This window comes from Ixodes scapularis, unplaced genomic scaffold (genome assembly GCF_016920785.2).
Source record: "Ixodes scapularis isolate PalLabHiFi unplaced genomic scaffold, ASM1692078v2 PGA_scaffold9__187_contigs__length_104089568, whole genome shotgun sequence".
Taxonomy (NCBI): Eukaryota; Metazoa; Arthropoda; class Arachnida; order Ixodida; family Ixodidae; genus Ixodes; species Ixodes scapularis.
The window spans coordinates 54157989-54302167 of record NW_024609884.1 but is presented as its reverse complement, the minus strand read 5'-3'; the positions used below and the strand labels follow the sequence as shown (position 1 = coordinate 54302167).

At 45.5% G+C, this 144179-nt stretch overlaps 2 protein-coding genes across 3 annotated transcripts; both read left to right on the top strand.

Moving 5' to 3' along the window:
• The first annotated feature begins 23643 nt into the window (after positions 1–23643).
• Positions 23644–64784, top strand: LOC8041074 (spermatogenesis-associated serine-rich protein 2). Its single transcript, XM_040205846.3, has 15 exons — positions 23644–23732; positions 24603–24682; positions 24795–24903; positions 25074–25126; positions 30089–30263; positions 33252–33402; positions 37358–37479; positions 40189–40318; positions 40440–40498; positions 40579–40688; positions 40809–40889; positions 40982–41003; positions 41066–41191; positions 57940–57989; positions 63046–64784. Exons 1-15 carry the CDS (start codon positions 23714–23716, stop codon positions 63325–63327), a joined length of 1569 nt encoding a protein of 522 aa, XP_040061780.2. The 5' UTR covers positions 23644–23713; the 3' UTR covers positions 63328–64784.
• Positions 64785–67188: 2404 nt separating this feature from the next.
• On the top strand, positions 67189–108106 carry LOC8041076 (armadillo segment polarity protein). Of its 2 annotated transcripts, none has more exons than XM_029995092.4 (15): positions 67189–67372; positions 68116–68183; positions 73672–73793; positions 76576–76681; positions 78023–78210; positions 78618–78922; positions 80720–80921; positions 81151–81295; positions 84597–84907; positions 85086–85340; positions 93995–94162; positions 95782–95932; positions 99374–99498; positions 100903–101002; positions 107002–108106. In XM_029995092.4, the coding sequence occupies exons 2-15, from the start codon at positions 68138–68140 to the stop codon at positions 107208–107210; spliced, it is 2433 nt and encodes an 810-aa protein (XP_029850952.1). In that variant the 5' UTR covers positions 67189–67372; positions 68116–68137; the 3' UTR covers positions 107211–108106. The 2 variants fall into 2 exon arrangements, with proteins under 2 accessions (XP_029850952.1, XP_029850953.1); XM_029995093.4 differs by having other exon boundaries at positions 67201–67376.
• Positions 108107–144179: the final 36073 nt, after the last annotated feature.

Below are 144179 nucleotides of genomic sequence, written 5' to 3'. Positions count from 1 at the left end.
GGGTCTAACCAAGACCTAATTAGGGATTTCAGGGGTAACTCTGGGGATAGCCATTAAAAAGCAGTATTTTTTTTTCTATGCGTAAGACATTTCCTTTTGTTCCGTTATATACCAACTCATGATTACAAAAAAAAACCGGAGCGCCCCTAGGGGACACCACTGACGTCGTGTATGCGTGATGGGCTGTCGGCAAGAAGCTCGCCGTCGCCCATAAATAAACCATTGAATTGCGTTGTTGTCGGTGTCGGTGTGTGTCCCCGCGCTCTTTATCGCGTTGGAATTGTTGAGTCTACGTCTTCCCGGGGCAATGTCTGACTACTTGAGCGGTATCAGCGAAATTAAAGAGGCCCCTTACACCGCAAAACTCGGCGTGAATAATGTAACATGCGACGATTCCTTCCGCGTGGACGCCGCAGAATGGACGCTAAAGCCTGATTCACATGGTGAGGTTCTGCTCACTATTTTCAGTCATGACGTCGTTCGGTTTGCAAAAGCCTGAACCGTAGCTGTGATGTCGACGTCGATACTGAAAATCGCAAGCAGAAGCGGACCGAGTGAATCAGGCATAACAAGTCGGTGATGGCCACTGGTAACAATTATCAACATTTCATTATATCTAATGTTTACACCGAGCCTACTAAGCCGAAGCAACCTTCAAACTTAAACGTCTTTTGAGGTCGTTTGGTCTACGGGCCGCTGTCGTTTGAACGAATAGACGACAAGCAGAAACGTCTGAGAGAGCAGACGACAGCTCAAACGATGAGGCGGCCGTTTGAACGTGATGACGGACTGAACGTAGTCCGCAGGTGGTCCGTGCAACTTGACGGTTTTCCCGCGTTCATGTTGGAACAAAACAAATAAATCTGACAACCGCAAGTATTCGTGAATTCAATCCAAAGTGCTTCCGGCCCAAGCAATCGTGGTCGGACGGCGTCTGTCTTTCCTTTTTCACGGCCCTTATTCACGTTCTCGGACGAACCGAGCAGGCAGAAAACGCGTGAAAACTGACCTTCAAACCTTTCCCGACTCCTTTGATACAGCCCCAGTCGCGGCGTTTTGACAAGAAGGCAGGTTTTTGTCTGGTTTAGCCTAAAGTAACACAGGAATGCACGTGTCCCATGGCGGCTTCCGCCCACAGCCCCAGACCGGAAGTGCGCCCGACGCGCCACCACCGCGCCCTGACGTAACAGAGATAGCGGTCGGCATTTTAGGTCGCTCTCACTCACCCTCACAGCCACACTCACCTAAGCCCCTCACTCACCCTCACCCTCACAGCTACACTCACCTTCAGCCCTCACTCACCCTCATCCCCACAGTCACACTCACCTTCAGCCCTTCACGCACTCATAGCCCTCACGCACTCATTGCCCTCACGCACTCATGTCCCTCACGCCCCTCACCACCCTCACGACCCTCACGAACTCATGGCCCCCACGCCACTCACCGCCCTCACGGCCCTCACGCCCCTCACCGCCCTCACGGCTCTCATTGCCCTCACGCCATTCACCGCCCTCACATCCCTCACGCACTCATGGCCCTCAAACCACTCACCGCCCTCACGCCCCTCACGCACCCATGGACCTCACGCACTCACCGCCCTCACGCACTCATACCCCTCACGCACTCATGGCCCTCACGCCACTCAGGCCCGCTTCAGATGGGGCAATTTCGCCAAAAAACTTCACGTCGCAACATCAGCAACACGGGCCGACCGCGTTCACATGCAGCAACCAATTGCTGCAATTTGCCATCATCATCATGAAATTTCATTTTTCTTGCACTCTTTAGACACACAATTACGCGCTATAAACGTGTTTTTATGCATTTAAATCTTGTTGGGAATACTAATACATATTTCTGAAACAGTTTATTTCCAAAAACGATCAATTTCAAACCAGAACCAAGTATTTTGTAGTCATTATCACCGGCACAAGACATCACGCGAAAATATCGCGTCCCTGATTGGATGCAGCCGCTTCAAACGTCTTCAATTCGCTCAGAGTTGCTCGCTTGTTTTGAGCCGGACCCGATCTCAGCAATTCGTGTCGATCTAGGGAAAGCTAAGGAACAACCCGCTATCAACACCAAAATTGCTGAGAACGTTGCTCCGTCTGAAGGGGGCCTCACGCACTCACTGCCCCTCACGCACCCATGGCGCTCACACTCCTCACGCACTCACCGCCCTCACACCCCTCACGCATTCATGCCACTCACACACTCACCGCCCTCACGCCTCTCACGCACTTATGGCCCTCAGACCCCTCACGCACTCACCGCCCTCACACCCCTCACGCAGTCATGGCCCTCATGTTACTCACCGTCCCTCACGCACTCATGGCACTCACACCCCTCACGCACTCACCGCCCAGAAACTCACTCACCCTCACCTCACCTGTGAAGATGAGGGTGAGTGAGGGCCCTCATGAGTGAGGTTTGTCGAGGTATAAACACAGACGAGTTCGTGTTTGCTCCTAAAATGGTGCTTTCCCGCAGCAGCTCTTTTATTGCGGCAAAGCATCTCTCCGGGGGCGCTTCCTTAGGCCCGCTTCAGACGGGGCAATTTCGCCCAGCAACTTGACTTCGCAACTCCAGCAACACGGGCCGCCCGCGTTCACACGCAGCAACCGAATTGCTACGACTTGCCATCATCCTCATGAAATTTAATTTTTTTACATATTTAGACGCACAACTACGCGCTAAAACGTGTTTTTATATCTTTCAATGGTGTTGAGAATACTAACTCATCTTTCTGAAAAGGTTTGTTTCCGAAAACGATCCATTTCAAACCAGAACCAAGTTTATAGCTGTCCTCATCACCACCACAGGGGTGTCACGTGAAAATATCGCGTCCCTGATTGGCTGCAGCCGTTTCAAACGTCTTAGAATTGCTCCGAGTTGCTCGCTCGTTCGAGCCGGACCCGATCTCAGCAATTCGTGTCGATCTAGGGAAAGCTAGGGAACTACCCGCCAGCAACACCGAAATTGCTGGAAAAGTTGCCCTGTCTGAAGCGGGCCTTAGAACTTTTGTCGTGCTAACAGTGTCGCGCAGTGAACGTCCCCAGAGGATGCGTTGAGAGTCATTAGCAGGGATGTCAGCCAATAATTTAGAACATCTCTGGGAACACTTTTTTTCGGTTACTGCGTACAGGCCTTCATTATACTTTAGTAAATAGCAGTGCGCTCAATGGGGTGGCACAAGAAACACGCAATGAACCTTTACCTGTAACATCTCCATTTCGTTTTCAGTCTTCATTTCACTCTAGGAAAATCCAGCTTGGCGAAGTACGGTTTTGTTGCTGCCGCCCCATTAAACCCTCGATCGGAGTCGCCACACGACGAGAACTGAGGATCGTATTTTAGAGCCTGTTCGCACTCAAGTCGCATACCAAACTGACTCTGTTAAATTGTTTAATACTGAATAGCGGCTCGGCGTGGTATCATCGTCGGGACCAAAATAAAAAGCAAGGTTGGTGAAACAGAAGCTTGTCTTTCCAGTTTCCGGTACTCCTTTTACCCGGCTTTTAGGAGCGTTGATCTGTTGGTGACAATCAGTTTGTCGAACGACGTTTTGTCGAGAGTTAGTTTCATCGAAAGGCTCCGCTCCGCATCAATGCACCTGGCAACTTTTCGTCGGACAAACCCGTGTTGGTTTCGAAACAAACTTTTTTTCGTCTCGCCTGGTTTACGAGGGGAGTTGTCGACGAAACGCTGCATGATTATGTGTTTAGGAAACGCAGTGTCGATGAAGCGTGTGTCCACGAAAGCGGGTACTGAGAGTTGCGTCGTTCAAACTCAATCATCGTCTAAAGAGAACAAATACAAACAAAAAACAGCTTGATTTAGTCATTAGGAACGGTCATTCCTGCCAACATGCGTTTGTCCCATGATTTGTTTTACTTCGTTTGAGCTTAAGTCTAGAACTCCAGGGGACCACTGCAACGCACGACGTTAGTGGTGTTAGACGCCAGAAAGGGCATTAGGCTTAAACAGTGAAGTGGGTCGGAAAAGGTATGGCCTTACCAGCGCTGATAGGAGGCAAAGATTTTCCTGATAAGCAGGCGCTTTCTTCGCTCAGAAGCGGCTTATTTCGTGACGTGCTTTGATGCAACCAGCACACGTCATATACACGCTGCTATTAAACCGCTAGATTATCCTTCTCATAAAGTTTAATCCAATGTACCTTTATTAAATGTCTAGAATTGTTACTTGAGAACACCAATCGCCCGCCACTACTGCCTTCAAACAACACTAGGGAACCGCTGCAACGCATGGCGTTGGTGAAGTGTTAAACAGCAGATAGGGCCGTTAGGGCTAGACGGTGAGGTTGGTTGAAAAAAGATTTTGCCTTATCAGTGCTAATAGGAGACAAATATCTTCCTGATAAGGGGCCACAGTTTTCGCTTTCAGTAACTGCAGGGGGCATGTCTTCTTGCTTCATGGACAAGGGGCAGTATACGAAGACCTTTTCAAATCCGTATTAACCGTCGGGATTAGTTAGTCATCCAAATAAAATTCCCTTTGATGAGTGTCGCATTTTATTTTATTTTTTAACTCGACCTTTATTTACAGCCCTTCAATAATCGCGAACAGAAATAACAGGCCTTTTTTTTGCACTTACGTTGACTTTGTTGCCATGCACTGACAAAGCAGCCAACTTTTTTTTCGCGTTTAAGTTGGCTTCGTCGCCATACACACATGGCAGGAAGCCAATTGCAGCTCAAAAAAAAAAAACAAATTGGACTTTTTTGTACTTAGTTTTAAAGGGGCATGCGCCAGGGGAATTTTTTTATTTTATTTAAGCTAATTGAACGAAACTTTCATAGTTTCTAGTGGTTTATGTCCCCTTTGTAAATATAGTGCTAGTTTTGATATAGTTTTTTTCTTAAATTCTGGGTGCAACGCGCATGCAAAAAAAAAAATCATGTTTTTGCGCAAGCATGGGGCGTAGCAACACCCTTAACAGAGACTAGTAAAATAAACATGCTCGCTTATCGTAGACTAGTGAGTGCAGTGAACAACAAAACTAATGTGTACAAGATAAATCTATTTAAAAAAACGGAAATTACATAAAAACGTAATTTCTAAAGGGCTACAAAAAGTATATTTTAGCTACAATAACTTATAAAAATAAACATTGCAACCAATCCTTGACAGTTGCTCTCTGCCTAGCCTAAAGAATATGCATGCCAAATTCGGTAGAGATGGGACAAGGTTAAGAACAAAATCCTTTGTGGGCAAACTGCAAAGAAGCCCAAAAATTAAAAAAAAAACGCTTTTGAATATGACCATAGATGTGTAGCAACGCTCATTTGAGGAGGAAAAAACCAAGATCAATTGTTCCTTTTTTTTTTTTAATCTGAAGATACCGAATAATGCTACGGAAAGGAGACGACTAGCTACGGTCGCGGTGAGATCACAAGGGCTTCAGAGAAACCTCCTGGCCGAATCTTGAAGAGGCCACTTTCCCCACTCCAACGCTGCAGTCGTTCGGAAAGTCAGGCTGAAGCGGAATCAAGCTCACGAGCCAAGGGATACTCACGGTGAGATAGCTCCGGGATTCCTCTCCTTTGCCGATTCTTGCTTTCTGGATTTGAATCCATCACGAATGGCCAGTCGCAATTCACCAGAGACTTTGCTATCTTTGGCGACTTCCATTTTCAAACATTATCTGGGTTCATCTTACCACGAGCAGCTCGAATGCTGGGCGACAGTTTTTCAATATAACTGTTTGAATTTTAACCTCACACCCAGTTGTCGAACAACCCACCCGTGGCGACAATATTCTTGACCTTACCCTTACAAGCACAACAGAAATAATAAGAACTGTCAACTGTGTTGCTGGCTTAAGTGACCACGGCATTTTGATCATCGAGTTATCTATCCCTGTGCCGACGCGGAGCCCAACTGTTCAAACAATTCGTGAGCTATAACAAAGGTGATTACTACGTCACCACAAATCGGAACTTGTCATCGTTCTATCAGTCGTATGTCGAAAACTTTCATTCAAGATCGGTGGAAGAAAACTGGTTACTATTAAAAAAACCAACTTAATAATCTAACTCAGCAGTTTGTTCCGAATGTTATTGTAAACAGCGACGGGCATAACCCCTGGTACAATAAAACTTTACGATCATTATAAATAACAAAAAGAAGCGCATGTATAAAAAAGCTAAAAGAGTAAATAATAACAAAATCTGGGACGATTATTTTTCATGTCTCAAATCTTTTACAGAGCGTAAAGTTGACGAAAAAAAAGTTATTTTCTTTGGAACTGCAAGGATTCTGCAAAGTAACCCCCTGAAGTTCTGGAAGGTATTTTCACCCAGAGATAATACTGACTCTATCCGACTAAAGAATGAAAACGTAGACGCCGTGTGAGCCACATTGCACTACAGCTTTAAATAAATATTTCTCTTCCATACTATCAAACGAAAGCATTGATCATATACCTAGTTTGCCTTGCTCTGGTTTTGAGCCCATGGCCCCCATTGACACTAACATTTCTGCTTCCAGAATACTTTGACTTATAGAAGGTTTAAAACTCTCATCATCTTGTGGTCCAGACAATATTAGCCCCAAAGTTCTTAGCAACACCATAGTAATATGTAGTGAATTCCTCAGATTCATATTTTCTTAGTCATCACAGCAGGATTGCCTATACTCCGTTTCACCTTCAGTCCGAGCGCAGCATACGCTAGGAGCTATCCCAGCCAATTCGGCGTTGAGAGAGTGTCATGTGACCTTGAGCTCTCTGCGTCGCTCTGGCCAACCGAAAGGTCACGCGATTTTCTCCCGACGCTGGATCGGCTGGGATAGCTCGTGGCGTCCAGTTCGCTCCGACTGAAGGTGGAACGGAGTATACCATTGGACTGGAAGCTGGGGAAGGTCATTCCGGTCTTTAAAAGCGGTGATCGTGTGCTGGCCTCAAACTACAATCTCACATCACATTTAGAAGCCAATCATATTTTTTACAATCATCAACATGGATTTCGTAGGAGTTTTTCATGCGAGACGCAACTCTTTGAACTTAAACACAAGTTAATCACTAACCTTGACTCGCAGGGCCAAACCGATGCTGTATACCTCGACTTCTCGAAGGCATTCGACAGAGTTCCCCATCGTCATCTAATTTCAAAACTTTCTATCCTGGGTATCGACCCTTTGGTCCTTTCTTGAATTCGTGACTTTCTCTTTTCTCGCACTCAGTTCACTGTGGCTCACAACCAGATGTCAGATTTTACTAACGTTATATCTGATGTTCCACAGGGGGCATTACTAGGTCCACTACTGTTTCTTATTTTTATTAACGACTTATCAATTGTAGTCTTTGTCTCTTCGCTTACGATTGTGTCCTATATCGCAAAATTACTTTGTCTGATGACCATTTGAATCTTCCGAGTGACCTTGACCTGATTCATGCTTGGTGCTCCAAATGGCTAATGTCATTAAACATGTCAAACTGTAAAGTACTTCGCTTTACTTGGAAACATGTAACATCATATCTTTCGTATTCCATTGGCTCTGGACTAATCATCTCTGCCTGCCTCCATCTGTAAATATCTTGGTGCAACACTGCCTAGTGACTTAACCTGGAATAACCACATTGAAACAGACTCAGCAGAGGCTTTGTGCACTCTCGGGTACATCAAAAGAAATCTGAAGGCGCCACCATCTCATCTCCGGAAAATGGCATACGAGACTTACGTTGGACCAAAGTTGGACTATGCAGCAGCAATTCAAAATGCTCATCAAATTTATCCCATTAACCATCTTGAGTCAGTTCAAAATCGCACGGCCAGGTCGATTCTTAATGACCATTACCAAAGAACTAGTGTCTCTACACTGAAATGCCAGCTGTATAAGTCGCGCCATAAGATATATCATGCTTAACTCCATTTCATAAAATTTTATATCATAATCCAATGCTTCATAACTCACTCGTACTTCCTCCTTGAAGAGCATCGTCTCGACCAAATCATCTCGGATCACAAACCACTTCAACGAATCAGAGAGAGAGAGAGAATAAACTTTTATTCTGAGCATTTCAGCACGGTGGTCTGTGCCGGAAGGAAGGGCTTCCCTCTTCACGAGATCCTATATGCTGCCTTATCTGCCTGGCCCCTGTTCACCAATTGAAGCTGATTCTCCAGGGCGGGGCTGGACAGCAAGTTCTCCCATCGCTCTACAGGGGGAAGGGCGTGGGTGGTGGGTGGTCTTGATTGAATCTACACTCACCTATCTTGTGACGGAGGGCTCCTATCTCTTGGCACACTGGGCAGTTCCCACTGTATTGAGTGGGGAACATATGCAACTGAGTAAAAGGGGGTGGGGGAAGAACCCCGACTGTATTTGCGTATTTGAAACATTTGAAACATTTCTTTATTTCCATCAACGATGGGGGAAAACCAAAGGAAAAAAGCTGCTATTTGCAGCTTGACCGGCCCTTTGGTACCCCTACAAGGCAAGCAACACTAACACAGAAAAAAACAAAAAAAAAAACAATAGAAGGTATGTTTTAAGTATTATACAATGCAAGAGATATCATTTCTGCCCACTGACATAACATCAATTCCTAATGATGCGATATGATTTAGTAGCTCGGGAAGTGCATGTTTAATTCTTTGACGTCCAAAGTTAGTTCGTGATTGTGGTATATGCCATGGATGTATCTGACGTGTTTGACGAATGGAATCGTGCAAATGAAGGTCCGCAATAGCGAGAAAAGTATCATATTTACCTTTCATGGCAGACTGGAATGTTAATATTAATCGTTGTGGATACATTTTTGAAACGTCAAGTATGGAGTACTTCTCAAACAGTGGCAAGGATGGAGAGGTTGAAGAGACATTAGCTATGGCTCGTAGAGCTTTTTTTTGCAATATTCGAAGCAAGTTTAAGTTCGTTGTGCCGGTAGACCTCCACACTAGGTGCGCGTAGCATAAGATGGGATAGAATAGTGATTTAAAAAGTTGAATTTTGACACTTGTGGGTAAAATGTTTCTATATTTATTTAACACACCCACTATTCTAGAAAGTTTAGTGCGAACCTGTTCGCTACCTGTTCCTCCAGCGTTAACTTAGGATGCGGGGCTGGCAGTCTTCGCCTTTCCTTGCAGCAGAATGCGACTAGTATTTCCTTTTAGGTCACCATGGGTTGGTCCTGCACCTCTTCCACGGCTGTGGCCCGGTAAGTCAGCGCGCGGGCCTGCTGGTGAGGAAGTTCGTTGCCCTCTACTACGGAGGGGGAAGGTACCCATTCAAATTCTATGGGCTCCTTTCGGGGGTCTTTTGTTTTTGAGCACCTGCAGCGCTTTTCAGGACACCAAGCCCGACTGGAAGCTCCGGTATGCTTGGTGTGAGTCGGTGATTACCCTGGTCGTGCCTGGCCATAGGTGACCCCGTCTTGTTCCGCAATGCTTTGATTACTCTTTTTGCTAGTGTATTTATGTACCAGTTTTAGTTTACAAACAATTGTTCTCACTGTTTATATTACTTACCAGCACTGTAGGTGTCAGCCACCTGTCTGTTCATGTGTAGATTTTTTTGTATTTTGCATGTCCTCCCCCCCCCCCCCCCCCCCCACACACACACACACACACTCCTTATGTAATGCTCCTGTTGGGGCCTTTAAAGTTACAATAAATAAATTTTTTTTAAAAATCGGCCAGCAACATTGGAAGAATTTAGGAGCGGGGGTGGGGGCAACAAGTTTGAATTCCTGTGCCGACGCAACTTCACACATAACTTGAGCACATTATATAACATTCCCACCCGATCAGATCGGCATTCCGAATCAGTTTTATTTCCATACGTTCAATGACAATGCAACCCAGTTTTAAATACTCTACTTTTATAATATTACTTTTCCGTACTTTTCACTGCAACATTTTCATGGCGAGCATACTGTTCCCCCGATCACGAGAGCCGCACACAAGTAGCGAGCCTCAGTTTGGGCATCTAGGACGTAGTACGTAGCTGTTGTGTGTCTCGTACGCACTGCAAAATCTGCGTAAAACGATCCAAACTTCTTTCAGCAAGCGCTGTGACCCAAGGGGGTATCGGAGGTCGCGTGTGTTAGCGCACCGCAGCTCGTACGGCGAAAGGTCCCGCTGCCAGGAATCCCCACCCCTACCCGTTTCGATCTGTTGTGAGGCATAAACCCCGGGCTAGCAGTCGTACTGTATGGTGGCTAAATTTTCTCATCTACAGCCTGAAACGGTGTCGCCAGAACCTAGACAGGCGTCTTGTATCCTATATCAGCATAAAATTTCAGTGGGAGATATATGATGACACGAGGAAGGCACCATAGTAACTTTGGTGCAGTAGTGAGGTCGAATTTATTGCGTTTCCTTAAAAGTTCATGCGTCAACGCTGGGCTCAACTTTGATACTCCTGTGAGGATGCTGCTTGCTTCGCCCAATGAAGTAACAAGAAGCGGACGTTTGGCAAACAAAATACGTGTAAGGCTCCGGGTGATCAAATTTCAGTTGTAGTTCATTGGTACTAGACGGGATTACTGAAATTGAACTCAAAGGTAAGGTAACGAAGCCACGTCTTACTACGTTTGCATACGCACTCATAATAACCGGTGTTTTGGGAAGCAAGGAAAGTGCCCCGGTCTTCGTTTTGTATCACTCAAGAATGAGTGTATTGTACGTTCGTAAAAAGTCAGATAATCGGAAACGCAAGCAGCGCGTTCGGTCACGGCGCGATAGCATGAGATGGAGCTGCTCAGTCGAAACCGAAACTGAGTGGCCAACTAGTTCCTAGAGTGCACTGCGTAGTATTTCGCAGCGATGGGGCGCGTCAGTTTTGGAAGAAGTCCATTGCAGGAGCATCACTATAGATTTACATCTCGCACAATAAATGCTGCTGATGATCTGAATGAATTGGCAGGTTATGTATACTATTTTTTTGCATCTGTTTTTAAACAAGATAGCCGAAGCAGAAAAGCTGCATGCTGCTCGAGCAACATGCTAAATACAGTCTGGGCCATGGGGAGAGAATCACAAGTAAGACAGCCCAAGTGCAGGGGCAAAGTAAAAAAAAAACAAAAAAACAAGGAACATTTATTATATACATTGCTCGCATTAGACCTTTGCTGGATTAGGATAGTATTTCAATTAGGGGTGTCGCGAACTTTTATCGAACCGGATCTTTAGGTCGAACTTTCGGGGTTCGACTGGATCGAACCGGTTCGACGAACCTTCGAACTTTTCACCAGATTCGACCGATTCGACTTTGTGGACATTGTGGCCAGACCTTGATACAAGCATGTCTAGGTTTGGAGAATTTTTTTTTTTTTTTTTTTTATGCAATGGGTTATTTTATTTTATGAACACTTGCAATTAGAAGAAATCAATTCTTATCACTGAAGAAGTTAATAACTTAATTTTTTGTACTGAATTAACCGAAAGAGCCAATCAGCGCTGCCCTTCATTCATCTCTTAGCCATCGCCATCCAATCCGAAGCCAACTGGCCTGTCTGTCGCGCACGCGCACACGAGTCGAACCTCAATACAAGGTTCGCCGAACTTTTCACTAAAAGTTCGAAAAAGTCGAACCTGGTCGAACTCGAACCGCGGCCGGTTCGCGACACCCCTAATTTCAATGCACTACACGGGTGGTATCCGTGAACTTGTTTATATCAACCCTCAACTTGAGGGTTGATATAAACAAGTTCACGGATACCACCCGTACAAATCGATTAAAGTAAAATCTCAATTTTAGGGCTTAAGGGACTAATAACGAGCTAGACACCTTCGCTTACGTTTGTTATACATTACTTGAGGACCTCAAGTAATGTATAACAAACGTAAGCGAAGGTGTCTAGCTCGTTATTAGTCCCTTAAGCCCTAAAATTGAGATTTTACTTTAATCGATTTGTCCTGAAGCTAAAATACCAGAAGCTTTTCTCACGCAGACTGTCGCCCTTCACAGGTTCCACATTTTCTGCTACTAGTGCTGCATCTACCACTGGAGAGACGTTCCAATGCTTGCTTTTACTCCTGTTTTCCTCTGTTGTCAGAGAGTCCAGCTGAGGGAGTTTGGAGGCTGAGGAAGCTTTTAGGGACCTGCAGCAGTGTCTGTTTTAATTGGAAAAGACAATTCAGACTAAACGGTGTATTTTCCGAATACCCAAGGCTGGAATAAAGAATGTCAGAAAAAATTATGAACATTCCAAATTACGGCACCATTGCTGTGCATATTTCGGGCAGTTCAATACATATCATACAGGCAAATGGGGGCACTTCGGCCGTTTTTGTTGCTACCATACAAACTAATTTCCAGTAATTGTGCATCTTCTAAGAATGCACAATTACGTGTATATAGTTTATACACGCCTGAATGCGTGTATAAACTATATAATTAATTCACGAAGAAGCTACACTCATGTCAAACAACCCTGTTCCACGAGCACTTCAACGATCATAAGACGCACGGCCTTTAAAACATCTGCGAATCAGCGCATGCAGAGTGGCAGCGCAGAGTCGGGGTCGCGAGTTAATTTGGCGACCACACAAAGGCCCATGATATAAATGCCACTTTAAATGCCTTGAAAGCGAGATGTAATATCGTCCTAAATCATGAACATGCAAGGAACAGAATTCCAGCGTCTGAAACACTAGCTTGCACCGCCGCTTCACCGACCCCTCGCAAGATTGCCTTGTGTCGTGTGGACGGACGGGGAGGCTCATCGGCGGAATTGCCTCCGCCGATAGATTTCGGGATTTGTAACCCAATTTTAAAGGTAAAAGGGACAAGCAGGCTTATAAAATGTACGGAAGCACGTATATCGGCCTAACTCAACGTCTTGTACACCGGGTAAACGAAAGTCCAGCTCCTCGAAGAGCTTGCGGCTCACAGCGCCAAACCAGGAAACCGGTGCTGGGAAGCGAGCCGATGAGAGATCGCGGAGCGGAGTCCTCCCCCTGACGTCACGGTACACCTCACGCGTGCCCACTCGCGGCGTAAAGTGTGTTCGTTTCGGCAGGCACTCCACGAGTAGTTGCACTCTCCGAGTTCGTTTCAGCGGCGGCACCCCACGCGTGCATGCACTCGCTGCACCGAGAAAATCGGGCGTGCGACAAAATGCAATCCCGTCATGCCTCGCTCCGGCGAGGTCGGCGAGGAGCGGGAGCAGACGACGAGGGTTCGCCTGCCTCGATGTGTCGCAGACCCGAAAGGAAAAAAAAAAAAAAAGTAGATTTTCTGATAGAAATCACGTCCCGCTTGCAACGGAATCAAACGCGAGCTTGAATTGTGAGCGTCTGCTATTTTATGAAGGAAGCAATCGACAACCCGTGCTTTATTTGCAGGTTTTAAGTCGCTCTGTTGCCGTACAGACACTGAACTATACTAGTGTGTCAAGAAAAGCTCTGACAAACGCACCAGCGGCCCCCGAGATGTTTATCAACATCCGTGTGCGGGTGAAAATTGAACATTTGTCGTCAAAAACTCCCTCAGCAGAAACCTCTGATAGCCAGATAAGCATCAAAGAAAGCTAAACATAGTGACTTGACCCGAGGCTTGGGCAACATCATCATGTTGAACATTTACCTATGTCAGCTAACTAGCCCCGTCGTATTTTGTTCGAGAAAGCTCTCGTTCTTGACGTCCTCACCAAGGCTAATATCTGATCCACCTGTAATGACGATCGAAATCGAAAGTCCCACGAAAAGTTTTGCTGGATATTCCAACAGACTAGTTTTAAGCCGTACCCTTTCAGTGGTTCACGCATAATACCATGCTGAAACGGATCAAGCTTCTGCTCGGACAGCATCATCCGTTTTCTTCAGTGCAGTGGCGGGTCCAAAAAGGGGGGGGGGGGGGGGGGGGCGGGCGCCCCTCCCCCCCCCCCCCCCAAACAAAGTCGACCCCACTCCCTCCCCCCTTGCACAAGAAAGAATGGGAGAATAGTATCCTTAAAAATTATCCCCTCCCTCCCCCCCCCCCCCCAAAAAAAAAAAAAAGACGCAGTTCTGGATCCGCCCCTGCTTCAGTGTAAACGGTTTAGCTGCTTTGTACTCAGCTGGGTGCGGAAATTTACGCCGTCTGTAACTATCTCTACGGCAGCCGAGTTGCTTGAAGCCATCGCAACAATAAACTACAGGTTGCAGCGTTCAACGTTTGTAGATAAATGTTGGTAGTGACTGCACTCTCGCCAGGGATGGGCAGTATTTCAAATACAAGTATTTGAAATACGTATTTCAAATACTTTGTGTATTTTGCATTTGTATTTAATTACAAATTGGGTAATGTATTTCACGTGTGTATTTAAATACTAAAACGGGGGTATTTCAAATACAATTGTAATTAAATACAATTTTGTGGGCGAAAATACATCCCTCAAATTTATTGTCGGTGTCCAGAGCAGGAAGAAAACAACGTTCTGCACCGAATGCAGTGTCTCTCAATCAAGCAAGCACAGGCGTTTAGTGACTTTGTGATTACGGTGCTAGTCCAGGGCAAGAATAGTGACGAAATCGACGTCCACAGACTGGCTAAATAAGTGCCTGTGACAACTTGTGATGCTTTCCAGCCTGATTTCCATCCATATTTTTGCCTGGAACATTCTAAATGCGCGGGTCGTCCAGATTTTCGTAAAAAATTCTCTAGCTAGTGCTACGCGTCTTGGTCGTGTAGGTTCGTTGTTGGTCTATACCAAAATGTAATCGACAAAAAAAAAAAAAAGGCTGCTTGAAGCTCTGTACTTTTTTCACCTATTACGTCCAAGCTGATTACATTTTTTTTTTGTTTGTTTGTGATTATATTTCTATTACGTTACTAGAGCCTCGCACACTAACTCCCGAGTGTTCGATGCAAAATTAAAATGAGATACCCAGAAACCCGTTGCCAGTGCCCTGAAGTCGCTGACGCAAATTTTGAGGAATGTATTTGGAAAAGTATTTGGAGGGAGACCAAGTACATTTGGTTGTATTTGTACCTTGTATTAAAATGCTTTTTTGGAAATGTAATTAGTTTTGTAACTAAATACATTTTCGACAAAGTATTTTGTATTTGTATTTCGATACATATTTGCATGTATTTTGCCCATGCCTAACTCTCGCATTCCCACCCATCATTCCGACAAGAAAGGCGCTAGTTTCGGTTTGAGGTCGGTACCTTTTCTACAGCATATAAGATGGCGGCAGCATCAGTCTTCTGCACTCGGTGAATTTGGCGAGTTCGTTTGAGCAGTTTGAGTCCAGTTCTTCCTGGAACACTCTGCGAGTGCGATGCATTCTGATAGCGAGTTCGTTTCACGGCACTCGTGCCCACGCGTGCCCACTCGCAGCGTGGAACGGGTTCGTTTCGGCCGGCACTCCACGAGTGGTTGCACTCTCCGAGTTCGTTTCAGCGCTGACACCCCACGCGTGCATGCACTCGCTGCACCGAGAAAATCGGGAGTGCGCCAAAATGCAATCCTGTCATGCCTCGCTCCGGTGGGGCCGGCGAGGAGCGGGAGCAGACGAAGGGAGTTCGTCTACTACGATGTGTCGCGGAACCGAACGAAAAAAAAGTAGATTTTCTGATAGAAATCGCGTCCCACGGGCCACGAAATCAAACGCGAGCTTGAATTGTGAGCGTCTGCATGCTATTTCCCGAAGGAAGCAATTGACAACCCGTGATTTATTTGCAGGTTTTAAATCGCTCTGTTGCCGCACAGACGCTGAAATATACCAATGTGTAAAGGAATGCTCAGAACAAACGTAAAAGCGGCCCCCGAGATATCTATCACCATCCGTGTGCGGGTGAAAAATTTAACATTTGTCGACAAAACTCTCTCAGCAGAAACCTCTGACTGCCCAATAAGCATCAGAGAAAGCTAAAGATGGTAACTTTACCCGAGGATTGGGCAACATCGTCATGTTTAACATTTACCTACGTCAGCTAACTTGCCCCGTCGTATTTTGTTCGAGAATGCTCTCGTTCTCGACGCCCTCACCGAGGCATTATAGGTGGATCATCTGATCCACCTATAATAACGATCCAAATCGAAAGTCCCAGCTTTGCTGGATATTCCAACAGGCTAGTTTTAAGCCGCACCCTTTCAGTGGTTCACGCATAATACCATGCTCAAACGGATCATGCTTGTGCTCGGACAGCATCATCAGTTTTCTTCAGTGTAAACGGTTATAAGAATTGAAAGATCGTAACCAGCTGCTTTGTTGACAGCTGGTTGCGGAAATTTACGCCGTCTGTAACTATCTCTACGGCAGCCGAGCTGCTTGAAGTCATCGCAACTATAAACGACAGGTTGCAGCGACCAACGTTTGTAGATAAACGTTGGTAGCGACTGCATTCTCGCATTCCCACACATCACTCCGATCAGAAAGGCGCTAGTTTCGGTTTGAAGTCGGTACCTTTTCTACAACATAGATGGCGGCAGCATCAGTCTTCTGCACTCGGCGCATTTGGCGAGTTCGTTTGAGTCCAGTTTTCCGTGCAACACTGGCAACACTCTGAGGCTGTGAGAGTGCGATGCATTCTGCGAGAGAACTCGAACGGTGCCAGTGCGTGTGAAACGAACTCGCTATGAGAGAGAACTCGAACGGTGCCAGTGCGTGTGAAACGAACTCGCTATTTACCAACGCCGCCTGTATTGTTGTTGGTGCAGCGAGTGCATGCACGCGTGGGGTGCCGCCGCTGAAACGAACTCTGAAAGTGCAACCACTCGTGGAGTGCCGGCCGAAACGAGTGTCGTGAAACGAACTCGTTTCACGACACTCGTTTCGGCCGGCACGCTGGCGATACAGGATCTGAAGTTTCGATTCGTATTTGGTGTACCGAAGCACGCTGGCGAAAACGGAGAGCCCATCGTAGATCATGAGCAGAACTAGTTTCGCCATCTAGTGGATGGAGACGCAACCACTATCAAACTTATAAAAAAAAAAAAAAAGTGCCGAAGTGGTGGAAAGAAGCTGTACCACAGCTGTACCGGAGTTATGTAAATCGCCAATGTCCCGCCTAACCAACTATCTCTAATAGCATCTTCGATCAACTCGCACCGGAATCGCCCTGAAACCAGCACAGTACACAGCGCTCCTCGGTCGTGCAGCGCGATGTCGGTGCAACATCGAGGACAAACTGCGCCGCGCCGGTGCACCGCGGCGAGCTCCACCTTGCGTCAATTCGCGTTTTGTTCGTTTATTTTGCGTAGGTCAGCGCACGGTGCCCGTCTGCTGTCAATTTCTTCTATTTTTTTACTCGCGGATTTGAGGGTCCCACAGAAATAAACATCGTGGACGTGATGGTCGATGGGGTCACGAAGCGGGTGAAAATTCCACATGTATATGTTGGCCATCATTATTAGTTCCAAGAAAACGAAACACCAGATAATAGCCGTACCTCGCTGTCATCGAAACGCCTCACGCCGCTTTCCACGAAGTTCGTGCTTTTCGGGCGCTCCTTGCCACCGCAGCAATCGCCAGTAATCGCGGCGACGGTGAGAAGCTCGTCGTCTCGCCGTCAGAAGACCCGAGGAAATCATCTAGTGCAGCTGCGAGGCGTGCTCGTTTTTGCAAGATCGCCATCTCGATAGTCTGCGCGTCTGCTACTCCCGCCATCTTTTCGATTCCCGCTCCTGGCCGCAATGCCTGATGGGACTGCCCCCCGGCGCACCGCCGATTTTCTTGGTGCGCGTTGGGGCAACAAAAAGCTGCACCGGGAGGGTGCGCTTCGTTGATCGAGGACGTACGGTGCGCACCGGTGCACTTGATCGAAGATGAAGGGGCGCACCTCAGTGCCCCGGTGCGCACCGGTGCGGATGATCGAGGATGCTATAAACTTGCCAATAAGTATACTCCATAGAGTTAATATAATGTACGCTAGAGTTTCAAGTGGCGCTAGTGTGCTGCTGCAAATTGAAGCAGACAGCAACCAGTCGGCATTTGACTTCCGGTAATGCATTTCTATGGGAAAAAGCGAGTGCATTTTCTTGCTGCGCTCGATTATAAGAGCAAACATCACGAATATTTCATACGTACTGGCACATTAGGACATTTCTCAGTCACGCAGATGAAATAATTGGTCAGTTACGGCTTTTTTTTTTTTTTTTAATTCGTGGCATGAAAAACGGTGCTAAAACCGCTTCGTACATGTATTTTTGTGCACTGTCGGACACAGTTAGCGCGAACACGGCATCGGCGCTTTCCACCTTGGGGGATATAAGCAGGGCCGTAACCAGGGGGGGGGGGGGGGGGGGGGGGTTAGGGGGTTCTGACCCCCCCCGAAATTTTTTTCTGGGTACGGCCCTGGTCGGTGCACTGGCAGCCAGCCGATTTTAATCTCCACCTCTGCGCACGCGCAGTGGCGCCGGTCGGCTACCGGGTACCAAACCGGGACCGGTTCTCTGGTTTGCTGTAACTCTCCATTATATGCCACCGATGCACATGATTCATAGGCGAAAATAAGACAATAGACACTTTCAAAATGGCCGCCGTTGTCCCCGAAAACCACCCCCGAAATTTTTTTCTGGGTACGGCCCTGGATATAAGGACATGTGGAAAACCAAGAGAGGCGGCAAGAACTACGTTGTAACACTGGATAAGTAACCCCTAGTGCATCCAGGCGATCAAAATAAATTGAAAGCCACGTAATATAGTCCGATTTGCTATAAATAAGTACTGCTTTATTCTTTCTGCTCATGAATATGTGCAATGATGCATGTTCTGAGTTCAAATCATCAACCGCACGCTCCAAATCTTTGTAAATAGGGAGGAGTCAGAGAACAGGTGCCCAATAAAAACTGCCCGACATAGGAAATAATAAAAAGGCACACCTTTCGTAGTCCACGTACTTTATTTCTTACATTCGAATGTTTTTTAACCGTCGTAAAGATGCACGACGGAGTCATTTTCATAGAGTGACAGGACGGGCATATTATCAATATATAAGCGCCACCGCAATGCTGGCGAACCTTGAACACTCTATTCTTTTCGATCGTTAGTTTGCTTAGAATCGTCGCTCGTTTTCACATACCTGCCATGGAACATAGGTTTGGGCCTGAAATATAGCGAAGCTTAACATCGTTAAGTGGTAAAGAAAAATGCTGTATATAAAGCAATTACACTTTTACAATATTAATAAATGTACATACTATCCGGTACAACCGAAATAATAAAAGTTATTCATGTTATTTTCCGGCGAAGAGACAAATTTCACGCGCGTTTTCCCATAGGAATGCACAGGAGCACCGCAAATGTAGACTGGTTGCTGTCTGCTTCAATTTGCCTCCCGGAAGTCGCATAGACACTAGCGCCAGTTGAACCTCTAGCGTACATTATAATAGAGAGTTTTAGGGAACCGTTTTTGCACATCCGATACGGTACGATGGGCCCTCCGGTACGAACTGCGCATGCGCCTGTCTTCTGCGATCTTACCGTAATGCGCTGTTGGAACCGTAAGGCACGACCGGCACGACCGCTGATCTCAATGGGCACGACCAATGGCCGACATGGACAGTCTCGCTTCGTTAGCAAAACGGCTATTTCGCTGGCGGAGAGAGCGTGCCGTGGCTCCAAACATGAATAAAATAACTCGTGGCAGTGCCTGGCAGGAGCGCCATGTGTGACAGCAAGTCCACAAAGTTTGAGTCAGCAAAAAAGAAAAAGAATAAAGAACAAAACACAATGGGACTTTTTCATTAGAAATAAATTGGAGTTTAGCGCAGCCAAAATCTCAGTGGATTGGAGCGCCGATTTCTTGAGCTCGTAGAGGACCGGTAGTGAAGAGTTCGAATCCCGCTGGCCCAGGACAATTTTTTCTTTTAAATTTTTGTTTACATATTATAAGTTTTTTTTTTACAAACATTGGATGTGCATTTTGAGCACTTATCACCCGTTTTTTACAGCTGTTGTTATGACAGGATTATCTGTAGTGGCAACAGAGTGTGCAACAGCCTTCTGCATCAAGGGTCTGGATACTTTTTAGTTTAAAAATGTTGCATGAATTAAAAATTTCTGTACAAATGCTAATTACATATATCCTATAAAACGAGCCCTTTGAATATTTGGTGATAGTTTTAATAAGTGCACAGCAGTAAAGTTACAGGTTTTCCTTTATATTTTCTTCGTGGTCGTACCGTACACGGCGCAACGATCGGTACGCGGGCGTACGACCGTGATCGTCTGCTACCTGTACCGTAAGAGAGCAACATGAGCGCCGCATCTACCTCCGTCCCTCCGCCTCCTCCTCGCAAGCGATTTACAGTAGTGGACAACATCTTTCTACTTCGGGAGCTGCTAGGCGCTACTCCTTTTTCGCTCCAGCACTTTGGAATGACGCAGCGTTGAAAAAGAACTTATCGTTGCGAGGAGCGAAGGAACGGATTGACCTCCTCGTAAATAAAAATAGAGATTTAAGACGTACTGAAAGATACGTCGTTTCAAAAATATACACACTGTATGGAAAGTAACGAATTCCCAGAGTCCCTTATGAATATAGAATCCACTAGGGTACTAAAAAGGAAACTAAGGAATTGGTGTCAAGCATCTGAGCTGTAGATATCGTAGCCTAACCGTTGGAGATATTTCGTACTTTTATTTCATGGTTGCGTGAGTAGACTTGGCTATAAACACCTATATTTCATGCTCTAAAGTGTTCCTTTTTGTATTTATTTGTGCTGCTAAGTTTGTGTTCCTTTTATTTTTTATTTTTTTTTTTTTGTGCTGCGGAGTGTTTTCTTTTTTTTAACAACATGTATTGTAGTTGGTCGCCTGGCCCCACATACAAACAGAATGCTGCTTTTGTGGGCCAGCTCTTTATTTTGTATGACTTGATCTTAAAATAAAAATTGAATTAAATTGAAAATTGAATTGAAAATTGAATTGAATTAGCTTTGTACAAGAAAAATGACCGCATCAACTTGAGAAAGTGAGTATATTTTGGTTATTTTTGTATTTTCTTCGAGATTTAATATCTCTAGTTTTATTTGTCCATAGCTTTCTTAATACTCGATCCTGCATTGGGCCTCGAGGGAAAAAGACAGGATCGCTAGCAGACGACTTCGAATGTTGATGATAAGCGCGCGCGAGCGTGTTCTTGTGCCAAATCGAGTTTGCTTTCGGCAACGTTTCAGTATATCAGGACGTGGTTGGTGTAAACATCATATTTGTTGATGTAAAACACCTAAGTTTGCCCGCTAAGAACGTATGATTTATTAGAAAACAAGTTACCATGTACGGTCGAGGCATAATTTTATTCCCCAAGTATATAAATCTGGTAAACTGAAAGAGAAAAAAAACCCAAAATACGCTGGCACTTCATTCGTGGTATCCGCACATCATTCCTGGTATCACAACTTTTTTGTTTACTCAAAAGCTACGCCAAGTTGAACGTCCTATGCCTTGCCGCCAACAAGCGCCTTCTCTTAGTGTATCGGTGCTCGGTGGCACCCGAAAGAAATGCGACTGACTCCGTGTCACGGCAAACCAAAAAGAATGTTTATTCCCTCGTGCCCCTGCACAAGTCACGGGCCCCACGGCACGCGCGTGCGTGCCTCGCTTATAGAAAACGGGAAGTTCAAAAGAGACTCACGCCACACTTAGTGCGCAGACAGTCAGGGGGGATCGGTGGCCGAGTGGTCTAGCGCACACCAGCTCGGAGCGCGTGGAGCGAAAGCTCGCGCTGCAGAACCCAAGGATCCTGGGCTCGAGCCCCACCCCTGCCCGTTTCGATCTGGATGAGCATCGTACCGGCGTGCGGTCGTGTATCACTACTGCGTGGTGCACGTTAAAGACCCCAGGCTAGCGGTTGTACCGCACTGGCTAAATTTCTCTTCTACAGCTGGGAGACTCGTCGCCCCTGTGAGGCAGACCAAGTTCTAGGCTGTATAAACACACAACCCAATTTTTTTTTTTTTTTTGCGCAGACAGTCGTACAAAATCACTTTTTCTAAATTGCTTTCGCTGAATAGAGCCAACTCCAAGTCACGGTCAAAAAGATCGAGCGCCATTGTTGTCGGAAAGCTCGTCTGCTTCTTTAGCAGACGAACATTTTAGAACTTCGCCGTGCTAGGGGCGACACGCCGTGGTGCGCCAGTTTTTGTATTACGGAAGCGCATTCATTCCAGTAAAAAAAACGAGACGAACTATAAGTAGGTATACTATTTTTTTGGTTCTATATATATTTAGGGTGCGATCTTTATTTACTTGAGTTTCTGCGATTTGTACAAACGAACGCAAATTTGTCTTTTCTCGATGAGGCGGATGCAGGTTTCCGTTGCCAGGGGGCGCAACCTGTACCGATCGTCTGCTGTCGTCTGCAAATACGGTTCCCCCAAAGCCGTTTCAGGGCACACGATCGGTCCACACGCCCGATCCAAGGTATCGATCGTTTTTGTTTATCGATCGTATTTTTTTCCGGTTCCCTAAAACTCTCTAATAACTCTATGGTTTACTCCTCCATTCACCGCAGTGTCAATAAACGTCTTTTCACTCACTCACTCAGAAGTGTAATCACGGAGCCTATGTCGCGAGCAGGCGGGCTGGACGGGCTGCGGATTTGCAGCTCCATGCTCAGAGGCCTCCTTAATTCGCAGTTGCTGAAAGTTTTAAATGAAGTTAAAATATAATTTCGGCAAGTTTGACCTGGTGTTTTTCTCCGACTGTTTACCCGCAGTACACTTCTCACAGAAAAAAACTTACAAACCGAGGAGCTCAAGCGCGTGTTAAAAAAAGTAGTCGCGTATTGTTTGTTTGTTTTATTTCTTAAGTAAAAACTCCTGTTTTAATTTACAAAAATATTCGTTAGCTGTAACGCGGTCTAAAAAAAACTTCAGAGTCGGCTTGCCTGAAACGAAATTCGTCCTGAAAGTACGCAGCTAAAGCTAGTGCACAAGCGCCCCAACCTTGGTAAAGTATTATTTATTATTTGTTTTATGCAAACCAGTTTAGAAGAAGACATTCCGTACCCAAGTGCGAGCGAGGCCAAATTAAGACGCAGAGCGGGCCTCATATTTTAAGCGTGTATGCACTCCCGTGCCCGTGCCATTCAAAACAACACGCACGTACTTTCTCCTCCGGTATCCTCTCTCCAGACAAACAAGTTAAAAACAGTGTTTTGCTGAAACGTACAATTAAGTTCTCGTAGAGACAACTTTTCTTGGCAATGCAGTGGGAGGTACAGGTACACGTTACCCCTCTCATTTTTAGCGCTGATTAAAGCTGTGCGCGATCACTCCTCCTCTCCCTGGAGGTGCCAAGAAAAGTTGTCGCCGAGTATAGTCCGTATTACTTTTATTTGGTCTTTCGTAATTAAAGTCCCCCCCCCCCCCCTTTTCCTCCCCAAACCCACACACACACGCTTTACTCATAATAATTATTATTATTTATTTTATTTTTTTATTTACTTTTATTTATTTATTATTTTTTTTTTTGGGGGGGGGGGGGGGGGTCGGGGAGGGGAGGGGGAAATTTATGGGGGTCAGGGATCAATATTTCTGTCTGTTAAACTGCTAATGAAGCAAAGCTGGCTTTTCTGGAAAGAGGAATCGCTCTACATCGGCAGATGTCTGGGACTGCCTGACACGCAAGTCTTTCAACAGATTGCCGCGGCCATCGGTCAATGCGCCTATTTGCCTCTTTCCAGTTACCGTTTCTCTCCCATCCGCGCTCCCCGCGAGAGGGCCGTCGCGCACTTCAGGATAGCACTTCCGCTTCCGCCTATCTGTCAGGAACGCCGCTCTCGTTTGCAGAGCGTTCTTCGTGTTATGGCGAGAAAAACAGGAGGCAAGTACCTGACACCACCTTTTACCCTGCGTTCTCCGACCGACCTGCGATTGCACAAGTGTCAGTGCCACCGCAGGCTTGGCGTATTATTCTTGAAAGCGTCCCCCTGTTTTGTGTTCGAATCTTGCGATTCGTTGACCGAGTAACCTAGGCCTAATGCTCCTAGTAAATTCGATCCAGTTTTCTCTTCAGAATTCCGGTGCGGCCGCGATCGCGAAGGTTTGGGACAGTCGTGGCGACCCTGGCTTTTAACTAGCGATTTTGACGGCCAGCACAGCGCGGCGTATACTCGTTCCAAGTGGCTGAGCTTGGAGGTTTCGGTTTCGCAGAGTTTGCGCTGCAGTGTGGGCGTTGACCCCTCGCGTTCAGGGATCGCTAAACCAGAATCCTAGGTCTGGGTCTTGCGCCGCAATCACCGGAGACTTACGTGATATTCCCGTTTGAACCCGATGCCTCGATATTATGATCCAGTGCGTTCGGAAAGTTCACCTTAATTCGTTGTTGCATTTTGTTTTGCCTATGCGACCATGGTTGTTGGAGCACTTGCGCAAGGAAAACAAGTCGCTGGGGGGAGGGCCTTCATTTTTGTCGCGTCGTGGACGACTGGGAACGTTTGCTGTTCGATTTTCTGGTCTTGGGAGTCGAGCTATGTAGATCATGCAACTTTGTGAAGCTTGGGCAACTTCATCGCCCGTGCTGGGGCAATATAATTGCAGTCTATCGTTTTCAGTTGAGCCGAGTTTAAAGTGCAAAGATCAGTCCCCCGGGTCGTTTGTAATCGTCGCGCAGCGCGCTCTTGTTGAGAATCGCGCTTCATGAACTAGCATCTGCATTTGCGGCAGAGGGGACTGAGCTCTGTTTTCATTGCAGCACGATCAATCTATGATACTCACAACAATGTCGCCCTTGCTGATGGAGAACAGCACAGCCCTGGTGATATTAAAGAGAAGGTAGGTATTAGCTAGGAAAGAAAAAAGCACACAAAACAAAGAAACTAGGTATTCACTGTGTGCATATTTCCTATTTTCGAGATCTTAATTTTTTTTTCTTATTTATTTACAGCTTAGCAAAGTCAGAGAAGTTGTTCCAAGTATGAGCAAAGATCAAATATGTATGGCTCTGAGAACATATGACTATGATGTCAATGCTACCATAACCGCTATTTCTGAAAGTAAGTATGTCATTTGTGATCCATTTTACACAAGAAGTGTAGTCCTGAAGTTTGTGTGTCGAGTTTAGTAGTCTTGTGTTTGTAGCATTTATGAAACTACAAACGTAAGTCACTTTTTTGTGGATCTATGAGTGTTGCCAAAACATGTTATTTTCTAAACTTCACATTAGATGGACCCGAAGAGGCACTGCGCGAGTGGAACTGTGCTGGAAATAAAGTGAAGGTAACATATATATGCTCTTTTACTATTGTATCCCTAGGTGAGGCTTGTAAGACAGAGTCACTTTGCAGTTATTCTGAGATTGGAAATAACTTTAGTTCTTTGTAGCTAAGTAAACAAACTGCAAATATACTCAAAGGTGGCATTCTGATGCTTCCAGAAGGTTCCTTTTCAAGTAGCTAGTGGTGAATTTCGATGGCAGATCCGGATCAGTTTTCAAAATCTGCGAGGGAGGAGAAAACCCACCCTTGACCAGCGGTAGATAGTTTGGAAACGCCTCTCTTCTCGTGAACCTCTGGCAGTCTGTTGTTCAAAGTGTTCTGTACATGCCTGAACCGTGACCCTATTGTGCCCGAGCTCCAATTTGACGAGCTACTTGAGATCTTTAATGACCAACACCGACACCAATCACTACTATTGCTATCTAGCAGCAGAAGCAACACTCGTCGCAACTTGCCACTTCATATATTTAGGCCGTTTTGAGAGACGCAGACATGGCGATTGTCATCGGTCTGGCCAAAGGCACAAGTTGCTGGCAAGACATTAATAAATGTAGGAAAGTAGTAAAATATCATTTGCACGTAAGATCATACAATGATGGTTGGGGTCATATTTTTCATACTTATGTAAAATATATATGCGAAAGCTGTTTTTCGGGGTAACATTCAGCTAATTTTCTTTTTTATTTCATTTATTTCAGTTTACCCCTCAGCACCAAAGGCATTATAGCGGGGGGGGAGTGAAGTAAAGTGGGGTGGAGAGGAGAGTGGAGTGGGGGGTTAGTACATTTGCATACAAGATGACATGGTACTTGCATACACAATGTACAAATAAGCAAAAACACAAGCTCACAGGTGAATATACATTTGCACTGTATCAACCAAACAGAAGAGAAAAAAAAACAACAAAAAAACATGTTAGAGTGTCACAAAAAGCGGCACGAGCCCCTCCACTCACATCAACCACAATAGAAAACAAAACCCACAGAAATCAATAACATTACAAAAAAAAAATACTAATGCAAAAAACAATGCAAAGCCCACAGAACCCGGCACATTTTCCACAGGAAAAGGTAAACTTAGGATGTTATATTTCTTCAGTCATGACACCCTGCCCAACCATCGCACAGTAGTCTGTCGTAAAAAGGAGACTCGGACACGACGGAAACAGTTTCGTCAGGTAGTTCATTCCACTCTTTTATGATGTTAGGAAAAAATGAATATTTAAAAATGTTGGTTCGGGCTGTGTATCTTCTTATTTTCTTAGAGTGGTCCAATCTTTGAGAGAGGAAGTAAGGTGGTTGTGTGAACTTCAGTTTACTAATACCTGTACGGTCATGATAAATTGCATGAAGAAACTTCAAGCGCAGTCGTAGTCGTCGTCTTGAGCAGGGCCGTACCCAGAAAAAAATTTCGGGGGGGGTTTTCGGGGACGACGGCGGCCATTTTGAAAGTGTCTGTTGTCTTATTTTCGCCTATGAATCATGTGCATCGGTGGCATATAATGGAGAGTTACAGCAAACCGGAGAACCGGTCCCGGTTTGGTACCCGGTAGCCGACTGGCGCCACTGCGCGTGCGCAGAGGTGGAGATTAAAATCGGCTGGCTGCCTGTGCACCGACCAGGGCCGTGCCCAGAAAAAAATTTCGGGGGGGGGTCAGAACCCCCTATCCCCCCCCCTGGTTACGGCCCTGGTCTTGAGCATAGTGGTTCTTATTCTAATTGTTTTTTAAGAGCAGTAACACTTTCTCTGTAGTTATAATTTCCTGTAACAAATCGAGCTGCTCTGCTCTGAACTTGCTCCAGTTTGTTTGCGAGACAGCACTCTTTTGAGTCCCACAAAACACTGCCATACTCTAGGATTGTTCTTACGTTAGAATAATACAAGGTTGCTTTTACATTCCGGGGACAATTGCTAAAGTTCCGTCTTTAAAAAATTATCATGCGGTTTGCTTTAACCGTGATGAAGTCTCTGTGTGAGCTCCAAGACAGACTGGGAGTGAAGTGGACGCCGAGATACTTAACTGCTTCAACCTTTTCTAGCGGAGCATTAATAATCATGTATGAGAAATTAACTGGTTGACGTTTCCTAGTGATAGTCATCAGGTTACATTTGCTAATATTCAACTTCATTTTCCATTGAGCATACCACCCAAAATGCGATCAATGTCTTGCAACACCAGGCAATCTGCCTTCGACTTGGTGCCACTGTATGGGACACAGTTGTCTGCATATACACAAACTCAACTCTGTGACGTCACGGCGCGGTGATGGCGCGTCAGTCGCACTTCCGGTCTGGGACTGTAGGCAGAAGTCCCCATGCCAGACATATATTCCTGCGTTGTTTTGAAAGGAACCAGACAAAAACCTGCCTTCTCGTCAAAATGCCGCGACTGGGCTGTACCAAAAGTGTCGAGAAAGGTTTGAAGGTCAGTTTTCACGTGCTCCGTTTGTCTGAGAATCTGGATATGTGCCGTGAAAAGGGAAAAGCAGACGCCGTCGGACAACGATTGCTTGGGCGGGAAGCACTTTGGGTTGAATTCACGGGTCATCAGATTTATTTGTTTTGTCCCAACATGAGTGCCACAAAACTGTCAAGTTGTGCGGACCACCTGCGGACTACGTTCAGTGCGTCTTCAAGTTAAAACGGCCGCCTGATTGTTCGAACTGTCGTCTGCTCTTTCAAACGTTTCTGCTTGTCGTCTGCTCTCTTGACGCCTGCCCATAGACCAAATGTTGGCCCAGTACTTGCGATAAGAAGTAAGTGCAGGCCTCAAAAGACTTAAATTTGAAGTTTGGTAAGCAGGCTCGATGTAAACAGTAGATACAAGGAGATGTTGATCATTGTTACCAGTGACCATCATTGACTTGTTATCCCTAATTCACTTGGTCCGATTCTGCTTGCAATTTTCAGTATCGACGTTGACCATCTCAGCTACAGTTCACGCTTTTGCAGCCCTAGCGGCGTCGCGACTGAAAATTGCGAGCGAAATCGCATCGTGTGAATCAGGCTTTAGCGTACATACTGCGGCGTCCACGCGGAATGAATCGCGACATTTCACATTATTCAAGCGAAGTTTTGCGGTGTAACGAGCCTCAATAATTTCGCTGACGCCGCTCAAGTAGTCAGACATCGCCAGGAAGATGTAAAATCAACAATTCGAACGCGAAAAAGGGCAGGGGGCCTCACACCGACGCCGACATCGCATTCCAATGGTTTGTTTATGGGCGACAGCGAGCTTCTTGCCCACACCCCCATCGCGCATGTGCGGCGCCGGTGGCGTCCTCTAGGGGCCGCTCAGGTTTGTTTGTAAACATGAGTTGGTGTATAGACGAGCGTTTGATCTGTTTCTGCAGAAATATCGTTTATAAATATTACATATAAGAGCAGTCCTACCACGGACCCCTGGGGGACGCCCGACGTTACATCTAAGTAAGTTGACGTTACTCCGTTAATCAATACTGCTTGTTTTCTATTTTTTAAGTAGTCCGTATAGATAAAAAATATTGAAGCTCGAGGCAAGGTGATTGCCGAGGTTTCACGACGGTATTTTGCACAACCGTCAATTTCACACCGAAGCATGTATGTAGTAATATGAAAGGTTTTCAACATGTACACAGAGTATTAAAACTTACAATAATATATTTATGTGCAAAAAGAGCTATGAAACATGTTGAGTAAACACGTTTTATAGTTGCATGCACAAATTATTTGCCAACAAGATTCTCATTTTGATATATCTTGGGCCATTTTATGTGAAATACTTTTTTCGGAAATTAAAAACAGCGCGGAAAGACGAGGACCAGACAAAGAAGTGACACGGACGTAGCGCTGTATTTACCAACGAAATACTTTGTTGGTAAATAATTTGCGAATCTGTCTTTAAAATGTGTTTACATGATTCATAGCTTTTATTTCGTAAAAAAACTTCTATTGTAATTTTTAACATTCTGTCTACATGTTGTAAACTTTTCTTGTAATAAATAGAAAAAAATTTACTATGTACCTGCTTCGGTGTGAAATAGACAGCTGTGCAAAGTACCGTATTGAAACCTTGGCAATCTCTACCTCTCGAGCTTCGAAATTTTATATCTGAGGAAGAAAATTAGGTGCAACATTCTTATATAGCTGAATGCACCTCCCAAGAACATGGCTTTCAGATACGTTTTACACAAATATAAAAAAAGGACCCGAACCATTGTTGTTTGATCTGAAGTCGAGACTCCCTTATCTTTTCCAGTTTTATTGAACAAGAAGAGACTGGTGGCATGGATTGTACAAAGGGTCACAGCAAAATGAACAGGCCTAAACTTCTGTCATTTTTCTTCTTTCGTCTTTCTGTCGCCCTCTTCTATTTATTTCTCGTTAACACTGATGTCAAAGGTTACGGTTTGCCACACTCCGATTGCATTTCCACCCCTAATCTGCACTGATGTCAAAATCCGCTCACGGAACGAGTACACGATAGTCAAGGCGCACTGCCAGTCGCCACTTCATATAATCAACCCAGGCAACCGACCGACCGGGTCTAGCGGTCGCACTGTGTATGTGTATCACCGAGTGGAAGGAACTGATGCAGCGTGCCGCTGCCAACTTTTTCTAAGGCCTGCCGGTTTCGGGGGAGCGGTTGCACTGCAATTTGAAGCACTCCACAAATCTGGCACTGCCGCAAGTTTATGAGCAAAAAATCCATTCTCAAAAAGAACCTCTTTTGCGACGCTCCAAATCTACCAGCGGAATTCCCCACTAGTGTGTTTAAGATCAAATTTTAATCCATCTTTCAGTAGATTGCCACACTGCATCCTATTTTGTGTGCATCCATGGTTACATTTGCCGCATGGCTTCCAATTTCTACCTCTTAAGATGTTTAAAATAAAAATAAAAATTAAAGCTAGCCCAGGAGACTTACAGCAACTCTTGTGTAGGAGGACGGTGTCATTTACTGATAAATGTGCTTTCATTGAAGCCTCCCAGCAAGAACAGAAAAAGGAAAAAGAAGAAAAAGGATGCAGCTGCAGGGTCAGTCCCAGAGGGCCCAGATATAGGTGCTGGGGACGAGGCCAGGAAGGACTCAGACTCCAGCAAACTGGAAGAACAGGAGAAGACCGAGGAGCTGCCACCGGCTGATAGCCCTCCGGACGGTGGGGCTTCCTTTTGCTTAACACTCCTATCAACTCCTCAATTTTTATTGTTTGCGGGCAAACTTTTCAAGCCCTAATCGCAACATTTCTCGAGTATGTGATGCTTTAGTTATTAGGGGAGTTGTCCATCAGCAAGGTTAGGTCGTGCTTAGAGTGGACCGTACAGTGATTCTAGATTTTAAAAGTGTGCTAATAATAGCACTATAACTGAAAACAATGGTGTGCAGTTCATTTTGAGAGCTGTTTATGCTTCGAAATAGGTTTTGCCTCAGATTTGGGGTTTCAAATTACACTAGAAATCACTTACCTACATGGTGTTCTCCCGAAAACGACACTTCTTTTTTTAAGGCTTACAGTTTCTTCAGTGTCCAAAATAATATCTGTAAAAAATAAATATATAAATATTTAATCTAGAAAGGACGTACTGTAAAAGCCCGATTAAATGGCCACCCATGGTGAAGAGAGAAACTGAGAAATATTGGCCGGGAGATCTATGGGAGTGCAACAGCAAAATATGATCAGAAAGGAATAAACATGGGAATGGCTTCTATGAACCCACATGACACGGGAACTGATACTGAAGATTGCAGACATGGCAGGTTTGCATCCTACACCGGGATAAACACGTGGGAATAGGCTGAATTTGCCTGTCTCAGAAACTGATATTGCAGATCGCATTCATGGTAAATTCGGGCTTTATAGTGTGATAAACATACGGGAAGTCACTACAAACTTTCAAGTCACAAGAATCGCTATTGCAGGTTGTGACCCCGGCAAACTCGCCTTCCAGGGTGCTTTTTTCTTGGAAGTATGCTGCAGCGTGCTAGGTGCGCGTGAATGAGCTTCACTATATCGAGTGGCAGCTTGTGCCACCTAACCGGCAGTGGTGGTGGCATCAGTGAAAGACATACTCGCTGCATGCCTCCACCGCTCTTGGCTAGGTGGTGCAAGCTGCCATCCGATGTGTCATTCATGCGCACTCCTCGCCATTCTTTTTTTTTTTTTTTAAACACTAAAGGACTGAAACAAAAAAAGAACTAGGAGTGTGCAGGTGTTCACTGTTAAGGGACGGTAGTGGGCCTGTTCACAAACAAATATTGGTAATTATAGTCAGTGACAAGTCAACATGGAGGTGGTAGCTCCTCCCAGCTCTTTCTACTGTAGCAGAATGAACGCTGGAGAGGAGGCGACTTTATCTCCAGTGTTCGCTCTATACTAAAGTGGAAAGAGCTGGGAGGAGCTTCCACTTTGTTCTTTACTTGTCACCGACTTTGTACTTCCTAGCTTAAAATTACTTGCCCGAATAGTGTGTTTTTGTAAGCCTAAAACCACTTAGAATTTAATTTGCTGATATGCGGAGGGCAAGTTCGTCTGCTTCTTGCGCAGGGGGTAGTGGTGACGTCAGAACGCCGAGCCCTGATTGGCTGATCGCGACCCCCTATCTGAGCGTCATCTGCTCCTTTGCAACGTCGTCTGCTCGCAACGACTTCTGCGTCTGTCTTAGCTTTCCTGCGACTTTCGGAAGGCCAGATTCACGAAACGATCTTACGCCAAAAATGTGCGTAAGACAAAACTTAAGAACAAATTCGTATTCACGAAACGAAATTTTTGTAAGTTTTGTGCAGGTTACGACGAAATCCTACGACAGCTCCGAAGCTCGCATGGCCGACAGCGTCGCGGTCGCGACGACCAACGGACGTTTATTTTTCCACGGACGTTTATTTTTCTATGTGCGCTTCTCACGCGTCCCGACTTTAAGCAGCAAGAAAAAAGTAAAAAGTACTTGAAACAGACCACGACGAGCAAGAACGCTGGATCCACAAACACCCGGGAAAAGCTCCAACGGCCACGATCCCACCGAACGCGACCAATCGAGCTTCGGCAGTTAGGCCTAGCAGGCACTCCGCGACTCGGCGACCGTCTGCCCACGACCGGCTGGCGTGCTGAATGGAATATGCCCGCGCGACCCTTGTGAACCCTTCCCGTATTATACTTTGATCGCTGACCTCAATTTTAGATTAAGAGGTCAATTTCTTCCTCTTGTTATATCCTTGTTTCCCAAGGCAACGGTGACTCTCGCCGGTGAAAAAGCGGTGAATCTCCGACAGACGCAGGAAAGGTAAAGCAGCCATCGCTTTGACTAGCAGACGTAAAGCAGACGACGTTAACTGCGCCAACCCGCCGACGCCGTTAAAGAATGAGGGGTCTCGCCGCACACGAAAGGAGGGAAAAAGTATTTGGGAGGGAACTTGCGGACACAAACACGCTCACCTCTCGGTTCTTAGCAAACAAACCTCGGCACCTCAGGACACCTCGCCACCTTTGAATTCCCTCCTTGATGCGCGTCTGCTAGATGTTAGACAAAAACAACATACCGCTTAAGTTATTTCGTGTGCCCTCTCTGAAAGGCGAAGTCGAGCTCGCTCGTTAAGTCGCAGGAAAGGTAAGACAGACGCAGACGATGTTGCGAGCAGACGACGTTGCAAAGGAGCAGACGACGCTGAGATAGGGGGTCGCGATCAGCCAATCGGGCTTGGCGTTCTGACGTCACCGCTACTTCCTTTCTCATGCGCAGAAGACGAAAATGAGCCCACTTGCGAGGCGTATACCATTATACATTGTAGTGTATCAATAAGGCAAGCTAATAACAGGGTTATGGTAGCACACAATGAGCTAGTAACTGTTCTCCCACAAAACAGCCTCTTTTCTATTCAGTTTGCTTCTGTGCTGAGAAGCTTGTATGGAGGTATTTTAAAAAGACTCTGTCTGTTGCTGAACTATGGCTAAAAGAAGGGATGTCCCCATCGTGTTCCTAGCCCTTCATTTGCAATTTCTGTTTCTTGGTTTTATTTAGTATTATGCCATTCGTTTATGCTTGTGTACAGCATTAAACAACCTCTGTTTTGGATTGCCCCAGTGTTATGTTTTATTTTTTGTGTTTAAATGTTGGCTTCTACAATTGGAGTTTTAGTTCCAAATTTTTTATAGATTCTGCACTGGAGGTGTACAAGCACAATGGCAGCGAGATTGAAAAGCCTGCTCAGGTGTCTTATGGTTGGGGTGACGATGAACCACCAGAGCTCTTCAAAAAGAATGAAGTCAAGTTCGATGACGTGGTTCACACCGACTCTAAAAGCAGGTGAGGCTGTTCGCAGCATTGCCACGTCTTTTTCAAGTCGTCGGAAATTGTTTCAATATTGCTGCAGATCCTTTGTGCCACATTCCACACCATGATCACACATAAAGCAAGGGTTATTGGTGATACTAGTATATGGGAAAGGAAGAAAAAGGAAGTGTATTTCATTTCAATTCTTTAAATCTATAGAGTTCTTGCTAAGGAAGGCAGGGAGTTGGTGGACATCTCTTGAAGTAGCAAGGTATTCAAGGCTGATACCATCATGCCTTTATTGCAGTGTATTCTTCACAATCCCTTCATTTTTATTCTCTTAAATTTTGGAATTTTCAATATTAAAGGGCAACCCTGGTTCATTTTACATACTGTAAAAGACAATTTTCGCGAGAACCTAATTTTCGCAAGCTTCGCAAATCGCCTACAGTTCGCGAAAAATAAGTCCTGCAAACATTTCCGGTAAAATGTAAACACATTGGAATCTATATTGAGATCCCATCATGTCGTAAAAATTAGAACCTGCGAATTTTTCCAAAACTTCAGCTTTGACCTCAATCGCGAAATATTGAGCCCGCAAAGTTTAAGTCATTTACAGTATTAAGAAAACAATGCAATTATCTTTAGTATCGCCTACAAAGACCACTTGCCAAATATTTTAGTCCATTTCCACCTAAAAGGTAATGAAACTGGCAAACAAAGTTTGAGGTGAGCAAAATTGACAAAATCTGCTAATGCTACCTACGTCATTCATGCTCAGGGCTCTCAGTGAGATTTGTTTGTTTGTTTTGTACTTTTTTAAACAAAGCATACAGGGGGCGCTAACAGCGCACTCATCATTGACCACATGATTCACAGAATCCGCATGTGCCTGTGTGCTCCTGTGCGAGCATGCGTCATCGCCGGCAGCGTGTGTCGTTTGCGAGAGAGCCAATTTAAGACGTTGAGCACAGCATACTTCTACAAACCTGTCGCAACATATTTACGTGTGGTTTACTGAACTTTACTTTATACTAATGTGCTAAAAACAAGCCCTTGAGAAAACTTGCCTTTTTCTGCACTAAAACACAAGCTGTGACCGCGGTAGTGCAGGCGTCGTCGAGTGTAACAGATTGCTGATTGTAGCAGATGACACCTTCGCCCTTGCGGCGTACTGCGCCCGGCCGCCTGGTACGTGACATCACGATTTGCACCACGTGGTAAAGAGCATGTAGGTGATGATACATTAGTGATGTTGCCATGTTTGTTTTTTGTTGTTGAATCGGGATAACAACTTGTGCCACCTAGCGATTACAAAGTGAACCGGATGGCCAAGGCGGCAAATTAACTCGTAGACATTAGTGAGGCAGTTGTATTATCCGGTCATATTTTTATGAGTGGTTACAGGACAAGGCAAATTCTTCTAATTATCTGGGATTTCAAATAATCTATATTTAGTTATTGAAGTTGTGCTTACAAAAACAGGAAAGAATTGCCATGTTTGTAGTTGATTTTAGTCAGCTCCAAATGCCTCAAGTTTTTGTTCAGAAGTTGAAGTGTAGCTCTGTGATCAGAGCTAGTGCCACTAAATAAGCTACGCTTCAGAGTAACGGCACTTGGCCATATTGTGGCTTAAGATCATGGTTGCCAGTTATCCGAAACTTTATCTGAAATCACAGGAAACGCTTTTCCACTCTCCACAAACGCTTAAACCGTTCGCTGCAGAGAGAATCAATATTACATGAGCTTCCCAACACCCAATCTAATGCTGAGGAAGTCGCACCTTTGAATAATGACGATCGGCAGTTGCGTCTGCTCTGCACAAGCCCCAAAATGGCGGCGTCCACAACAATGTAGGGGAACGGAGTGCCGATACTCTAAGCGCAGCTCATTTAGTGACTCTAATCAGAGCTGCACTTACCGACGTAAAGTACTAACTGCCTTCATGGTGCCATGGTTCTGCGTTCGCTCTTGCAGCAGAAGGAACTAGGTTTCAATCCTCGGCTGATCCCTTGCTTAGGAATTATGTGCATTACTAAAATTGATACATTTCTCTATGTGACATTATATTTTCTGGTTGAGGACATGAAATGTGATGCAGCATGGATAGATTTTAGTTATTTTACAATGCATGCACCAGCAGTTGCTAACCCAAGAAGGGTAGCTCTTGATAGGATTGCTGCGGAGGAGGGCCAGGATCCGGACTAGTGGGCATGCTTATAATTGCTCAACTTCGTTAATTTAAGAAAACACCGGTGTATTATTCTTTTGTGGCTAGACTTCTTTTTGTTTTCACATAGTAAACAGCTTGGAAGTTCCAGGAACTATTTAGTACTGTCGTCGCATGATTGTGTTAAAATTTATTAGACACCTTTCATTGGACAATTTATTAGATTTCTTTCAAATAAGAAAGATTACTTTTTTTTTTATATTGTGAAATATAATAGGGAAAGAGACGTGGAACACTCTCAATTGTTTCTTCTTTCTTTTTATAAGTATTGAATTATATAATTAAAAAAGAGGCATTGAACATGTTCATTTGTTTCCAAAACAGCCACAATTGCAGAGTCTTGTTCAGTCTTGGGCAACTTCAATCCTGGTAAACAAAAGGACACAATAAGGAATTAAACATGCTATTCTTCTACTGGGGGCGTGCAACATTCAAAGGAGGCACGCCGCTTCACCTTGGCAGCTGGTTGGCAATGCCACCGATGACAGCATCTGCATTACATTGCATAGTGAAGCGCTTTGACTACTTCTAATGCACCCCGCTGCGTCTTGGCTGCGTCTTGGGATTCGCTCGAAAACACAGAGCCCTAATTGTAAGCAAGCAGCAACAACCGCAACACACCGCCAAGTTTCATTTATCTGCAGGGGAATACACCTCTATGAAGCAAGCGCTTGCGTGATTAATGTTCCGGAAATCACTATGGGACAACATTCACCAGTGTCTGCAATTGATAAAATCTACATGTGAAATATTTTTCGCACCGCTCATTATCAGATTGCTCTTTGCTCACTGGCAGATCGAGTTGACATACTGGGATTGAGGTGTTTTTGCGACTGTATTCGCCTGAGCATGGAGGGTATCTGTGTTCCCGATTTCCAGGTCTGGTGTAAAAAGAAAATTTGTGCCAACTGTGGCTCCTAAATGTTTTGTGTAGCACTGTGCTCAGGTAACCTGATACTGAGTAGAAACTAAAGTCGGCTGCTACACACAATATTTATACAAAATGCTTCTACTCCCGCGGAGCCTCTGTCTTGTTGCATGCTTTCAGTAATACCCTTGAGCAGGTCAAATTCTAGGTGTCCTATTATTATAATGCCTCCAAGTCTACCACAGGATGAAAAGAAAACGCTCTTGGGGTGGTCGTGGGGACTAATGATGTCATGCTGCTGAGACTGGCATGTTTGCTTTTTGGTGTTAGACTTGAGGGTGATGAAGGCACCCTGTCTTTTGTTGTCTACCACCTTTAGGAAAAACAAAAAAACTGAATTAGCTGAAAAGTCTGGAAGTAGCTATCTGGGGCCAGATTCTCGAAACTTTCTTACGACAAACAAATTCGTAAATTTATCTTACGACAATGTTACGAACTTTTGAATATTCCCGAAGCAAAATGTTCGTAAGTTTTAAGTAAGTTACGAATTTCGTCGTAACTTACGCAAAATTTACGAACATTTTGCTACGAGAATACTGAAAAGTTCATAACTTTGTCGCAAGATAAATTCACAAACTTTTTTGTCGTAAGAAAGTTTCGAGAATCTGGCCTCTGATGTTTGTGTGCTCATTATATGACTGCGACCATAACAAGAGAAAGAAATGCTGTAGCTATGTGCATGGAAACGAGCACTGTTCACACTAACCATGCTTCATGTCTTAAACACACTGTTTCTGTGCTCCTTGAATACTGAAGGATTTGAAGCATCATGAGTTAGTTCCTGTAGCATTTGCTTACTTACGAGGTGTACGGTATTATTCTGCCATTAGGAGCAAACCAAACCACTCACATAATGGAAACCGCTCGAAAAGTAGCCGCTCCAAAAACGGCTCGGATATCAAGTTCACCGATGCTTCTGTTACTACCACAAGCACCCTCCCTAAAAAAACATGTAAGTAAAACCAGACTGCAGAGTGTGTAGTGTGTTCAGCTTCGTAAAGGCCTGTCTTGGGGAGAGAGGAGGTCCCCATTCCTTTTCTCTTCAGAAAGGTTTTGAACTCACTGACTTGGGTTTGGACATAAGCGTACATATTGCAGTTACAGCACTGTTCCATCAACACCTGTATTTTGTTTATCTTAAAAACGGATGTCATTGAATTGAACACTAAACAATTGCACTGCTGTCTCAGATTGGTTTAAGTAAAGTGCAGGCGTCGGTGAAAAGTAGTCTCACAATGACATAACTGACCATGCAGATTTCCACCTGGTTTAGTTCTTTCCTTTTTGCATTAAGTGCTATTTTAACTAAGTAGCTGTTTATGTAAAGTTTTATGTCGCATTACAAACAGCCTGAACCAGGGGCCATGTTTTCAATTTGCTTGTACTAACAATAAAGAACATTACATTTCTTTTTAGAGGGTTGAACAGCAGTCTGTAGGTTCTCGGTTAATGAAGTTTAACTAACTGTACTGCATCTCTGAAAATAATTGGGGTTATTAAAACCTCTTCAAACAGTCGCAGCTCCTTCACTTGAAGAAATCTAAAAAGTGCTGTGCTGCCTAGAAGCCCTTCTTACAAAGGAAATATTTTCTCCTCACCTGCTATTCACTTCAAAGAAGCTTCCAAAATATTTGTACGCAATCTGGTCTGGTGCAGATGTGGATGTGAGCCATTGTGTAAAAAAATTTTATGACTGGTTGAAATTGAATCAACCCCCAAGTGGCTGTCACCTAAGTGCCTCTCATGAATTGAGCATTACTGTTTAGGTGAACTTTAGCAGAACTTGCTTGAAATGCTGGATCTCCTTTCAGACAGTGCTTTTGTGCTCTTAAAATAGCAGCAGTAACTCTTTGCTTACAGTTTTTGATGGAAAGCTTGACCCTATTGTATCAGTGACTGAGGCAGGATACATAGTACCCTGTCCATATCTTATTTAGAATTAAGAAATGACCTATAATCATAACCCAAGAATGGAATAGTGAGCATACATTTTTCCACCCATCAAGCTATCCCTCAGGCTCTCTTGTGTCAGTTGCTGGTCCTAGCTCGCCAATGCAAAGTGGTGAAGCTCAAGTCGAGCGGTGCAGCACCAGTGCCACAGTGTGGAGGCGCATGGTTGACACTATAGTAGTCATGTGACCTTATGAGGAGTAGGACACTCTGGCTCTGTCCAAATCACACCCACGGCCATCCCACCATTTTACAAAATGTCTGCACATTTTAGCTCGTGGCTGTTACAACTACGATGGTGGTGCCATTGTCTAGAACTTCAGACAATGACATGGCCAGCAGGGTTGATGAATGTGTTGTTTGTATGAATTTCTTTTCTTCTGCTTCTTTAAAAAGTAGGGGTCAACCTCTATTCTGCTAGAAACAGTGCTTTCACTTACGTTTTCATTGCATTGTCCAAGCACCTCTCTTTGAGCATTCATGGACAGCGTTCAAAGGCACTTCATAATATTTAAAATTGCATACACACTTACTCAGTGTGCATAAAGTAGAGTGCAATACCAAATAATGCAGCATGCTGGTCATGTAGATGTTTAATATATTAAACAATTGTGTTGCATATTTGTTGATACAGCGGGAAGTTAGTCAGCTCTAGTGGGTGCTGGTGTCGCCATTGTAAATGAGAAGCTATTGCAGTACCACAGCTAGCCTGGGGTCTTTAACGTGCACTGTGCTGAAATGATACACGACCGCACATCAGTACGATGCTCATCCAGGTCGAAATGGGCAGGGGTGGCGATTGAACCCAGGATTCCTGGGTTCAATTGATACATAAATAGGTTAAGCAAAAATGAGGTAAAGACAGATTACAAAGGATTGTCTACACTAATTGCACCCCAAGCTTTCATTGGGTATAGGACTCTGACATGAATCTTCACAGAAGCTCATATGTGACCGCATTACATCCTACACCACCGAAGGAACAGTACACACCAGAAGAATGTCTAACATTTATTGATTTCATTTAAAATGACAATAAATTGACGCAATAGTCATCCTAATGATTGTTCTGCAAAGAACAAAAGGAAAATAATTTTGTGTTTCTTACTCTTAATTTGATTCTTGAATGGACTGTACAAACTTCCCCACGCTCCATACTGTACACTGACTGCCAGTGCCGCCGCACAAAGATACCCCTGCTGGGACCTCCAGACATGCAACGCTTGTTTCTTCTCCGAGCTCTCGTATGCCATGACATGGCTGGAATGGATAACAGAAATTATGGGGCCCACTTACTCACCTTCCCCTTTTGCTGTAGCAGTGTATTAATTATGGTGCTTTGGAAGCTATGTTGGCTTTAGCAGCATTACACAAAATGTTGATGTGAAGCACAGAGTTTTGTTTTTTACTGTTTTAGATTGCATCTTTGAAATTATTTTCTATTTAATTAGTGACACATCATCAAATGAAAGACAGCCTGTGATCCCCCTTTCTTTTTGTTTTCAAACTATATACCTTTTGTTCTGTGGTCAGCCTGTGACCTATCATATTCTATTTCTGCTAGCTTGACTTTGCGTCCTCTTTTTTTTTTTTTCGCATCAAGCCATTCAGGATGGACTGGGTAGGAACACTACAGCATTTAGCAATTTCAATCGGTATGTTTTTTTCTATATGATTAATGTGTTGGATCTCTCGCTTGTTTTCTTCCCAGGCCTCGAGAAATCTCTGAAGGACCTTTCACGCCAAACTGTGGCACTTCAGAGGGTTCAAGTTCTACTGGAAGATGAACTCCATAAAGCGGAAAGAGCCATCAAGGCTGCTTTTGCTGAAGTGCAAAAACTGTAAGTTACGGTTGTTTTCTGTGTGATGACGTTGATGCCCGTAATTTTGGATTGCATTTTAGCCAAGCTAATGATAATGAAATAAAGGCCTGGCTTAAAAGTTTTCTAATACTTTGTGCAGGTTGAATGATCGACAAGCACAACTTGAGGCAGAAATGGAAAAAGTGAAAACTGATGCTCGTGAGTCTCTCTTTTTAGAGTGATTAGACTTCATTTGCATGTTTTCAGTGAACAGGGTTTGGTCATTCTTCAACCTGCAGGTGCAATGCTGCAGCGGCGCCAAAAGTTAGCTGCTGAACTGAAAGCAAGAAGTGAAATGGCTTCCACGCTTCCCGATTACGAGCTTATGGAGTTGCGTGATGACATCAAGGTAAGCGGGAGACGCGGGGCTCTTTGTTGGTGCATTTACACTGCCGCTTTCGTTGTAGCAGGTCGTCCTGGCATATTGTCGGAACTACCGTCTCTAATTAGGAATTCCCCTGTTCCGCAGCACTTCGTAGTGGAGCGCAAATATGATGAAGAGCTGGGCAAAACTGTGAGGTTTTCCTTTTCAAAAGATAGGGTTGAGAGGGTGAGTTGAAACCATGCATTCTAAGGCGAGAAATGGGAAAGTACCCGTTTCCCATCTGCATACCTGATCGCTGCGCCTGTTTTCTCTTTTAGGAAATCAAGGAGCTGGGTCAAGGTAAGCTGAGCCCTGCTGATATGTAAAAAAAGAAGGATTTTAACCCCAGGACTTTCTTTCAGTGGTGCACGTGCGGGACCCGTACACATGTCGGCGACTGTCTCTTTCGTCTGGAGCCAGCTCCAGCTACCCGGACTCCAGTTACCAAGTGTCGGCTGCATCGAGCCCAGTCTGCAGAAGCCAGTATTGTAAGTTTTCAGATTAACCTCGTCATTAGTGCAGAGGAGTCTGTGCTAGACAAAAAGGGTCATTTTCTTGACATTTATTTTCTAAGCTCCCCGTAGCAGTGCCGCCAAAGGAAAAACGCTGCGTGCCACTGGGTATCTTGCATTATAAGGAAATTTTTAAATTATTTTTAATACTCGACGGACAGCTACGTTTATCTAACCACAGATGTTTATAAGCCTGATGTTCTAAATATTGTGGGCTTAAGGCCCATTCACACACTTGCATTTGCTTAGGACTGAGTTCTTGCGATTTCTTACGACGAGGGAACATGCTTGCGCCGTGTATGAGGTAACCCTGGAACTGCATTTCACTAGAGTGAAGGTTTTGCAGTATTTGCGAGATCAAAATGTACATACTAGCTAGGAGAAATACCGTGAAATCCCGTAAAGGACGCCCCCTCCCGAGAGATCGCCCATCTCGTTTTTCTGGCTAAATATCGGTAACATAAAAATTCCGAAAACTCGCCCACTTCCCGATTCCCGTTGGATGTTAAGCGATGTCCGACGGGAATCGCGCATCAACGGCGCGATCTGCGGTACCGGGACATCCGAGAAGCAAGTTCATAGCGCGTTTCCACATTTTTGTCTGCGTTCTGCGCGCATGATATCCGCTCCCGCAACACGCGAGCTGTTTCTGCGTGTATATTGCATCGTGAAATGCAAATCTGCTGCGTTCACAATTTGCGGTGTCCGTTCCCAATTCATAGCGGATGCCGTGTTTTTGTCCGCGATCTGCGCTCGCGATATCGATTCATAGCTGTAACACACGCGAGCTCTTCCCACGTGTATATTGCATCGTGAAATGCGATTCTGCTGCGTCTGCGATTTGTGGCATTTGTTTCCATGACATGCCAGTTTGTAGCGTATTCCCGCGTTTCTATCCACGATCTGCGCGCGCGATATGGGTTTCCGTGACAGGCAAGATTGTAGCGGGTTCCCACGTCTTAATTGCTTCATGAAACTTTAATCTGCTGCGTCCACGATCTGCGGTATCCGTTCCCGTGAGGTGCAAATTCTCGGTGGGTTTCCACGAGTCTTTCGCACCGTGAAACGCAAATCGGCTGCGTCGGCCACTTGCGGTATCCTTTTCCGTGACACAGGAGTTTGTAGCGAATTCCCGCGTATTTATCGCATCGTGAAACGCAAAGTTGCCGTGTCCGCGATACCAGTTGCCACGTCACATGGTTTGTAGCGGGTGCCCCTGCGCTTATCATTAATTTTTGATAAAGTTTTGCTGTGGCATCCCCAAAGATAGCCCACCCCATGTTTTTCATCATTTATCTCTTCATTTTGGGTGGGTGTCCTTACGGGATTTTATGGTAGTTGTTTATAAAATTGTCAACGGTTTTTCGAGCCAAGAAAGAAGGACGACAAATAATAGGAAATATAGGAAAGTATCAAGTGTTGCACAACTACCCGATAAGTGATGACAGTGTGTTTGTAAGAGATCCCAAGAGGTTTTAAGGCACTTGATCAGAAATGGTAGCAAGTGTGTGAACCAGCCTTTAGCTTCTTCAGAATTATAACCCTGAAGAAACTAAGAGGTAGCTGGTAAATACACAAGAGCCTCCGCTACATTTTTATGGGCGCCGCCATTAAAATTGTGACAATCAATAATGCTTTTGGTGGGCTTGTAGACCAGACAGGAATTATCTCGCGTAGCAGTTTATTTTGCGTGAATTTCGTGGCTCAGGAGAACTACCTACCATATTTATTCAAATATTTGTCAATGTGGTTTTACGAGGTTTTATTTAAATTAGGGGCTGATCTAAATGGTAATCAAACAGTGTCACCCTATAAAAGTGAGCAAAGTTCCTGAGCTGATCAAGCTAGCCCAGATACCCCCCCCCCACATCAGCCGCTACTCCTAGCACAACGGTGCAATGCGGTGAAGCTTGACACGCATGCCAGTGCAAAATGGTTAAATGAGCTTGCCATGCATTGTGCATGTTTATGAACCTTGAACTCCACACTGTTACGATTGGCGTTTCATTTGGTGAAGACGGCCGGAACCCTTTGGTGATTCGCCGCTGTCACCAGTTGTTGTGGCTCGACTGTTCCCGTTGTTGATCGGGCAGACTGCATCTTGTCTGGGACCCCTGTCCTAGATCTGTTCCCAGCCAAGATGCGGTCTGCCTGATCAGCAACACGAACAACAGTCAAGCTGCAGCAACACAGAATACAACTAGAGGAAATAGAGGAACCAAGCCACCGCAAAAGTGTGCATGCGCACCGGAGAAAGAGACGGAAAGGTGGATGGGCTGTTGCAAAACCCCTTCCAAACCAAGTTCAAGGTCATGCTCACCTGGAAAACGATAATGGAGAGAGTCGGGGAGGTGAAAAAAAAGGAAGTGCTAAGCAAAATGGAGCTGGTGGCTGTGGGTGAGCAGCCCAGCGTGTTGTGCCAGCCACATGGGACGGCAACAAACTTGAAATTAATAGTACACATATCCCAATGGGTGTTTTGCGGAACTGGTATTGGTCAATCTAGCAGTGGGGAAAATGTATTAATGGAGAATGTATTCATGAGGTACTACTGTGCTGTAAGAAGTTTTGTTCACATCAACATTTCATGGAAGTTTGTGTTGCTATAACTCAGTTATATATCAACCCTGCGAGGGTTTGCGTCTTACAGAAAAAATATATTACTGCTGTTTTGTTGGTTCACATATAGGTACTACAGTGTAGACCGCATATAACGTATGTCGCGGGAGTCGCGAAAATCGGCACTATAAGCGGTACCGCGCTATAACCAAAACATAAATTTTTCAGGCCAAAATACATGCCATGAGACAACTTACCTTTGTAAAAGAATTTATTTTATGTTAGATGAAAAATAAAGCTTAGTTTGAAGAAAGTCTTTATTTCACCAGACTAGTACACTTCTCTCTCAAGTGTGTCACACATTTTGAAAGAAATTAGCGACTTTCGCCTGGCGCAGCCTTTTAACGGCGTCGCGGGTTGCGGACGGATGTTGCGAGCGTTCAGGATTGCTAACCCTAATCACTTATCTCCGGTGATAGCAACACATGAAAATTCGCATCCTTTATACGGTTCGCGCCAGTAATACCTTCAACTTGAGCACAGGCATGAAATGCTCCAAATAAGAAATCCGGGCGATGTTCGAAAACACAAATGCTTAGAAATCACCATTGTAGTCGAAGTAAACCAACACAACGACACGGGCGTTTCTGCCATCTTGGGACTGCCGCCACGACATCGCCGCACGAGTAGGTGGATCTTCCCTTCTAGTACGTGCTGGGTTATTCGCTCACACAACGAAAATTCACAGTCAAGGATAGCGCTTTTACGCGGAACGATGAGCTTCCACCAGGCCGTCTACGTCGACGATTACAACCGACGCCATGTTTGCAGATAGAAGCAGCCGGCCCGCGACCGGCATGCAACGTGTGCGAACACTTCTCCTCGACCTGCGATTGGTCTGTCATTGCGGTTGTTTTCCAACGCAGCGGAGGGACGCACGCACGTGAACGACATGCATGCGTCCCTCCGTCGCTATGGCAACTGAAGCCTTTCTCTTCGCTTCTCCCCGCGTCTTGCCTCGCGAAAGCCGCTTGCGGCTATAGTCGGTTGCAAGCTAAGAAAAAACCGGAAATGCCTCTCAGAGGAAAATGTAATCCTACGCCGAGAAACGCCAGCCAATCGTTTTCATGACGTCACGATTCCGTGGACCAATCGCGATCCTTTTGAAGAAAAAAAAAAGCTCAACATGGCTGCTGGCCTTAGCAACGCGACGCTAGTTTCTCGTGACAATTATTCTGCTTTTTTCACCGTGTTTTACGTGCCCGAGGTTACGCCACGAAATCTTAATGGTATCGGCTTGCGTTTGCAGCAGTTTTTGCACGACAACGTGAGAATCCAGCGACGCTATCGCCAACGAAAATTTCGAAGCGGGTGCAAGGCTTGGCACTGCTGAGAGCTGGAAGACGGTATGTTAGACAGTATCTTGGACAGAAAATGAATTGGGAAGACGGTACATTGTACATGACTTTCTTTCTTTACTAAACAGCTATTTCGTTGACAAAAACATATTCTAACTTATTTAAATGTCCTGAATGAATTAAATAAATATTGTAGTAGTTTAAGACACGTTTCCTGGAGGAAGAAAGAGCAACGTTGCTAGCGAACTACTTTCTCGACGGTGGAGGCACTTCAGATGGGCGCAATGCGCTTGTGGGTGGAGCTAAAAGATTGTTCTTAGCTTGCAACCGACTATAGCACCGTTATCTAGTGTCGTACAGGGAAGCGTGCTCGCTGTGTTGGTCGGTCGGCAGGCTGTTCCAGTAACCGCACTATAACCGGTATTTCCCTTCGCGCGCCTGCATTTTAAGTGGTATGTAATTACATGGAGTTCTATGGGAGGTGAATCGGTGGTTTAAAAAAGCTGCGTTATACCCGGTCCTGCACTATAAGTGGTTACGTTGTAAGTTGTCTATACTGTATATGGCACTGGGCATACTTGAGCTCTTTGTTTTCTGATTATGTATTTTACAAGATTTGAAGGCTAAAATTGGGATTCATTTTTTTTTTATTTTTCAAACCAAACTTCTGTAAAGAGTAAAGCCCCCCCCCCCCCCCCTTTCTATTGCCATTGATTTCAGGATTTATAAGGTTGTGTTGTTTGCTTGAGGCAAGCAAAATGCTGATCATAATGACCTGGAGACATGATTTAAAAAACCTAATACTGTATTGCTTTTTAAATTATGTGGTGCCATTACCATAATCTTTATACTATACCGTAAAATCCTGAGAGATAGCCCACCTAACATCAAGAGAAAATCGGGTGAAAATGTGGAGTGGGATAACTTTCGATGTACAATCATGAAAAGTTTACAAAATTCTTCCAAACTTGTTACGGTGGCGAGGGGCAACGAAACAAAAATGACTGTACTTGCCAGTCAGCAGCGTTTTCTCATATCCCAGTATAGCTACACCTAGCCACATTTACCCCGAGGCCATAACTGACCCCAAACTACTATTACTATAAGAGTAAACTATGTTTCGAAATTAAAACGAACTATATATATATTCCTATATATATATAGAAAATCAAGCCGAAAATAGGGGCGGGCTATCTTTCGGGGATGGGGCATCTGTCGAGATTTTCTGGTAGTTCTGCAGCTTGTTTATGATATCTCCAAATAGAATAGTTTTCAACACAAGGCTCGAGAGGCTCGTTTTTGGATATTTGGGAAGAAAACAGGTTTCACCTGATTTTGATCAAATTTATTTTGGAGCGATTTTTTTTTTTTATTAAAATTGGGTTTTACCCGGAAATGAAAAACTATGTATGCACCAACAGATGGCTTTCACATCTCGCCTCTGCGGTGGCATTGCAGACACCTGACATCATGGAAATTGGTTTCTGCGGACACGCAGTGCCCACACCTTGTGTGGGCAAACGCTGGCTTGTTTGTAAACAGTATGTTTGTCTGTAGATTAAGATCAGAGTTCACAGGGGCAGTGATGTGATTGCTAAGCCATTTACTCCAAAGTGCTTACCCTGCTACATTTCACCAAAATGTGATGAATTTGCACCAATATTGCACCGAAACATAGTTTCAGTTTATTAATACTAAAAATATATTAGCTGAGGCCCTGCTACATGGCCAGAGCATTATGGTAGGTAGTTCAAATTTTCAGAATGTTCGATGATTGCTCTTAAATAATATACTACTCAATTTGATCCTTGTATGAAACACTGACAGTACTCGAAAGTCGTGCAATATTTCTCATGTTCATGGTCTGTTCTGGTGGGTTCGGTAGCTTCGTTGAGTGTGCTTTTTACTGTGCACTGGTGCACTGCAGGGAAGTGAGAATCGCAGTATAGGGCGTCGCGATTTTGCATATCATGCTTCGCCGCAGCGCAGCCGCGTGCTAAGGGGAAAGCACCCCTTTAGAGCCGGGCGTTGCACACTCAGGCTTCAGATATACAAAAAAAAGAAAAAAAAAAGTGAACTTGGTAAATGCTAATGCAACAACTCTACCAACTCTACCTTGCACTAAAAAACTTTTGAATAAAACTGTGGCTAGTACATATGCAGTGATGTGATTGCTGTGCCAAACTGCCAAGGGGCTAGCCCTGCTACATCCTGCTACATTTTGCCCAAATACAGTAGGCTCGCAATAATTCAAACTCGGATATTTCGTACTTCCGGTTAATTCAAACAGATCTGAAAATTTTGGTTGTCCTGCTATGTTTTTAATGTATTTATAAGCCGCTTAATTCGAACGGCGTTTTCGCTTTATTTATACTTTTTTTGTTCTCGCGGCCCCGTTGAGTGCGCTTCTTTCCGAGCACTGGTGCACCGCAGAGAAGCAGTACCCGCAGAGCTTGTTTTTGCGAGTGTTGCTTCTCCGCAGTGCACCAATGCTCGGAAAGAAGCGCACTCAACGGGGGGCTCAAGCGGGCACACATTAGCGGAAAACGGCGTTCACATTATGTGCTTCAAGACTTGCAATGATGACTAAGACGACATCGAGGATGAGGAACAGCTCACTGGCATCATGCTTTCTGGCCTTGAAGCACATAATGTGAACGCCGAGCTGGCGGAATATGCTAGTCTTGACGACGATGTCTGTGTTTGTCGTGATGACTCATTAGAGGACATAAGGAAGTAATGCCAGCACAGTGCAGCAGTGAGAGTGAAGATGACGATGAAGAAAGGGATGACCCACTACTTACTGTCACAGCCGCAGAGGCCTTTGAGCACATCGCTCAGCTCCGGAAGTTGCAAAGGAAGAGTCCCATAAAGAGCCACTTGCGTTGGCTGGTATTGAAAATTTTGTTTTGAGATCTCATGTACTGACTAAACAGTCCACAATCGACAACTTTTTTGCCGGATGAATAAACTTAATGTCACAGTTTTTTCACCAATCTGTTATGCCTGTACTTGCTTATAATTAGGCCTATGTAGAGGAAACTGGCCGAAATCTGCTTTGTATGTGTAGTTATCCATGTAACAAATCGTAATGTTGTCTAGTATCATATTTAGATGAATTTCTGATAATTCAAACTTCTGGTAATACAAACTAAAATCTGTGACTTCCTGGAGTTTGAATTAATGAGAGTCTACTGTATGCGCAATTTGCGCCAAGCCTGCGCCAAAGGACCAATTTTGGTCGCCTTTCAAAACCGAAACTAAACTGAGTGCCGTAATTGAGCATGCGTGAGCTGTGTGGCACAATCGTCCATCCGGTTTTGCATGGTTTTTCCTGTCGTCTCGCGTTTCGCGCTCTCGTAATCTCGTGGGTCTCGTCTCACGTCTCTTTTAAATTTTTTCAACGATAGACGCGGGCATGTGCGGACACTCCGATGCTAGCGTGCCGGTTATTAGCCATGCTGTCATGCTGTGAAATGAAACCCCATTTTTGTGTGACGGGAGTTACTTTGTGAGCTGAAGCGCTCTCTCCTGAAAGTAACTGCCATGGGAAAACTATATTTGGTCCCTGCTGCCAGTCACCATGGTCACACGACGTCGGGTGTAGCCCTTCGCTGATTATACGGCGATTTAAAAACTGAAACATAAGGACTGCTGCATGTTCATCAACATTCCTGTTCTTGTTTAAATCATACGCTACTACAAAAATCTCACTTCAACTCAAAGACTGCTGTGTCGAAGTATTGATTACCTGGGTTTCTCTGGGTGGGCTTTGCTTCGAGAGAAACCCCAGGCCGTGAAAAATCTGCCGCAAAAGAAAGTTGGTGAAGAGAAGTGAGCTAAAGCAAAGAAGGCAATGTCTGCACGCTGAACCCGCACAGCGCGCTTGTTCATCTCGAGTTCGGTCGTTGCACAAAGCGCTCCAAGAACTTTGTGACCATGGCTCACGATGTCTTGCGTTGATGCGCTCAGGTTCTTTTGTTCTGTTTGTTTAGCTTGTACCTCACCTGCCGGCCTGGAAAGCACGCGCCGCTGGACTGTTTTTGGTCGTATGCTGGACAGTTACGTTTTGCATACAATATTGGGTACCAGTTGGCGACGGAACTGAGTGGTGTGGTTTTGATCGAACAGCCCTTGCCTCCGCTCGTGCGATGAAGCAAGTGCAACTACAAGCTTGCCGAAGTTGCCCTCACGAGCATGCGAACATGATTGCACGACAAAGGCACCAGCCGGGACGCTTGCAATCCATTGTTTTACGTTTGCTTACTTTTGACGAAAATCTGGCTCGTCGTGAACCCGTAAATTGGTGGCAAGCAGTTTTTCAGAATTGCAAGGCAACGCCTACAGCACTGTACACTTGTGGTTAGGTATGCCGCGAACCACCCTAGGTTCGAATTCAAAAGGTTTCGATATTTTCGAACCAAAGTGATGTTCGAATTCGAAAGGTTTCAATATTTTCGACCGTACGGAGGTTCGAATTAAAAAAATTCGCAACTTTCAAAAATCGTGGAGTTTCGAATTCGAAAAGTTTGAAGCTTTCACAGTTTCTAAAAGTTTGGGTTTGATTATTTCGAATATATTTTTACTTTAGGTTCGAGAAATTCGAAGATTCCGAACTTTTCTAGCTTGAAATTTGAGAGATTCAAATGTTTCGAATTTCTTTGGATCTGAAATTCAAAAAATTCGAACAATTTGAATTCTTATAGACATAAAGTTCGATGAAATCGAAGATTTCGAATTTCTTTCTACATAAAGTTCGAAGGTTTCGATTCTCTTTAAAGGCTTAATTAAAAAAAAACAAAAAAACTTGAAGGTTTTGAATTTCTTTTAAGTCCAAGTGCACAAAGTTCGAAGTCCGGTTTTCATGTTCCGCCACAGTTTCAGTTTCAAATAACGTTTTCACGCCTTACTGGTTTTCATGAAATCAGGTTTAGAAAAGTTCGGGTGTGATATTTAGGCTGCGCGAAGTTGGTCAGGCAATTAGATGAGACGACGAGTGTCCCGGATGTGCTGGAATATTTGCCAGTGCAGAGTGACGTGTGACCATAGATCAGTAATTGTGACTGCCAGCCCGGGGGGGGGGGGGTCATTAACGTGCATCACGAAGTAGTGATCACACGAACGCACTGTTTAACGGTACTCATCCAGTTCGAAACGGCCAGGGGCAGGCAGGTGGTTGAGGCTCAGAAAAACCTTGAAGCGATCTGGCAAACTGCCTCCCTACCCCCTTGCACGCTGGTAGTAATCCGATCAAACGCCGCCCGAGTGACGCTGGCATATAGTAAGTTTCGTTTGTGCATGATGCAAAATCCTGAGACTGGGAATGAAATTTGAAAGAAAAAGTGTAAGACGACAGAAAAAACGGGACAGGACAACGCCTCAAACTCAGCTCTGGGAATGAAATTTGAAAGAAAAGTGTAAGAAGACAGAAAAAAGGGGACAGGACAACGTCTCAAACTCAGCTCAGGGCAACGTCTCAAACTCAGCTCAGCTGAGCTTGAGACATTGTCCTCTCCCTTTTTTCTTTCTTACACTATTTCTTGCGAATTGCATTCCCTGTCTCGGGATTTTGCATCATGATCAACATACACCAGCTCGCCTGCACATTGACAATTTTTTAGTTTGTAATTGCTTTGAAGGTTTATTTTCTGGGACAGAAGAAACGCCGAGCAAAAAGCACAGAAGCTGACACAACTTGAGGTCGAGGTGCGTTCTACCATACCAGTGGCGTTGGAAGAGGAAACGGGGGGGGGGGGGGGGGGGAGAGAGAGAGAGAGAGAGAGAGAGAGAGAGAGAAGGGGGGAGGAGGAGAAGAGAGAGAAGGGGAGGGGGATGGAGGGAGGAAGGGGAGGGGGAGGGAGGGGAGAAGGGAAGGGGAGGGGGGGCTCCAGTCTCTCTCCCCCCCCCCCCCCCCCCCCCCCCAGATATTTCGGACTGTTAAAGAAAACAGTAAGGGAAAGACGGCATGGTCGAGCTTATTTTAGTCTGAAATTATTTATGCATATATATAGCCTACTGTTGCTCTTCACAGCATAAAAGATGGCGTAGATGGTCATTGTTAGAAACTCGTCAGAATACACTACTCGTCGCATGCTCGGTGGTTCGGAAGTTCAAAGCTATGCCTTTTCGACCTAAATAACTGTGCCATTGGTATAAAATAATAAATTAATAAACATAACAATAAATGCAAAAATAAAAAGCTGGAGAGAAAAAAGAAACTATCAAGAACCCGCCGGAAGTGTTGTATTCTTGCATATTCAGAGGCCCAGAACTACGAAACAAGTTTCTCCTACCAAAATGTGTACAGTCTAAAAGAAACATGTCCCAAAAACGTAAAATAAAAAAATAAAAAAATTTTTTTTATGACGTGCTGAATTTGAACAATTTTAGAAATCTTCCCCCGTGAGTTAATTTATTTCTCAACGTGAAAAAGCAATAAATACATTATTTTTTGTTCTGCAAATGGTAATGATATGTACTGTCTGTGGTGTTAATTTAAATGCGATACCTCAGACAATTTAGACCAAAAAAATGACCAAGTTATGGCATAATTGCCCGTAAATACATGTTTGGAGATTTCTTCGAAACTCACCTCGAACAACAATAATCATATCTTAAGACGGCACTTACCTAGACTATACATAGATCATTCTTAAAAAGTTTAACATCTCTACCATAAATAGCTTCGGCTATAGCTCGCCTCAATGCAACACCGCATGTAAAATGCGAGGAAAAAAAAAAAAAAAAATGTACCTCACTGCTTGAATCCAGATGAAACCGCCCGCCGGTCTTTCAAAGTTCGAACTTCAAACTTTTACCCTAAAAGTTCGAAGTTCGTCGAACTTCTGACCTTTCAGGAATTGAAAGTTCGACAATTTTCGAATTCTTTAGAATAATAAGTTCGAAAATTATTGAATTTTTCAGCGTACGAAGTTCAAAAGTTAGAAAAGCTTAGAACTTTTTAGTGCAAGAAGTTCGAAAGGTCGAAAATCATTGAATTTTTTAGTCTATTAAGTTCGACAAGCATAGAATTTTGCAGCGTAATAAGTTCGAAATTTCGAAAAGCGTCGAACTTCTCAATTTAATAGGTTCGAAAATTCTACTTCCGTTGAATTTCTAGATATGAAAAGTTAAAAAATTCTGTACCTTTCAAACCGCTTGATTCAATCATCGAACCTTCGGTTCGAAAAAAGTTTGCGGTATCCCTACTTGTGGGATGTCTCGGCAGTAAAAACACAAGCAGCGAGTTTCATCACAACACGTCACTTCACAACACGACACAAAGTGCCCTTCGTTTGTCCTCACTTAAAACAAATGTTTTAACTTTTCTAAGAATATCTGCTCCAAAAGCCACTTTTGCTGCTCCGAAACACCGTTTTGGCTGCTCCAATGGCTACCGTTGTTGCTCCAAAACACTGTTTTGGCTGCTCCGTAAGGTGCTCCAAAATGGCTTAGGCCAATCACATCACTGCACATGATAGACTGCAATATTCTGATGATAGATTTTTACAGCAGAGCTTTTAAGGGCTAGTTTCCCCAGGATCGTGTCCCCCGCAAAGAAATGTTGACACAAAACTTTGGTTGCCGCCGTCGCTCATAGAGGGCGGTAGCTGTCCAGAGCATTGTGTTTGCCGGTCGTCCGTTTGCCGCCTTTGCTCAGAGATCATGGCAACATTTCTTCGGGGGAAGAAAAGCGGGAACGGAATGAGCGGCGAAGTGCGCAGCAGCACGAATGGTTTCGTAACTGCCGCGAGGCCGCTATTGCCTAAAGTTCCACTGCGTCGATGGCTTCAGATTCCTCTGCGAAAGAAGAGCAGATCGCTCGCCTGGAAGGCCACCGCCGAGAACAGAAGCTACAGCTCCGCTGCTCTTCCTTCTTCACCAAAGTGGAAAGACTGAACTTTTTTTTTCCCCCATTTTCAAGATTTAGCAAGCATACTTGTGTATTGCAAAACGATTTATATGAACTAGCCGATCTATACGCCTCGCAAGTGGGCTCCTTTTCGTCTTCTGCGCATGAGAAAGGAAGTAGCGGGGACGTTAGAACGCCGAGCCCTGATTGGCTGATTGCAACCCCCTATCTGAGCGTCGTCTGCTCCTTTGCAACGTCGTCTGCGTCTGTCTTACCTTTCCTGCGACTTTCGGAAGTGCAGGTCTTTACGAGCGAGCTCGACTTCGCCTTTCAGAGAGGGCAGACGAAATAACTCGAGCGGTACGTTGTTTTTGTCTAACAACTAGCAGACGCGCATCAAGGAGGGATGTCATAGGACTCACTGGCGAGGTGTCCCAAGGCACCGAGGTTTGTTTACTAAGAACCGAGAGTGAGCGTGTTAGTGTCCGCAAGTTCCCTCCCAAATACTTTTTCCCTCCTTTCGTGTGCGGCGAGACCCCTCACTCTTTAACGGCGTCGGCGGGTTGGCGCAGTTAACGTTGTCTGCTTTACGTCTGCTAGTCAAAGCGATGGCTGCTTTACCTTTTCTGCGTCTGTCGGAGATTCACCGCTTTTTCACCGGCGAGAGTCACCGTTGCCTCAGGAAACAAGGAGATAACAAGAGGAAGAAATTGACCTCTTCATCTAAAATTGAGGTCAGCGATCAAATTATAAGACGGGAAGGGTTCACAAGGGTCGCGCGGGCATATTCCATTCAGCACGCCAACCGGTCGTGCGCAGACGATCGCCGAGTTGCGGAGTGCTTGCTAGGCCTAACTGCCGTGCTCGCTTGGTCGCGTTCGGTGGAATCGTGGTCGTTGGAACTTTTCCCGGGTGTTTGTGGATCCAGCGTTCTTGTTCGTCGTGGTCTGTTTCAAGTACTTTTTACTTTTTTCTTGCTGCTTGAAGTCGGGACGCGTGAGAAGCGCACGTAGAAAAATAAACGTCGGTGGGTCGTCGTGTCCGCGACGCTGTTGGCCATGCTGATTTGATCGTAAGAAGTGCGTAAGACAGCTTCGGAGCTGTCGTAGGATTTCGTCGTAACCTGCCCAAATCTTACAAAAATTTCGTTTCGTGAATACGAATTTGTTCTCAAGTTTTGTCTTACGCACATTTTTGGTGTAAGATCGTTTCGTGAATCTGGCCTCTGCACTTCCGAAAGTCGTAGGAAAGGTAAGACAGACGCAGACAACGTTGCGAGCAGACGACGTTGCAAAGGATCAGACGACGCTCGGATAGGGGGTCGCGATCAGCCAATCAGGGCTCGGCGTTCTGACGTCACCGCTACCCCCTGCGCAAGAAGTAGACGAACTTGCCCTCCGCATAAGCTTATATTTTTACCAGGGTGTCGAACCGGAACCGGAACCGAACCGAACCGAAAACCGGAACCGAACCGGTATTTTTTCCGGAACTGAACCCGAACCCGAACCGTTATATTGTTATCGCGATGAACCCAAACCGGAACTGGACCGGAAAAAAAAAATAACGGTTACCGGCTCATGTCAAAACGGTTCGGTCACGCGCTGTTGACAATGAATGTGCTATCAATGCCATTTGTTTTTTAAGTGCCGTCAACTGACGCACACCTCGCTTACATATTTTTCTTCTCCACTCGGTCTTAGGAATATAAACGCTGCATCCATGAATCTTGACAAACGCTGCATCCATGAATCTTGACATAGGAACCAGTATTGTGCTGGTCGCGGCTTGCATGGAAGAAAAGAAATTAAAAGGCTGTGCCAAAAAAAAAAAATCGCGTCACGGGATTTCATTTTCCTACAATCTCGTAAATCCTAAATGCTGCTCTGTGCTCATTTCATAACACGTTTCTAGAACGCGCGAGTTCTTGAAGCTTGCTTCCATCGGAATGAGAAAAGAAAAGGCTGTGGAGTTTGATAATAATGCATCCGGTTTCGTATAGGCACTTATAAGCTAACATATTTGTGAGACAGCGAACTCTTCTATTTTAATATTTATCCTATTACGTCCTTCTGGCGTTGCATTCGGTGAAGTGTTTTTCATATTCCGTATCTTGTTTAATGAAAACTTCTTTAAGGGTCTAATTTGAGTTACCGAAGGCTAGTTCAAATAAAGAAAGCTGTATTTTCTCCCCACTGTTCCTTCAATTGCTTACACGCTGAGGTGGCGGGATAGTTAGCGAGTTCTACTTGTGTGTTTGTAAGGAGGTCGCGGATTTTACAGCTACTGCGTCGGACCCAATTAGATGAAGTCCGAATGCGTAAACGTCGGTGAGGTAACCTTTGAGTGCACATAAAGAAACCATTCCTGGTAGAAATCCCTGAGCCTTACACTACGATGTATCCCGTTTCGTATGTGCTGATTTCAGATGTTTTATTTGTAATTTATTTTGATGTTGCAATTTGTCATTTATAATTTTCGAACCGAATCGCGAACCGGTTCGCGGATCGAATTAATCGAACCGGAACTGAACCAGAACCAAATTAATTTACCTGAACCTGAACCGTAACCGCACCCGTATTTTTTTCGGTTCGACACTGATTTTTACGTAGGTAAACTCTTGTTTAGTTGTCACCTTTACATAGGTTCCATCTTTGTGACAACACAGTGAATGAAGTAAATATTAACTAGGTGAATTACCGTATAAACTCTTGTAAGGGCCGCACTATTTGTTCCGGATTTCAGGGCAAATTTTCAAGGTGCGGCCCATACACGGATAAATAAAAAATAAAAAAAAATCTGTATCCACATTTCGAAATGAATGTACATGAGCGCGCTCGGCTGCACTGGTCGAAAACGCCTTCACTCTGGAATCCGGAGTGAATTGTCAGTCGGATTTAATTAATTTACATACTGCGCAATACGCATCTTTTTTTTTTGTACTTGATAGCATGCGCGGCAACTTTCGACTTGAATCCCATATAACTGTTAAAGTGGTACTTGCCCATAGCTCTGATTGTGCGAAAAGGCTGACAAATCACGACGCTTTGACATGAATCGAAGAACAAAAGAAAACCTCCCTAGAGCGTACAGTGGCGTTCAGAAACCTGAGTGCACGCGCGAGCCGAGCCCGCTGAATCCCCATTCCTCACGCTTGCCACGGAAGCTGACATATCCTTTATCTTTTCTCAATGTCTTCCGGCCGCAACATAAAGGCATCCCGACGGTGCGGCCGACCACGATCAAGGTCGGCAGCCATTGTGCCGTACGGTGGTACGGATGCGTGGAGAGCGAATATCGGGACTGTATCGGGGATGCGGAGACATGCCGCTACATGCTCGGGCAGTGGCTAGCGCCACCTAGCGATATATATTCACGGAAACTTTCATGCATTACAGTCGGCGCACCTCAAAAAACAAGGGGGTGCGGCGCATATACGAATAATTTCTCCAATTTTTTTTTTGCAATATTTTGTCCTAAATACGGGGGTGCGGCCCTTACTCGCGATTATACGGTAGCTGAAGGAATGGATGGAAACGGGAATAACCTTAATGAGTTCAACCGGATTGTTTCTAACCGCCGAATTCACAAACCTCACTTCAATTGAGGCGCCCCTCCAATCCCTCGAGGAAGGCGCGAGGGCCGGCGCTGGCCAATCGCAGCTGCCTATCTGTCGTCGTGATTGGTCAGCGCTGGATCTTGCACCTTCCTCGAGGAAGTGGAGGGGTGCCTCAATTGGAGTAAAGTTTGTGAAGTCGTCGGTAAGGCTTATTTATTTTCACGTGTCGATTTTTGTTATCTCGAAGTGCTGCATATAAATTGTCATTGATAATAATTAAATTACAAAAGCTTTGTTTTCATTTGAATTAATAATTGCATTTTTATTACAACCTATAGGGCTTCAATGAAACACAAATTTGGGTGCCCAACGTTATGCCGTTCTAACATAATTTCCGTGGAATATACTATTTGGTTTACCTTTGTTTCTTTCCGTACCTCAAATAGCTATTCACAGCATGTCTTTCATCAATCAGCATATCATTGTCGTGCCTGGTACTTCCACTTGCAGCAGCTAGTTCTGTGTTACAGAAAATCAAACCTTCCGTGCAACTGGCACTAGCAAAAGGTTGCACAGAAGCGGGAAGGCAAAGTAGACATGAATCTTAACGTATAATATGTGCGGTGGAATGAGTAAAAATGAAGTATAAACTTATGCTCCAAAAGGTGCTCGAAGTAACTGACCAATCACATCACTACAATTTTTCTTCAAGTGCATGAAGAGAGCTGGAATTCTGTCCGGAGGTAAATGCTAGTGGTGACGTAATTGTAGGGTGACCAGACGTCCCGTTTTGGCCGGGACAGTCCCGTTTTTGAGGTCCAGTTCTGCCATCCCGTCTTTTTATCCCAATATAGAATCATGTCCCGTTTTCACAGGAGTACATAGTTTCGGAATTGGCACCAAGCGAGTAGAAGGAAGCGAAACTATGCCTATTCGTTACAAGTATATTTTCCAAAAATAACCATAGGTATACTTTAAAATTTTTACCTAGAGAGTAAAATTTAGAGGTGTTCTTGCACACAAACACCTTTACTCTCGCGAAGACGCGTGTGTAAAAATATTTTTCTTTAGTTACTGGATATAGCACGGATGTAGAATCATGTAGATATAGCACGCATGTAAAATTTCATTAAATTTTTTTCTCCCAATCTCAAACTTTAATATGCCCCCCTCCCCGCCCGCCTTTTCCACTGGGATGTCCCGTTTTCTAGCTTGAGGAATATGGTCACCCTACGTAATTGCCACCACTAGCAAAGTACAGCTTTGGGCATTGCATGGTTCATTTGTTCAATCCCAAAACCATGTAAACTTTCTCATGTGTGACCCCAGTACATCATTTTCTTTTTTGTTGGTTTAATGCATATTTAGCATTGTTATTTCTTGTTCCTATTATCTTCAGATACCTTTGAGACAATGAAAGAAGAAGATGGCAGTGGAAGACGGCCAGAGGTATGTTCCGTAATTCTTCAATCTTTCTGTTGTGTTTTTTATATCCTATGGCAAGAAAGATTGTAGCAACTTAATTTTGTTCTAATTAGCCTCTTACTGCATCCAGAAACTCCAGGGGTATATACAAGAAAGGACATTAATTCTTAGGTGATTTCCGAGTTATGTGGACTTTACCAACTGCCCGAAGAATTACTCCAAAAAAGTGTGATGGAGGAAGATACAGGCAGTATGCTAAGGAGCACTTTCATGTAGATTGACTCGGGGCAGGTAACTTGTTAAATACAGTCGAACCTCGTTATATCGAACAGTGCGAGGACGGTGAAATAATTCAATATAACCAAAATTTTATATACAGAAACGCATCCAAGTGCAGCGCGATTTAATCACCAAAAAGCTAACGGCAAAAATGACTACTCACGTGAAGCGTTAAGATGAACTATTTATTCCGGCGAAAAAAACTGCCGCAGTGTAGATTGCTTCTTGGAGATGACCGCATGCCTTATTACGGCCCGCTCCACGGTCTCCAAGCAGTCCACCAGCACCAGACCACTACCATCGATTGCGCTGCAGTAGCGGCATAAAAGCGTCAATGCAGCCACAGCTTCGCCCGAAGTCGGCGAAGTTTTGTGCTTGGTGGATGAACGTGAAGTTCTTTGCTTTCTGCATCGGCCCCGACACCGGAATGTTCCGAGCCCTTGCGTCTATGTGAAGTGATCTTTCCACCTTTTCGAAGGCCGGTGTCCGAACACAGCGTGCGCCGGATTGCATGCTTCGTTCAGCCTTCGATTTGATGTCGCTTTTCGTCTTCAGCAGCGTGCTCAAAGTTCTTCGCCGTACCGTATGTTGTACGCTTTGGCACCGCTGGCCTTCTTTCCTTTTTCAAAGTGGCAGATGATTTCAAGCTTCGTCCCAAACGTCGGCGACGTACGTTTCTTTACGTTTGTTGCCATCCTTACGCCACACGCAGTTGACGCAATGTCGGAGGAATGAACCCGGAGGAACGAAACTGCGGGACCTACGCACAACACATGAAAAGAGCGATACTGGCGATGCATGCGGTTGAGCTCGAAAGCTTTCAGTAGTTCACGCGACTGTCTTAGCGGGTACAAAAGCTGTCATATCAGGCGACCAGGGGCGGGTTCCGACCTTCTACGGGCAAAGGCTAACAAGGCAGCGAGCAACGGGCTGTGGCACCCCGAATATTAAACTCCTACTCGATCCAAATCACCGGAGCAAAGCCTGTTAAGATTACGAGTCAATTCTTTTCGCAGCAGATTCAAGTGATGGACATGAACATCACGTTTTTTCGTTGATTTGTCTGCTGTAATGCTAGGACTACAGCACCTTGGACGCCTCACCAGTGACATATACCATCTTGTTTCGAAAGCCACCGACGTCACGTCAGCGCTGCGTTGTGATTGGTTGCCGTTTCGCGGTTCACGAAAGCGGTTGGGTCTGTCCCGGAAGCGGTTGCCAAAATTTTGCTAAAACCTCTCGATCCCAGCCGCTTCGCGTTTGAGGACGCGTGGATTCGCTTCGAGTGTGAACATGCCGCCATTAAAGCGTAAGACGAAACAAAGCTGTCCAGAGAGTGTTTTTTTGCACTTCCTCTGACACAGCTTGTTGTTGTGACGAAGCCATACCGCAACGACGTCGTCCACTGGCTTGAAATATCCTGTGCACAGTTGTTTCCTGTTGGGATTGAGCGCAGTTTCTCCTTCAAGCTTCGACTTTGCTTCAGTATCGTTGACAACGTCGACGGTGGAATCCCATAGTCCTTCGCAACGTCCACTTGCCTTTGCGCGTTGTCCAGACGCTGAAGGATTTTGAGCTTGTCTGATAGAGACAACCGCTTCCGTTTTGTCGTACTCATTACGAAAGTGGGCGCATAAACTGCCGCCCTGCCGTTGTTACCCAAAACTAAGATGGCCGAACGGAACCGATGGCAAAGAAAAAACTGGTGCAAAAGTGGTTCGTTTTCGTCTACCTTGGAGCCGTTTTGCCTTGGCGGTGCTGTAAACGCCAACGCTGTCGCTGCAGAGGCGGCGGCAGCGGGGCGGTGGGCATCGGCTACGCCAGCAGTGCAGAGCACAAAACTTCGTTGAACTGATTGCAAAAATAATCTTGAGCCCACCGATCAAGTTTGTTGAACTGAAATATTCACTGTTTCGAAATTCGTTTTTTTCTTTAACTGAAACATTTTTGCATAGAATGCATAGGAAAACCGCCTGGGATTTTTGTAAAGTTTGTTATTCTGAAGTATTCATTAAACCGACGTTCGCTCAAGTGAGAGTTTGGAAGAAACATTTGAAGAAAAAGGGAGGACGCAATTTTGTATTGAATGTTGTACCCGTGCCACATGGGCAACTCGAATGCCATTTACAACGAATGACATTTGTGTGATTGGCGAATCGGCTCGCAATCTGTCGCGCGTGGAATGCGCTACGCCCGGAGTGTTGCGCGCTGATTGGCCGTCCGCTCAAATGTCGTTCGTTGTAAATGGCATTGGAGTTGCCCGTGTGGCACGGGTGTAAGAGTGCCTGCTTTATTGAATATGTCATCCATACTACTAATTTGTCTCTAGTTGACTTGGGATGCAGGCCATTCTATATATTTGGGCTTTTTCATGTGATTGGTCCTGGATTTAAGAAAAAGTTAAAAGCCTTCCTCTTCCCGATTTTCAACACTGTCATATCACTGTAGTGAAACGCAAAGAAAGTGGGTTCTTGGTGACAGTGGTTTTCGATGACACTTGGCAAGTTTCTAATTGAAAACATATATTTATTACCACAAATTAAAAAGTTAATCAACAGATTTTAGTTCATTAGCTGAACAATTATGACTATTAGCTCCCTGTTATCTCCCCCTGGTCTTATAACTCACCTGCACAGACTGCACTAATGTAACTTTTGTGTCTTTATTTATTTTTATCTGTAAAGTTAAAAACTTTACATACAGGCTGTTTTTCTAATGACTGAGCATACTTTTTAAGAAAAGGGCGCTTGAAATAGAGCAAAGATTCTTTCGGGATAACATTATCGGCCATAGCGAATGTCCGGTAGCAATTGTAGAGTGCAACCATCGTCAAAATATGCCACGGCTGATAGAATTTGGGCTAAAGTCTGCCCCGCACTATTCCCTGGCAAATTTAAGCAGTGAGGAGGCTGGGATACTGAAACTTAAATGAAAAGAGCAGCGGAAATCCACCTCGAAAACTACATCGGCCTCTACAGCAGGGGCGAGTAGCGAGTAATCATCAGCTGATCTGACAGCGTAGTGTAATCTAAGGGTCACATGGTTGCAGAAAAGGCATGCCACACTCTGGTGTTTATTTGAGCATGCAGCTTTAGGTGCATTATTCTGGTAGCATATGTGGACGATGGGCAACAAATCTCTAATTGGAATGTGCCAGATAAGGGGAATATGTATCTAGAAATTTTATTAGTGAACGTAGGTATGCGGAGGGCAAGTTCGTCTGCTCCTTGCGCAGGGGGTAGCGGTGACGTCAGAACGCCGAGCCCTGATTGGCTGATCGAGCCCCCCTATCTGAGCGTCGTCTGCTTCTTTGCAACGTCGTCTGCTCGCAACGTCGTCTGCGTCTGTCTTACCTTTCCTGCGACTTTCGGAAGTGCAGAGGCCAGATTCACGAAACGATCTTACGCCAAAAATGTGCGTAAGACAAAACTTAAGAACAAATTCGTATTCACGAAACGAAATTTTCGTAAGTTTTGCGCAGGTTACGGCGAAATCCTACGACAGCTCCGAAGCTGTCTTACGCACTTCTTACGATCAAGTCAGCATGGCCGACAGCGTCGCGGTCGCGACGACCCACGGACGTTTATTTTTCTACGTGAGCTTCTCGCGCGTCCTGACTTCAAGCAGCAAAAAAAAAAGGTAAAAATTACTTGAAACAGAGCACGACGAACAAGAACGCTGGATCCACAGACACCGGGGAAAAGCTCCAACGGCGACGATTCCACCGAACGCGACCAAACGAGCTGGGCAGTTAGGCCTAGCAGGCACTCCGCGACTCGGCGACTGTCTGCCCACGACCGGCTGACGTGCTGAATGGAATATGCCCGCGCGACCCTTGTGAACCCTTCCCGTGTTATACTTTGATCGCTGACCTCAGTTTTAGATTAAGAGGTCAATTTCTTCCTCTTGTTATCTCCTTGTTTCCGGAGGCAACGGTGACTCTCGCCGGTGAAAAAGCGGCGAATCTCCGACAGACGCAGGAAAGGTAAAGCAGCCATCGCTCTGACAAGCAGACGTAAAGCAGACGACGTTAACTGCGCCAACCCGCCGGCGCCGTTAAAGAGTGAGGCGTCTCGCCGCACGCGAATGGAGGTAAAAAGTATTTGGGAGGGAACTTGCGGACACTAAGCAAACAAACCTCGGCGCCCCGGGACACCTCGCCAGTGAGTCCTTTGACTTCCTTCCTTGATGCGCGTCTGCTAGTTGTTAGACGAAAACAACGTACCGCTCGAGTTATTTTGTCTGCCCTCCCTTAAAGGCGAAGTCGAGTTCGTTCCGAAAGTCGCAGGAAAGGTAAGACAGACGCAGACGACGTTGCGAGCAGACGACGTTGCAAAGGAGCAGACGACGCTCAATAGGGGGTCGCGATCAGCCAATCAGGACTCGGCGTTCTGACGTCACCGCTACTTCCTTTCTCATGCGCAGAAGACGAAAATGAGCCCACTTGCGAGGCGTATAATTAGATTGCTATTATCACTTCTCATTCATACCCTGCCATCCGCCACAGGCAATAGCGTAATGCTGAAAGAATTTTTTTTGTCTTATTCGCGCTGTTTTTAATTCTTCAATACCCTGTACATGGTTTGACTCGTCTTATTGAAGCTTATTTGTTAGTCGGAAGTGTATCCATCTTGTGCTTCCTTTTGTGCACACATTTATATGTTCAAACTGGCTAGTTGAAAAAATTGGAAATGGGCAGATTTACGCGGGGATGGCCTCCGCCCTGGTTTGAAAGGTGGCCTTTCTTAAGCCAGCTTGGGCTGCATGTTTCATTGAGCTGGCGTCTTTTCAATCCTTCAAGGCGTGTCCCAACAGCCGCCGCAGTGGCTACCGTGGCTACTCCCCCGGCATGCGTTCGGGCGGTTATCCTCGGGGCGGTCGCAACCGCCGCTCGGACGACCTGCGATACACCAGAGGCGACCGGGGTGCCCCTGCGGCCCGTTCGGGCTATGGCGGTGGACGCTCTCACCGCTACTCTTCGGGCTCGGGCAGAGGCCGCTACACTGGAGACGTTGGCCGCCGACCCCGCGATGATGAAAGTAACAGGAAGCCCTCTCCAGACCGGGTCAATGGACGGGCCTAGGGCACTCACCTGTTGGCAGTTGTGTGCTCCTTCATTTTTTTCTATTTCCACTCCCCTCTTCATTGTGTATTTCACTTCCTCGGTCCACACTTGTTTTGGGCATCTGTAGCCTGGTGTTTGTGGCAGTAGGTTTTTCACCGGAAGGGGGCACCACTCATTTTGAGCAGGCTTTTTTTTTTTTTTTTTCGTGCGGTCTACCTCCAACAGTTTCCGTTCTGTTTGTACTTTGTCCTTTGTGGCTTGTGACGTGCCAAACAACAACAAAGCAGGCCTAATTTTGGTTTTTTGTAGTGTGTGCCTTAACACTGTTTGGTGTTGGAGCTCCCCAGTGTTGTAGGGGACTTTGCAGGAGTCGTATTTCGGTCAACGAGGGTGGCCTGATGTGGTCTAAGTAACTTGATGTGTGCCTAGTCTCATAGAGGTATTGCCTTGAATGTACACAATAGTCACCCAAGTACACAATTTTGTCCCTAGTTTACAGTATCCCGAATTGGCCACATAGTGCTGTTGACTTTCCCACTGTGTAGCCACGTGTTAGTCACTTTGGAGCTTGCACGATGACTGTGTTGCAAGTGGCTCCGGGTGTCCGAAGTGTTGTGCTGAACTCTTGTCAGCAGGTTTTGGAGGGACTGTTTTCCAGGATTTTTGTTTGGCTTGTTTGAGTACATGGATAAAAAGGTTGACTGACTGCTGGTGTGTCTTGATCTTTTGTGATGCTTTTTGACATAGGTTGCAGCTTGGCATTTTTTTCTTTTTTAACATTCATTTAACTTTCAGTTGAAATGTATATCTGTAAATACTACAAAGGTTCTGTATATAACTCCAGCTGGGACGAGCAAATGTAGAAGCCACAAACCAAGTGTTGGTAATACTTTATATAACTCGACATGTGGGTGTCAATTGATATGCACATGTCTTTACAAGCTTTGTTTGTAGCAAGCAATATTACTTTTTTTTTCTGTGTGTATTGGCAGTGCAGTTGTATTTGCCATGCCATTATCAACTAGATCTGTACAAGCATATATTATGCAGTTAATTTTTATTTCCTTGTGGGTTGACGAGTGAACGGAAAATTGAATAAATGTGAAGGGAGAGTGCCTTTAGCCAGCTTTTCTTATTTACCTAGCTCGTTTACTCTTTCATAGTCTGTTTTAGAAGCAGAGTGGAGTGGTTTATTATGGTAGGTCTTCGGTGGTCATAAGTCAAAATATAAAATTAAGTTTGTGTGTCCTGTTCGTCCGACAATGCACACTGTGGTCAAGGTATTGATTTTTCTTTTAGCTTGTATTGTTTGTCAGTATGCGTGTGTGTATTTATATCTGGGAGGTGTGACATTACAGTGCATTTGGGTTTTGCCTTGTAAGACAGTTTGAATCTGTCTTGCACTGCACGCAACATAATATGTTGCATTTTGGTACTCTGTCCACTGAACAAAAATAAAGATTGCTTTGTGGCTATTTTTGTGTGGGTCCTTCATTTATATTTTATATGTGATTCATTCAATGGAGTGGTTGCGGTAAAGATGTGGCGGAGAGGACATTTTCATCTTGGGAATAAAACGGGTAGAGTGTGCGATGCGGGTAGCGCAAACACGAAGATCAAACATCCATATTTGTAGCTCTATGTTGTGCCCCAGAGTCGCTTTCTGATGAGCAATAAATGCCGTAGTTTAAAACGGAAAACTAGGGGTCGTGGTTTCATGTTAAATGTATTCTAAAACTACAAAAAAAAAAAAAGCGGGGCGTACGAAAATCTAGTTTGAATCGTACAGAAAGGAATCGCGGAAGTAGTAGGAAGGGGTCCCTATCATTTTGCCGAAACTCATTTCGTGGACAACTTTGCATGGACACATTTAGTTGACACTCGTGCAAATTGCACGCTGTAAGGTCATTTCGTCATGCGCGTATCACTGCGGTGCGCATTAACCCAGCCCCCTGCCTGCTTTCGCGGTGACAGTCTGCGGTGGCTCATTACAAAAATGTTAACCCTCCTGACCGACCCGTAAGCGCTGCTTTGCGGCAATGGTCGTGCAGCTTATTACAGAAAGAAACTAATCTGAGCTGCTGTCGATGAAATAATGTCGAAATATTGTGTGTCGATGTGCGTTTTCGACGATGGGTAGAGATATTGTGATTAGGACAAAACCTTTGCAGTGTGTATAGTATGATTGTGCCTCTCATTCCCCGCAAAAAGCTAGCGGCGTGTTTTTGACGACGAGTGGAGATCTTGTGATTGTGACGACGTCGACCTGCCACAGTGATTCTGATGTTGACGTAGATGCAGGTGAAGACGCGGATGTCAGAAGGCTGCATAGATTCTAGAACCCAGTTGGAGAAGGTAAGAAAACTGGTTTCGCGTCCGATTTGTTCCGATCATGCGAGACATTGCATTTGTTGGAACTGATCTGTTTGGGCAGACGTACACAAGTGCTGTTGTGTCTATGAGATGAAAAGTCGAAAGGATGGTACCAATACTGTTTCACGTCTTGATTTAATTATGTCTCAAACACACGCTTTATTGCCTGCTGAAAAAAAATATGGCTCTCGAACTTCGAAAATTGAAGTGTCTGAAATTAAAGTGGAACCAACACTCTCAAAATTAAACGGTTTCTTTTACAGCAGAGCTGTTAAGGGCTTGTTTCCCCAATTTCGTGTCCGTGGACATATAAATCGACACAATGCTCTGGACAGCTAGCGCCATCTATGAGCGACGGCGGCAACCAGACAACCAACTTGCCGATTGTCTGGTTGCTGCCGTAGCTCATAGATGGCGGCACATAGTTCAGCTCCGCTGCTCTTCCTTCACCAGAGTGGAAAGGCTGAAAGTTTTTCTTTCTCTTTTAGTTTGTGGGTTTTTGCGGGAGTTCGTTAGGGCTCACATCAACCGCCTAGTCACAAGCACACGAAAAGTAACGTCATCAAATAATTCTGCTCTGAAATTTAAAAAGAAAAAAAAAAAAAAACTTTTTTTTATGCATTAAATTGTTTGTGCAGTACCAAGTGGGTCTGTATGATGAAAACCTGCGTTCAGGCTAAAATAAAGAAGTTATATCTGGGCGTATACTAATTAATCTTTATTTGCATAAGAAATCAAGTGGTGATTCGTTTGATCAAGTCAACGAGGTTGGATCAAGTTCATTCGCTGTCCGGAAGAGTCGGATGTGTGCATCTGATTTCAAATTATTAGGCGATCATAGTGTTCAGCGCGTAATCGACGCTCGCGTGACAGAGACTGTTCGCGCTTGACGGCCGCGGATCGCTGCATTTTTTATTTTGCGGAGATCTGCCGTTGCAAATTTGCTCATACTCGTTCCCCAACTGGGCGTTTTGACAGGAGACCCAACAAGTTTCGCCAGTTAACAGTTAACCACAAACCCTTTCGAAGTATGCGAGATCCGAACGAAAACTTGCGCTATGCACGTCCGCGTCGTCTGGCAATCGCATCTTTGGACGTTATTTAATGCTCTGATTCTATTCTATTCTGATTATTATTGCGCCTCGCGCAAGTGCCTATTACAGTGATTTTGTAATTAAAACAAAAAGAGGCTGCTGTTTCTGTTTTTTGTGTTTTGGCTTCGCCCCCTTGTAATGGTTAGAATTTCAAAATACGCCACTGGGGCTACCGCAGAGCTTTGGAATGCGAGACTAGAGAGGTTGCGTGCACGATAAAGTGTCACCAAATAAAAGTGAGACAGAAGCCAATGCACCGCCAAATACGAATTTTTCACACAATACTAACGCCAGTTGATTAGCATTTGTCTCGTTGATTTATTTTCATATTTTAAACTGGCTCGAACTTGTTTTATCTGCGGAAGGACATCGTGGTGAGGCGGTGCCCACCACCCACCAGCGCCAGCGCAACACCTCGCCGCTTCGCCTGTTCTCGCCACCAGCAGCGCTTTCTGCGATTGTTTTGTTTTCTCGTTTTCTCGTGCGATCAGCGCGATGGTTTCGTGACGCCATTTTGAGCTGAGCGAAATCGTAACGACAATCGAATTGTTTACGAATATTCAGGCGCTGGCTAAGGCTGTGCCGTGTCGACTGGAGTGAGTACGTTCTGCTTTCTCTGCGCTATGACTCCGATTATGATCCGTCTTGCTACTCGTTTAGCTTCGTCTTCAAAACGGTTTTGGAGTCTAGAGGTTACTGACTCCGATAGGCTTATTGGTGAGCGTGCATCAACTGATCGTGTTTGTAAGGTGCTTTATTACATTACACGCTTTGGGATCCATTTCGATGTCAGTTTTGACCTCTCGAAGCTATGACAACTACATACATTGGCGGTCTTGTGAAGTCGGGCCGTCGGGCTTCGAGGCGTTGGCCTCAAATCCTACGAGACTCCGATCCAACATTGTTTACGTTGTCTTCGCGTAGTGGTTATGGTTGCGGCTACGAATTACATAGCTATTTGTTTTCTCTTCAGGTTATTCGAGTATTTATGCGAGGTGTACGCTTAACTGTCTTCAAATAGTTTGTTTGATATGCGGTAGCGTGAGTGTCAAAGGCGCGCTCGTTGACAGCTTTTGCCACACAGAAGACTACCGTCAAATTATCCCCGATGGTGTTTCGCGGCTCAGTGCCGACGAGGTCCGCACTCTGACGGAGGCCGGTTTGAAGCTTACCGACGTGCATATCGACGAGATTAATAAGCGCGCTCGCAAAAAATTGAGTGAAGCCTTATCACAGCCTCGACAGCCATTTGCCTTTGACCCGTTTTTGTCTGGCGTGCATGGACGTTGGGTGACAGCATCAGGGCTAAGAGTGTAATCTTGTTTTTGTTTCGTCTTAGGTGAATAGCCGAGCGCTTGAATATGAGCTATCAGATGCAGTCGGGAGCACAGCCTGCTTCTCGGTCAAGTAAGCACATTTTTTCTCGCAGGTGCCATTCTCGTGTGTACGAGCGATGCGCATGCATTGGTTCGCGCAACATGTTCAATTGTTAACAAAAGCGCTTGGGTGTTTATGGCATACTACCCTAATTTTCTTGTCTCTTTGTGAATTGTCGCTCATCGCACTTGTGTGATGCAATTTTTATATTCATATGAAGGCTTATTCACACGATGCTTCGACGCGCCACAGTTTAACGAATCCGAGATTTCGCGAAATCAGCCTGTTCACACGTGGAGTTTTACGCGCGAAACTTGTGACGTATTGACTCAACGAGAATTTCATTAAACCTTGTCACCTGGAGATCTATGTTGCTCGGTTTGGACTCTCACGGTGACTATGGAGAAGGAAGTGACGTCAACAACGCAGCAAATGCAGATTGGATGTTGAGTGATCTCTCATCAATCGATATCCAATCTGCATTTGCTGCGTTGTTGACGTCGCTCTCCCTAGTCGCCGTCGGAGTCCAAAACGTGCAACATAGGGCCCCTGCACCGAGAATATTGAGCGTTTCACATCAAAATGATGTGAAGTATGCACACTCTGAAGAGAGTCTGCTTTATTAATTCATTAATACCACTCCATAAACTTGGGCAGATTTCACTCACTGGGAAAGGCCGCGAACGTCCAAGAACAGGCGGAAGGTCTCGAGGCATTTCGGACATCTTTGAACCGCTAAAAGAAATAAGCTATCCCCAGTCATCACTTTTATATGCTGTGCTTGCACTCGTCGCGACTGTTGATGAATCTACACTGCATCACCAACCTGTACTGGTAACACATGTCGCCTGTACGCACCGCTTCTCCATTTGTGCTCTCCCCCATATTTGCTTTTTGCTTTTCGGCTTTGTTTTGGATATGGAGTCTGCTAAAGGTCCATTCACACAATGCATCTTGTTGGTGAAACTTGTGTCGCGAAACTATGTTTCTGGAAACAAGTTCCCCGCCTGAATGCGACCAAAAAAGTGGCGCGCCTCCAAAAAAAACTGGCGCATGTTCCTCGCTTCTGGAGCAATTTTTCACTGAAACCTCACCGAGGCCTGTCAATCGCCCGAAGGATGAACGCGGACGCTGCCAATGGCCGCTCGACCTTGCTATGATGTCTGACCTTCGAGGAGGAGCAAACTTTTGGAGAAGTCCGATTTTTGACCGATTCCGTATTCGAGCCAAAGCCGAAAAAAGAAAAGCAAACATGGCAAGCAACAAGCGGAGAAGCGGTGTGCACGGGCGATGAGTCTTGGTCCTACTGGTTGCAAGTGTGTGAACGGCGCTTTAGCAGTACGGGCTGGTGGGGTGGTGCAGATTCATCAACAGTCGCGACAAGTGCAAGCACTGCATATCAACATGAAGGCTGGGGATAACTTTCTTTCAGCGGTGCAAAAATGTTTGAAATGCTTCGAGATCATCTGCCTGTTCTTTGACGTTTGCGGTCTTTTCCGGGTTTGGCAGGACTAGTAAACCCAATCAGCCGGATCTGACGAAGCTAATTGAATAGACCAGACTGTCTCTTCACACTGTGCGTACCGTAGAATACTGCGCATCCGCCCAGTCTACATTAAGCGCCCATATCCAAATTTCTAAGATGTGAAAAAATTTGCACAGTACATTTATATGTAAAATTGATGACCAGACAAGCGCCCATCCCCCATTTTTTCGCGATTATCTCAAATTTGAGTGGGCGCTTGCTCGGTATTTTACGGTACTTCATATTTTGATGCGAAACGCTTCATATTCCTGGTGCAGATGACATTGTTTGGCGAAATTCTCGTGAGTTGGGTTTCGTGCGTCAAACTCCACGTGTGAACAGGCCGATTTCGCGAAATCTCGGTTTCGCTAAACTATGGCGCGTTGAAAAGATGCATTGTGTGAATAAGTCTTAAGAATCACACTCCTCCAAAAGCTCACCCTGCCTCAAAGGTCAGACATCATAGCTAAGTCGAGTGGCCATTGGGAGCATCTGCATTTCTTTTTTGGGTGATGACAGGCCTCGGTAAGGTTTCAGCAAAAAATTGCGCCAGAAGAGAGGAGGACGCGCCACTTTTTCGGTTTCATTCACACGGGGAATCTGTTTCCCGAAACCTAGTTTCACGACACAAGATTCGCCAACAAGGTGCATTGTGTGAATAGACCTTAAGGCCCGTTCACACACCTGCGTTCAGAGCGACCACTATGCTTACGAACGAATGCGACCGCTGCGACTTCAACAACTGTGCGCGACATGTACACACACATGCAACCGCAAGCAACCGCACGAATTAACAGCCAATGAGAGATGACCTTCAGCTCTTGCTCCTAGCCAATAGTAAGCAACCCAGCTATGCTTACAAACATGGCAAACGGTTTTATGTCCGACGCGAGGTCCTCACCGGAGCAGCCGGAGGTTTCGGCTATGGCATACAGTCACGAAGATCTGCTGTGCGCCTATAATAGCTGTGTAAAGGCTGGTTCAGACATCTGAAACGAACCCGTTATCCACGACTGCGTCCGCTGTGACTGGAACGATCGCTCTGCGCCATGCGTACACTCCTGCAACAAGCGCAGCGGGTCGGCAGCACGGCGACCGCCTCTTTGCCGCCGTCAGCTGTTTCAGCAGTGCCTCTAGAAAGCAGGGGACGCGCTGCCACTCATTTGCGTAACAGAGAATGGACAGACCGTCTTCTATAGACCTCAAGCTTTATTTATTCTTTTCAGGATATGCTTGCAGGGTAGTGCATTAAAAAAAAGAAAAAAAGATGCAGTACGCCGTCTTGCACGATCACGACTTTGCCAACAGTACAAATCTCGACACATGCCTTTTCTACGATTATAAAAGACAATGTAATCTTAGCAGCAATATCGCAAGGTAGAAATATAATTTTGTGATGGACGTTGCGAGCGTTCAGGATTGCTAACACTAATCACTTTTCTCGGGTGATGAAAATTCGTGAAAATTTGTATCCTTTATGCGGTAGGCACCAGTAATACCTTGAACTTCAGCACACGCATGGAAAGTGCCAAGAAAGAAATCCGGGCGATGTTCGAGGACACAAATGCTAAGAAAGCACCACTGTAGTCGAAGTAAACAAACACGACGGCATGGGCGTTCCTGCTGTCTTGGGATTGCCGCCACAAGATCGCCGCAGAAGTACGAGAAGAGAACGAACGAGAAGGGAAGATCCACATCTTCCCTTCTCGTTCGTGCTGGGTTATCATAATGACACACGATGAAAATTCAGTCAAGGATAGCGCTTTTACAGGGAACGATGAGCTTCCACCACGCCATCCACGTCGACAATCGCTACCGACGCCATGCTTGCAGATAGGAGCCTGGCACAACCAGCATGCAACGCGCGTGACCGAGCTCTCCTTGACCTGTGATTGGTCTGTCGCTTCTGTCATTCCCGAACGTAACGAAAAAGTTTAGCCCGGCTCAACTCCTTTCGTTGCGAACGAACACGAAAGAAACAACCGTTTGGCGCTTCATTGCTATGGCAACTCGTCGTTCCAACCGATTACATTCCTTCGTAAGCATAGTGGTCGCTCTGAATGCAACTGTGTGAATGGGCCTTTAAAGGGGCCCTGCAATTATATATAAGCGTTTACCTTTTTTGTGGTTTCCACGTCTCTTGGGGTTCGGGCAAGCGAGCGGGCACGGAAAGAGTAACTAAATGTCAGTGCTTCATATTTTAATTAGACGGCGCGGGAACCTCCTCCACCGACGAGGGCGACCCGCAGTACCGAAAGCGCGCAAAATGTGACGTCTTTGGTCCTGGACTTGCTACTGCTCAGAGCTGCTAAAAGCTTTTTTTTAGTTGAAATACAAAATATAAGTAGCGCGAACCGTTTCAATTATTCATAAAAGTAGTTTTTGTTCAGTATTTTAGATCAAAAAAGAAACAAATGCAGTTGATAAAGTATGGAAACAAGATATGACCCGTTGACATACCCGCCACCAAGCGGTGGAAAAGGCGGCGCATACTAGAAAGGAGTAGTGGGATCAGGCGCCGACACGGAAAGGTCCCGGATGTACGCGGCGGCGCTGCGGTCGTATGGGCAGGAGGATCCGACCGGCTCCGAGCGTTCCGAAGGCCTTCGGCGAGAAGCTTTGTCTTGGGGTTTGGCCGTTTCACGGTATGGCAGCGCAAAGTAGCTCCAATTCTGAACTGATCTTTACCCCGTGTTTGCAGTCGTTTGTGGCCAATGAAGTGTCATGCCGAATTAGTGTTTAATCGAGCAGCAAATGCAATGAGAGCCGCTCTGGCTGCCCGCTGCATACAGCCTATCAGAACATGCTTTAATGGCGCCCTCTCGCGCCGTCGACACGGAGTGCGGCAGCCGTGAGCGCTCGATGAGCTCACTACTACTACTCTAGTTCACGGCCACTCTCAAGCAACCAAGGACGTCATGAGGGAGGTTATTTTTTGCTTGTTTTTGTAATTTTAATTTGCCGATAACTTTTAAAATAAAGAGAATTTCGAGAAAAGAAAAGTTTCACTAAGTTACTACGTTCAGTGCGCTCGGGTTCGGTGCAAATTAAAAATTTGTAAAAAAGTCATTGCAGGGCCCCTTTAAAGGGATACTACAACGAAAATTTGGCGCTTATTTTATGGTCTATGTGTTCAAAGGAGCAGTATCACATCGAACACACCAGTATCTTGTTAAAAAAGTCACGAAAAGGAATTTTAAAACAAATTAAACAATTAGCAAAGAGCACCTGGTAGATGTCGCTAACGCCACGTTTGTAATGCCCGTCTAGGAACCTTGACAGCTAGTGACGGTGAGTGTCTTGCCTCCTGCCACGACGAGAAAAGAGGGGAAGGAGGAACTCCCGTCTTCCCGAGAAACCATTTTGTGTGTTCCAGAAGTAGCTATTGTCTGTCCCCCTACAAGATTATAAAAGATTAACCCATCACTCAAAATTCGTACAAAAGCAGCCGCTTCGGTGACTGGAACGACTAGGCCATCCTCTGGACGTCAGCCTCGCCGTAGCTTTGCTCGTCCCGAGACGACCTACGTCACGATTGCGTTGGATGTCACGGGCTCTAAGCTGGGCCTTCTCCGAGCGCTTGCCAGAGTGGGTCGTTTATAACAAAAAATACAGCCACCAGGCTCAAAATACAAACGTGTGATTGTCATTTACGGGTATTGTGGATCATATTCAACCTATTTATGAAGACGACGGATATATTTCAAATTTCATGGAAGAATCCCTTTAAGGAATGCTCTGTAACCATAAGTGGCTGCCTGTACTCTCAGGGTGGGGATTTTCTTGGGAACATGTTAACAGAGGTGAGGAAGATTTTTTTTACAATTTTGGCTACTCTGATGGAGCTTAGTAGAGTTCTTCCTTAGATTAAAATATGTATTTCATTTGGATATTCTGTGGGCATGTAATAATTTGACAAACTGACCGTAGGTTGTTTTTGTGAACAAAAGGGCTTGTGTCATACTGACTGCATTTTTGTTCCTGCATCCGTAGTGGGCCATGGCAATTACTCAAATCCGGGCGATGTGCCTGTCAACCCCAAGGAACAGACCATCCTCTGGCAGCAGGGGAACTACCTTGCAGATTCCGGCATACACTCGGGTGTTACAACTCAGGTTGGTTCCCAACACGAGCCCAGAATCTTAAGGTCGTGCAAGCTTTGACGAGGGTGACACAATTCTGCCCTCTACAGAGCAGTCCACTCTTAAAGGAAAGGAAAGGAAGGAAGCAACAGAATGCGTGGCCGGCACTGCGTCGGCTGCTGGTGCCCGCGGAAGCTTGACGCAGTGGGCACCAAAGGCGGTGCTAACCATGAGTCGCACGCTGTGGCGCAGGCGCATTGAGCGCAAAAAGGTGCAGAAGCAAATGATGCACGGTATGCACCTACCTCCGCTGGTACTCTGTGTTGAGCTTTTGTGGACGCCAGCAGCCGGCACGGCAAGGGACGGCAGTTTTAGCTTTGGGTTTTGTTTTTTTGGTCACTGTTGACGAGTGTAGATATTTGGCAGGAGAGGGTAGTAAATCGCGCGAATACCTCATTTACTACCCTTCTGCCAAGGAAAGCTCTTCAGGTTCTACATCATTCTTTGAACAGGTCACTTACAAGGTGGAGCTACTGATTGTTTGCCCGTGTGCATGCATCTTTCATTGCGTAAGAATTTGTGCAATTCGGTGCCTTTTATTTGAGGGCTGTACATACATTACTGCACTGCCAGTTATAAGCAGTTGCAAGCGGTTTAACTGGTTGTAGTGCAGTCGGTCGCAGTCAGGCGCAAGTGTGTGAACCAGCCTCTAGTTTTCCAACAGATGGTTTTGCAATAATGCAAACGTTTTCACGATTTTCTTGGGGTCATTTCAATCCCATTTAGTGTTCTATGCATTCCATGAGATTTTGAGGCTGCACTCTTCACATGTTTCATGGCTTTCGATCGCTTCTAAAAGTTGGTTTCTACTGTCGATAGTTTGGATTGTAACAGACATACATGCTCATACCATTCTAGCATATGCACACAGTCCTGATACTTTTTGTGAGGTGATAGCAGGCAGCTCATGAGCTGAGCCAGGCATCCTTCAAGCTCTATGGTCATTGGATAGGGCCATTCTAAAGTCTGTTGTGAATATCCAGCTCTCCGTTGCCCTCTTTTCTCGTATTCCACTTCAATTTTTTTCTTTTTCTGCTCCGTACCATTTGTGTCTGGAGTTTATGCAAAAAGAACATTGATTTTGGACAATGTTATATTTAGGCCCACCAACATCTGAAGAATATTTCTAAAATTTTTTATCAATTTTCAATGCATTGCTGCTATATATAAGAGAAGATCTGGACAGCAGAAATGCATTTTCGTCAGTTTTTTTTTTTTTCCAATCTCTTGCTTTATAACAGGAATGAAGGAAAGGCTCAATCTTTGTTTTTCCTGACTGAAATTAAATGAGAAAAGAGCCTGCAGAAATGTTTTTTCTTCTTGATTTTACAGAATAATCTGATGAAAACGAACTGCTTTTTAAAAAAAAATTCTTTTCACTGTCGCACTCTCTGACATTCGGCTTCGTATCTGGCAAGAGAAAGAAACTTTATTTATTTATACGCCAAGGCCTGATGCTCGGTTGTATTTGGTCACCTAGCAGTCCTCACCCAAGAAGTTTTTCATGTGCTGAATGTGTCGGCAGGAGAATAAGGGCATTGGTTGGTGGACTAAAGCAGTCCGTCCATGAGTGAGGTTGGAGACTGGGGGATAGGGAGGAAATAGGATAGAAGGGTAGGTTAATGTTAAATGGCAAGAGAAAAAAGAAAAAAAAAGCTGAACATTTTATTATTTTTTAATGACAAATTCACTAAGTAGTATTGGTATGTCGCGATGGGAACTGTCATAATTTCCTTCAGAATTAATGTACAGAATTGAAACCTGTCTGCACCATTTATGATGGCTAGAGCAGTCTACACTTAATTTAAATCATTTTAAGCTAGGGGTTCAAAAGCGGGCCTTCCTGGGTAATGTTCTCCCTTAAGGGGGACCACTGGTCTTGGAGCGTTCTCTTAATTTTGGTTAGTTCTCATGATAATTATAATTAACCAGACTTTGTTTCCAAAAACAACAGTGAAAAAACATTTTTAAAAAGATGCTTTAACATATGGTCAGCTTCTACAAATTATGAAGAATACAATGTTGGAAGCACTTTTTAGATTGATCCATTATTAGTGACTTTACAATTTCGTTGAAGTTCAGTGCTCCAATGTGGCTACCAAGCAAAAAAAACAACAGTTCAGATAAAAATGTTCCTACACCTATATTAAGAAATCTGTTTCCAGCATTGTATGCTTTGCACGTTTAGCTACATGTTGCTAAACAAGTTATATTTCTGTCTGCCCTAGATGTTGAGATAACGCTCGTGAAAACTTGTAAGGAATCCAAAATTTGTGTTTTGGGCAAGTTGTTTTAGCATCAGGTTGAGTGCAATTTCAGTCCACATAGATATTTTAAAGTGATTATGGCTCAAATATTAATCTTTGAAATAAGAAACTTGATAGATCAAAATGAAAAAAAGCTTTTTTATTTCCCTTTGAGCTGAGGGGAACTGATTCTTTAAACTTTCTATGTGGCAGTCGCCTCAAATTTAGGTTCTGCTTTCATGGTGTTTGTTGATGCTCAGGCAGACCCATTTGATTATGCTGGATGGACAGACACTCTTGCTCCACTTTTGGGAGTTACTCTTACGATTTTCTTTTTAGGATTCAGAAACTTTTTTTATTTAATTTGATGCAGCAGTGCATAACTTGAATTATTATATAGCGTCACATGTGGTACTTCACACATTTAGGAGGATTTGCTGTTAAACTACAGTGATTTCAGTATATATGTCTAGACAATGACTTATCTCTTGTCCTTCATTCCTCCTTAGGCACCTTCCATAACTGGCAAGGAGGATGACTTGGGGGATGAACAAATGGTTTTTGACTGGGAGCAGCCTGGCTTTGGCCAAGGCTTTACACCTGACCAAGTAGATGGTAAGATTGCTAAGACCCGTGTTTAAGTTTGACCATGACGAATGCGATTGAAGCTGCATTATTTTTTTTCTACGTACTAAACAATTACTTTTTCTCTGGAGAAAGGTCGACCTGGCTGAAATCTGAGGTGTTTTTCAAATTAAATTATGCAGCTACTCGGCTGCATCCCTGCTTTTTTTTTTTTTTTTTTTAATCCAAATATTGCTTAAAAGGAGCTGTGCAACAACTTTTGGACTGTGGCCCATCAGTTGAGGGGATTAGTCTTTGTTGCTTAAATATTGAAGATAATGAAACTAATTTTGCTTGCATGCTCTAGTGTTCACTTAAAAAGAAACATTAAATTCTGTGGTACTCCTCAACTTTTACACCATCTTCCAAGTCGCATGCGCAGTGGCGTGACCAGAACGGAGAGCTTCTGGTTTGTTTCTCGAACATACTCGTAAACTTTCTTCATTCTCCGGTAGCAGTCTTGAGGTTTTCGCCTCGAATCGCAGCACTTTTTAAGCTCCGGTTCGATCATGTCAGAGTGCCACAACCAGTCGTCATCGCTGATGGTAGCAGCAAGTAGCCGATCTCGGGCGAGCAAGAAAACATTAGCGTTGCCACACACTTTTGCCTTTTCTCAAGAAAGCAGTGGTGATGGGATGGTTTCATTGACTTCGGGTAGATGGCGCCATGTGCACTCCATCAAATGGTTCTTAAAAGTGATTAAAGACAGATTTAATCTTGTTTAGACAACAAGATTTATAAAACCTAGCTTTAAATTTGTCAGATAATTGCACAACTTGCTAATTCACCACAGTGCACTCATGACGACGTCATGCCGTGGTTTCCATGGCCGCAGGTCAGGAAATACTTAGGTTTTTGCTATGCGACTACACAGTGGAATCGCGGTATTCTGGAAGAGTCAATGTCTTCTTTTGCATGGGCTAGGCTAAACAAACTAAAAGTAACGCACTGTAGATACTTGCAGCATTAATATTGTTGCACCGCCCCTTGAAGCTGTGTATGTAACTCCGAGATGTGCATAAGTTGGCTGGTTGAAATAAAACCGCGTGCCTAAAATTTCACCTCGGGGGTCCGAGGTGGGTGTGGCACAAATGTAAAAAGCTGAAAGCTTGTTTGTTTACTGTTTTGTTTTTTCTTCAGGCTTTGGTTTAGGGTGATAGATTTCTGCCAACTTGCCTGTTTGTTTACCCTTACCAAAGATTTGATTTGAGTACTGCAGCATGTTAAATTTTTTTTTGTATCCATGGGTTAAATTCAGCCGTGAGTGCATCGAGGTTTCTGGGCTTTCATCATGGTACAACTTTGCTTATATTTGACTTGATTGATGTGCAGAGATGAACCAACAGCTGAGCCAGACTCGATCGCAGAGGGTGCGCGCCGCAATGTTTCCCGAAACACTGGACGAAGGAATCGAGATCCCGTCGACTCAGTATGACCCAGCACAGCCCACGGCAGTGCAGCGTCTGTCCGAGCCGTCGCAGATGCTGAAGCATGCTGTCGTCAACCTCATCAACTACCAGGCAAGTCCCCTCACCCCCCCCCCCCCCCCCCCTCTCCTTGTCCGGTTTGGTAGCACATGTTTGAAAACCATGGGAAGGATTCTTGACTAAACTGGAATGCAAAAGCGAAGAGGGAGCACAACTTTGTCATGTCTGAATACCACATTGAGAAGAAGAGAGCATCCCAGATATTGGCCTATTCGTATCCAAAGCCAGTGATACACGAGTTGCTGTGGTAAATTCTAAATCACCGAAGCCAGCAGCAGTTTTAGGAATTGTTTACCATTTGTCTAAGGATTATAAAAACAGATTGAGACCCTTGCTGGTATGGCGTGCTCGTGCAGCAGAGCCATTTGAAACTAAAATACATTGCAATCTTTTTCTTCTATAATTGCGCATGTTTTATGTGATGGTGATTTGTCTTCCAGGACGATGCTGACTTGGCTACCCGAGCTATCCCAGAGCTAATAAAATTGCTGAACGATGAAGACCAAGTTGTCGTTAGTCAGGCAGCGATGATGGTCCACCAGCTGTCGAAGAAAGAGGCCTCTCGCCACGCTATCATGAATTCTCCGCAGATGGTAGCGGCCTTGGTAAGGGCCATGTCGACGTCAAACGACCTGGAGACCACTCGATGCGCTGCCGGGACCTTGCACAACCTGTCCCATCACCGCCAAGGTTTATTAGCCATCTTCAAATCTGGAGGAATTCCGGCTCTGGTCAAGCTACTCAGGTGAGCACTGCCTCACCACACTGTTTCGTTGTGCCATGTCATCTTCATAGATTCCTGGGGGTGTTACGAGCAGCTTGGCTTGCAGCTAGTGCTGTTACCACTCGGATGTCCAAAAGGTACAGTCTCCACCATTGTGAAAGACTCTTTTGCCGAGGTAGTTTACGCAGCAGTGCTTGGCACACCTTGGCCAGGGGCACTTCTTTTTTGGAGATGGCATAGAAGAAAGGTTTGTTTCCTCATCCCATGCATGAGGGCCTGACCAAAGCAACTCTTGCACTGCCACCTGAAGCTGCCTTGTCAAATGGGTCTTTCTTATTGTAGGAGACTGTGCACGCAGTTACACTAATCCTACGAGTGTGAGATCAGTTCTTGCCGTTTTCTCATCAGTCTTATCGTAAGAAACCTAAAGTTTGTGCACACATTGATGTAGGACGTCGCATTCTTTATATACCAGTAGTTGTAGCAGTTGACCTCTTTGATGTGCAAGCAAAATCTTGCTGGCCACTGGTCAAACATTCCTGTTAGTGGGGTTGTGCAGTGTACTTGGGTGTGAAGTTCCGGTAACAAACGACAACTCAACTATTTTCGGCACCATAAACACCAAAACCAGACCACAATCACTGACAAAAAAGAACTTGCTAGTCTGTTAGGAGTTGTAGCAGACGGCAGTTGTTTTTGGTGTTGCAGAACGTCGCTCACGTGTGTCGTCTAACTTCTGTCCCTTCTTTGGCTGCCCTTTCTCTGGCCCGAGTTCTGCTTCATTATTTTGGCATTTTAAAAGATTGTGGGAGCTTTCTTGTGTTCTATTGTTAAGTGAATTATGAGGGGTGTTCAATAACTTCTAAGGTTAAGTATGATGCAATAGATTGACAATATTAAAATGTGGTGTGCACATGGCATCACCATCGAGACTGCAGTTGCACATTGCATCGTTCTCCACTCTTGGTTGGTCTTGCTTCGCTCTACATTAAAGTTTGCCAGGTGGCAATGACTGAAGCAAAGGATAGCATCAAGCACCGTGCCGCGATCTAAGTTTTGGTGAAAGGGAGAACAGTGCCGGCAAGTATTTGTGAGCTCATGAAGAGAGAGCATGGGGACAGTGCTCCGTCGAAAGGTGGGCAGCTTTGTTTGAGCACAGCAGGGAGTCTTTGGAAGAAGACCCACGGGCCGGTTGCCTAGTTGGAGGCCCCACTGCGAAAATGTGTGTAAGAGTAAAAGGCGGTCATGATGAATAGGCGTGTTGTGATTCTCCAGGTTGCTACAGATTTCGGCATTAGTGCTGGGTCCGTGGAAACAATCTTTCACTAACATTTGGGTATGTCTCATGCTGTGCACATTGGGTTCCTAAAATGTTGACTGACACCTGAAATGAAGAATCGATTGGAATCGTTGTCGCGAAATGTTAGCATTGATGAAGGCTGATGAGAGCTGCTTTTACAGTGTACACGCCCCACGGTGCACAAGACACTGTACTGGAATGCGGGTTTGAAGTTGCTAACCATCCAACTTATTTTCCGGACCTTGCCCCCATTGATTTCTTTGTTTCGACACTTGAAAGAAAAACCTTCGAGAACACCGCTTTCTTGATGATGATGACCTCAAGGAAGCAGTTGGATCACTATTTCCAAAAGCATGATGACAGTTTATTTTCTCTCAGGAATAGGAGAACTTGGAAAGCGATGTGTCATGTGTTGTGACGTTCAGGGGGCCTGGGTTAAAAATAACTGCTCTTGGTCCTAGAGTTCTCGCTTTGAGTTCTGGATCTGTGCTAAATGTCTTGCTTGTGCTTGGGTGCAGCTCACCGGTTGAGTCAGTGCTGTTCTACGCGATCACCACCTTGCACAACTTGCTGCTGCACCAAGAGGGCTCCAAGATGGCAGTCCGCCTTGCTGGCGGCCTCCAGAAGATGGTGTCCCTCCTGCAGAGGAACAATGTCAAGTTTCTGGCCATTGTCACCGACTGCTTGCAGATCTTGGCCTACGGGAACCAAGAAAGCAAGGTGGAATAGCCGCTTATGCAATTACTGGCTGTAGTCTTTGTCTCAACTTTATCTTTTTTTTTTTGTCAAATTCTATACTTTTCCTCTACAAAACTTTGCATTGTTGAACTGTACACATGTTACCCTATTTGCTCTTTCTCAAGCAAGTTGAAAGGGGAATTAGCCCTTTAACACCTCCAGCCTTTCACTTCACGACAAACTCACATGCATGTGTTGTTTTTGAACACAGCTGATCATTCTGGCCAGCGGTGGACCGGCAGAGTTGGTGCGCATCATGCGCTCTTACACATATGAAAAACTACTTTGGACCACGTCAAGGGTGCTCAAGGTGCTGTCCGTGTGTTCAAGCAACAAGCCGGCTATTGTTGAAGCAGGTGAATTTTTTATTATTTTTTATTTGTTCATTTAAAGTGCCGGTAGTGGGGAGGAATTGGGACAGTGGGAGGAGTGAAACAGTCTAAATATTTCTTCAGTGAATAGTTACAAAAGTTGATGAACTACAAGATTGATGACACCGTTATATTGGTACTTTCAACTGTAATGGCGTACCTGCTTTGTGTGGTGTTCACAATTTGAGGCAGTAGGTGCCGTTTTGGCATTCAAATGTAAGTAGCACACATTCGTCCCGCTCGATTCTTGAACCAAAACGGTTTGGCCTACTGCTGTAGTAAACTAACATTGTAAAGATATGTTAAAGAACCCCTGAAAAGAAAAGAAAAATGTTATTTTTAAACAGTCTAATTGGGACACGCAGTCAGAAAATAAATTTGATGCGGAAAAAACATTTTTAGATCAATATTGACGGCGTGAGACACGATTTAGTCGGCAGTCACCTCCTTTCCACCCGTTTTCTCTCGGCATTTCGGGCGCGTGGAGGAGCGGTGGATCGGCTTCGCCTTCACGACCAAGATGATCATTCCGGAATGACTCGTAACGTCATAGACTTTGTGCGCAGAATTTCAAATAAATCTCGCCAACAATATTGCCCTAAAAAAAGTTTTTTCGCGTAAAATTAATTTTTTTGACACGCCTGTCCCAACCAGACTGATTAAAAAAACTTATTTTTTTTTTCTTTTTCAGGGACCTTTTAATAGGTTGCTTTTAGGGTGACACTACGCAGAAAAAAAAACAATTTCTACAAAAAAAGTTGATTTTGAAAAAATGCCGAGAGTATTCCCAGAAAGTTTCATTAGTTTACACTCTATAGTTAATTTTTTATAAATTATTTTCGGTCCACTGTAAATTTATAAATTATTTTCGGTCCATGCTAAAGAAAAGGTAGGGGTTTGGAGCACTTTGAATGCAGTTTTCTCCATTCCACTTTTCGGCATAGATTTCACTTTAGGAAAACTATCGTTTTCCTATTACACAATAGAGAATTATTCTTAGGTGGTTTTCTGGTATAGAAGTTTGTGAGGAACATGCCTGGCTGGTTAGTATTTCTACTTTAACATTCTTTTATGCTGAAAAACTACATTTGTAAAAAGCTCAAACATGAAAAAAAAAAGTAATCTTATGGAGTTATACTTATGAAAAACAATGCAATATAGCAAGGTAACTAGCTGGGTATGTGCTATGGATATTCCTATGACTATATTGCACGTAAAAATTGCAAATTTTTATTTGATTTTTACACAGTATTTTTTTAAGCGAACACACTGACTTCCATATGGTAACATTCGTAACAAGTTTCAGAATTGACATAGGACTATGAAATTTGGCAGGGATGGGCTTGCCACTCATATAAACTTCCACTGTAAACTTGACTGAAATCAAGCAAGTGGTACAGAAGTTTAGTCCCCCCTTAACCACCACTATTTTTAAGCTTAACATTTTCCCTTTTGCCACACATGGCAACTTACCTTATGCAAAGCAGTTTGGGAGGAATGGGACAGAATCTTAGTCCTTCCTTTATAAAAATTTGTGCTCTGACTGGTAGATTAACATTACCGTAAAGTCCATAGAGATGCCCCAGCCCCCCAAAGATAGCCCACCACTATTTTGGCTTGATTTGTTATATTTTTTTAAAACCAAACGATAGCCCACTCCTAGTAATAGCAATGTTAGGATCAATGATGGCCTCAGGGTAAATGCGACTACCGTAGAATACCGCACATCCGCTCATTCCACAATAAGCGCCCATTCCCAAATTTGTAAGATTTGAGAAAATACACACGGTACATTTATAGTAAAATTGATGACCGGACAAGCGCCTATCCCCCATTGTTTTGCAATTATCTCCAAAGTTTGAGTGGGCGCTTGCCCGGTATTTTACGGTAGTTAGCTATGGCGGGATATAAGGGAACGTTGCTGACTGGAAAGTCCAGTCATCTTTGCTTCAATGCCCCTCACCATGATAACAAGCTTGGAAGGGACACATAACCTTAAAATCAACATTTTTTCAACTTTTTTTTTTTTTTTTTTTTTTTTTTGTTTATTACAAGTTAGCTTACTCCATATTTTCACCTGATTTGCTCTTGATCTTAGGCGGGCTACCTCTCGGGATATTATGGTAAAGTTCACAAGTAATAGTGGTGAATCATCCAATTTTAGCTCATATTGCATTTAGGCCACCAATTATTTGTTTTGTGTAAAATGTTACTGCACTCAATCCCCGGTCCAAAACTACAAACAATCGGAGGAAAAAAGACTGCCATCGGGCTTTATGGCTGCTAAAGACCCGTCCACCTATACGTGCTCTAGTACAATTTTTATCGCAACCTTGCGTGTGTCCCATTCCTCTCTGGGGGGAAGGGTGAAATGGGATATATCTTTTTCTTGCAATTTCTTGTTTCTTTCACATTTGTAGAAGTGTTAGGACAAAATTCTGTTTAGCTGATGTGAAGGGTCTTCCCCCCTACATTTAGGACCATTAAACTTGGTTCTATGTGCCCATTAAACTACACAAAAAATATAATGTAAAAGATGTCCCAGTCCTCCCACTCTCCCCTAGTTTTCTAGTTGTTTTTAATTTAACTAATGCAGTAGGTGCAGATTGACATATGCATTCAAGGTCATTAGCTGTTTTGAGAAGCCTTGCTGTAGTCGGCCGTATGCAACATGCACGTGCCAGAAACTTTATATATTATTTGCCAATGTTGCAGTCTGGTGGGTATACTCAATATGCGATAAATTTATTCAGTGAAGCCGAGCAACTGGTACCCATCACAGTTACAGAGCATACCAGTGTCTGTTGTTGATTGTCAAGTGGCATAGAGGGAATAAGTAGTTGAATATCTATTTTATTGTGCATAACAGGGACCTTTTTTTTATATATAAATGTTAATTGTTATGAAATGAGTTCGCAGTCGCAGTAATACGCTAGAATAATGGAAAAGTGCAGACCTGGAACATGTTTGTTGTTTCTGTCATGCTGTATGTGCAGTTTTCTCTCTTCAATTCTTGTAGTGTTGTGTAAAAAGCTTAGTTGGTTCGTTGAGCAGTCAGAGAGCTTTCTTTCCAAGCTGCTAAGGTTCCTGCTGGTGGAATGGGCGCCTCTTTTCGAAGTTAGAACCCCCCCCCCCCTCTTGCAGTGCAAGGAAAGCCTGTTCGGTGGTCTCCTAGGTTGCGATGCAATTAACCACATGAGTGTAGAAATCCCGCTCACTCGTATGGGAAAGGGTGGGGAATTTTTGCCGGAGGAGTGCACCATGGGCGGCCCCTGGTTCTTTACAGGTGGGGTGCAGGCGACATCGATGCACCTGGGCCACCAGAGTCAGCGCCTGGTGCTGAACTGCCTCTGGACCCTGCGCAATCTGTCTGACGCGGCTCTCAAGCAGGAGAGCCTGGAGCCACTGCTGGCCAGCCTGGTGCAGCTGCTGGCCAGCGGGGACATCAACGTGGTCACCTGTGCCGCAGGGATTCTCTCGAACCTGACCTGCAACAACCACCGCAACAAGGTGACCCTGTGCCACGTGGGAGGCATCGAAGCCCTCGTGCGCACCGTCATCCAGGCGGGAGACCGCGAGGAGATCACCGAGCCCGCCGTGAGTCACCCTTCCTTACTGCACGATGGTCACCATAGCTCACATTATGGTCTCGTGCTTTGCTATTGCTCTAATTGAGCCAGCCGCAATATAACCTGCAAATCATCCTTATCTCGCCATAAAGCTTCAGCCTCCTGCTGTGTGCATATAATGAGTTGGGACGTGTACAACTTTGCAGGTGTGTGCGCTGCGGCACCTGACGTGCCGGCACCCAGAGGCAGAGATGGCCCAGAACTCTGTGCGGCTCAACTATGGGCTGCAGGTGATAGTGAAGCTGCTTCACCCCCCAAGCCGCTGGCCTCTGGTCAAGGCAGTGATCGGGCTTATCCGCAACCTGGCCCTCTGTCCGGCCAACCACGCCCCACTGCGCGAGCATGGCGCTATCCCACGGCTCGTTCAGCTGCTGCACAAGTCCTACCAGGACACGCAGAGGGTCAGTCTCTTCATCGTTTACAGATAACCTTTGCCTCACTCGTTCCACAGCATGGCATTGTGCTGTTAAATGTTTTCTTTGGGAGTACCTTGCAGACGTCGAACCCAGTGCTGCCTTAAAGATGTCCGTACTGCAGATTCCCGCTACAATGAAATTGACACGTAAAAAGGTTGTTGTTGCAGGAGCTTCGTTGCCGTGAAAGCCAACAGCAATGAGATATTTATTGTAGTAGTACAATAAAGGGATGCTGAACCGAAATTTGGAGCTCACAAAACAAGGATTGAGCTATAGGCGGGGACACTGCAACACCCAAAAACATCACTCGTAAAGCGATATCTCTAACGGATGGCCATATTTTTAGAAAAGAAGGGCGCAATAGAATACGGCCGACAGACAATGATTTTACATTGCATCTCCTCTTCACTTCATCCCCTTGAGCTGGTGAGGAGGAGGATCGTGACTAGGGATGTCACGAACCTCCCAAAGTTTGAGTATGAAAGGCATAGAAAATTTAGAATCTCTCTAAGGTTTGAATGAAAATTTTGCAACTTGAGGACCCCGCTGATGTTTGAATTCAAATAAATCAGAAATGTCATGCTTTCTAAAAGTTTTGAGTTCAAGGATTTCGAATTTTTTTACAGATTGTTCGAAAGCTTCAAACATTTCAAATGATTCAAGTTTGAAAAGTTAAAAGATTTAGATTTTTTTATATACAGTATAGACCACTTACAACGTAATTGCTTATAGTGCAGGACTGGGTATAACGCGGCGTTTTTAAACCACCGGTTCGCCTCCCATAGAACTTCATGTAATTACATACCGCTTAAAGGCCGCCTTACAGTTCGCGCTTTCCACTTTTTCACGTTTCCTTCTCTCCTGCCCTCCTTTCCTCCCTTCACCGCCTTCCGCCACCTGTTTACCGCCCACCCCCGGAAAGCCAACACGGAGAATGGATTAGGAGACGCCTCCGTTAATCCGGCTTAACCCGCCGAAGAGGGGGCCTACTGCTTGACTAAAACTTATTTCGCTGCTCGAAAAAAAAAAAAAAAAAAAAACGCCGCGGGCAGCGATTGATTGCGCTTTGCCGGATGCGCAACGCTCTGTCCGCCTTGAACAAGCTTGTATGCATTGGACTAGCATTTTTCGAAGCGCGGCAGGTTTAGTGTAGGTCCTATCATATGGTCCTGCAAGACCTCCCTGTCCGCCACAAGCTAGCCAATAATTCAAGGACATAACGACGGCAGCGTATTCAAACAGTGTAAAATAAAATGTATATAATATTTATAAGAACACCGTTGTCTTCACTGCTTGGCTCTCAAATTTTTAGTACTGCACATAATCGAAATCAAAATATTTTTATGATTCAAGACCCCTCGTCGTGTATCAAACCCAAGATTACGCTTACGTGAAACATGATTCGGCGCTGAAGCGGCTCAAATCACCGTAGTTTTTTTTTTTTTTTTTTTTTTAAGTGGATTTTGTTTTTTTAGTCTAGCTGAGGTACCACTGGCAGAACACGAATCGCATACTTGGAAGGTATCGACCGTTCTATTTGCGACTCCAACTAGCTATAGGTAGCGCCACTAATTTTCCAAAATGGCGGTTATAGTGAGGGTCGGAGATGCGGGCCGCTGTTGAGCCTGTCTAGTGTGCTGGCTTCACTGAGCGACACAAATTATTTCTGGTAATGCGAGGAAGCTAGGGTGTTGTGAGCGCAGGTCACCTTCTTACCCTGAAAAAAAAGAACGGTGTTTAGTGTAATATTTACGCAAGGATGTGCATTTTAATTCTGGAGCTAAACGGAAACTAATATCTATTTTGGGTTTAATTTCTTAAAATAGGTCTTAATTTCGGATCCTTTCATAACTCAAGATGTGTCTCGCATTGTAATTACTTAGTTAGAGACGTTGTTCGCGAAAACTTTATTTTGTGACATACATGTTCGATCCAGGCTGATATTTGTAGTTGTTGGAGTTGTTGGAGTTGTTGGAAACATCAGTGCTTATATTTGCGCGTTCTCGCTGCCTTTGCTCGCTCAGATAATTGTCACGGGAAATTATGAACTGCGTCTCTTTTAATGGGTTTTGGGTATGTAGATGATTAATTGGTTTAACATTATTCCCAGCAGAAGAATAAGAGAATAATTCCAATTTTTACAATATGTCCACAACACGTATAAAGTAACAAACGCTGTCCTCACTGCAACAACCCAAAGATCAAATCCATGTCAGACAGCTGAAATGTGTGTGTGTGTGTTTTTTTTATAGCAACGCGTGACGCATATGACTTTATATTACACCCAGTGTTTGACTGTTTGTCTATCTTGATAACGATGTCAGAGTTTTTTCATATACTAAAAAAAATATATATACCATTCTGCAAAGACTATTATGGTTAAATGGCGTTTTATTTTTTTAGATCTTGGCATATATTGCCGCGATTTGTATAATATTAATAATAAAATTAAGAGCTTTAATGTAATTTCAAACGCGCGAACACATATGACAAACAAAAGTGGGCTAGTAACCATCACTGGTGCCAATTGTAGGATTATAATTATTAAGTAATATAAAAAGAATATAAAGTCAATCAAAATATTCTAGCTAATGTGAGAAATCCATGTAAAATTACATTAATTGTGGGTAAAATATATTTTGCTATCAAAGTCGTGAGTTTTGACAATGGGCAAAAGTCCAAACTCGGCGCCAATATTCAACCAGACAAAATGCCCCCCAAAAAATAAATGAATTTTTTTTAATTATCACTTTTTTCATAACGTTTAGGTACTTTCATTTTTACGCTCCGTCGTCTTGACAATCTTAGCCTTTCCAGTTTGAACGAACAGCTACCTGCTTGCACCTCTGTTCACTGCAGCACCACGTGTTTCGTTGGCGTTGGAAGCCGGTCAAACAGTAGTAAGTTTTAGTATTGCGTATACGAGCGAACGCAAGCGCTGTGTGTTTACGTTAGCTTTGCGTGTTCCACACCGCGCGTGCGCGGAGTCCAAAACTGTGGTCTTGGATGGCGCATGGTGATGAGACGCACACACAACGTGGAGCACGCAACTCTAACGCAACCACATACTGCTTGCGTTTGCTTCTACGAGCAACACTAAAACTCTCCAGTAAGGTACAATCCCATACCGGCTTCAGCACTACGTTAGGACAGTGAAGAGTGTTGTTTGCATTCAGAAATGACAATTTGCAAGCCATGATCGCGAGCAGTTCCACCATGCCCGCTGAGCAGGAAAATCGGGGGACCCTCACTAGAGCGCTTCCCGTTTCCGCCGCGGGAGGGCGAGCGTCGAGCTGGAGACGCCAATACTCCATCTGAAAACTCATATAGCTGGTTGGGTGAATGCAATACTGTCGCATTCGTTGAAGCTCGATTTGTTGATTCGAACTTCAACCAAATCACACGCACCCATTCTCCCTATTCCTGTTTACCCAGCCATAGTCGTTCCCTCAGGATGCAATACGAGTACAAAAAACGGCACTTTATGAAATGGTGACGTTGCACAGCCGTGATCGCACGGTTTTTAGAACCGCTATAGAACGAGCACAAGCGTAGAATTTCGGTACACTAATTTATTTCTGTCTCCCCACCGTGACGCCACACGAGAAAAGCGATTTTGTTCTGTCTGTGAAATTAGGAACACAGAAATCAAGATATAATCCCGGCAATAAAACAAAGCGAAATGAATCACTGCAGCGAATACCCATGCAACCGTTCGCGAGGTGACTAGGCAAAAGCATATATTAACTCCGTGCCTTTACCCTTTGCACACCACCAGAGAGAGTCATACAAACTCATTTGCGCTATTATCAACACGATTGCGTCTGCAAGCCGGTAGTTTGACTCATCTGGGGTTCATCCCTTCTGGCTTTCATAGCTCTCTATGAAACCAGAAATGTAGGATACTTTTCTACATTGGGTGGGTTTGCCCGGAGCCTCCAGTTATTTACGGCCAAAATCACACTGGAGGCGCTTCAGCAATGTTCACTCTGGTCGAAACACGTGCTCTCTAAAAATGCCTGTCGTCTACCTTCCCAAGAGATACTTGAAGAGCCAATCATAGAGATCGACGGATAACGAGGCCGGAATTATGCTTATACTTATATATATATATATTTAGGTATAAGCATATTTCCGGCCTCGTTATCCGTCGGTCTCTATGATTGGCTCTTCAAGTATCTCTTGGGAAGGTAGACGACAGGCATTTTTAGAGAGCACGTGTTTCGACCAGAGTGAACATTGCTGAAGCGGCTCCAGTGTGATTTTGGCCGTAAATAACTGGAGGCTCCGGGCAAACCTACCCAATGTAGGAGAGTATCCTACATTTCTATATATATATATATATATATATATATATATATATATATATATATATATATATATATAACACAAATTTGGCCTCGTCATTCCCAAACTGGTTGCCGGACGAAATTCTCTATGCGAATTGCAAGCCAGGGTTGGTAATAGTAACATAAGATACGTACGGCAGAATTCCCTGCCATAAATAAAATGGTTTGGCTGATGCCAAAGAACGCGAAATAGGTGCAAAGAGTTTTCTAAAGGGAGCGTAAACCAAAAGAAAAAAAAAAAGACAAGAAAATGGGAAATAAGAAAAGAAATCTCTGGTGACGTGGCCAAAAAAGATGTCTGTTCATGTGATTGTTCTTGTCACGTGACGGAACAAAAAAAAAATAAACGAAATAAAAAAGAACACAAGAAAAAAACCATCCCCTGCCCGGTTTTGAAGCTAGGCCATCTTGATCGTTGAACTAGCGCGATATCCGTTGCGCCAACATAACTTTTTTTTTTATTTCTTTATTGTAAGTTGCGCCAACATAACTCTGCCTGTAATGCTCACGCATTCTCGCATCATAGGCGAAAGCTTAGGTGCCTTCGTAGTGTTTCATGCATGTGTTATTTTTATTTGTGGCAAGAGTTCACGTTCCAGAATGCTTTTAAAGTTTTGGAGCAAAACGAGTTTTCTTCATCCGAGTCACCTTCTAGAGCCAGTAGACCGCACTGGGTCGTCCAGCTAATCAAGCAGCTATTTTCAAATTCTCTGACGTGGCCGTCCTCGCATCCGAGGTCGCCGTTCCGCTTGACAAGCTTTTCTTTCTTCCACCTGGAAGCCGGAACACCCACGGCAGCTTTGTTCCGTCCCCATTCCCTCTCGAGAGGATGGCTCGCCCCGAGACTAATCCCATTCTCCAGACGCTCTTTCCATCTATGCTGGCCCTCTCCCTCCCCGTCCCCCAGCTTCGGGAGAGAAGGTTCTTCCCTGCAGAACGTCCCGTTTGTACAGCGGCCTTTAAAATGCAGGCGCGCGAAGGGAAATGCCGGTTATAGTGCGGTTTTCAGAACAGCCCGGCGACCGCGCCGACTGACCGACGCAGAGAGCACGCTTCCCTGTGCGACACTAGATAACGGCGCAAGCCGCAAGCAGCACTCGCGGTGCAAGGAGGTTGCTCAAAGAAGCGAAGAGAGAGGCTTCAGTTGCCATATTGACGGAGGGACGCACGCACGTGTCGTTCACGTGCGTGCGTCCCTCCGCTGCATTGGAAACGTCGGAAAGGTTGGTCGAATCGCAGGTCGAGGAGAAGTGTTCACGTGCGTTGCATGCCGGTCGCGGGCCGGCCGGCCGGCTGCTTCTGTCCGCAAACATGGCGTCTGTTTTGATCGTCGACTTATCATTCTTATATCGGAAGCTTATCGTTCCGCGTAAAAGCGCTATCCTTGACTGTGAATTTTCGTTGTGTGGCGTTATGATAACCCACACATACTAGAAGGGAAGATCCACCTATTCGTGCGGCGATGTCGTGGCGGCACTCTCAAGACTGCAGAAATGCCCATGTCGTCGTGTTATTTTACTTTGACTTCAGTGGTGCTTTCTAAGCATTTGTGTTTTCGAACATCGCCCGGATTCCTTATTTGGAGCATTTCATGCCTGTGCTCAAGTTGAAGGTATTACTGGCGCGTACCGTATAAAGGATGCGAATTTTCACGCGTTTTCATCACAGGAGAAAAGTGATTAGGGTTAGCAATCCTGAACGCTCGCAACGTCCGTCCGCAACCCACGACGCTTTAAAAGGCTGCGCCAGGCAAAAGTCACTCATTTCTTTCAAAATGTGGGACGCACTTGAGAGAGAAGTGTACTAGTCTGGTGAAATAAATACTTTCCTCAAACTAAGCTTTATTTTTCATGTAACATAAAATAAATTGTTTTACAAAGGTAAGTTGTCTCATGGGATGTATTTTGGCCTGAAAAATTGATGTTTTGGTTATAATGCGGTACATACCGCTTATAGTGCGGATTTTCGCGACTCCCGTGACATACGTTATATGCGGTCTATCTACACTGTACAAGTTAGAAAAGGTTACAAAGTTTTTAATTCTAGTTCGAAGTCTGAATTTCACAGATAGAGACCAAATTCCGCAGTTTCACACTAAGTTTTCATAAAATCACCTAGAAGGGCGAAAAAATTTCACTAAATGTTGGCCCATTTATTTTACGCCGTGAATATATACTCCTTCCTTCTCAGTTCTGTGGTACTGGCAGTACTACTTGTATAACTTGTAATTTGTCGTAACTTACGAAACGAGCGTAAAATTGGTTGAACGTTTCATCGAAAAGCCCTGGGCGGTCAGGTGAACATACTTGCTACTTTGCGAACTAGTAGCGATCCTATCAAGCGTCGCCTGAATGCAGTGCTGCCACACAACTAAATACAGTCGATTCCCGTTAATATGAAGTTCACGGAGATCGCGAGAAACTGTGAATTAAACAAACTTCCAATTAACTACAAGGAACAAAAAGGATAATTTTTATTAGTTTCAAAACTGACTGTTCATGAAAAAAAATCGGTGATTGCCGTCTGCTTCTTCTTGCAGAATCTTGCTGCGGAAAGTAAGCTCTGCAGACTGTAGATGTGCCCGAGTGCTTCTTCAGCATTGTTCTCTGCTACAAAAAACTGCTGCGCGAGGGAAAGGCCCACAGCTACATCAGCAGCCGGCGATTGCGGCTCAGTTTCAACGTCGTCGTCGATGTCAGATTCGTTGCTAGCCTCGCGTGGCCGAACAATCTCAATGATTTCAATGTCCGTCACCGCACCACTTGTTTCCACTGTGCTGTCCACGGCAACATGCTCTTTGAAACGGACGTCGCCAAGAGCTTCTGCAAATCCATTGTCGTCAAGCTCACTTGTCTCTGCTTCCTCAGTTGGACAAGACGAATCACCCCCTGAAGCACTTGCTATGAAACCACAGGCCCTGAAGCAGTTGGCAACGGTTTCTTGTATAACGCGACCCCAGGCTCACGCTATCATGTGGATGGCACTAAGAAGGCTTACCTTGTACCGAGTGGAGTTATCCATGCACAATATCATCTGCTCGAGATGTTTTCTGTACAACACCTTTACATTTTTTATAATTCCCTGGTCCATGGGTTGCAACTCCGATAGCCCTGAACCTATGGGGATAAACTGAAAGTTAAAAAGAAATCGAATTTCTCAGCGCAAGAAATTCGGAAGTTCTAAAATCATTGAATTTTTTATGTAAGAAGTTTGACATTTCGAAACTTTGCAAACCTTTTCGAACCACTTGGTTCTATCTTCGAACCTCAAGTTCGCAAAAAGACTGCGCCATCTTTAATCGTGACGCCATAGTCCTTGATTGATTGCGCCATTCTTTTCCAAAAATATGGCCATCCATTTGAGATGGACTTACGAGTGATGTTTTGGAGCTCGCAGCATCTTGTTCAACGCTTCTGCGGCCTTATTTTGTAAAATCAAATTTCGGTTCAGGATCCCTTTACAAACATAAATTTATAAAAATCAAACTTAAACTTCAGAAATCAATCAATCTGCACTGTTCACACTTTGAATCTTAGAATGTGTTTTATGAGTCTTTCTATGGGAAAATCGTCATGATCGAGTCACACGCTTGGAGCGTTCGAGATGTTGAGGTTCTATTTAAAGTTCGAGCCCCTGCGGGGCTTGAACCTGGGTCAGTGCGATGGCAGTTGTATACTATACACTAACTCAACTCCCCTACGTAACGCTGTGGCAGCAGCGCTTCAGACACACTTCAGGTGTAGGGTGTGGGCAGAAGATTTGATGCGGGCCGGGCATTGCTCTGTCGTTTCGAAAAAAAAGAATAAAACCTGCCTTCTCGTCAAAACGCCGCAACTGGGGCTGCACTAAAAGCCATGAAAGGTTTTGAGATCAGTTTTCACATGTTTTCAGCCTGTCCAGTTTGTCCGAGAACATGGATAAGTGCCATAAAAAAGACAAGCTAGCCGCCATAGGACCATGGTTGCTTGTGTTGGAAGCTCCTTAGCTTGAACTCCTGGGGACTTGTGGTTGTCAGATTTATTTGTTTTGTTCCAACATGAACATGGGGAAAACAGTCAAGTTGTCTGGGCCACCCGGATTATGTTCGTCTTTATGTTCTAACGACAACAGCATGTAGACCATGTATTGACGCGGAAATTGCTATAAGAAGCAAGTGCGGGCCTCAAAATCTTTTTAGATTTGAAAGTTGTTTGGGTAAGTAACTGAGGGAGGGGCTTTCCCCTGACATGATGTTTGGTAATTGGAGACTGTGGCTGTCCTTGACTCTTTTTTTTCTGTTGTGCATTTCAGCAACGCTCCAGCGTTGCTTCCAACGGCAGCCAACAAGGAGCTTACTCGGATGGAGTGCGCATGGAGGAGATTGTCGAGGGAACAGTTGGGGCGCTGCATATCTTGGCCCGCGAGGCACACAACCGGGCCATCATCCGCGGGCTCAACGTCATTCCAGTGTTTGTGCAGGTGGGCTGCCCTACTGTGACTCAGGCCTAAAGTCGTACGCGAGAATGCATATCGTCAGACACTCTGGGGAGTGCATCTGCAAAGAACCTTGTGTGCTGACATTTGTTCACTGTTTGGCACTGTTAAGGGGGCCATGGAATGATTTTTCAACTTCTTCCCTCTTGGCTTTCCGCCTCAACTCACAAATTGTGCAGCGTTGCCAAAGGTACAGGGGCAAGAGTATACTGTTTTCATTTCAAGAGAAGGGAAAGGAGGAAGTCCCCTCTTCCTGGGACCTTCCTTTGTGCACCCACACGTCGCCATTCTCCACCCAGAAGATTAGCTCAAAATTTTGACAAAAGTTGATCTCCCTCCTCTCCCGCCCGTGGCTTCCACAGTACTGTGCACAACTATCTTCCACTCAGGGGCGGGTGCAGGAATTTCTTGAGGGGGGGGTCAGGTGTTGGTCATGTTTAGGAACCCCCCTCCTTCGTTTTACGCCCTATATTTTACACATACAGAAATCAAGAGGGGGGTCAGGTCATCCAGACCCCCCCCTCTAAATCCACTCCTGCTTCCACTCACCCCTAAGCTGACAGTGCTGTGGAAGCTATGTGCTTGTTGGGATAGTCCCACTTTTATCTTTTGCCACGTGATCACACTCCCTTGCGCATACCCATGTGCAGAGATTGGGGTCAAGTGATGAAAGGGGGTGGCTGATTGGTCCTGCAAGCATGTAGCTCCCATTGCACTGTCCGCTTAGGGGTGAACGGAGCATTCGCAGCTCGGAACGCCCTATAGACAGCGGAGTGGTAGTGCCAAGATGGTTGAAGAGACGGGGATAGATTCTCGAGGTTTTCCTGTGCACCTGCTTGCTGACGCTGGTCAGTGGGCTAAAATTAATCTATTTGGCTACTAATACGATGTGGTCTGGGCAGGAGCATACCACAGATGACGAAGATGTTGACTTGCATTAAGAACAGGAGCATGTTGACCTCATAATTGCGTAGCGGAACACAATCATTCCTATTTTAACGCACTCATTTTTTTCCGTTAAAACTGCATAATGCACGAACACGCTGACCAGAATTATGTGGTAACAGCAGCACCAGGGCCCATAGTCCCTGCCACCATCTCCACCGCCATCCCCGCTCCTCTGGTGCTCCACGAGAGGGCGAGTGAAGTGCTGGAGTTGCGCATAATGGGGAGATAGTATAGTGATGCAGTGCTCATGTCCAGTGCGTGAGCTGGGACCGGCTGACGTGCTTTGGGTACTGCGGTTTTATCACAGTGAAAAGGAGGAGAGCTTTCGAAGGAAAGGAGGGATGAAATAGTCTGCTATGTTCAAATTTTTGTACCCAAAAGCAGGCTTTTGGTTTTCTACCCTCTTTCTTTTGGCCCACTAAGCGATACAAGGTTAGTAACATCCCCATCTAAATTCATTTGTACCAGCCCAAGCTTCGTTTCACGGCGCCTTTAATATTAGCCCAACACGTTGATAGTCACTGTCCCGTCTCTCGGCTGATTTTGTGTTGTTGCACAGTACTGTGCGCTTCCTCTCAGTTTTGAGAAGCAGAGAGCAACAGTTTGTGGGGTTTCTGTGATAAGAAATGAAGGATGTAATGCGTTTTGGATTTCAGCTCCTCTACAGTGACATCGAGAACATTCAACGTGTGGCTGCCGGAGTCCTGTGTGAGCTGGCTGCTGACAAAGAGGGAGCCGAAATGATTGAGGCAGACGGTGCCACGGCTCCGCTCACAGATCTTCTGCATTCCAGAAACGAGGGTGTTGGTATGTGTTTCTTTTCGACAGTTGGCTCATTCGTTGAGTGTACTGAGACACCTCATTGGCTCTGCAGTCTTTTGCTAGCCTTGAAATACTTGCTTGTGTGAAGTGCGTCGGGAGATTTCTGTAATTTTGTGAAGGCTGATTTCAGTTGTCATGACCAATTATTTTTAGTGACTTCCTTGTACTCGGCTTTTTATTGTCATTTTCACCAGAGCTACATCCGTGTAGATTGATATTATTTGTAGAAAATAAAGGCAAACACACATGACCCCATAACATAGGGTGCAGTGACCTTCCTTCTTTTCTTAAAGGGCAACTCCGCTTGATTTGGGAAGTTTTGAGATAGTGGGTCATATAAACGTGAAAAGTGCTCCAAGACAACCCTAAACCGTTTGTGTCATGAAAACCAAAATTTTTTTTGTGCAATCATGTTATTTACCATAATCGCAAACCGAAACTTCGGCATAGCCGGGCAACAGCACCCTCGACATCAGTTGCATATGCAACCACCGTGATACAAGGGGTCATTTGATCTACCTGCAGTAACCCAGAAATGACGCAGATGCACGGGGAAGGGTGAGGAGTGGGGAGGGGGGATGGTCGAAGCGGCGGCGCCAAAAAAACAGTCCGTGCCAGCGGCGACAAAACAGGCTTTGTAGGCGACAACCCAGGCGGCTAGTCAGCGTAATATGGCGTGTGACATCCCGTACCACCCATTCCCTTTTCTGATTTTTCTTGTTATCGTTCATTCTTTTTCGTCTCTTTTGCCTCTTCACTCGCTCAGACGTTTCGCGCCGGTAGCGCCATCTGGTGAGCTCTCCCTGGAAAAGAATAACAAGAAGAAAAAAAACTGCATGCAACAGACGTTAGCCACAACAAAAATTCATCGTTGGCTGTACCACACGTCTCCTGTTAAATTAGCGGATTTTCGTGACTTTGTTGGGCCAGTTTAATTATCTTTTAGGTGGTATTATGTTCTAATGACATGCGGCCTCTTTAGATGATACTAAAGAGAGTTGCATTGTTTGCTAACAACCGAGAATGAAGTGGAGTTTCCCTTCAAGGCTCTTTTGTACTTCCTGGAAATTCGCAGCATGGTATGATCATGTTCATGAGGTTCATCTTGAACCTTATGAACCACATGTACTGAGTTCGATTGAGCTAGATAGGTTAGCTCGTTGGGCTAACCCAATAATAATATTGCTGGAGAAGTACCAGCAAGTTCTGCATGCTCAGGAAGTCAAACACTTGGTTGTTTGTATTTTTTTGTCCATGACTACAAGTATAGGGTGAGCTAACTTTTGGAGTGTGACCAAGAGTTAAAAAATTGTATTCAGGCTGTGAATGCAAAGTGTTTTAAAGAGCCCCTAAAAAGAAAAAAAAAAAGTGTGGGTAGGACGTGTCAAAAAATAAATTTTATGCGAAGAAAAAATTTTTAGAGCAATATTGACGGTGGGAGATTTATCTGAAATTCTGCGCGCAAAGTCCATGACGTATGGGTCATTCCGGAATGACCATCTCGGTCATGAAGGCGAAGCCGATCCACCTCTCCTCCATGTGCCCGAAATGTCGAGAGAAAAAACAAGTGGAAAGGAGGTGACTGCCGACTAAATCGCATCCCATGCCGTCAATACTGTTCCAAAAAAAAAATTTTTCGCGTAAAATTATTTTTTTGTTACGCATGTCCCAACCAGTCATGGGTAAGTTAATTCGTTACAGTTGCAGTTTCTTTCAGAAAAAAGTAGCGAAGTTACTGTTACAGTTACTGCAACAAAAGAGTAACTAGTTACAGTTAGTTACTTTTAAAAAGTAACGACGTTACTTTTCAGTTACTTTTCTATAACACAAATTTAGAAAAAAAAAAAAAAAACTAGAAGACGCCCCTCATAACGTTTTATTGCATAAAATTAAAAAAGTATGCTTTTTACTTTATATTGTAACTTAGCAGCAGTTGCTTCTCGAAGTTAGTGTTTGAATGTTTCCACGGCAGAGTAGTGGTGCAAATCAAAATACAAAACATGCGCAGTGCGGAGTAGTTGCGCTAATCAAAATACGGGACAAGCGCAGTGCCCTTCACGTGTATTGTTGTTTTACGGTTGATTCACCCGATTAAAAAGCGTTTGCACAGAAAAAAGAAAAACCACAACATAGGTAGTGCTTCAAGACACTAAGATGTAAGTGTTCAGGCACAAAGTACAAGCGCGTGCGTAAAGATAACCGGATATTTTTTTCATAAAATCTACACGTGGCGATATTCGGGTCGTGACTCGCGAGAAAGAACGTGTTCACAACTTTGTGCGAGGCCAACTTGACACTCGAAATGTCGGAATAGACGATTTGGAAAGTGCAAGGAATGGCTAAATTGCACTGGTTCAATGATATATTATTCATAGAACACTGGAAAGTAATGTTACTTTCATCGTTACCTCAGAAAAAAGTAATAGAACTAGAGTTACAAGTTACATTTTTAAAAAGTAACTCGTTACAGTTACAAGTTACCAAAGAAGTAACAAAGTTACAGTAACGCGTTACTACCCAAGACTGGTCCCAACCACCAGGTTGTTGAAAAAAAAAAAAATTTTCTTTTCAGGTTTTTTTTTTTAAGGAATGTAAAAGTCAGCCTATTCACACAACTTTTCTCGCCTTCTACCGGAATCTGGAAGTTGCTTTACAGTTGAAAAACCAATTTTTTTATGTCTCTGTGGTTTATGTCTCCATAAAGTTAATGTATAACAGCAACTGAAGTTTCAAATGACAATCAACACGTGTCCCGATTTTTTTTTTTTTTACTTTATTTGCACCGTTCATCCACATGACTGGCGCCGGGGATCAAGTCACTGCAATTTTGTCACATCCCGCTTTCTATGCAATAGTGAAGCTGGATTGAGGTTATAGTCAGATGTTTGTTTTGTTATAGCTGCCGTGGCCTCTGTTCATCCCCACAGACTTGGCACATTTGTCCCTTACAAATGCTGCAAATATAGCGGAATGACGGTGATAAAAAAGGCTGCCCCGTTACTGCCGAGGTCACCTGGGTAATGTGATTTCTAGGACTGGGCTATCATTTGATGTTCTTGCATGAACAGAAAATCTTGCCTAAAAGCAGGGTGGGCTCTCTTTTGGGGTGGGGCATCTCTTGGGATATTAACATGTTGTTTGTTAGATCTTCTGAAAGACTATATCAATGAGGTTCTACTGCAAAACTTGGTGCAGTATGGCCTTTGTCGCTTTTGCGCCATTAAACCCGTAATCATAATCGTGTATTGAGCTTTTAGTACTGATGTCAGCTCTGGGCCATCCTTTTGGGAGGGAATGTGCATCTAAAGAATGTAGGTTCCAGCGTGGTCAGGGCAGAGTCTCTCTTACTTTGTTTCATACCTAGTTCAGTTGTCCTAACTGAATTTTTTTTTTAGTAATGTGTGCCTTTTTGCTTTTCTTGTGCAGCCACCTATGCGGCGGCAGTCCTCTTCCGCATGTCAGAAGACAAGCCACAGGACTACAAGAAGCGGCTCTCGATGGAGCTGACGAATTCGCTGTTCCGCGAGGATGCCGGGCCGTGGGGAGGCACGGTAATGTCAGAGAAATCGCTTTTAGGAATACATGCCGCCATTGTTGCCACAACCCGCTTACAAAACATGAAGTGTGAAAGTCTTTTGGGTGTTATTCTGACGGTGTGGTAATAAAGGTGCATGCCTTTGCTACCGGAAATGGCAGGATGCCATGTTGAATTCTGGTCATCATCGAAGGGCGTTTAGGTTCACTAAGTGTTGTCTCGGAGAAATGACTTGGAGCAGATTTTGCACTCTTTTCTTCATGTGCATAGCATTAGTTCATGGTTGTAGTGTTAAAAGCATTTAAGGAGAAAAAAAAAAAGAATGGAGAATAGTTTTTGCAGAACAAAGGAATGAAGGCAAAACTGTTTTTAACCTTACTGACAGGTGGTTTGTTATCTGGGGCGAGTTATGTTTAGGGTCATTTGGTATTAGTTAAATCCTGGGGACGTTCTTCATGTCTGAAATTTGCTTTGAGTTTTGATTTGTTTCCGAGAACTGCAGGTATTTGTTTCAATTAAGGATGGCATTTCAAAACATTAAAACCAAATTTGGGACTCGCCTCAGCTATAGGAGTGGAAGGTTGGGTGGAGTAAGCAAAGCCATGGCAAGAATTACACAGAAGCAGATGGTGTCCAGAATTGATCCTGGTTGAATGAGAGGCATTTTGAGAACTACTAGGCAAGAGTTGAGTGCTAAAATGCATGTTATATGGAGGGATTTGACGTAAGTGCATCTCTTGGTAATGCTTAGAACTGCCCGCCCTCTTAGAGTTACCATGTTTGCACGATTCCAACGCACAGGCAGATTTAGCTTCCAGATAATCAAAAAGTAAATTGCTGCCGATTCTACCGCGCAGGTAAAATAATGAAGATTGACCACATACCTCATAGAACAGATTTCATGAAAGGCATGCCAACACAAAAAAATAAATGCCGTGCACTAATCGCTGTTCTCAGAGTCCGACGATGGTTCTTCGCTGTCCACAAAGGTTATTAATAGTTGCTTTAATCTAAAACTTTTTAAGTGCCGCGCTTCTTGCGCATGTATGAGTGCGCAGCCGTTGCCTTTGGCAGGGTCGTCTTTCAAACAACACTTTGCGAGCTCGTAAAATTTGTAAAAAAGCGGAATTTTTTCTTTTTTTTTTTTAATCTTGAGACGACAGACACGAGTCCGTAGACGCGAGAGAATGTGCGCGATACGGATACCAAAATGGGGACGAATATAAACACAGTCACGATGGCGATGGGGTAGCCACCTTAACCGAGCATTGAGTTTCGGTTTTTGGTTTTGATTGTAAGATTGTAATGCACATGTAGTTTTGGTCATCAATTTTGGAAAAAGAAAAGTGGACGATAGAATCATGCAAAACACGGTAGTTTTGACTTGTGTATACACACTTGTAATCCTTTTCTTTTGCAGGGGACGGACATGGACATGAACTTAGATGCGTACCATGAGCAGATGTACCCTGGGAGCCAGGGACCCCCCAATGGGCGTCACAACCCCTACTCCCAGCAGGGTGAGGCCTTCGTCCTAAGCAACAACCTTTGAGGCGACCATAGCTTTGTTGCCCTGTTGTTGGGCAGACCTGGCACCCTGGTTAACATGTTGCCCCTTCGTTTCTTTTGGTCTGACATGTCTCTTGATTTTGGCTGTTTTTTCTTTTCTCAATCTTAAAAAGGAAAGGGGCTTTCATTTTTTGGCTGTGAACAATTCGTTACCATTATAGTCCATACGTCCACTTTTTGCTGCCTACATTTGATAGGACTGGTGTGTCCTTAGTATAAAGGTGTAGTGTGTTTAGCCCCAATTTGTTTGGCAGAAAAAGTTATGGGAGAGAAAAATGGCATCACACCTTTCTTTTACTTATATTTGAGTCTCCAGTCAGCACTCCAGTTTTGTTGGACAGGCTTGGTTTGTTCACCCAAAAACATTCCATCTTGTTTTATCATTAGTGGACTCCTACACATTTATGTGTTGATTACTTTCAAGGTTAAGTGGTTTTGATGTAATGTATGCAAGAACATAACGAGCTTGGTATTGAGACCGTGGTGTTCAGGCTGTGTTTTGCAAGCGGCACATTCTTTTAATTTCCTAACTTTTGTCTGGTCCTGCGAGTGCAATGTCACAGTCTGAAACTTTGCTTGCAGTGCGAAACGCGCATAAGCAATGTCAAATGTGCGACAAAGCGCACGTGTTGTAAACTCGCACGTGAGATCACGAGCGTTATGGGAAGATGTTTTATTCTGAAGAACTGACCTCTATATAGGTCCCACTTTTAACAAGATACATTGGCAAGAGATTTAACTCTTCAAAATGAGCTTCACATATTTAGAACTGTTGATTCCTCCAAATTCCAGCCTTCCGTTTTTCTAGCTCTTTCGTTCGACCCAATATATGCGTGTGTTTTGCTGCGGCCTCGGCTTGTCAAGTAATCCAGCAGAATTCAAAATGGTTGGCAAAGCAAGGAAGTTGATTCGGCACTGTTGAAAAATAGATACGCAGCATATATTTGAAACAGATGGTATTGAAGCAAAGGACTAATGTGCCCTTAGCTTTCAGCATGGCTCCGAGTAAGCTGTGAGTGAAACAGGATTTATATAAAGTTAATTTCAATCTCGGAGAATTGTGTCTAGTTCTCATGCTGTGACGGAATGAAAATGGGAGGAAATTTGCTTTCCGTGACAACAAAAGTAAGGAACTGTTCACATATTTTTGCAATGAAAAGCTTATGTTGACAAATTTGGCTGTCTAATGTAAGGTGCAACCTGTTTGGAAGTAGATATGGGAGTCCTTGCTTGTTCCATCTCCGGTCATTGTATGACCACCAAACTCTGAAGATGGTTTGGGTGTGTGTGTGATCTTTTGTTAACTCTCTTGGAAGAAGCAGTTACACCTGCTATCACTACTGCGGAACCTGATACTGCAGTGTTACTAACCCAATTGGAAACATCTTCCTTTTCGAGCTGTCCCGTATGAGGAGAACAGTACTGTGGTACGGGCTCACATTCCTTCTAAGCATCCTGCATGCTTTGTTTGATCTGAATGTGAATGTTTCTTTACCATATTCAACATATCCTGTATATCCGAAAGCTGAATATATTTAATATGTCTCGTGTAAAAGGTTCTGTTATGCCTAGAGTGCCTTCATGTGCGCTTCGCTTAGAGTGATGCCAACTGCCTGTTTCCCTTTCCCACACCCTCTTCCACCGCCATTTTGTTTCTCTCATTGTTTCCCCGTGCGCCGGAAAGTGGCCTTTGTGTCCATCGGTAATCCCCTCCGAGGGGGAGAATGCTAATCCTCCCTCCGTGGGTTCCACAACGCTGCTCCAAACTTCTGAGATAAGGTGCTCGTTTCCAAGAGGGTTATGAGCCCCACGGATTATCGCCGAGGAACAAAATGGCTACTGGTTTGTCGGCGAGTGGTATTACAAAGCGTGGCATCACCCTAGCAAAGCGCACATGAAGGCTCCCTAGTTATGCCTATCCTCTAAGTAAGGGGTTCTCAAACTTTTTCATCCCAAAGAACTCCAGCAAGCCTCTAAAAGTCCCAAGGACCCTCCCTCCTCCCCTCCCCCCCCCCCTTTCTTGCCAACCGAAAGTACTGGGCAATAATGGTGTTTAGACAGTGAACAAGAGTTTATTGCACTGACAGAATAAGACAAAATGGAGGACTTAAGACAGAATATGAAGGCGGATGAGTTAAACTGGGGCACAATGTGAAATATATATGCTAAGTTCATCTCAAATCGTGCCTAATTTTTATTTTTTTGCTAAAAAAAATGTTTTGGGGACACTTCTAAATAAAAGGAGGGCACAAACCACAAGTTTCTCATATTTTTGGTTCTCGAGTTATGGAGTTTGGAAGACGCTGCGTCAGAAATTACAGTTTTCCCTTGCCGTCAGGTCGTATATTGGATACCCTCTGCTGCGGTTATTTTCTTTCTTTGCCGCCTTTAAACTTTTTTTTAGCATTTAGTAGGTTCTATAAAAACACACTGGACAAAAATATTTATACAATGTGAAACTGATTTTTAAGTAATTAAACTTAAGGAAGAAAACGAGAAGGACGAACAACCACAAACTTCCAACTAGCAACAACATTTATTGACACCAAGAGTTTGCTCTTGGTGTCAATTTTAGATCAATATTGACGGCGTGAGACTCGATTTAGTCGGCAGTCACCTCTTTTCCACCCGTTTTCTCTCAACATTTCTGGTGCGTGGAGAGGTGGATCGGATCGGCTTCGCCTTCATGACTGAGATGATCATTCCGGAATGACTCGTAACATCATAGACTTTGAGCGCAGAATTTCAATTAAATCTCGCCAACAATATTGCTTTAAGAGAAAAGTTTTCCGCTTAAAAGTTATTTTTTGACACGCATGTCCCAACAGACTGTTTAAAAACACTTTTTTTTTTTCAGGGTCCTCTTCAGGTAAATTACCTTTTCTAGATCTATGGAATGTCCAAAACAAGTTTATTATAGATATAATACTATCGTTCAGATCTGTTAATTAGCCATCTCTATCATTTACTCAAACAGCGTATAAAATAACAAAAGTTGTATGTTTAAAATTAATTTTTTTCAAAAACCCCATTTTTGTTTTCTAATAGTCTACTATTGTATCTACAAGAATTCAAAAGCTAAAAATTAGAACAAAATTTGGCTGTTGAGAAAATTAAGTTTAGACGTGCAACTTTTGTTTTTTTATACACTGTTTATGTGATGACAGCGAGGTGGCTTATTGACAGATCTGAATAATATTGTATCTATAATCAGCTTGTTTTTGGCTTCTCATAGATATAAAAAAGGTTCCTTTACCTTAGTTTAACCAAAGTAGGGACCTGTCAAAGTTGACAACAAAATCGACCTGGGAGTTCAGTTTGACGTTTTGTAAGAAAAATGTTTAAACACTTGTAAATTTGTGTTTTGTCCAGGGTGTCTTTATAATATCTACTAAATGCTCTGGGGTGGAACGGCTGCACCATTTTGCACCAGACGCATTTGTCTGCGCCATCCTGCGCCTTGTTGAGGAAACTGCGCCACAGCCAATACCTCGCGCCATTATGCACCAAATCACAAAATGTGCGCCAAAAAAATTGTATTTTGTCTCGGTTTCGGTTTCTATCGACTCGATTCACAACAATGAGGGTGTTTAGCTTGGTCGGCCTTGCAATCATTTGTTCTGTTTATTCTCCCTGTGTATCCCGAGTCGGAAGCGCGCAAAAAAACTCGGGGGGTTGGATTCCAAGGGCGACTGGATTGTTATTCTTCAACCATAAGTGGTTAATCCGGGATCCGGATGTCATCCTGTTGAAAACAAATGAGCAAAAGGTTCCTCTTAGTACTTCATCGTTAGAAGTTGGAACCGCATTCCCGCAGGATAAATCGTGATTAGATTGAACTAAAACGCGGTCCAATACGAAACCTTGCTGGCCAGCAGCTCTCGTACATCTGCTCGGCGTATTTTAACCTTGCTCCTGCTTATCGCTTGGAATATGATAACTCCTTTAATCGTAGTCTGCTTCTTTGATATTGAGTTGCACAATAGGATAAACTCGAAATTCGTTGCCCTGTTCCTCTGTGCAACTGCACGTCCGTTGCTTACGCACGTCACGTGCTTCGCACATATAATTACTATGTCGAGCACGTGTGGGTTGTGCGATAAGCAGTGCTGGTTTGCATTTTGAGCAGCTGAAAGCCACTCGGAAAATATCAAGGACACTATCTTCAGAAACATATGGTACTTGCTTTTTGGTTCTCATTAAGGCTTGCAAAGTTTCAAGTTTTCCCTTCTGTTACACTGTTATCCCATCTACCTAGGTCCCTAACCACTCATCTTCATCTGTGCTGCTAAGCACAATTGAAATTGCTCCCGTGCTTGTCTAAGACACTAGCTGAAGTGTAATGAAAACTGATCTGAGCTGCTCCTAACCTGCTCCAGAATGTAGTTTTAGCTACTCCCAATCGGCTCCAAAACGGCTGTTTCAGCTGCTCCCATGGCTGCTCCCAAGTAGATTTCATGAGTTCCACCCCTGAATGCTAGAAAAAGGTTAAAGGAGGCAAAGAAAGAAATAACGGCAGCAAAAGGCATTAAATATCCGACCTGCGACGGCAAGGAAAAACACTCATTTCTGCCGCACCGTCTTACGCTCCATAACTTGAAAACAAAAATATGGGAAACTTGCGGTTTGTGCCCTTCTTTCTTTTAGAAATGCCCACAAAACCTGCTTTTCGCAAAAAAATAAAAATCTGGCACTTTTAGCCTGCCAGATTTGAAATGAAATCGTCCATATACATATTAGTGTGAAACGTAGGGTTGCTTTGCCCGCAACACAAACTCAATCCATGGCTCAGTCCATGGAAGGTTAACTAGAAGGGCACTGCAATTTCAGTGCTCTACGGAACCCTGTTTGAGAACCCCTGCTCTAAGTATTTCTTTAGTACAGTAGGCTCGCGATAATTCAAACACGGATATTGCATGCTTCTGGTTAATTCAAACAAATTTCAAGATTTGGTTGTTCCGCTATGTTCTTAATGTATTCATAAGGCATATTCATAAGAACAGCGTTTTTGAACAGCGTTTTTGTGTAGTTCATACTTTTTGTTCTCGCGACTCAGTTGAGTGCACTTTTTTCCGAGCACCGGTGCACTGCAAAGAAGCAACACCACCGGAGCTTGCTTCCGTGGGTGTCGCTTCTCCACGGTTCACCGGTGCTCGATGAGGAGTGCACTCAATGGGGCTCAAACGAGCACGACGCGAAAATTTCCACAGAAACTTGCACGGACGCTGTAACAAGGCAGCATGGCTTAGATCCACGTCACAGCGTCCGCGCAAGTTGCTATTAAAACTGCCACGCGGTGCCCGTTTTCATTGTTTAGGTGTCGCCTGCTTAATGGTCCACATTAGACAACTTCTTGGCCTGATGAATGAACTATTTTGTTTTGAGTGGTGGTCATGTGCTGTCTAAACAGTGTGGCATACCTGCTTATGATCAGTAGGCCTATGTTGAGAAATCATCAAATATTTGCATCGTATGTGTAACCATTCATATGGCAAATCATAATTGTATCTTGCATTGTATTTAGATAATGTTTTGATAATTCAAACAAAAATTGTAGCTTACTGGAGTTTGAATTATTGAGTCTACTGTATCTGTGTTAGATATTGCATTGTGATCCCCTTTTCTTTTTGTCAGTATGATCAGAGAGCTGTAAAAGATTCTGTGGTAGCCTTTGTTTTTTTATAGAGTAATGTTGCCGTTGTTTGGAACACCCTTGCATGCGCACTGAAATGTATTGCCATGGCACTTTCCAAATGCAACCATCACGTTGTCTCTGCACATTTGCCTCTGCAGCTAGCAAAGCACTGTTCTTGTACAGTGCAGAATGCACAACATCTGTTCACTTAAGGAACATTCTCTGTTCTCTTGAACACAAATCCCTCACTGTATCTGCATTAATGTGACATTACTTGTGTGACTTACCACCGTCTCTCTTGTCTCCCGCCTTCAGGCTATGATTCCCAAGTTCCTATAGACTCGATGCAAGGTCTGGACTTAGGGCCGTCACAAGGGGGCCACAGTTACACTCCCATGGACACCGACATGGACCTTGATGCCCCGGGTGACCTCAATTTTGACCCACTTGACCCGTCGCTGCCCTCACCTGCTCAGCAGGATAGCAGTGGTCAGTTGGCAGCTTGGTATGATACGGACCTCTAATCGTTCCACTCGGAGGTTGGCAGAAGCCCCTTTGTTCTTTTTTTTTTTTTTTTTTTTTTTTTTTATTATTAGCTTGGGGTCACAGCAAAGTTTGGGTGGGAGGGGGAGGGGGGGGGGGGGTGTCCTGGCAACCATCTGTTTGGTGCAAGTTTGGATGTTGATTCCCCCTCAAAGCGGAACTGTCGGAACAGTGCGCAGGGAACAACTTTTGCGGAGAACCCTTGCCCCTAACAGTTTTGGTTCAAGGGCAGCCTCTCAAGTGCAAGTGTGTTCAGGGCGGATCATTTTTGCCACCTTGTTTTATCACTAGCGGCTCCTGCCATGTGTTTTTCCTCGGGCAGCATATGGTTGTTGATGGCAAAGTTTGTCTTGTTTTCATCTTGTAGTCTTGTTGCTTACGTCTTTTTTTTTTATTCTTGTTTTGATTGATCAAAAATCTGTGTTGTGCAATTGTGACATTCTTTTTTGTCTGTCTGGGTATAGTTCTAGTATGCCTTTGTTTATTCACTGTGCGCTATAAGTTTAGAAACAGTATTCACTCCTTGATGTACCCGTCAAGGATTTGATATGCGGAAACTCTGGGGTACTTGTATCTTTTTTTTTATATATATATTATTATTATTATTATTGCAATTGTTTTTATCTGCTTTGTGAAGCATCTGCCACCAACTGTTCATATCTTGGAGCATTTTTACAACATAGCTAATGGCCATTTTTACTTTTTACTCGCATGTTATCCAGTACCACGCTGTTCAAAACGTATCTGTCGAGTGTCTGCAGTGGAGTACAGAAAATTTGGTTTTAGCTGGTATAAAGCGAAGTGGGTAATTTTGGCATGTCTCGTTTGTGTACTCGTGTCTGTGACCTGTATCTGAAATAAAGTAGGTGGAAAGGAATGGAGTGCCTTGGGCTCTGACTAAGCGCACTCACGGGCAACGATGTGATGAATTCTCTCCAGGAAGAGGTATCAGCACTTCATCTACTCAAGTTGAGGATCACAAAGTCAGTCTGCGGAGAGGGCTACAACGTGATATGCTGGTTGCACTGCTTGCTCCGACAGTTTTTATTAAAAGGGAATCTTAACTTTAAGTGAGAAAATTCTGACATATGGGGTTCCCTAGGGACAAGCTGATATAAAACATAGTTTATAAGTGAACTGCTCAATATGGGCGAGTGGTTTAAGTTAGCCACAGGTTTATCTTTTTCAGGTTTAAATCCAGGAATGTTTTTCTGTGTTTTGTCTTATTTTAAAGGGCAACACATTTTTGTCCTAAAAGTTGGTGCTCTAATTGGTGGTTATCATTACAAACTATTTGCCAACAAACCAAACGAAGGTGAATAAGAATGACCATATTCGCATGAAAGTATGTGTATCGCAAACCTCACAAGTATCTACGTCCCTCGGGTGACATTTTTTCTTTTTGCTGCATCTAGTGCGTATTGTAAGGCGTAGGAGTTGGACAAATAGTACTGCCACTGTCAACTAGCAAGGGTTTGGAGACCAGTCATTTTCAGTTTAAAGTAATTTTTTTTATATATACTAGTAAAATGTTTTTTCTTTATTGTCTATGGAACTCTGGGGTGGAAGCGCTGCTCTAATTACGCCATTGTACGCCAATCCTGTTTCGCTGCGCCATCCAGCTCCCAAGCGCACATGTTGCGCCAAAACTAGCCGAAATGTTTTTCTAAGCTATATTTATTGGAGTACCCTACTCTTATTTATGGACCACAGTAATTTACCGTGTTGTGTTCGTTGGGTAATTCTGAACCAATAGGGACTTTCAGCAAACCGTTAACGTGTACTGCGCGCTACTGGAGCCTTTGAAGCAAGGTTTTTATTTGTACGTGACATGAGAGCCCAACTACATGGAACACAATTTGTGGCTTGAAATTAGTTTTCTTTCCGCCCGAAAACCGCCGGTCGAGAACTGGCCATTTTCAGTCCCGCTCACTCTCTCCGTAGTTGCGAGCCGTTTTCTATGGTTTGGACTAGCGGTTCTCAACCATCGATGATTCGCGGGCCTCTTGTGGATCGGCAGAGATGATGGAGGACCCTGTTCGTGGTGAGAGAGGAGAGGAAAGGTATAAGTTAAATATAATAATTATTTAATAAATAGATATCACTAAGGGCTAGTGTGAAGTAGACCTTTCTTACTGACGTTCACATGAGAAAACTCGCCCGAAAACTGAAACGTTTCTTTTCGACCTGAAAAAAAGAACCTTTATTGCCGGGCTTGATTGATGTGGCAGGGCTTAGCGGACCCCCATTTGAGAACCACTGGTTTAGACAACCACCAAAGATAAGGTCGCAAGTCATCGGAGGCACACACTCAATACTAAAAATAGACTGAAAATAAGACATCCATTTTTTGTAGCATCAAAAAAAAGTTGGAAATACGTTGATTGAAAAAAAAAAAAAAAAAAGGGGGGCTGCACAGCCACGTGACTTAGGTAACTTTCTCCCTATATTTCTTCCTCTCCAGTTTCGGTTTCGAGCAGTTGTGTTTTTTTACTTTGTTAAAAATATATGTGATGCTGTAGCAATATATTGATTGGGTAGGCTCCGGTAGTGCGCGGAACACGGTAACGGTTTGCTAAAAGTCCCTAATGGCTCTGGGCAGGGTTACAGAGAGTGCCACCCTCGGTTGATCATCAGCGCTACCGTGGCCAAATGAGGCAACACTGGGACAGCTAAAATCGGCAGTGCCGCTGACGCAGCCTTGCGAGATAACGTTATTACCAACTCCGAGCGTTGTGTTGTCGCGCTCTACACTATGGAAGAATCTATCAAACATTATATATGTGCATGCGTGTGTTTTTGTCGTTCTAGCATTAGAGAGTTTTAGTAGGTGCCTTCCTCGATGGGTTGAGACAACCCAAAACGGGAGCTAGCAGAACAAAATTAAACAGCCTGGTATTATGGCCAAATATAAGTCAAAGTAAATAGACAAAAGCAGTTTTTTTTTATGTTAACAAAAGCGAAGGCTTCGTCGAGCTCTATAAAAGCGACCCCCCCCCCCTTCTCCCTCTCACCCTCACCCGCCCTTTTTTTCCGAGTGAACTCTTCCCGCATGAATAGCTGACCTCATTTTGGTGATCAGCTTGTTTCCAGTCCCCTCGTCGCCGTGTTGAAGGTGACTATGACGTCCAAGGAATGTGTTTTTCATGCAAGCTGGCTGTAGTTTGGACGGTGTCATACGCAGTTGCTCGTCGCAAGCTGATGCTCGTTCTCGTCGATTGAATATGATGTTCGCTTTTACATGGAACACAAATAAACGCTACCTAGGTAACCTTTTCTCGGAATACGGTCCATCTGTCACATGCACACTCGTCAAAGGACAATTTGTCACACAGGAACATTCGTCCTAGGATGACTCGTCACGCGGGCAACCGGTCCCAGAATAGTTTGTCCCCCAAAAAATGTATTGTTCCATTTGGTTCGGGCGGACAAAGTGGTTCACTTCTGAAAGGCGAAGAATTAGTAACAAATGTATTAGCTTCTGGTTCGGTCCCGAACAATGAATGTGGGTTTGGCCGGATAAAGTAGGTCACCTCTTAGCATGTCTTTCGCTTCTCAAGGGCTAAGAATTTGTAACAGACGTTTTAGCTTCTGGTTCCGCCCCGAACTGTGAATGCGGAGGCCATATGAGAGCAACTATTTTTGAACTCTGACTGCATTCGGAAGGATGGAGGTGATCGCAACAGAGAGAGGTGGAGCTATGCTGCTTCACGAGGGGTATTCGTACACGTGCAGCAGAAAGAATACTGATACTTATTGGATTTGTTGCAGAAGAAGTGTATGCAAGGCAAAAGTAACAACTGTTTGACCACCAGTTGGATTATTGCTCGTTCAAGCCAGCATACGCACGCGGGGGACCCAGCAGAGATCAACCTGCTGAAGACTCAAAGGAAAAGCGGATGAGTGCCAAAACGTTTTCTACGTTGAGTATTGTAAGACTAGTTTTTCTAACCATTGGTTTATGTCACAATAGGAAGTCGTGAAACTCCCCATCAGGGACTGTGGGCAGTTGAAATTTACATTTTACTTTCGTCCCCTGCCTGCTCGATGTGACCAGTTTCCCTTGTGACGAATGTTCCTATGTGACGAATCGTCCTCATCCCCTTTTCTCGTGGGGTAAGTACACTTTATTATTATTTCTTGCATAGACTGTTTTCTCGCAGCGGGGATAAACTTAGATCCACATAGACACGGGTCGAAAAGAGCAACCATCTTGGGCAGCTACGCAATCATGCTAAACGCGCAAACGACGGTCAGTTCTGCAATCGGCGAAGCGGAGAAAACGCTTACTTCGGTTTTCGGTAGCTACGATCAAACGTCCACAAAACGTTCGATCAAGATGTGTGCGGTGAGGGTGTCAAAGGACTGATCAGACTCCAGAATCATCTCTTCGAATCCGAAGACAACGTCGGGCTTCGAGCGCATTAATTCCAAATATAGAGTCTCATAGCGCATTTAGAAATCTATCTCAAGTCAGGTAAGGTGAACGGCATGCTTATTTGACACTTTTTACGGCATTTATTCATCTCCGATGCCGTTGTATTTTCCATGGCCTTGACGGAAACCTGCGGAGCTTCATGCCCGCAGGTTTCCGTCGAGCTTCCGGGGTTGCAACACTCTGGTACGCAACAATGCCTACAGTTTCTATGTTTGCTCGTCTGCAACACCCGATAGCAATGTTAAGAATAAAAGACCAAAAACACGAATCAACACATTCAAATTGATGTGTGAACAGCCCCACGAGCAAGCAGGTTGGCGAAAAAGCCTTCCCAGTGTTGCAAATATTTTGAGCTGGGGGTCGCAACGTGTCACACCAAACTTGTTTCCCTGAGGGTATTGCTAAGAAACTACTATACTGATGTGGTCGTGTCAACGGCGTGTAGGTCCAGGGACTCCGGAAGTAGATCTAGAGGGGGGGGGGGGGGGGGGCTGAAGTCAAACCTTTTTATTTTTATATGTTATATTCCAGGAAACAAGGACTGAAGCCGATTTCTCTTGTTTTATTTTTACTTATTGTTTATTAAAAAAATTATTATTTGCATGAAGTTCCTTACTTAGCATGTACAATCACTTAGGGGTGTCGCGAACTTTTGTCGAACCAGATTTTTTGGTCGAACTTTCGGGGTTCGACGACGAACCTTCGAACTTTTCACCAGATTCGACCGGTTCGACTTTGTGCACAGTGCGGCCAGACCTTGATACAAGTATGTCTAGGTTTGGAAAATTGTTTTTTATGCAAAGAGTTATTTTATATTGCAAACAGCTGCAATTAAAAGAAACTAATTCTAATCAATGAAGAAGTTAAAAACTTAATTTTTAGTACTGTATTAACTAAAATAGCCAATCAGCGCTGCACTTAATTCATATCTTAGCCACTATCATCCAATCCGAAGCCAACTGGCCAGCCTGTCGCGCATGCGCACACGAGTCGAACCTCAATAAAAGGTTCGTCGACCTTTCCACTAAAAGTTCGAAAAAGTCGAACCTGGTCGAACTCGAACCGCCGCCGGTTCGCGACACCCCTAATAACAACAGCAGGGAGTTTTAGTGGCTCGTACGCAAGAGCCATGCTTACGCAATACAACTGCGAGTCGGAAGTGCGCACGCGTAGAACGCAATGTTGCGTTTTGCGCATGCACCTTACGACCCTCAAAGCTTAAATGCATGTGATCCACTAAAACTCTCAATATCGTGTACACGCTTATGCATAGTGCTTCATGCAGTTTCAAAATCCCTACAAGGATGCACAACGTTGTAAAATAGTCTGCGGACAATCACGTTTATTATTATTCAAATGTTCATCCAAAAAGACGTCCACGCTATGAAATGAACGTTTAATTAAGCCAAGATAATTACATATATACAATGACATCATGCATATCTAAAAAATGTGCACAAAAGCGGGCCATGTGTGTTGATCGTCTCAAAGAAAACCAAAGGTCGCCGTTCGCTCAGCAGTCCTGGAGACAAATTCCTTGATGATGTCGTCCAGGTTCAGCTCGGCGGTTCTTCCTTTCTTAATGTGCCAAATAAGGAGGTGTGTTAGCCTCCCCTGACTCATGCGACTGCGTAGATACGTTTTAATTCGGCGGAAGGCACTAAGCGAGCGCTCCCCCGAAGCAACAGATGCAGGCACAGAATGAAGAAATTTCGTATATTTTACGACTCCGTCTAGGAGGTTCTGAATTTCGTCTGATTTTGCCTGTATAGTGTCCTCAGTATGGCGTCAATTGTGAGGGAATCAGCTGGTTACGTAAACGACCCGGCAAAAGTAAAAGCTGCGCAGAGAGTCGGGCCAGATCAAAATCACATGCATCACTCCTAGGGCCTCTTTCAGGTCACCTGTTGTAAACTGTCTTACCCCGACGGCGTCAATCAAGGTGCTCTCTGGTTTTAGTAGCCTGCTTCATACCAGGCTGTTCAAACCGCCGTTGAGGTTCACTCATAATGCAGTCTACAGCCGCAAAGTACTCCTTCCGTAACGGTGCCTTGCAATCAAGTACAACTAGCGGAGAAGGTGTGTTGCTTATTTCAAACCTTTTTGGCGGTTTTGTCAGCCTTTCTCTGCGAGGGTCCTTCAAACCTAGCCGCACCGCAGTTGAGCTCGTGCAGTCCCACAACTCGTTCAAACGCGACTTCAGACCACAGACGGGACATTGCCTCACAGAGTCCCTGCAGCTTCTTTGATACCTGCGACGCGAAAGGTTGAGCGTTGTAGTATGCTTGCAATGTTTATTCCTAGCAGCGTTTCAAACCTTTTCGAAAGCCTCTCATAACCCTTCAAAATGACCCTGCTGTTGTCTGTAATTGTATAGTCATCTTGTGGCAGCTCGTTAAAGGGGCACTGACACCCCAAAGGTCGTATTTATTTTTATTGTCTAAAACGATGCAAGTTGCAGTCATAGACCCGCAAAAAAAAAAACGCATCGCGAAAAAAAATATTCCCGCGCGCGCGTGCGCCTTTTTATTTTTGGCGTTTGATTTTCCCGCCTCTCGCCTCCTCGCTTCTTTTGATCGGTGACGTCAAGAATCATGAAATTTAGAAGCTTTGTAGGCGACATCTCTATTACATTTAATTACGGCAATCCTAAAACATGTTTTTTAACGCAATTGCGAACGCACTACATCCTTTCTCTTTGAAATACCAAAAATCGGGAGTTCGTTGTGGTGCCGTCTTCTGGATTTGTATCCTCCAACGGAAAACAGGCGACACCGCTCAAAACCGGTCCGCCGCAACGCCTGCGCTCGCTCCTTTCCTCCTCGCTTTGGGTCGCCATGGCAACAGCAGGGAGTGGTGAAAAAAAGTGGACTCTCAGGACTCCGCAATTTTTGACGTCAAGGCACCGGCGCCGATCGCGCGGGAACTTCGAATTCGGCATTTGGAAATTGTTTTTTTACTTCACAAATACTGAATTCCCAAATTTCAAATTTTGAGGGTAATGTCCCGGCATCGTTTTCAATCGTTTCGTATAATAAAAGAAAATATGATTTTGATCTGTCAGTGCCCCTTTAAGTGTCTCCTGAAGTCTAGCATAGTTTTCAGCGAACCTTTTTACTTCACTTTGACATTCTACCTTGTTGGGCAAGTCGGAAGAAGGTTATTTGGCGTTGATCCGGCCTCTTCCACCGCCTGCCTCCTCCGCAAATTGCAATAGATGAATAAACAGCTTTGCGTTTCTTCGAAGCAAGAATTGCATTTGAAACGTCCTTCACGGTACTGAGAGCATCGCCAATGATGTCGCAGCTACGGCTAGCTTTCTGTAACACGAGATCTAAGCTGTGGTTGCCGCAATGCACATACATGGACCTCGGCTCAGAATCACTAATTTGTTCCTGCATGCCTGAGAAACGGCCGAACATGTTGGCGGCCCCGGTCAAAGCAATGACCACGCAGATAATGGAAATCAAGGCCAAGGCGCAAAATCATGTCTCTGATGGTCGCGTACAGCGTCTCAGCCCTGCTGTCTGGGACGTTGTGCAGGCCAATGAAGTCTTCTCGGCCGTCGAGCGTCTTGCTGTGAACCCACCATATACAGAGGCTAAACTGTTCCTCGACAGCTACATCAGTTGTGCCGTCAGCAATGATGCCATAAAACGAAGACTACTTCCATAAAGCCCTGCATGCAACACGGCGCGCGTTGCACTCTGGGAACTAGTTGGCCAGGGAGGAGAGTGGCATGGTTTCGGTTTCGGTCGACACGTCGACAAGAGATTATACCCAGAGCGTGGACCATTACGGCCGTTACCTCATGTTTTCTGGTTCCGAGAGCGTCATTTGCGGTCTCTAAACTAACCTAAATGGCCAGACCTCGAAGCTTTAGCACAGGCCTGAGACGTATAGCTTGTCTTAACACATGCTTCTTGTATTTTTGTACTTGAGCCTTCCTGTTAGCGTTCCAATCGAGGTATATGTGGACGAGCCAGTGCTGGGAATCTCGACGCTGCGAAGCTCGGGGATCTTGCTTGTGTACGAATCAACAAGCTGTAGCAACCAATAAGTATGCATATATCGAGCTCTCGCCTTTACATTAGTGTTGTTGATCAAGAAGTTTGTTTGTTTCGTGCGTCCATAGACGAAATATTACTTTTCGCATTTACTGTTTTTCTTCATATGCCTGAGTATGCAAGGTAAAACTCAGAGGTGCCATTGAAAAGCTCAATTTTAACACATTTCTCATCTCTTATCTGTACTGACCCGCAGCACTGCACGATGTGAAGTCCCCGCCCGCTTGCATTCCACTAATATTCAACATCGCGTATGCGCATAAAGTTATCCTGCAATCATATAGGCACATTCGCGCATACAGACCGTTTTAAGAAAGCAAAAGTCGAGCACTTGTGTGAAGAATGTCGCACCGTGCGCCGGAAGTGCGCCGGACGAGTATGAACCCCTATGCGGTGCGCCAAACGAACGCATTCAAAGTGCGTTTGACGGTTGCTAATGGCCATAATATTTGTTATCTGTTAGCTTTCTTCCTGCCTGAGTATGCCGAGATAATTTCAGACACACCGTTCAGGCACAGATCTTGGGCGTCAGTAAAAGCTCGTCCAAAAAGGCTTAGCGAGGAGTAGGGGACGCTTTGGGGCCTCCGTCGTAGCTAGCCGATCTCAGCGTTTGCGAAAAGTTAATATTCTATCAGCATAAAATTTGAGTGGGAGATATATGATGACACGAGGAAGACATCATAGTAACTTTTGTGCAGTAGTGAGGTCGAATGTATTGCGTTTCCTTAAAAGTTCATGCGTAAACGCTGGGCTCAACTTTGATACCCTGTGAGGACGCGGCTTGCTTTTCGCCCAATGAAGTAACAAGAAGCGGCCGTTTGGCAAACAAAATACGTGTAAGGCTCTAGATGAACGAATTTCAGTTGTAGTTCACTAGTACTAGACGGGATTATTGAAATTGAGCTCAAACATGCACTCGTGGGGTGAGGTGACTAAGCCACGACTTACTACGTTTGCATACGGACGCACAATATCCGGTGTTTCGGGAACCAGAAAAAGTGCCCCGGTCTTTGTTTTGTATCGCTCGAGAATGAGTGTATTGTACGTTCGTGAAAAGTCAGATAATCGAAAACGCAAGCAGCACGTTCGGTCGCGGCGTGATAGCATGAGATGCAGCTGCTTAGTCGAAACCGAAACTGAGTGGCCAACTAGTGCCCAGAGTGCACTGCGTGCTATTTCGCCGCGATGGGGCGCGTCGGTTTTGGAAGAAGTCCATTGCGTGGACCATGATCTCAACCAGCTCGTTCTGCACATCACCGCTTACCCACTTGCCCCTTTTCGTTATCCACCTTTTCAGGGCGGGAATATCCCCCGATCTTTCATGAAGCAAATCAAGCAAGTTTCCATCATCTTTTGTGCGTCCCATTAGAGCTTGGCCTGTGCGGCGAAGGTAGCGAAAAAAGCTCATCACGACCCGTAGTGCCGCCCAGGCGTCTTCCTGTCGCTTGCTGCAACGCGAATAGCCCTCCGCCTCGACAGGCTGTGGTCAAGAGATTTTAAGTGAAACTGGCTGTTTTCATAGCGTCTAAATTTCGCTGTAGCTTTTTTTCCAGTTGTTAAAGCAAGTCTTAACAAAGGCTAGCTCCACTGCACCATATTTGCATCCCCTTTCCTTGAAAAATAAGCTGCAGTATGGCACAACACCGCATAGCTCTTGCTGTCTTCAGAAAGCCATGGGAATCTTTCGAACCCATCTCGCTGATATGACCTGCTAGTTTTGTTTTGAGGTCTGTAGTGAGAACTTCAGTCACTAGTGACAGTGACTTTTGATCTATCAGCCCAGCAATTTTAATATTGGAGATAGGGCTGGGAGGGGGGGGGGGGGGGGGGGGGGCGGCATTCGAAGCGGGGTGGCTCCCAGCCCCATCCTGAAAAATCTTGAGGGGGCTCTGCCCCCCCTGCACCCCGGTTCCGGAGTCCCTGTGTAGGTCTGATCTCCGAAAATGGGTCATGCATATGTCGTTTTCTCAGAGTAATGATCAGCACTCGGACAAACGACGAAATGGTGCCTCGAGGCTACATTTCATCGTTCACTTACTTTTTTTTGTTTTGTTTTTTTCGCTAAGTTGCATTGAGCATGGTTGCGTGTATTCAAAATACCACACATACGCATTAAAGCGCGTATACCTTAAAGTCTCGTACGAACGCCCACCCCCAAAAAATCAACCCTCTTTTTTTTTTTTTGCGATTTGCGTGCGCGATATTGTTTTCCGTGACATTTGAGTTTGTAGCGGCCGGGTTCTTGCGTGTATGTCGCAATGTGAAGCGCGAATGCGCTGCATCCGTGTTCTACTGCCGTACCCATGACTGGAGATTATAATCTCCGGGGCAAGCGATAAAACTACTGGTATAATTTCTTTTTTGCGTGTTTGGGGTACACGCTTTTGCTGAGACCGCTTCCGCGCTTCTCATTCGTGTCTTAAAAGTAACATATAAAAGCGATAATTGGTTGCCTCGATCATCTGTAGACTTTCTTGCAAATGGCGTACGTGGCGAATACACGCGCTGGCACACACAGAGCAAGCCGCCGGGGGACGTGGAGAACAGTGCGAATGTTCTGTTGAGCGGAGCAAATTCTATATCGTTGTGCTACTATGCATCCAAGCAATTGACTTCTGAGGAAAACCTTCCGTTTTATGGTCTTACTTGCTATACTTCGTTTTAAAGGGCCTCTGACACGCCAAAAAAAATTCAAAGTGCCCGCCAGTGCCCTGTGAAGTAACAATGTACCGCAAAGTGTCGGGTGGTCAGAAGAGAGGCATCGACCTACGTCACAAAAAGTGGGTTCGCCGAAAGTCACGTTAGTTTCACTCCTCGATCGTGCTGTCCACAACCGTGCCTACGACTTTTTTTTAAATGTTTTTTTTCCACGAGCGATCGTAGAAAATGAAGTTTCAGTTCCACTAGCTTTTTATCACAGCACCGTTGGTTAGTTTGCGTGCTGTAAAAGTTGAAGACGAAGAGTCAGTGGATCGACGTGATGGAGGTCAATGATGAAAGCGTTGCGAGTACAAGCCAGTGTACGAGTGCATGCCATCAGTCCGATGTCACAGAGCCATTCTGGGCACAAAACAAACTATCGAGTTTCAAAAAAAAAAAAAAAAAATAGAACGTTTGCAGAAATTAGGATTGCTAGCCTACGACACGCCCGATTGCATTGCTGAAGGTTCAGACACCGAGGTCGGCGAATCATCGGATGCTCTTCAGGCTGAAGATGCCTGCCGTCCAGAGAATACGAACTGGTGAGTGTACCAAGTAAACGTTGAGTATAAAGTACGTGTTTTGTCTAGAACATGATTAAAACCTGTTTACTGGGTTCACTGACGCCTCACATTCGGCGATGAAAAGCAAATAAAAGAAACCTTGTCTGCTTGGATTGCTCGCGGAGGTGCGGAGAATAACAAAAATATACAAAAAAAAATATATTACACGCGGTCGCGGTAAGGACGAGGAGTGATACAACTCACGTGACTTCCGGCGATGCCTCCCTTCTGTCCGCCCCGACATCTTGCGGTACATTGTGACGTCACAGGACGCTGGCAGGCACTTTGAAGTGGGCTTCGTATTTCTATTTGTTATATAAAAAAAAATCTAAAAAAACTACGCAACTCTAAAGTGAAACAATGTTTTGGTGATGTCCTGACACACCATTTTTAAGGAGGCAGCTAAACGACTGACGATGTCGCAACATATGATTAGATCAAAAAACGCAGTCTGAGTTCAGACTGCATTTTTGGTCCAAACATACGTTTCGGCATCGTCATTCGCTGAGCTGCCTCCGAAAGTTGCAGTGATTGTAGGGTGACCACCTTCCCGCTTGCGAAATGCGGGAAACGCGGACAGCATGGGAAAGGGGGGGGGGGGGGGGGGGGGGGGGGGGGAGTAGAGGAAAATAATTAACACGCACACAGCGACCCGAGGCACTGTTAACACATTTATTATGCTGTGCTATTTATTTACCTGCTAATTGTATTGCAGCAATTAAGCTCAAATAATTTTCACTCCCAGTGATATATTTATTCATGCCAAGTATGTTTGTGTCGAAGTTGAAAACATAAAAATCGACTGTATCAGAACTCAATCCATCAAATGGAAATAAGAAACAGTAAATATTTTTCGGGTTATAGTTTTCTCTCTTAACACTTACTTTTATCAACATGGTTCTACACAAATGTTTAACATTATGTACTTTTTCGACCGTTGTGAGTGTGGCTGTCTTCACTAAACAAATATCCACAGCAACCCTTTCGCATTGACACAGCGATTTGAAAATAATTACGATATTTTATATTTAAACTTTTGGCGAGCAATTTTTCTTACAATACAGTATTTTGCCACCAAGGGGAGAAGCACTACGGCGCACTACGATAAGACCTAAATACACGCGACCTTCGCATGCATTTTCACGATTACCAGCAGCGACCTCCGCGCTTCCCCGTACCGCGTTGTTTGGCAGAACCATGAGTTGCGGAGTAAATTTAATGACAGTGTGAAATGCGGGGCATTTTGAAGACTTGGGAATTTCTCGCGGGACACGAGCCTTCAAGGCAGGACAGTCCCGCGAGTCGCGGGACGGGTGGTCACCTTAGGTGACTGGAATTTGGCTCTCCGAGTGTTGTGCGGGAAAGTAGACGCATGAACCTTTTTTTTTTTTTTTTAGTGTGCCGTATACACTTTAAAAATAAGCCTGTGAGTCTCATTTCCCCGTGGACCACCAGAGACAGTCAACCACGGCAAACAACGGAAAGATCTCAACGAATGACTGTGCTCGCAATACGATAACACCGAAATACACGCGACCTGCGCATGCATTTTCTTAACCTGTGAGCGACTATGGGCATAAACTTGTTTGACTAACTTACATTAAAAAATAGCACAGTGTTACCTTGTATTCTGGGCATGCATATAAATTGCCTCGCGTAAACAAAAAGCATACAATTATATTTGCGCGTGGTCTGTAATTAGTAATTTCAGGGATATGACGTTAACGCCAAACACACCCCGCTACTTGACTTGGTCGTCTGCGTCGCCGTCCGCCCTAGGCCCTGGCGAGTTTCTTGGCCCTATTTTTTACAGAAGAAAAGCTCCGCTTTGTAATTTTAGAAGAAAAAACCGACCTGGCGAAATAACGCCTTTGACGAAAAGTTTAGATGGCTACGTGCACGCGTCGATTTTTACGGTCCGTTTTAGATCGAGCCTGGTGACTTAGGTCACCCCATACATGACCTGTCGTTTACTTTGCACTCGACTTCAAGTACTTTGAGATGTACTGTCCGCAACACTGCCCAAAATACGAGCGATGGTCCCGCCCTGTTTTCTAGATCGTCTACCGATGCCAGCCGTTCTTAATAAAAGGGGCCCTGCAACGTCTTTCTTACTGTTGTTTTTTCTTAAATTTACACCGAACCTGAGCGCACTGAACGTAGTAACTTAGTGAACTTTTTTTTCCCCCGAAGTTCGTTTTATTTTAAAAGTTATGGGGCATATTAAAATTACAAAACCAACTAAAAAAATAACCTCCTTCATGACGTCATTGGTCCTCTGTCCCCCCTTTTCCCGCGCCGAAGGATTCCCCTTGCCGCGGTGGCTGAGGGATGTGGGGAGGGAGGGGAAGACGGGGAAAGGAGGTGAGGCCAAGGAGAGAGAGCTGCCCGGGAAAATCTGGCATACAGTTCCTCGATATGCTCCCCCGAAGGGGGAGCAGAGTTGCGCATTTGTTTTCCCCGCGCCGCCACGCCGCTATTCGCCGAGATCCATCACGTGAGGAGCAAAGCATCCGACACCGTGCAAGAAAGCCACCTTTACGGTGGCTCCGCCGACGTTGCTCGCGTCCCGGCGTATGTTCCCCTGCTGTCGCCTCCTTCTCCCCTTTTTCTGTTTTCCACGCGCGGCGGCGCGCGCGGCGTCACTATTCGCCAAATTCAGTCACGTGAGGAGCAAAGCATCCAGGGCGTGCAGGAAAGCCGGCGCTACGGCCACCCGCCGAGGCTGAATGCGCAACTCTGCTACCACAGGTAGCTATATAGGCAGCCGGCAATGGCCAGGCGGCGCCACGAAAGTACTGCATTCAGCGCCACAAGCGGAGGCGTCTCTGTTAATGGGGCGGCCAGTTTACCCGTCGGGCCGTTGCGAGCGGCGACGACCCCGATTTCAGCAGTCCCCGTGTGCACCTGCGTGCCATGCCCCTGGTTCTTTTATGCGGTTATTTAAGACCATCGGAAGCCTTGATAGGTCCAAATGTTGAAAGAATATTCTAGAGTCGTCATTTGGACACCAGTTTGAGTTGTCTTCACTACTTGTTACCGCCCGATCGGTCTGTGCGTCGCTCGTCTCCCAGGAAGTGACACAACACAACGAGAAGGCAGCGCATGGGTTTATTGTACATCCCAGTTGCCCGGCTTCGACAGCCGGCAGTCCGGACCCGCCGACCCTACTTGACACCCGTCGTTCAGAGCTCATAGTCGGAGCCCGTGTCCAGGCCTGCGGATCGCCCTTCCCACGCCAGTGCTGCGTAGGCTAGCTGTTCCGGGCTATCACAGCCAGAGTCTCGCTGCGGAACCACTCCGGGATCGTCATGGACTAGGCCAGTATGGTCAGGGTTCGCCGCTTCCGCCGGTCCTGATCCGAACTTCGCTGGTGGAATGCTCCCGGGAATCGCCATGGGCCAGACCAGCCAGAAGGCTCTATCGTTCCTGCCCGGCCCCAGCCTCGTGCAGCACGCTCTTCCTCTCCTTGCCGGCTGGCCCCGCTCGCGCCTCGCTCGGCCGTCCTCTCCTCCCGACGCCCACACACACTAGAATAAAATGTGGGTAATTAGAACCAAACTCTGCATGCTACAGAACCGTACGCACATTGCAAAGCCTGGTGTAAAATGGCGACAGGCAACGAAGTGTACGTACTACGTGTAATATTTACGCTTCGCGCGAGATTTTTCTAAAGAAAAACTAGCATTCTGCTTTCTGCACGCCGTCACTTTTGTTACCAGACTCAGCATTAAATTTGGTTGCTGAAACAAACAAAACTTTGTACTACGAAAAGCCACTTTTTTGAAAACTCGCAGGTTTGGAAGGTGTTGGTTGCGACCACGCGTGCCGAACGGCATTAGAAGTGCCGGAATGGGCCGACGGACCTTTCGCTTGAAGACCTGATCACCCGATTCTTGACGTCACAGCGAAGCAACAATCGGCCCGATTGTTCCTATCGTATTTCCCTAATGTGGCTGTCAAAGCGACTCGTAATACAACTTGTATAAATATGTTATTTTGCCGAGTAGTCTGCAAAATGAGTTCGTTCGACCACTTTCCAAGCCTGCACATAGATTTTGTTCCCTTCCCCCCCAACAGTTTCTGTAAAATTTGCTTACTTGTTGCGTTGCACTGCAGTAATCCAATTCTGTCGCCGTGTCGCTTCCCAAGATCTCGAAGGGAAGCGGTGAAGTTCGACGCTTGAGTCATCTTCGCTACTGTGGCCGTCTTTCGTGCTGAAGTAGAAACTTTTATTTTTTTGGGGAACTCTAGGAGTAGGCGAAATGTCACAGGAACCCGGTGAGGTTATAGAGACGTGAAGTTGGGACTTACTTTACGAAAAACGGTTCCAAAAAAGCTTACGCCGATCCGAAATGCAACGTTCTCACGTGGTTTCTGGATGCGCCCCGCGTAGTCCTGGCCTACCCAGTTTCATTATTTTGCAGCCGCTAGATGGCGCAACGTGTAGCGCCAAACTGCATTGCAGGTTGCCTATACAGGAACTCTAATCTGGCCGATCAGTGCACGCCGCTCCGCGGCAGATCTGGAATGGCCATGTTTTGGAAATACGCGCCCGGGAACGGCACAGCTCTCTCTCCTCGGCTGACGTCAGGACCAACAACGTCACGATTTCGTCACATGCCGCGCGCGTTCGACACCACGGGGAGCCTCCGTAGGAGGAGGAGGTTTCCTCGTCGTCCGGTTAAAATATGACGCACTGATATTTAGTTACTCTCCCCGTGCCCGCTGGGTTGCCCGAACCACAAGAGACGTGGAAACCGCAAAAACGGTAGACCCTTAAATAGGAATGCAGGGTTCCTTTAAACGCGGTAACTGTTGACATGACAGTGCCGCGCCAATCCTACTGGCTTGTCTTGCCTCGATCTTGCACAATAACGAAGACAGAAAAGAAACAAATAGGGCAAGCATAAGCCTTGACTCGCTGTCGCAACTGGCTTGAAAGCTTAAAAGCAAAAATCTTGACTATTAGCGGCGAGATGTTTTGGTGGCGCCCTCCTATGGTTCCCCCTTGTGACGTCATTACCTTGCAAACAAGTTCGATGGTGTTTGTAAATAGCATGGTGGAAGCTTGAAATCATTGCGCTCTCAAAGCAACACTGCCAACACCGTCAAAATTAAAGTTCTTTCATTCCTCTTATTTCCGTCGATGATAAATCCTTTTCTGACGTCATGGTCAGCGTTCGGCCAATCGTGGAAGGCCGACCACAGCGACGCTTTCGGTCGCGCACGTCGCCAATAGCCACTTGCCAAAAATAGCACGCGTGACCGTTCGTGCCTTGTACAGCGGTTGCGACGTACTGTCTCCTATATACTGAATTGTGGCAGAAGCTGCGTTGGACAGACTGGGCGGTGTGTTAATGATCGCCTTCAAAAACATCACTACCTTTTATAAGAAAGAGGGGGTCATTTGTTCGTGCATTGCGAAATCGCAAAAATTTGAACAAGGAGCGAGCTACAATGGAGGTAGCAAAGGCTTTTGTGAAAATTGGAAGACGACTAAAGCGCATATATATGTTTAAATGCATTGAATCGGTGGTTTGAATCGTATTGATGTTGTTTTGACTTCAAATTAACTTCCAAACATTTAATAATTTGTAAATAAAAGAAAAAAAAGAAAGAGAAACTATATATATATATATATATATATTGCACAATTTTTGCAACACAAGCAACACAAATTTTTTGTTAAGCGCAAATATATATAGTATTTTTTCTCTCTCCACATTATTAATTTCACTTTTCAGCCGTATTGGCGCTGCAAGCGAGGGAAGCAAGCATGTCACGCGACATATTTAAAGCGCGAAACACATGTACGACGAAACCGTCCGATCCGACGTCCGACCGCGCAATACGACGGTCGGAGGCGAGGGTTTTCAACGCCCTCCGATGCTACGAAAACCCTCTCCCCCCAAGGTCATTCCGGCAGTCCGCACGTCGGATCGGACGGTTTCGTCGTACATGTGTTTCGCGCTTAAAACCCTCTTCTCTAATAATGGCGCGTTCACACTTGCGAAAAACTCTCTTGCCGGTCGCAAATTTGGGGGGGGGGGGGGGGGGGGGGGGGGGTGGCGAGGATCTGCAAGCTCCTCGCACCACTCCACTTCAGCAGAGCTAACGCAGGAGAGGAGGTCGCCTTCCCTTTACTGCTCGCTTTGCTGAAGTGGAAAGAGGTGGGAGGAGCTTCCACTTCCCTCTTGACTTCGTGGGTAGCGCCATTTTGAGAGCGAGAGAGAAAATGGGAAAGGGCTACCGGCGCTTTCCCCCTTTCTGATTGTGTAGAAAGAGTGGAAGTCCCGTATGAGAGGCTTGGCCGGTGTTGAACGTCTGCAGTGCCCCAACTTCGTTCGCGCTTTCTTCTACGTTTCAAACTCCCAAACTTACTTAGAGCCATGGCCTTCGATGGCGACAGTCCCCCGGTCATCGGGACACCGTTGCTGGGTGATAGGGTGCACGAATAACGACAGAAAGCGTCGAATACTGTCCGAGGACCTATGTAGCTTGCATGGAATCCGGCAAGGCAAGTACGGCTGGAATGTTTTTAAGCTCCATTGCTTTCCGCATGACTGGAAATGATGAACCATTCATACATTTTTGCTTGCAATGGACCTATTTCAACGTAGCCGCTTTTAGTTGTAATCAACAAGCGATACACGAAACGGGAACCTCAATTAACTTTGAAAACGCCCGGAGCTGCTACATATCGTCTTGCTGTGCTGTTTTCTTTTTTGTTTTATCTTCGTGTCCCTGTTCTTATATTTTTTTGCGAATGAACGACGAAGATCGCAATTAAAAAACAAAAACAAAATTAATAGAACCACGTTTTCAACAATTTCCAGCCTCAGCCGGCGGGGGAAATGAGCCTTCAACTAAGTGTTGTAGATGATAAAATCGAGTCAGTCACCACTGCAAATTATCACTATTAAGATAAATTCAGTTACGAAATTTTACAACCTGAAACAGCAGTTATCATGAGAAAACTCGCACGCACATTGCGAGCGTACCCCATGTTCATCGGCGGTACAGCGTTCGGTGCGCGCTCTATTTTAGTAAATGTTCCGAGCGAAGTCGAGAGGATGGCGTTGAGGAAACGCCTTTTCGGTTTACGGACGCAATCCACTGCCACCGGAGACAGGGGTCATGTGGAAAGCGATGGAGCTCAAAGACATTGCAGCCGCTCTCGCCTTGCCGGATTCCTTGCAAGCTGCATGTGTCCTCGGACAGTATTCTATGCTTTCTGTTTTTATTCGTGCACCCTATGACCCAGCAATGGTGTCCCGATGACCAGGGGACTGTTGCCATCGAAGCCTCTGGCTCTAATTAAGTTTGCGAGTTTAAAACAGAAAAGAAAGCGCGAACGAAGTTCGGGCACAGCAGACACCCAACATCGGCGAAGCCTCTCATCCGGGAATTTCACTCTTTCTACACAATCAGAAAGGGGGAAAGCGCCGGTAGCCCTTTCCCCTTCTCTCTCTCGCCCTCTTTCAGCCTGGTAGTCAGCGCACAGCTTTTGCAGCGGCGAGGACCCGAAACATGGTTTTCAAACCCGACGAGAAAAGGAGCGGTGGCGCAAGGAACGCGAGAAGCACGAGCGGAATTTCCATTGCTGGTGACAAGCGTGTTTCGGCGTCTCGCCGCAGCGGGGTGCCCGTTACATGGCTCTCCTCTCATCCGTTGTCTGCCGCTCTACCTTTTCACTTTCGGCGGCCGCGTCTCGTGGCTGCCAGAAATTGTAATACTGTTGAAATTTGGGCTAGTTGGTGATGCATGTTTACGGGTAAAGCAGCGCGAACAAGGACACAGGACAGAGAAGATGTACACATACGGAGCGCTGGCTGTCAACTGTTTATGTTTAAAGAAACGCCCAACGGCGTGGTCACACCAAACAAAAATTACATCACAATACACGACCGTCACATGATCGTCACAAGTTAAAGCCCCTCAAAAATGCCAACTCACAATCATAAAGATCTATCGAATGCGCGCTGACACAGTTGTCTTTGAACTTGGAAATGTTTCTTTTAAAAATAAACAGTTGACAGTCAGCGCTCCTATATGTGTACATCTTCTCTCTCCTGTGTCCTTGTTCGCGCTGTTTTACCCGTAAAGATCTGTCAGGCTTTGTCAGTGTAGAGGAGGCTCTGTTCTAACCCGCCTCGCTCGCAAGGCTCCGGTCTTTCGCAGATATCAGAGCAGACTGCGACCGGCTCAAGTGGTGTTCGAAAAAATGCTCTCGCAGAGTTCCCCTTGCAGTTAAAAGAGTGATGGAACAATTTTTGTACTTTGCGCAAATACCGCTTAGAACGGATCCCCGACGTTAATGACCTATGAAACACGCGTTCGTTTTTCACCCCACGCAATAGCAGTCCCAGAAAAAAAGAAAAAAAAATTAAAGAAAAACTAGCAGCGTTCATACCCTCAACTCGCAGCCAGAACAAGCGCTGTCTGTCTATGCTGGAACGCCAACTACATGATGTAGAAAACTGCATCGGGCACTGATTGGCTTTTCTCTCGGGTCGCGTGACATGACGTTGAAATATAGTTTTTCCCTATGCAGTTCGAGCTATGCTCGTAAAATGATGCAGTTAGTGGTGACGTCAAAATGTCGTCAGGATGCACTTTGACGATGCAGTTAAGGCCCGTTCACACGATGCATTTTTCTCGCGCATCTAGTGTCGCGAAACGTAGTTTCGCGAAATGGTTGCGCCGTCTGAACGAGTCCGAAAAGGACGCGCGCATCTAAAAAAACTTGCGCGCACACCTCGCTTCTGGTGTGCTGAAACTTAGCCGAGTCCTGTCAATCACTCTGAGGGCGCCGCCAATGGCCGCTCAGAAACGCTGTCACGTGGCCTTTGAGGGGGGAGCGAGCTGTTTGAGAAGATCACTTCACTGCCGGTGTTGTAGCCGAGCCAAATCCGAAAAAAAAAAACCGAAACCACGAACGATATGGATACTGCCGGCGCTTCCGCATGCGCGTCAAGCACCACTGAAGGATAAGTGAGTAGCATATCGGAAAAAATATCCAGCGATGGACGAAGACAATTAGGCCTCATTCACACAGCCGGCGTCTCGCCCCGCTTCGGCGAAAGCGCCCTGGGCGCCGTGCCTAAAACGGGACGGTGCGGGGACGTAGGAGCGTTCGAACCAGCGGCGGAGGAGCTGCCGGCGATGCTGGCGGTTTTTAGAATGTGGCGGGAGATGGAGAACACGACGCTGAATGGTTAAAGGTGATGACGATGATGTTGGCTTTCAACTGAAGTGCCACTTTATGGTCAACACCCAAACTATTTTCGCGAGTCTAAACGTCATCGTTGTTGCACGTGAAGCGGTACGTGTGAACGAGCACATTTCGCGAAACTTGAGTGTCGCGAAACTGTTGCGCGCCTAAAAGATGCATCGTGTGAACAGACCTTTAACTGAGTGGTCGAGGCGAAGCCAGAGATCAATCTGCATCGTAAAAGATGGCGACCCTAACATATGCATCTCTACTGTTGGGTTCGCCAGCGGATCGAGTTTTTAGAGATCACCGGGATGCTTTCGAGACGAGCGATGCGAGGTTTGTGAGCGAATACCGGCTAACCAAAGGGGTGACTCGCTGGTTGTGTGACAACTTCGCGGAAAGCTCCAGCGTTGTCTTGAAGGGCCCCGTGTGCTGACGGTCGAACAACAAGTCCTCGCCGCTCTACGCATTTACGCCGCTGGCGGCTTCCAGGGAACCGTCGGGAGCGACGAAAACATTGGTGTTCTCCAGTACTCTGTGAGTCACGTACTTGGTGATGTCACCAACGCTATCATCGATTGCCTCGGATCGAACTGGCTGTTTCCAACAAACTCAAGCAGAGAAGGCGCTCACAAAAAGGAAGTTCTTCGCGCGATGCAAGTTCAGCGGCGTGATCGATAAATATTCTAAATACTCTTACACGAATTAACACGATTGTGTTTTCATTTGAGTGCACCCCACATAAGCGATTTGGCTGAGCAAAAAGCCAAGCAAGCAACGGTAACAAGCTTAAGTCGAGCTAGTTCGTTCATACTTCAGGTAGAGAGAGAGAGAGCGAGATATGCTTTATTTTAAAGCAACTACTTCAGGTCAGGCCAGCTGAACTAGAATAAATTTCATACACATAAAGAAAAGACCATACACACCGTGGGACTAACAACTGATTTTCTTCTTCCCTACGAGCCCAACTTGAGGGAAATCTTCTCTTTTCTTCTTTTTTGCTTCCTACTTCACCGAAAACTTAACCCCCGAAGGAATATTTTTTCTTTCTCGTGCAGCACGAGAGAAGTTGCACTAACGCAGTCAAACATAGTCAAAAAGTAAAATTTGTCGTTAGTTGTTTATACAGCAGGAGGTTAGTCTGCCTGAACATGGCGACATTTTTAGCCACTGTAGATAAGCAATTTAGCCAGTGCAGTACGACTGCTACCCCGGGGTCTTTAACGTGCATCACGCAGTACACGACCGCACGCCGGTACGATGCTCATCCAGCAGATCGAAACGGGCAGGAGCGGGGATTGAACCAACGATCCCTGGGTTCTGCAGCGCGAGCTTTCGCTCCACGTGCTCCGAGCTGATGTGCGCTAGCCTACTCGGCGATTCTCCGAAATTCCCTGTAGGGAAAAAAAGAACGATGTAGTTTCAACTCAATCGCCACAGTTCGGCGACGTCACCCGACACGTCACGGTGCAGTTCTCTTCCGATGTAGTTTCTTGGTGATGGAGATTAGGCTCCTCCCACCGGCGACGTCACGATGCAGTTTCTCCACCGCTTTTTCCAGCATAGACAGACTGGAGCCGATTATATGCCGCCAATGTTGATCGTAGCCATGCGCTGGGGTTGGCAAAGCGCAGGACACGCGCTGAGTTCCAGACATTGTTATGGCTCGGCTGTTGTCGTCGTTGCAGCGATTGGACACGGGTCACTACCCGAATGCTTCTCGAGCTAGCAGTTGTCACGAGCCCAAGTCGAGTGCCCACGCAATGCTCGGGTCCAATCTATGAACCGCATTCAAATATCGTCATCGGGGTGTACTGCGATCCCCGAGTTACGTCATCAAATTTTGCAAAGGAGAGATTGAATGAAAATGATCGCTTTTGTCCTTGAAATTACACCGCAACAAAGGAGTTTCTTGGCCAATGGCGTTGCGTGTGAGTATCCTTGAGTCCCAGGTGTGCCAGTAAGCTCGTGAAGAGAGAAAAACATTCCAATTGAATATCGTTGCACCGCTTCTTTAACACTAACCCGCAGCGCAGAGAAAAGGCCCAAAATTCTTTCGGCAATACGAGAAGGCAATAATAAAATGACGAGCAAACGGAGGCAACGTGTGTGCGTACCACTTACACCAATTTTATTCCACAGATCTTCTTCGTGGGCAGTGCCTTCGTTGTTAAGAGGTCTCTTGTCGCACAGAATTAAATAATTTAATCTCGATAATTTTTTTAATGACATTACGATATGCTTTTTGCGTTGCTCAGGGGACTGCGAAAAGGGACTCGTTATGAATTGTTTTGGGTAGTACAATCTTGAGCGTCTCAAACTGCCACACATGTAGAAGCTTCTCTGCTCTGGTGCGGAACGCGAAATCAGAACTTGGGAAGTCCGGCGACCCCGGCGGCATCCCCAACAACTCAGGCGATTCGGCCAGGATGTGCCGCCAGCACACGCTGTGGCTGCGGCGGCGTAGAGACTTTTTCTGCGCGGGAAAAATAGGTCTCGGACCGATTGCTCCCCCGGTGGAATAATCCGTCGCCGGCGAGGGGATTCCCCTTCCCGGCGTCAATTTCTCCGCGGATTCGTGTGCGGATCCGTAAGTATAAACAAGCCCCCTATTAAAAAAAAAACAAAAAAAAAACTGATGTCTGGCGCTCAGTACGTCCCCTGTGTTTTTTCAATCCCGGAAACCCCGGTGTGTGGCTATAATGAACATTGGCGGCATATACTCGGCACCTGATCAGGCTTGTTCTGGCTGCGAGTTGAAGGGTGAACGCTGCTCGTTTTTCTTTATTTTTATTTTTTTTCTGCAACTGTCATTGCCTGGAGAGATAAGCTAACGCGTATTTAGTAGGTTTTGATTCGAACGGCAGTGATTAATTCTATGCTGTATTTACTGAAAGTACAGAGCCTGTGACCTTCGAGATACGTGACGACGCTGCGTGGGGAGGATCGGTTCTTGCAAATAAACTTCCGCGTCTTGGTTCTTGTTGCCTCGAGAGTGCGCTCACGAGTGCGTTCGTGACTCAGTGTGCTCACTCAGTCGCGGACGCACACGTGTGTTTGTGCGCATACGTGTTTTGTGCTTGTGTGCGTTTTTTTAGGAAGGGAAGAAGCAATCACGTACTTGGGGCGTCGTGATCTTGCGGTAGTCGCTCGCGGGAGGAGGTTGCGATCATTATTTTCGCGAGCTCTCTGAGCCACCAGACCCAATTTTCAGACGCCGTTAGTGGACTGCGACAACGTGTGGCGCGTCTGGGGACATCGTCTAGATTAGAAACCAGAAACCCACTGGGCGCGCTACGCGCCACTTCCTGGTGCCGACGAAAAAGTCCTTGTCGCGCGCGCAACCACTTCAGCCCAACAATGGGGCCACATTCTGGTCAGTAAGTGGCCAGTTGTTGTGGAAGCGGAGGGTTCGCAAGGGGTTTTAAATACGGAAATGTCTCCACATGTCACGAAAGAATGGCAGCGCGCTCCTTTGTTTTTCGAGTCGGCGGTCGACTTACACCGGTGACCTTTGACGCGGGTACCGTTGCCTACCCGCTTCCTTTGTCCCACCTAAAACAATAACCACAAAGTGGAATGGGAAAGACTTTCACCCATTTGATTGCGGAACTTCTCTGGGCCAAATGCCCATAGCTAAGTGGCCCGCGAGGGTAGTTTCGAGACTGGAAAGTTACTTCAAGAAAAAGGTATCGTCTCGAGAGGCTGTCGGGTTTATGCAGAGAGCATATTCTGCAATATGCGAGAGTAATAAAACAAACTATCCGCACTCTGGCTGTTCAATTAATTTTAATAAACTTTCAGAAAAGAAAAATTATCATACCTTTACATAATTGTCCAGCTTTTCAATGGACTTTGTCCATCTGCCAACAAGCCTTCGTATTCCCTCCTTATTAATATATATACGTATTTTCCGGGCTATACAGTCTGCACCCGGTGTATTGTCTGCAAGGGCAAATTTGTGGTAAAAAAGAAAAGTTTTTGTTTAGATAGTCCGCACGCCGTGCATAGTCCATACCTGGTGCTTAGTTGACGCGAAAATATTCTCATGCACGGCACACCTAGACAAATGTCTGCTTTCTTTGCTCACTAAGACGTCTGTATTATACATAAGTCATCATTTTAATTCACGAAATCCGCCACTTCTCCTCATAATGAACGATATCACAGCCTAAAATTTCAACTTTTAAACATGTATAGACCGCGGACGATTGCCCAGAAAATACAATATATATTTTTATTATTATTTTTTTTTTTTTTTTAGCTACGAGCCTTGATTGCACCGTCGTGGATATGGACAGCTGTATGACTCCATGGCAGAAACGTCGAAACGTTTCAGGAAATTGGGGGGGGGGGGGGGGGGGGGGGGGGGGGAGGGCGGGGATCTTTTTTGTTTTGCCGTATTGTTTACATATTTTTTTTAATGTCTGGGAGGAAAGGGGGATGGGCAATCGCCCCGCCCCCCCTCCCTGTTCCGACGGCATTGCTTCATGACTAACTCTTGTGCGTTCTTCCTTGAACTTAATTTTGTATCTATTCAAAAACACACTTCGCGAGAAAACACTTTCTTCATGCTGTGCTCAAAGTCTTTGTTAAATATCGGCACCAGACACACCCGACCACAAGGAAGGAAAAAACGAATCAGTGCACGTTGATCTTTGGTGCAAATCAAAAGTGGGTCAGTCCCTGTTTGTCGCACCGCAGTTACTTTTGAAGTGACGCAACACGATTAAACCTGCACAGCAGTGCCGCAGAGACAACGACCTGAAAAGCACTGATAAGGCAGTGCGGTCAGCAAAAGTTTTAAGATAACCGAAGAGCGGTAAGTTTTTTATCACCGTCGTATTTATTGAATGCTCAAGCTGAGTATACTGCGATGCATCAAAATGCCATAAATATTGGTGTTGTACTGCAACGGCGCGCTTCACGCTGAGCTGTGTACCCGTGACGCGTGAGGGGATTGAGAAAGATAAACGAATAGATTAATTAGTCTTGAAAATCTACCGTGTACAGAAAGGCAACCGGACAAAAGTTAACCTGAAAAACGCTCAGTTCACCAATGTTTTGACAGACCCAGACATTTAACTCATCGCTCTCGGTTACAGACAAACAAAAGTTCACTGGCGCAGAGACTGACAGACTGTAACGTGTTGGGCAGATATTTATCTTTTAACGTGTAATTAATAAAATGATTTCTAGACCACTCTCTATGCTTGCGCTGTCTGGGAGCAGCGATTGCTAACCAAATCAAGTCAGACTGACTGGTCTCGCTGGCACTTCTCCTTGGACATCGCCGAATCTCAATATAAAACTCTCGAGCTGTGGCCTATTTCACCTGAGTGCTATTCTAGAAGCAGCGCGCGAAATGCACACGACGTGCTTTAGAATAGCAAAGCGACTGGGAAGAACGCTTGCTTCGAAATGGTGTGGCTACAGTAATTCGCAATTTGCCACCAGAGTGATCCACGACACTCACTCAAACCCAGTGCTGGCTGTAACGTGTTACAAGTAACGGCGTTACTGGTAACGCGTCACGTTTTTAGTAACGTAGTAACGTACTCGTTAGTTTTTAAAAACAGTAAAGAAATAAGTAACCTACGTTATTTTTTTCTAATGACGGGTAACGTAGTTACGCTACTCGTCACATCCTCTTCCCAAAACCTAAAAAAAGAAACTTAAAATATTTTTTTTGTGTTTCTATGCTTTGTTTTACCTTAAGTACAGACGTAGCCGACGCTATAGAGCTGATGGGACCAATCAGACAGCGTCAAAGAGGCACCATAAGGTGTCCGTCACGTTTCTGTACGTGTTCTATCGCTGAACCAATCATAAACAAAAATATTTTTAGGGGTCCAACCCACGCTCTGAAGGTGGTTGGCTAGCGAAGCTGGTATCACCTACAGTGACTGCCCACTCCACTAGAGACCAGGTGGTGGTCCAGTCTTTGACGCCCCATAGAACTTCCGGTTTATAAAAAGGTGGTGCTCCAGTCTTTGATGCCAAACACACCACGCTACTCGACTTGGTCATCTGCGTCGCCGCCCGCCGTAGAGCCTGGCAATTTTCTTGACCTTATTTTTTTACAGAAAGAGAGCGTGGTCCTTTGTAATTTTACAAGAAAAAAACCGACCTGTGAAATACGCCTTTGACGAAAAGTTTAGATTGATACGTGCAGGCGTCGATTTTTTCGGTGTATTTTAGATCGAGACTGGTGACTTGGGTCACCCTATAGACGAAACGTTTAACCAGGTGAACGCCAAAGGAACAAATGAGTGCGAGATCTGCTAAAATGTTTCGACTATCCTTGTAAACCTACTTGCCTCCTCCAAGATGTAATATTGTACAACCGAAGGCCCTCGTTAAACCTCCAACTTTGCTGTCCGTGTAGCAAGCTCAACAGGCTCGCAAAGACGGTGCGACAGGAAATCGCTTGGGACGCAAGCGGCAGTTCATGTTTGTAAACAGCAGAAGGGTCTACACCAAATGATTGACGAAAGAAAAGTAAATGCACTGTACCAAAACCTTTTGATATATGAAAGACTTCGTACGTTGCCGTTGCCGCGGCAGCTTATGTAACCGCAATTTTTATCGAGGGGCGTCCATGAGGGAAAGTCTTACGGTGCTCATCCCGAAAAAGGCAAGCAACGGCTCCGATCCAGCACTCACGGACTAGAGGCCCATCAGCCTTCTCTGTGGGGACTACAAAATGCTTGCCAAAATTCGGCGAGTAGTTGGATCTTGGACTTCGGTGCGTGGTGGGCGACCATCAAACTTACGGTCTACGGGGGCGTTCCATAGCGCGAAACCTCCACGCCATGCGTATCGTCAGGGAGGCAAGTGGTGAGGGACATCAGCCTTTGGCGGTCCTTCAACTCAAAATGAGCCAAGCCTTTGACCGGGTATCGCACGAGTTCCTAAGGAATGTGCTGAAGAAATGTGAGGTCGGGGACGAAATGTTGGACTGGGTGGGCCTCTGCTACCAAGACATATCGACGAGACTTCTCGTCAATGACGACAAAGGGCGCTTCATGTCGGTAGGCCGCTCGGTGCGACAGGGCTGCTCGCTCTCTCCCATACTCTTCGCCCTACAACTAGAGCCCCTCTGCCGGGCCATCATCCGGGACACAACCATACAAGGACTGCAGATGGGCAGTCAACACGTGGCCTTGATTTGCAGCTCCGAGGCTCAGGTTGAGACTGCTCTACAGCACGTTGCGGTATTCCCCCAGGCGTCTGGAGCAGAGGTCAACCGGTGGAAGTCCACCGGTGCTTGGCTCTGGGATGGGGCCACGGCGCCCAAAATCTTCGCAGACATCGAATGGCGAACAACGGTTGACCGCTACCTGGGTGTGCCGATTGGAGAACGTGGGCCCACGGTGGAAAAGTGGCGGCAGAAGACCAACGCCATTCAGGCGAAGCTCTCCCGTGGCTCGGCAGGCGGTTATCGCTCTTTAATCGAGCGTACGTCTGCAACTCCACTTCATATCCAGAAATACTCTACTGGGCACAAGCTGCCGTTTGCCCCGAGTCAACTGCCAATCGGATTCACCGAGGCTGGGCGAGCTTCATCTGGAGGTCGACGATGGAGAGGACGCGGCGCAGCAACCTCTTCCTCAGTTTGGCGGTCGGAGGTCTGGGCCTTGTGAACGTGGTGCTGAAGCTCCACGTGCAGCGCTTCCTTCTCTTCAGAGACAGGAGTGACCACCTCTTTCTAACTGCCCTACATCACCTCGGCTACCCGTACCTCGAGAGATGGATGGTCAGTACCACAGGTCGCACCACCAGAGGAGCGGGTCTGTGGTTCTACGCGGAAATCGCCACCTCAGTTGAGTCCTTCCTGGTCCACTTCTCATGGGAGTACCTCCTTGCTGCCAGCCGCAAGACGCTGTACTGGGATACACTCGCCATCGTCCTCCCAGTGGCAGTGCCCCAGTACAGAATGGAGCCGGTCCCCCTTTGCGCAGCTGGGCTCTTCAAGCGGGTGCGGAGGTTCCCTGTCCCGGCATCCACGAAGGACTTCTTTGTCCGACTCCACTTCGAGGTGCTTCCTGTGAAGGTGTGGTTGGACGCGAGGGTTTTTTTCGTTCCCTGGTCTACGAACTGCGACCTGTGTGGCTCGAGTGAGACGATACAACACGTCTTCGTCGAATGCTCAAACGCGTACCTCTTCTGGGACGAACTCAGGGTGGCATTTGGGCAGGACTTTGAAATTGAGTGGATAACCTTTAAGTATTTGCGCCTCGGAGGTGCTGACAATTCGGACGTAGTCCCGGCAATTGTCCTGCTGGGTCTGCAGGCCATTTGGTTGGCGCGCACTGCCATGGTGGAATGTCACACCGACGCTATGCCGACATGGGACTACTTCACGTCAAGGCTGAGGTGGCTCCTCTCGATTGCCGCGGGAGAGGAATACCACGAAGGAAGGGAATGGGAGCACATAAAGGATAGACTGGAGACAAAACAACTCAATGACCAGCGCGCCCGGCAATGGAGGGACAGGGGTGGGGGCCGTGGGGCTAACTGGGGCTCCCACGCTTTCTGGCCCTCTAGGGGTTGATTGCGGCAAGGCAACGGGTTTCGTGAGGGCGCGAGCAAGAACTTTTTTCTGACAGTAGGCTGTTAACCGGGACTGACTCTTTGTGCTATCTTGTGAGCTGGAAACAACTCTTTGTGTCCCTCTGTCCTCAAAATAGGACTGCTTCGCTGGTACTCGACCAGTTTGATCTATTTTCAACAGGGACGACGACGAAGCGCTCGTTCTAACGGGCGTGTTTTTCCTAGCTCCGCCGACATATATTTATAACTCCGAGTTTAAAAGGCACTCGCGCCCCGGAAAGGGCCCCATGGATCAAGGGCAACCCTCCGCCACCCTCCGACCGTCGATTTTGGATCCGGGAGGGACCAGTTTGGTGAATATGGAACCCGATACTATGGACACCTCGCTAAACCTAACGTCTGGAATGCGAGACACGGAAACTCAGGCTGCCGCTACAGGGGCAACCGCGACCACGGCGGGCCCATCGACGGAAGGCCTTCAAATCGTACTGGACCTGAACACCCTCGGCAAATTGAACGAATTTGGAGTTGCGAGGGAAGATATCGGAAGGCTCTTTGTAAGCTTCTTGACCTACCTCGCTACCGCACAGCAAGGAAAAGGCGCGCAACCAGCCGCAGCAGAAAAGGTGAGCTCAAGCCTTGGACAAGAATATCCCACGACAGCTCAAGCAACACAATTGACAAAGACCCCGCTAAAGAGTCAGAATGCTAAACCTAACGGGACAGAAGCCACCCCTTTGGCGGAAAATATCGAGGACAACTCCTGGACACTAGTCCAGAACAGGCAACGCCGTAAACGCTCGCTGACATCAATCGAAGAACCCGAGAAGAAAGCCGCTGCTATGTCCATCGATGAGAGGCCAGGCAGTAAAACTACCAGGGCCATTGTCCTGAAGCCGGTGTGTAAGGAGGCAGTAAATGGCTTCACAGCCAGGGACATCAGGCAGGCCGCGGAAACGGCAGGAATCGAAAGCCAAGAGGATTTCAAAATCCAGTATCAGACTAAGACCAACACTATTACGCTCACTACGCAAGAAGAAGGCACGGCAGAAAAGCTGCTACGGCTTAAGGCAATAGAGAGGAACGGCAAGCAGTACACAGTTTGCCCCTACAGAGCAATGGAGAAGAACCAGATCCGCGGTGTCATATACCCGCCGGGAGACAACAGCGAAGAGACACCAGAGACGCTGCTCGCAGACATGAAATGCGACAAGGCAAGGATTATCGCTGCCCGACTTATGGGTAAAGGCACAAGTGCGGTGTTAGTTACCTTCGAAGGTAACAAACTGCCCAAGAGGGTCGTCTTCTGCCAAGCAATTTTGAGCGTGAAAGAATACCGCCCGCGCCCGATCGTGTGCTTTAGCTGTCACGAGCTCGGGCATAAGGCGGATGTCTGCCCTCGCAAGGAACGAAGGTGCGGTCAGTGCGGGAACGTGCACGACGAAGGAATGGACGAGTGCGACCGAGAACCAAAATGTCGTAACTGCGACGGCCCACATCCGGCCACCAGTAACGACTGTCCAAAAAGAAGAATTCCCGACAAAAAGAAGATGACACCCAAACCTCCGGCGCAAAATAAAGAGAGTTACGCTGCAGCTGCCAAGTCCATCACGGAGCGACCCAAGGCATCGGGGAAAAACGATGAAGACGAGCTTCCCACGTGGATACCGGAATGGGCGAAATCTAACCAACGACAACAGCCAAGCCTGCAGGCGTCAGACTTCGACGCCGAGAAAGAGATGAATAAACTCAAGAACGACGTACACATCGGCTTCAAGATGATCTTCGAGGCCATCGGAGAGATCAAGAAGGAGCTGGCGTTGCTGCGACATGGGAAGTAACTCCCATAGCAGTACAGGACAGGCCACCACGGAACAGACCCGCATTGTCCAATGGAATTGCTGCACATTTTCGACCAAAAGTGCAGAGCTGAGGTTGAGATTCGAGAGACAGCCGCCGCCGGATGTACTCCTTCTTCAAGAAACACGAACCCCGAACCTAACGTTCCCCTGCTATAGTTTCTACACAAACCCGACCATAGTAACTACCCCAAGGCCGAGCGAAAGGAACCCAGAGACGAAGAAAGGCTGGGCAGCAGTAGCAGTCCTGCGGCACATACCACATGCTCAGCTCGATACGGCGTCACTTTGCAATGGCAACAGAGAAGTGGTAGCCGTAAAGCTCAGTCACAAACGGAAGAGGATGACTTTAGCCTCCGTCTATATAAGACCAGGAACGGCAACGGAAGATGACAAGGAAGCAACGGCATGGGTAGGCGAACTTATCGGTCTAGCCGAAGGGGATCCGATTGTCATAGCCGGGGACTTCAACGCTCGACACAAAGATTGGGGGTACTCCAACAGCACGAGAAAAGGCCGGCAAATTAAATACGCAATGAAAACTGCGGGCCTTACACTTCGCAACGAGCCGGGAACCAAGACAAGGATTGGAATGCACAGTAGGCAAAAGGACTCCACCCCGGACCTCTCCTGGGCCACTGCAAGCCTAGTGCTCGACTGGTCAACGTGGAGAGACAACCTTGACAGTGACCACTTTCCGGTAGAAATGAAGATTCATCACGGACAACGCAACAGTGGCAAAGAACAAAGACCAGTAGTCAAATGGGATCGTTTTAGGGAACTGCTTGAGACAGAGGACAGCCGAGACATCGAGGAGTGCATTCGGACGGCTCTGAGCGATGCGAAGACGAAAGTTCTAGTAGAGCCTGGAACCCCAACACCGGACAATCACCTACTAAACCTCTGGGCCAGCCGTCTACAAGCACTGCAGCGGTACCGAAAGAACAGGACGCTGCATCTAAAAATCAAGCTCAAACGAGCAGCAGCGAAAGCGAGGCAGTACTCTAAACAGCTCGGTCGCGAGAGGTGGAGGACCCATTGCGGGTCCTTTAACGCACGAAACGGGTTGGGAAGAGCTTGGAGAACTTACAAGGGACTGAACGGAGCAAAGCGCAAGACAAGAAACGCTGCGCAGAACCTGGCCCTCAAGCTCAATATCAGCGAGACAGAGATGGCGATCAGGGCTGGAGAATTGTTCTTTCCCCAAGAAGAAGATAGCGCAAACCAGAAACCGGTTGCAATGAACACCCGCACGCCAGAAGAGGAAGGAATGGAAGACCCACTAAATATGGGAGAACTAATCGAGGCAATCTACACGGCGAAGACCGGTAGTGCTCCTGGCCCGGACGGGGTAACGTACCAATCTCTCAGAAACCTACCGGAAGAATCGAAGCAGAAACTTCTCGACAAATACAACACAGTATGGGAAGAGGGTATGCTACCGAGAGCCTGGAAACTCTCGTGGGTCACGCCAATACCCAAGCCCGGTAAACTGCTTGATCGCATTGAAAATATGAGACCTGTATCTCTAACATCTAATATCTGCAAGACGATGGAGAAAATCGTGCTCAGAAGGATACAATGGTATTTGGAAAAACACGAACGCCTGGATCCCCGACAAACGGGCTTTCGCGAAGCAATGGGGACACAAGATAGCCTCAGGTTGCTCTATGAGGAGGTGCTGGCTGAAAAAGACAAACAAGACCCACGGCTCGTGGTCGCCCTGGACATACGCAAGGCGTTTGATTCAGTGCCGCACTGGGCAGTCGTCCGGGAGGCAAAAGCATGCGGCATCCGTGGAAGAACTTTGAACTTTATACGAGACTTTCTGCGCGAAAGGAGGTTCCAGGTGAAGATCGGAGAGACCATGGGCCCAGAAACGCCGAGTAAAAGAGGAGTGCCCCAGGGGGCAGTTCTATCGCCGACGCTTTTCAATATGGTAATGGCGGGTCTCCCAGCTCGGCTTCGAGTCATCGAAGGGCTGGGATTCACCATCTATGCGGATGATGTGACGCTCTGGACCCGAGGGGGATCCCTGGGGGAACAAGAGAGCACGATGCAGCGGGGCATAGATGAAGTAGCCACCTACCTGGCAGAGGTGGGAATGGAAGCGTCACCAGAGAAAACGCAATATATGATGGTCGCTCGCCCTAGGGACCACAGGAAAGGGAATAGCAGGCTCAGTACGGCTAGAACTCAATGGACAAGAAGTCGGCAAAACGCCACATATCAGAATCCTTGGAGTCACCTTCGAGCAGACGGCAAGAAGCACAAGATGGATCCCGGAGATGGAAAAGGCGTGGGCTCAGGGTCTCAAGCTCATAAAGAAAACAACAAGCAAGTCCTGGGGAGCAGATGAAAAGGCTCTGCGTATCCTCACAGAGGCCCTTCTCACATCACGAGCACTGTACAGTTGCAACTGGCTGAATCTCAACCAGACGCAGTGGAAGAAACTCGAGAGACTTAACAACCAATCCAGGCGAGTAGTCACGGGCCTTCCCCAATACACGCCACTCGAAATGCTAGAAAGGGAAGCACAAATGAACAACATAAAAGACAGGGCCGAAACCCAAGCAATCGCTCAGTTTCAAAGGCTAGAGCGCACTAAACATGGACGTAAATTCCTGCAAGACCTGGGATACGAGACAAGCAACAAGCCGCCATTGGAAGAGGCGCTACACTCTTAGAAAAAAAGGAGTCCAAAGGGAGTCACTGCTTCCATGACTCTCTTTGACACTTCACGACTCTCTTAGAGAGTCAATTTTTCGTGTGACTCTGTTTTGACTCTTCCCCTTCTCAGCGGGAGTCACAGGCCAGCAGCATTTGTACTACCGAAAAAAAAAAATTATGAATGCTGCTTCGCGACGTCCACCCGGCAACCCAAGCCCCGCCGTTTCCCTATGCACCTCTAGAAAGGGAGTCCGACACCATTTAGTTCAAAGCTTTGTCGACATTTTATTTTCAATAATTGTGCAAAAAAAAAAAAAAATTAAAAAGGAAAGGAAAAAAAAATAATGCACAAAGATTCGTCGACATTCATTTTTCTCAAGAATAATTGTAAAAAAAAAAAAAAAAACGTATGTTTATTTTTCCATCGAACCTGGGTTCGCTTTGCAAGAAGCGGGCACCTTTCCACATAGCTACACCTGCAAGTACTCGTTTTGAGAATTCGTTTTATACGAGATTCAACAAGTTTCGCGTCGTGCACATTATTCGAAACCGAATCCTGCGTCTGCATTTTACATATTTCTAGAACTGTCGTGGGGTGCGTCTCTGGGAGCGAGTGAAGGTGCAGCAGCTTATTCAAGACTATACTCCGTTTCATACGTAGCATGCAACGCAGTCAAAGCTAGCGCACCGGTTTGCATCGCCGACCGTGTCCACGTTCACCCCATAAAATAGTGCGTCCCCTGCGAAAACACTTATAAAAAAGTCGAAAAAGGTGCCTCCTTGGATCTAGAAACTGATAGTAGTGTTATGATTTCGACGGAGCACACATTTTTTTCAATAAAAAGGAAACGATAATGTAAACTACTTTAAATTGTTTTCGTTTTCGTCCGTGCGGCAGCAGCTGCGGGTTTTCGGGTTGTGTGGCACTGGCTGATTTTGAGAAGATGGCGTCTTACGCAACAAGCTCAAGTACCTCTCCTGCTCGGATATGTTCAAAGATTCGTTGTGCGCAGACCTTGAAAGAGTGCAAGCAGGTGATTGCCAACGTGTACGCGAGTAGAAGAACGCGTTTCCCGGAGAAGTCGGTCGTGAAGTCCTGGAGACGGTCAGTAACAACACCGGAGTGTGGGCCCGTACTGTCGCGAAGTACAAGGCGCAGTGTCTATCTGGCAAGCTGGCGTCCCCGGAGCGAAGACCTCGCCATGTAGAAGTTTCGAGCACGGGGACTGTCAAGCATGCCGAATTCACAAACAACGCCATTCGCCTCAAGGTGCATCGCAAGTACCCCGAGAGGGGGATTCCTACCCTTGACAGCTATTTCAAAATAAGCTGTTCAGGCCACAACTATTGTCGATTAACGTCCTATTATAAATTTTGGGGCAAGGCTGCTATCAGTGGGATTCCTCATTCCACGCTGCACGAAAAAAAAAAAAAATATAACTCGGTACTGCAGGCAAATAACACTTGCAAAGCGGCAGAGCAGATGGTAGAAATGTGGCCTCTCGGCGACTTACAAATAAATAGCAAGAAGAAAGGAGGAATCGAAATATGTAGTTCGGCAATGCGCACAATCTTGCACAAAAAATGGCTAAAAAAAAACAAAAAAACTGCGCGTCTAGAGGGTTTGAACCACTGCCGCCGAGACGTCGGTATCGCCAGAGCAGCCCTACCACTCGTCCACGAAACGCGCCCAGGAACACTTTTTTTTTTTCTGTATTTTCATGCGCACCACTTCAGTACCTTTGACAGCTATGCACGCTATGTATGAAAATGAGTATAAGTGCCCATTTTGAGAACCACACCACCACACTGCGAGTTGAAGCAACGCCGAAGGCTCGCGTCTCGCAGCGCCGCCTGTTGAATAACCATTCGAAGAGTTTGCACACTGTGAGGGTAAGAGCGCTCACACCGAAGAGCTCTCTTTACAACGCCTACACACACACAGAGCTCACAATTGAAGGGGGGCCACTGAGGTTTTAAGAGCCACTGATCGTAGCAATCGCATTCCAAAGACGCCGCGTTGTCGTAGATTGTTTTTCACCAGCTAGGTCCTATGGGGATGAGGCCAAGGCCAAGGCTGGGGGATTCATCGCCGGAAACGTAAAGGAACCAAGCAAACGGCGTGAGGCTCGCGGAAGCGGTTCGTGGGAGCCGACGACGTCCAAGCCACGATCCAAGTAGCCCTAGTAGCAGCCTTGCTTCCGAGAAGACTGTATATTCTTTCCGGCGGGCACACAATACTCCGACAGCATGCTTGCGGCTGATGTGGATTGCAAGAGGTGGCTAACAGGACGACCAATGCACAGAAAATAGGTTGAGCACGGTTGAGCACAACACAGCACGCAACGATTGTCGCCGCCATGTTGAAATAAAACCAAGCTGAGCCAGGCCAAGCTACAGTTTAGTATACGACGAAGCTGAGACAGGCCAAGGTTCAGTTTAGTACACAACCAACATACTTCATTACAAAGAATTAGATAAATGTTTAAACAAATTTTTTTACGTTTAATAGTTCTAATTTATGTCGATTAAAACAGAAACATTCGCGTTGCGTCAAATGAGTTTCGTCGTAACCAGCGAACGTCGCCGCGTCGGCCGCGACGCCATCGCCAGCGTAACCAAAATCAAAAACAAAGCAAGCTGCAAACTTTCGGGCGGTTTCAGGCCTTTAGTGCCTTTAGTGCCTTCGAAGAACGTTCTCCGAAAAACAAAAAGTGTCTCAGATGTCGCCGTGCCCATGGACCGAGCTGTGGGTTTTGTGTCTACTTGGCGAGTACTCGTCTATTCGCTTGACTTTTTCAGTGCTTCCTTTTCGGAGCGTTTGTGAAGTGTCCTTGTGTGTGTGTGCAGGAAGCGTGAAGGCGAACGCGGCGAACG

What these genes read in the sequence shown, in the direction of transcription:
- LOC8041074 (XM_040205846.3), top strand. An exon ending in GTGCTGGAAATAAAGTGAAG is followed by an intron (nt 25,127 to 30,088) that starts GTAACATATATA and finishes CTTTCATTGAAG; the next exon opens with CCTCCCAGCAAGAACAGAAA. An exon ending in CAAAAGATAGGGTTGAGAGG is followed by an intron (nt 40,890 to 40,981) that starts GTGAGTTGAAAC and finishes TTTCTCTTTTAG; the next exon opens with GAAATCAAGGAGCTGGGTCA.
- LOC8041076 (XM_029995092.4), top strand. Translation starts at nt 68,138, where the DNA reads ATGAGCTATCAGATGCAGTCGGGAGCACAGCCTGCTTCTCGGTCAA. An exon ending in TCATTCCAGTGTTTGTGCAG is followed by an intron (nt 94,163 to 95,781) that starts GTGGGCTGCCCT and finishes TTTGGATTTCAG; the next exon opens with CTCCTCTACAGTGACATCGA. An exon ending in CAACCCCTACTCCCAGCAGG is followed by an intron (nt 101,003 to 107,001) that starts GTGAGGCCTTCG and finishes TCCCGCCTTCAG; the next exon opens with GCTATGATTCCCAAGTTCCT.